The sequence below is a fragment of the Tachyglossus aculeatus genome, chromosome 5 (genome assembly GCF_015852505.1).
Source record: "Tachyglossus aculeatus isolate mTacAcu1 chromosome 5, mTacAcu1.pri, whole genome shotgun sequence".
NCBI classification, from domain to species: Eukaryota; Metazoa; Chordata; class Mammalia; order Monotremata; family Tachyglossidae; genus Tachyglossus; species Tachyglossus aculeatus.
Genome location: NC_052070.1, coordinates 59107317 through 59251495, shown reverse-complemented (window position 1 = coordinate 59251495; position 144179 = coordinate 59107317). Strand labels below are relative to the sequence as shown.

General features: G+C 46.5%; 4 protein-coding genes across 6 annotated transcripts in view; 2 read left to right on the top strand and 2 right to left on the bottom strand.

Moving 5' to 3' along the window:
• Nucleotides 1-44934: 44934 nt before the first annotated feature.
• Nucleotides 44935-45886, top strand: LOC119928924 (transcription factor HES-5-like). Its single transcript, XM_038747460.1, has 3 exons — nucleotides 44935-45016; nucleotides 45233-45413; nucleotides 45552-45886. The coding sequence occupies exons 1-3, from the start codon at nucleotides 44954-44956 to the stop codon at nucleotides 45791-45793; spliced, it is 486 nt and encodes a 161-aa protein (XP_038603388.1). The 5' UTR covers nucleotides 44935-44953; the 3' UTR covers nucleotides 45794-45886.
• Nucleotides 45887-56613: 10727 nt separating this feature from the next.
• LOC119928413 (ATP-dependent RNA helicase DDX19B-like) lies at nucleotides 56614-98809 on the top strand. Of its 2 annotated transcripts, XM_038746645.1 has the most exons (12): nucleotides 56614-56687; nucleotides 66063-66111; nucleotides 68938-68991; nucleotides 74007-74142; nucleotides 78952-79044; nucleotides 81632-81734; nucleotides 83302-83416; nucleotides 84880-85057; nucleotides 87474-87711; nucleotides 93320-93482; nucleotides 96290-96481; nucleotides 98375-98809. In XM_038746645.1, exons 1-12 carry the CDS (start codon nucleotides 56652-56654, stop codon nucleotides 98434-98436), a joined length of 1419 nt encoding a protein of 472 aa, XP_038602573.1. In that variant the 5' UTR covers nucleotides 56614-56651; the 3' UTR covers nucleotides 98437-98809. The 2 variants fall into 2 exon arrangements, with proteins under 2 accessions (XP_038602573.1, XP_038602574.1); XM_038746646.1 differs by lacking the exon at nucleotides 78952-79044.
• Nucleotides 98810-101368: 2559 nt separating this feature from the next.
• Nucleotides 101369-115092, bottom strand: UBXN10 (UBX domain protein 10). Of its 2 annotated transcripts, XM_038746835.1 has the most exons (3): nucleotides 115042-115092; nucleotides 103346-104175; nucleotides 101369-101923 (listed from the first exon to the last, which is right to left on the bottom strand). In XM_038746835.1, the coding sequence occupies exons 2-3, from the start codon at nucleotides 104158-104160 to the stop codon at nucleotides 101914-101916; spliced, it is 825 nt and encodes a 274-aa protein (XP_038602763.1). In that variant the 5' UTR covers nucleotides 104161-104175; nucleotides 115042-115092; the 3' UTR covers nucleotides 101369-101913. The 2 variants fall into 2 exon arrangements, with proteins under 2 accessions (XP_038602763.1, XP_038602762.1); XM_038746834.1 differs by having other exon boundaries at nucleotides 101369-104175.
• A 24340-nt stretch (nucleotides 115093-139432) lies between these two features.
• PLA2G2F (phospholipase A2 group IIF) overlaps nucleotides 139433-144179 on the bottom strand; it is a 17255-nt gene continuing 12508 nt past the window's right edge. The window contains 3 exon segments of the mRNA XM_038747535.1: nucleotides 139433-139556; nucleotides 139558-139709; nucleotides 142211-142317. Of these exon segments, the coding sequence (XP_038603463.1) occupies nucleotides 139497-139556; nucleotides 139558-139709; nucleotides 142211-142317 (319 nt within the window). The 3' untranslated portion in view covers nucleotides 139433-139496.

The following is a 144179-nucleotide window of genomic DNA, read 5'->3' as shown; positions in this document are numbered from 1 at the left end:
GAGGACACTGGAGGGTTTTTTTGAAAGGAACAATTAAGTTCGATTTTCCTCTCTACCTTGGCTTAAAAACAAACTCCCCATCTTTCTTCGAACAACCTATTTAGTGTCAAAGAGCAGGCCGTTCCCAAGTTTTCAAAGGCCCAGATAATGCCGAAAGATCAATGCGCTCTGGGGGAAAACGGCCCCCGCAGATGGTGGACCGGGCCCGAAATCGCTGGGGGCCCCAGAGCAGCGTCGCTAATGCAGGGCGGAGGAAGGCACACGTCCTTTGTAGGCCGGCTGAATGCCATCAATAGGGAGGAAAGTGTGGGAAACGCCGAGAAACTCGGGCCCACACTCTGGGGTTAATAGGGGCTTTGTTATGCTGACGCTGGGGATACTTTCCTGACAAACATCACACCCTTCAAGCGCAGGAAGTGTTTAGAAAAGAGGGTTAGTCAGGCTTGCACGCGTGCACGCACACCCATTCTCCTTCTGCCTGGCTCTCTTATCTCCCTCTGTCTTTCTCAGTCTCTAACTCGGCCTCTGTCTCTCCATTCACTCTTGCAATCGTCTTCACTGAGCGCTTACTGTGTGCAGAGCACTGTACTAAGCGCTTGGGAGAGTTCAGTATAAAAATAAGCAGATACATTCCCTCTCTCCTTCGGACACACGCACATGGCTCGATGGAAAGAGCACGGGCTTGAGCGTCAGAGGTCATGGGTTCAAACCCCGGCTCTGCCAGTTGTCAGCTGTGTGACACTTCACTTCTCTGTGCCTCAGTTGCCTCATCTGTGAAATGGGGAGGAAGACTGAGCCCATGTGGGGCCATCTGATCACCTTGTAACCTCCCCAGCCCATAGAACAGTGCTTTGCACATAGTAGGCGCTTAACAAATGCCATCATCATACACACACACCACATAGCCCCACCTCTTTTTAAGGGGTGCTAAATAGGAAATCAAACCACTGCCTTGCTGATACTGATGCAGTCAACAGCGCCTGTCTCACAGTGCTTTGCACATAGTAGGCGCTTAACAAATGCCATCATCATACAGACACACCACATAGCCCCACCTCTTTTTAAGGGGTGCTAAATAGGAAATCAAACCACTGCCTTGCTAATACTGATACAGTCAACAGTGCCTGTCTCACTTTCTCACTGTGCCATGCGCTGATTTTTCCTGGACTTTTTGTTATAATAATAATAATAATAATAATAATTGTGGTATTTGTTAAGTGCTTACTATGTGCAAAGCACTGTTCTAAGCACTGGGGGGGGGCAAGGTAATCAGGTTGTCCCTCGTGGGGCTCACAGTCTTCATCCCCGTTTTACAGCTGAGGTAACTGAGGCACAGAGAAGTTAAGTGACTTGCCCAGAGTCATACAGCTGACAAGTGGCGGAGCTGGGATTAGAACCCACGACCTCTGACTCCCAAGCCCGGGCTCTTTCCACTAAGCCACGCTGCTGTGTGTTCCATGATTTTTTCTTAATTAATCAATCGTGGCATTTATTAAACTATTATTGTGCACAGAGCGCTGTACTAAACACTTGGGAAAACACCCTTATTTTTCCAAAGGGCTTTCACATCAACCATCTCTTTTTATGGTATTTGTTAAGTGTTTACCATATGTCAAGCACTGTTCTAAGCGCTGGGGTGGGTACATGTTAGTTAGGGTGGACACAGTCCCTGACCCACACTGGGGCTCACAGGAGGAAGAACAGGCGTTTAATCCCCGTTTAACAGTTGAAGAAATTGAGGCACAGGGAGGTAAAGTGGTTTGGCCAAGGTCACACAGCAAACAATTGGCAGAGCCAGAATTGGAACCCTGATCCTCTGACTCCAGGCCCGGGCTCTTTCCACTAGACCACACTGCTGCCTGTGAGACAAGTATTAGCCCCATTTTACAGTTGAGAAAATTGAGACAGAAATGTTAAATGACTTTCTTTCTACCAGCTCTCCCCATTTTACCTAACAGCTCCCTTCACTCACTAGAGCCCAGCTCACTCTCTCTGCACCTTCCAAACTAACCTTCTAAATATCTCGTTTTCCACTTTCCCACCTCTGTCCTCCCTCGTGCTTCCCCCCAAATCTATCCATAATGCAGCCTAGTGGAAATCACATGGATCTTGGAGTCCAATGATTTATGCTCTAATTCTGTCTCTGACACTTCAATCACTACTATTTATTGAGCACCCAGACTGAGCCCCCTCCCTCCTCTTCCCCCTCCCCATCCTCCCACCCTACCTCCTTCTCCTCCCTACAGCACCTTTGTATATGTTTGTACAGATTTATTGCTCTATTTTACTTGTCCATATTTACTATTCTATTTAATTTATTTTGTTAATATGTTTTGTTTTGTTGTCTGTCTCCCCCTTCTAGACTGTGAGCCCGCTGTTGGGTTGGGACCGTCTCTATATGTTGCCAACTTGTACTTCCCAAGCGCTTAGTACAGTGCTCTGCACCCAGTAAGCGCTCAATAAATATGATTGAATGAATGAATTGAGCGCTTACCGGTTGTAAAGAACTGTATTAAGTGCTTGGGAGAGCACAATCTAACACAATATAGAGAAACAGAGTGGCTCAATAGAAAGAACCCGGGCTTTGGAGTCAGAGGTCATGGGTTCAAACCCCAGCTCTGCCAATTGTCAGCTGTGTGACTTTGGGCAAGTCACTTAACTTCTCTGGGCCTCAGTTACCTCATCTGTAAAATGGGGATTAAGACTGTGAGCCCCCCGTGGGGCAACCTGATCACCTTGTAAGGTCCCTAGCGCTTAGAACAGTGCTTTGCACATAGTAAGTGCTTAACAAATGCCATTATTATTATTATTATTCATTCATTCATTCATTCAATCGTATTTATTGAGCGCTTACTGTGTGCAGAGCACTGTACTAAGCGCTTGGGAAGTACAAGTTGGCAACATATAGAGATGGTCCCTACCCAACAGTGGGCTCACAGTCTAGAAGGGGGAGACAGAGAACAAAGCAAAACATATTAACCAAATAAAATAAATAGAATAAATATGCACAAATTAAATAAATAGAGTGATAAATATGTACAAACATATATACATATATACAGGTGCTGTGGGGAGGGGAAGGAGGTAAGGCGGAGGGGATGGGGAGGGGGAAGAGGGGGAGAGTATAATAATAATATATTATCATTATAGCAGAGTTGGTAGACACATTCCCTGCGCACGAGTTTACAGTCTAGAAGGAGAGACGACATTAATATAAATAAATTACAGATCTGTGCACAAAGTGCTGTGGGGCTGGCAGGGGGGTTGGGGGGGGAGGGGGAATATAAAGGAAGCAAATCAGGGTGACACAAGGGAGTGGGTGAGAGGAAATGAAGGTCACTTCCTGCTCTGTGACTTTAGGCAAATCACTTACCTTCTTCAGTTTCCTCCTCTTTAAAATGAGAGTGAAATACCTATTTAGACTGTGAGTTCACCTTATGGGTCAAGGAACTTTGCCTGACCCGATTATGTTGTATTTGCTCCTGTTCTTAGTACAGTACTTGGCACATAGTAAGCATGTAACAAAATACCACATTCAATGAATCGGGGGTATTTATTGAATGCTTACTTACGCAGAGCGCTGTCCTAAATGAGAGTACAATACAACAGTGTTGGCAGATGTATTTTTTGCCCATAAGGAGGGGAGACAGATATTAAAATAAATTTGAGATAGGCGCTTAAGTGTTGTGGGACTGAGGGTGGGGGTTAATATCAAGTGCTTAAAGAGTATAGAGCCTCTGTGCATAAGTGACTATGTAGGAGTAAGATAATAATTATAATAATGGCATTTATTAAGTGCTTACTATGCACAAAGCACTGTTCTAAGCGCTGGGGAGGTTAGATACAGTTAGTAAATTGGTGCTGGAGGAGTGAAGTGTGGTTTGGGCTGTAATAGGAAATCAGTGAGGTAAGGGGTGAGGGGGAGAGCTGATTGAGTGCTTTGAAGTCAATGGTAAGGAGATTGATGATGATGATGATGGCATTTATTAAGCGCTTAACTATGTGCCAAGCACTGCTCTAAGAGCTGGGGAGGTTACAAGGTGATCAGGTTGTTCCTCGGGGGGCTCACGGTCTTAATCCCCATTTTACAGATGAGGTAACTGAGGCCCAGAGAAGTGAAGTGACTTTCCGAAAGTCGCACAGCTGACAATTGACGGAGCCGGGATTTGAACCCATGACCTCTGACTCCAAAGCCCGTACTCTTTCCGCTGAGCCACGCTGCTTCTCAGGTTCCGTTTGATGCAGAGGGTGATGGACGACCACTGGAGGTTCTTGAAGAGTTGGGAGCTATGGACTGACTTTTTCTTTAAAAAAAAAATGGTCCCGGGAGCAAAATGAAGAAAGGACTAGATTAGGGAGAGACAGGAGGCAGGGAAGTCTGTGAGGAGGCTGATCATCATCATCATCAATCATATTTATTGAGAGCTTACTGTGTGCAGAACACTGTACTAAGCGCTTGGGAAGTACAATTTGGCAACATATAGAGACAGTCCCTATCCAACAGTGGGCTCACAGTCTAAAAACAGTGGGCTCACAGTCTAATGCACAGGCTGATGCAGGCTGATGCAGTAATCAAGGTGGGATATGCTGGATGCTTGGGTTAATACCGTAGCAGTTTGGTTGGAGAGGAAAAGGCAGATTTTAGCAACGTTGAGAACATAGGACCAACAAAATTTGGTGATTAAATACGTGGGTTGAATGAGAGAAATGAGTTGACGATAATGCCAAAATTTGCGAGACAGGGAGGCAAGTGATGTCTACAGTAGTGGGAAAGGTGGGGAGGACAGGTTCCCCAGATAATTTTCACAGCACTCCCCATCTTCAAAGCCCTCCTGAAATCTCACTTACTCCAAGAAGCCTTCCCTGGTTAATTCACAACCCCCCAGTGCTGTGAGTCAGCCCAACAAATTGTGTATTTCATTTAGCCTTATGTATTTAATGTATAGCCCCATCAGTTATGTAAATATATATATCTTTTATTTATACATTTTATTTGTAGAGTTATCTCTTTTTGGTTATTTGTCCTGATGAGTTTGTGGTGCTTCCTTCTTTATCCTTGTTCTTCCTCCTGCTTTCACTACCTGAAGATAAATTTTGTCTATCCCCGTTAGAGAGCAAACTCCTTGAGAGAAGGGGAAATGGGCCTTACTATTGTTCTCTCACTTACATTTAGTACAATATCTAGCACTCAAAAAATACGAATGATTCATGGAGAAGCAACATGGCCCAGTGGATAGAGCACTTGCTTGCGAGTCAGAAGGACCTGGGTTCTAATCCCGGGCATGCCACTTGACTGCTGTGTGACCTCGGGCAAGTCACTTAACTTCTTAGTTACCTCAGCCTCAGTTACCTCATTTGCCTCAGAGATGCCCCAGTTACCTCATCTGTAAAATAGGGATTAATCAATCGTATTTATTGAGCACTTACTGTGTGCAGAGCACTGTATTAAGCGCTTGGGAAGTACAAGTTGGCAACATATAGAGATGGTCCCTACCCAACAGTGGGCTCACAGTCTAGATTAATAAATAATAAATAATAATTATTTATTTTTATTTAGATTAAGGCTCTGAGCCCTATGTGGAAAAGGGGCTATGTCCAACCTGATTAGATTGTATCTACCCCAAGGTTTAGTGTAGTGCCTGGCACCTAGTAAGCACATAAAAAGTACCACAGTTATTTATTAATTGTCTAAAGTCAATCACCAGGCCGGTGGAAGAACTGAGACTAGAAACCAGGTCTTCTGACTGCAAGTGTCTGTGTCTGTCTGTTTGTCTCCCCCTTCTAGACTGTGAGCCTGCTGTTGGGTAGGGATCATCTCTATATGTTGCCAACTTGGACTTCCCAGCGCTTAGTACAGTGCTCTGCACACAGTAAGCGCTCAATAAATACGATTGAATGAATGAATGAATAAATATACAGGGAACTTGAGCGGGTCAGATATCTAGTGCCAGCCAGTCAGGGTCCTCTTGCAACCCCCTCCCCACCATATCCAGGCTGGCTGTTTAGCTAAACCAAGTTCAAGGGATCCCCTGTTTTGATGATGACTGGCCGGGAGGATGGGGGGCTGTCGTCAGGGGGATTTGGGAGACCACCCATCTCTGTACTGTCCCCAAACCTGTACTTTCCCTCTGCATCCCATTCAGTCTGCTTGCGCTAGACTGTGAGCCCACTGTTGGGTAGGGACCGTCTCTATATGTTGCCAACTTGTACTTCCCAAGCGCTTAGTACAGTGCTCTGCACACAGTAAGCGCTCAATAAATACGACTGAATGAATGCTACCCTCTGGTGGTGAACGTGCCAGTCCTCATGCACCACACCGTTGATTTAAAACGTTATAAATTGATCCGTCCGAGGATTTCCTTCCCTCCCGGTGCTGATGCTTGAATAAGAATGGGAATTCTGGACCCCAGAGCGGATCCTACACACTTTCCTGTTCCTGGCAGTCCTGACTTTGAGATCCACGAATCCAGGGTTCCCAGGAGAGGCTGATGGGGAACCGGAGCAGGCTCGCTGACAAGAGTGCGGCGCTTCATCCCTCTGAGGCCTTCCCCCTTTTTCCTGATCTGCGGCTCTGCCCAAAGACCAAGGAAGGATCAGCACCACATATCTGAGGGTTTTGCCCTCCCAAACCCCTCAGAGTGGGCCCCTAGCCCCCCAACCAGTGGTACTTATCAATCAATCAATCAATCAATCAATCAATCGTATTTATTGAGTGCTTACTGTGTGCAGAGCACTGCTTACTATGTGCAGAGCACTGTACTAAGCGCTTGGGAGACTACAATACAGCAGAACTAGCAGACATGCCTATATCGCGCTTACAGTCTCCAACAAGGACACCAGGAGACAGAGCTAGGCCCAAGAAAGGTTCTGGAGGATCGGGATAGGGTTTAGAGTGCTTTTCTGAAGCTTCTCCTGACTCTTTTTCATTCATTCATTCATTCATTCATTCAATCGTATTTATTGAGCGCTTACTGTGTGAATAGCGCTGTGCTAAGCTCTTGGAAAGTACAACTCCATAACAGATAGAGACAATCCCTACCCAACAACGGGCTCACAGTCTAGAAGGGGGAGACAGACAGCAAAACAAAACAAGTAGACAGGCATCAATAGCATCAAAATAGAAAAATAGAATTATAGATAATAATAATATTAATAATGGCATTTATTAAGAGCTTACTATGTGCAAAGCACTGTTCTAAGCACTGGGGAGGTTACAAGGTGATCAGGTTGTCCCGGTTGTCCCACAGGGGGCTCACTGTCTTCATCCCCATTTTACAGATGAGGTCACTGAGGCCCAGAGAAGTGAAGTGACTTGCCCAAAGTCACACAGCTGACAAGTGGCGGAGCCAGGATTAGAACCCATGACCTCTGACTCCAAAGCCCGTGCTCTTTCCACTGAGCCACGCTGCTTCTCTGACATCATTAATAAAATAAATAGAATGATAAATATGTACAAATATACACAAGTGCTGTCTCTCTGACAACATTAATAAAATAAATAGAATGATAAATATGTACAAATATACACAAGTGCTGTGGGGCAGGGGAGGGGGTAGAGCAGAGGGAGGGAAGAGGGGCGATGGGGAAGGGAGGAGGAACAGAGCATGGGCCGGGGCTGGCATTGCCAGAACTTTGTTTCTGTCAGATGCTTCAGCCTGCTCCACGTTAATGCTTCCCCCACTGCTGCTGCTCTGTCACTTGTCTGCTGTGTGACCTTGGGCAAGTCACTTTACTTCTCAGTGCCTCAGTTACTTCCTCTGTAAAATGGGGATTGAGACCGTGAGCTCCACGTGGGACAGGGACTGTGTCCAACCCGATTTGCTTGTATCCACCCCAGCGCTTAGTGCAGTGGCTGGTACGTAGTAAGTGCTTAACAAATACCACAACTATTATCGTTATTGTTAATATGGCTCCCTGCTGCTGCTCCCCTCTGCCTCTTCTCCACCACCACAGTTGGCCTGGTAGAAAGCATAAGCCTGGGAGTTAAAGGACACGGGTTCTGATCTTAGCTCTGACATTTGTCTGTTGTGTGACCTTGGGCACATCACAATTTCTCTACATCTCAGTTTTCTCATCTGGCAAAAGGGCACTAAATACCACTTCTCCCTTTTCCTTGAGCCCATGAGAGATAGAGGACCTGCGTTCTGTCTAATTCACTCATTCATTCATTCAATCGTATTTATTGAGCACTTACTGTGTGCAGAGCACTGTACGAAGCACTTGGGAAGTACAAGTTGGCAACATATAGAGATGGTCCCTACCCAACAGCGGGCTCACAGTCTAATCTTAGCTCCACATTAGTACAATCACTCATTCATTCATTCATTCATTCATTCAATCGTATTTATTGAGCGCTTACTTGGTGCAGAGTACTGTATTAAGCACTTGGGAAGTACATGTTGGCAACATATCGAGACGGTCCCTATCCAACAACGGGCTCGCAGTCTAGAAGGGGGAGACAGACAACAAAACAAAACATGTGGTCAGGTGTCAAGTCATCAGAATAAATAGAAGTAAAGCTAGATGCACATCATTGACAAAATAAATAGAATAGTAAATATGTACAAGTAAAATAGAGTAACAAATCTGTACAAACATATATACAGGTGCTGTGGGGAGGGGAAGGAGGTAGGGCAGGGGGGATGGGGAGGGGGAGAGGAGAAAGGGGGCTCAGTCTGAGAAGGCCTCCTGGAGGAGGTGAGCTCTCAGTAGGGCTTTGAAGGGAGGAAGAGAGCTAGCTTGGCGGATGTGTGGAGGGAGGGCATTCCAGGCCAGGGGGAGGATGTGGGCCGGGGCTCAACGGCGGGACAGGCGAGAACGAGGCACGGTGAGGAGATTAGCGGCAGAGGAGCGGAGGGTGCGGGCTGGGCTGGAGAAGGAGAGAAGGGAGGTGAGGTAGGAGGGGGCGAGGGGATGGACAGCCTTGAAGCCCAGGGTGAGGAGTTTTTGCTTGTTGCGTAGGTTGATCGGTAGCCACTGGAGATTTTTGAGGAGGGGAGTAATATGCCCAGAGCGTTTCTGCACAAAGATGATCCGGGCAGCAGTGTGAAGTATAAATTGAAGTGGGGAGAAACAGGAGGATGGGAGATCAGAGAGGAGGCTGGTGCAGTAGTCCAGACGGGATAGGATGAGAGCTTGAATGAGCAGGGTAGCAGTTTGGATGGAGAGGAAAGGGCGGATCTTGGCAATGTTGCGGAGCTGAGACCGGCAGGTTTTGGTGACGGCTTGGATGTGAGGGGTGAATGAGAGAGCGGAGTCGAGGATGACACCAAGGTTGCGGGCTTGTGAGATGGGAAGGGTGGTAGTGCCGTCTACAGTGATGGGAAAGTCAGGGAGAGGTCAGGGTTTCATCCTATCCCGACTGGATTACTGCATCAGCCTCCTTTCTGTTCTCCTCAACCTCCTGCCTCTCCCCACTTCAGTCCACACTTCACTCTGCTGCCAGGATTATCTTTCTACAGAAACCTCTGGGAGTGTCACCCCGCTTCTCAAAAATCTCCAGTGGTTGCCTATGAACCTCCATGTCAAGCAAAAACTCCTCATTATTGGTTTTAAAGCTCTCCATCACCTTGCCCCTTCCTACCTCACCTCCCATCTCTACTTCTACATCCCGGCCCACACACTCCTCTCCTCTGGTGTTAACCTTCTTACTGTGCCTCGATTTCACCTGTCTCACCACCGACCCCTGGCCCATATCCTACCTCTGGCCTGGAACGCCTTCCCTCCTCAAATCCACCAAACAATCACTCTTCCCCCTTCAAAGCCCTACCGAAGGCATACCTGCTCCAAGAGGCCTTCCCAGACTAAGCCCCCTTTTCCTCAGCTCCCCCTCCCTTCCACATTACCTCCAGTCACTCCATTTGCTCTCCCCCCCGCCCCACAACACTTATGTATATATCTATAATTCTATTTATTCATATTGATGCCTGTTTACTTGTTTTGATGCCTGTCTCCCCTCCTTTAGACTATAAGCCCGTTGTGAGCAGGGATTGTCTCTATTGCTGTACTGCACTTTCCAAGTGCTTAGCATGGTGCTCTGCACACAGTAAGTGCTCAATAAATACGACTGAAAGAATGAATTAATAGGCTTGTTAACGCCTCTTCCTCTTTTCCTCTTTCCTTCTTCTTCCTTCCCTCTCCATCTTGTCCTCTCCCTATTCCTCCTCCTTCTCTCTCCCTCCTCCTCCCTCTCCCTCTTCCTCTCTCTCTCCTCTCTCTCTTTCTCCTTCCTCCTCCTCCTCTCTCTCCCTCTTCTCTCTCCCTCCTCCTCTCTCTTCTCCTTCTCTCCATCCTCTTCCTCTCTCTCCTCCTTTCTCCTCCTCTCTCTCCTCCTTTTCTCTGTCCTCCCATCTCTTTCCTCTTTCTCTCCTCCCCATCATCTCTCTCCTCCCCTCTCTCTCCTCCTCATTTCTCTCCTCCATCCCCTCCTCCCCATCTCTCCAGTCCCCTCCACTCCTCCACTTACCCTGCTCTTTCCCCGAGGATGAAAGGAAGTCTTTAACCCGAGATGCCTATTTATGGGCCGCCCCTGGTCGGCTGTGCCATGCATCCCGATCTGATGCATGGAAACTCCTACAGTCTGGCTGCCAACCGGGTCCCCGGGGGGCACACAATGGGCACTCCTTAGTAATGCCCAGAAGCATGAGGGCATAGAGCGCTGCAGCCAGAAACCGATGCTTCCTCTGTGAGAGGATACGGGACAAACTTCAGGGAAAACGGGCCTTCCAGTTGGTCATCTCGGGCCCACGGAACACCCGAGGTCCTGAAAAGCAGGAACAGACCCTTTGGAAATATTAACAATAATAATTATAATGGTATCTGTTAAGCGCTTTTCTTGTGCCAAGCACTGTGCTAAGCGCTGGGGTAGATACAAGGTCATCAGATTTTCTCACGTGGGGCTCACAGTCTTAATCCCTCTTTTACAGATGAGGGAACTGAGGCCCAGAGAAGTGAAATGACATGCCTAAGGTCTCAAAGAAGGCAAGTGGTGGAGTCAGGATTAGAACCCATGTCCTCTGACTCTCTTGACCGTGCTCCTGCCACTAGCCCAGCCAAGGGGCTGTGAAACAGCTGGCAAAGTGGATAGAGTACGGGCGTGGGGGTCAGAAGGGCACAGTTTCTAATTCCATCTCTGCCACTTGTCTGCTGTGTGACCTGTGGACAAGTCACTTCACTTCTCTGGGCCTCAGTTATCTCATCAGTGAAACGGGGATTTGGGCTCACAATGCCCAACGGGATTTATGTGTATCCACCCCAGAGCCTTAGTACATTGCCTGGCATATTCATTCATTCGTATTTATTGAGCGCTTACTCTGTGCAGAGCACTGTACTAAGGCATATAGTAAGTGCTCAACAAATGCTATCATAACAATAAAAATCATTATTATTATTATTAACAGGAGTGAAAAAGCAGAGGAGAGCCCTCATCCCTCTTTTCTCTCACCCTGGTGCTCTTTAATTGGGAATGCGCCCATGAAGCTTAGTGGTTCAATAGTATTTATTGAGCACCCACCATGTTCAGTCCATTGTTCTAAGTGTTTGGGAGAGTACAATAGAGGAAATAAACATGATCCCTGCTCTCAAGGAATTAACAATCTAACTAGGGAGACAGGACCTTAGCAGGGGAGCTGCGCTGCCTAGTGGACCTGGGTTCTATTCCCGACTCTCCCAGTTGCCTGCTGTACGACCTTGGGGAAGTCACTTAACTTCTCTGTGCCTCAGTTTCCTTATCTGTAAAATGGGGATTCAATGCCTGTCCTTTTCTTCCCCCACCCCCCTCCCCCCAGCACTTAGACTGTGAGCCTATGTGAGACAGGTACCTGATTAACTTGAACCAGTGCTTAGAACAATGTTTGACGCATAGTAAGTGCTTAAAAAAATAAAATAGTAATAATTTAAAGTTACAGTTATACACACACATTATTCATTCATTCATTCATTCAATCGTATTTATTGAGTGCTTACTGTGTGCAGAGACTGTACTAAACACTTGGGAAGTACAAGTTGGCAACATATAGAGACGATCCCTACCCAACAATGGGCTCACAGTCTAGAAGGGGGAGACAGAGAACAAAACAAAACATGTGGACAGGTGTCAAGTCATCAGAATAAATAGCGATAAAACTAGATGCACAGCATTAACAAAATAAATAGAATAGTAAATATGTACAAGTAAAATAAATAGAGTAGTAAATCTGTACAAACATATATACAGGTGCTGTGGGGAGGGGACGGAGGTAGGGCGGGGGGGATGGGGAGGAGGAGAGGAAAAAAGGGGCTCAGTCTGGGAAGCCTTCTGGAGGAGGTGAGCTCTCAGTAGGGCTTTGAATGTTTGAGCATTAATGTTGTTGGGGTGGGGACGTAAGTACTTAAATACCTGGGTGAAGCAGAAGGGTTGAAGTCACAATTGTGGGGTACAGAGTGGGAAAAGGAGAGATTACTTTGTGCTAAGCCCTGTTCTAAGTGCTGGACAGATGGCCTCCTGATTCCCAGGCCCGTGCTCAATTCACTACACCATGCTGTGCCCAAGTTAATTAGCTTACATCTATCCCAGTGCTTAGTAATAATAATAATAAAATGGCATTTTATTAAATGCTTACTTTATGCACAGCACTGTTCCATTAAATGCTTACTTTGTGCAAAGCACTGTTCTAAGCGCTGGGGAGTTTACAAGGTGATAAGGTTGTCTCATAGGGGGCTCACAGTCTTCATCCCCATTTTACAGATGAGGTAACTGAGGCCCAGAGACGTGAAGTGACTTGCCCAAAGTCACACAGCTGACAAGTAGTGGAGCCGGGATTTGAACCCATGACCTCTGACTCCGAATCCCGGGCTCTTTCCAAGTTACACGCTGCTTTCTCCAGGCAGTAGTGCCTGGCACATAGTAAGTGCTTAACGAATACCTTAAAAAAAAAACAGGCCGGGTGCTTCTGGGGCCACCCAGACTTTGATGGAGGGGTGTCCTAGCCACCTGGGCATCTCTGGCCAGGCCTGGGACAGCGTGGGTGTCCTGGCTTCCTGAGAGAAATCCAGGCCCGCGTTTCGGTTTAATAGACCGTGGAGGGTGGGAGTGGACGTAGGTGATGGTGGTGATGGAGGGGTGTGAGTTTGCTGTTGGGAGGGAGGGGGGACGGGGCAATAGCTGGCTTCGAGGGTCCCATTGTCTGTCCGTGAATGGGCTCAGCTCTTTGTCCTGGACAGATGTTGCTCTTAGAGCTCGTGTGGTGGGAAAGCCCAGGGCCAAGCCGTCTCAGGGGCGTTGGGAGGGATTAGCCCGCCACATGACAGGCAGCCCGCGACCGAGGCTCAGAGCTGCAGACCCCAGACCCCTCCCCTCCAGGCCTTCCCAGGCTGAGCCCCCTCCTTCCTCTCCCCTTCCTCCCCCTCCCCAACCCCCCTGCCTTACCTCCTTCCCCTCCCCACAGCACCTGTATATATGTATGTACATATTTATTACTCTATTCATTTTACTTGTACATATTTATTCTATGTATTTTATTTTGTTAATATGTTTTGTTTTGTTGTCTGTCTCCCCCTATTAGACGGTGAGCCTGCTGTTGGGTAGGGACCGACTCTCTATGTTGCCAACTTGTACTTCCCAAGAGCTTAGTACAGTCCTCTGCACACAGTAAGCCCTCAATAAATGCGATTATCTCTATCTAACTATCTATCTATCTATCTATCTATCTATCTATCTATCTATCTATCTATAACTATCTATATATCTCTATCTATCTATCTATCTATATCTATCTATCTACTTATCTATCTATCTATCTATCTATCTATCTATCAATTTATCTACCTACTTATCTATCTATCCATCCATCATCTATCAATCAATCAATCATATTTATTTAGCGCTTACTGTGTGCAGAGCACTGTACTAAGCGCTTGGGAAGTACAAGTTGGCAACATATAGAGACGGTCCCTACACAACAGTGGGCTCACAGTCTAAAAGGGGGAGACAGAGAACAAAACCAAACATACTAACAAAATAAAATAAATAGAATAGATATGTACAAGTAAAATAAATAAATAAATAAATAGAGTAATAAATATGTACAAACATATATACATATATACAGGTGCTGTGGGGAAGGGAAGGAGGTAAGATGGGGGGGGATGGAGAGGGGGATGAGGGGGAGAGGAAGGAAGGGGCTCAGTCTGGGAAGGCCTCCTGGAGGAGGTGAGCTCTCAGTAGGGCCTTGAAGGGAGGAAGAGAGCTATCATCTATCTATCTATCTATCTATCTATCTATCAATCGTATTTATTGAGCGCTTACTGTGTGCAAAGCACTGTACTAAGCGCTTGGGAAGTACAGGTCGGCAGCACATAGAGACAGTCCCTACCCAACAGCGGGCTCACAGTCTAGAAGAATCTATCTATCTATCATCTCTATCTATCTATCTACTTACCTATCTATCTATCCATCTATCTATCTATCTATCTATCTATCTATCTATCTATCTATCTATCTATCTATCTATCTACTTATCTATCTATCTATCTATCTATCTATCTATCTATCTATCTATCTATCTATCCATCTATCTATCCATCCATCTATCTATCCATCCATCCATCCATCATCTATCTATCTACCTACTTATCTATATCTATATCTATCTATCTATCTATCTATCTATCTATCTATCTATCTATCCATCCATCCATCTATCTATCTATCCATCCATCTATCCATCCATCCATCCATCCATCATCTATCTATCTATCTACCTACTTATCTATATCTATCTATCTATCTATCTATCTATCTATCTATCTATCTATCTATCTATCTATCTATCTATCTATCTATCTATCATTCTTTCCATCTATCTATCTGTCTATCTGTCTGTCCATCTATCTATCTATCTATCTATCTATCTATCTATCTATCATCATCTATCTATCTATCTATCTATCTATCTATCTATCTATCTATCTATCTATCTAATCTTTTCCTCTCCCCCCACCCCCTTTCTCCCTTCCCCTCCAGCTTCCCGAGCTGGCCGGAGCAGGGGGAAAGGGGATTTCCACCGGGGCCCTCTGTCCCCCCCCCCCCCACCAAGCCACCCGGTCAGGGCCCTGCCAGCCCCCCACGACCCTCACCGCTCTATTATCCCCGCGGGCCAGATGGTCTTTTGGGAGTTGGGTCCCTCCCCTCCCCGCCCCCTCGGTAATTCATTCGGCGTTAAAGGCCCAGCCCGAAGCGGGCCGCAGAGGGGAGGCACGCTTGCTTTGTCCCCCCAGGGCACGGAAAGTGTGGGAAACTCCCCGCCACGCCAACCCACCCCCGCCCGGCGCTAATCGGCCTTTTGTCGGGTCCCTTTGCAGGCCCTGCCGGCTCCCCTGGGCCGGGGAGGGGGCCACTAGGACGGATTGGGGGCCCTGGGCTTCAGCCTGCAGTGGGGAAGGGCGGGAAAGGCACAGCTGACAAGTGGCAGAGGCAGGATAAATCTATTTATTAATTTCTTTTACTTGTACATATCTATTCTATTTATTTTATTTTGTTAGTATGTTTGGTTTTGTTCTCTCTAGACTGTGAGCTCTCTCCCTCTAGACTGTGAGCCCACTGTTGGGTAGGGACTGTCTCTATGTGTTGTCAACTTGGACTTCCCAAGCGCTTAGTACAGTGCTGTGCACACAGTAAGCGCTCAATAAATACGATTGATGATGATGATGATGATGATAATGACATTCATTAAGCGCTTACTATGTGCAAAGCGCTGTTCTCAGCGTTGGGCAAGGTGAGCAGGTTGTCCCACGGGGGCTCACAGTCTTCATCCCCATTTTACAGATGAGGGAACCGAGGCCCGGAGAAGTGAAGTGACTTGTCCAAAATCACACAGCTGACGAGTGGCGGAGCCGGGATTAGAACCCACGACCTCTGGGTCCAACCCCGTGTTCTTTCCACTGAGCCACGCTGCTTCTCAGTAATAGTAATTCACTAATAGTAATACCAAAAAAAATGTTGGTATTTGAGAAGCGCTTACTATGCACCAAGCAGTGTTTAAGCACTGGGGGAGATACAAGGTGATCAGGTTGCCCAGGTGGGGCTCACAGTCTTAATCCCCATTTTACAGATGAGGTAACTGAGGCCCAGAGAAGTTAAGTGACTTGTCCAAAGTCACACAGCTGACAAGTGGCACAGCCGGGATTAGAACCCACGACCTCTAGGCTCCAAGCCCGTGCCCTTTCCACTGAGCCACGCTGCTTCTCAGTAATAGTAATTAACTAATAGTAATACTAATAGCAATAGTAAGAAAAAATGTTGGTATTTGTTAAGCGCTTACTATGTGCCAAACACTGTTCTAAACGCTGGGGGAGATACAAAGTGATCAGGTTGTCCCAGGTGGGGCTCACAGTCTTAATCCCCATTTTACAGATGAGGTAACTGAGGGCCAGAGAAGTTAAGTGACTTGTCCAAAGTCACACAGATGACAAGTGGCGGAGGCAGGATTAGAACCCACGACCTCTAGGCGCCAAGCCCATGCTCTTTCCACTGAGCCGTGCTGCTTCTCAGTAATGGTAATTAACTAATAGTAAAACTAATAGCAATAGTAAAAAAACTACCTGATCACCTTGTATCTCCCTCAGCGCTTAGAACAGTGCTTGGCACATAGTAAGCACTTGGTATTTGTTAAGTGCTTACTATGTGCCAAGCACTGTTCTAAACTCTGGGGGAGATGCAAAGTGATCAGGTGGGGCTCACAGTCTTAATCCCCATTTTACAGATGAGGTAACTGAGGCCCAGAGAAGAGAAGTGACTTGTCCAGTACAGTGCCTGGTACATAGTAAGCGCTTCACAAATACCATGAAAAATAAAAAAAAATCATGATTACTCCCAGACCCTGTGAGCATGCCCTGAAGGCCAAGATCACACATCCTGGGAAGCAATAATAATAATAATAGTATTAGTGAAAAGCTTACTGCATGCCAAATACTGTTCTAAGCACTGGGGCAGATACAAGGTTATCAGGTTGTCCCACGTGGTGCTCACAGTCTTAATCCTTATTTTACAGATGAGGTAACTGAGGCACAGAGAAGTGAAGTGACTTGCCCAAAGTCACACAGCTGACAAGTGGTGGAGCTGGGATTAGAACCCATGACCTCTGGCTCCCAAGCCCGTGCTCTTTCCACTGATCGACACTGCTTCTCAATAATAGTAATTAACTAATAGTAAGTACCTAATAGTAATGGTAATAGTAATAATAATAATAACTGTGGTATTGTTAAGCACTTGCCTTATACCAAGCACTGTACTAAACGCTGGGGTAGATACAAGACAATCAGGTCCCACCTTGGCTTTCCAGCCTAAGTATGAATTAATCAATCAATCAGTGGTATTTATTGAGCACTTACTCTGTGCAGAGCACTGTACTAAGTGCTTGGGAGAGTGCAACACAACAGAGCAGACATATTCCCTGCCCATAACAAGCTTACCGTTTGGAGAGGGAGACAGACATTAATATGAATAAATAAGTAATTTACAATATATGATTTAAAGATGATGTACATAAATGCTGTAGGGTTGAAGGTGAGGTGAATATCAAATATCAAATATCAGAAGCAGCGTGGCTCAGTGGAAAGAGCCCGGGCTTTGGAGTCAGAGTTCATGGGTTCAAATCCCAGCTCCACCACTTGCCAGCCGTGTGCCTTTGGGCAAGTCACTTCACTTCTCTGTGCCTCAGTTACCTCACCTGTAAAATAGGGATTAAGATTGTGAGCCCCCCGTGGGACAACCTGATCACCTTGTAACCTCCCCAGCGCTTAGAACAGTGCTTGGCACATAGTAAGCGCTTAATAAATTCCATTAAAAAAGAAAAAAAATGTCCAAAGGCCACAGTAGGAGGGAGAACAGGTATTGAATCCCCATTTTGCAGCTGAGAGAAATGAAGGACAAAGAAGTGAAGTGACTCGTCCAAGGTCACAAAGCAGAACAGTCACAGAACTGGCCGGGGGCTGCCCCTCAGGGCCTCTGAAATACTTCGGGCCCTACTGAGAGCTCACCTCCTCCAGGAGGCCTTCCCAGACTGAGCCCCTTCCTTCCTCTCCCCCTCGTCCCCCTCTCCATCCCCCCATCTTACCTCCTTCCCTTCCCCACAGCACCTGTATAGATGTATAGATGTTTGTACAGATTTATTACTCTATTTTACATGTACTTATCTATTCTATTTATTTTATTTTGTTAGTATGTTTGGTTTTCCTCTCTGTCTCCCCCTTTTAGACTGTGAGCCCACTGTTGGGTAGGGACTGTCTCTATATGTTGCCAACTTGGACTTCCCAAGCGCTTAGTACAGTGCTCTGCACACAGTAAGTGCTCAATAAATACGATTGATTGATTGATTGATTGAATGATTAGAACTCAGGTCTTCTGGCTTCCAGGCGCATGCTCTTTCCATTAGGCCACACTGCTTCCCACTGCTACTACTCGACCGGCCCTGGCCACTCGGAATCTAGCACCTTAATCCTTCTCCACGGCTAAAGTTTTCCTGCTAGGGCAGTCAGTTGAGCTGGTTTGGCCCGTTTTGCCAGCCGGCCCCGGGTGCTTACTGTGTGCAGAGCACTGTACTAACCACTTGGGAGAGTACAATGGAATCAATCAATAGACAAGATTCCTGCCCTCAAGGAGCTTTCAGTCTAGACCTGGAGACCTGGTTGTCTCCCCCTTCTAGACTGTGAGCCCACTGTTGGGTAGGGACTGTCTCTATATGTTGCCAGCTTGTACTTCCCAAGCGCTTAGTTCAGTGCTCTGCACACAGTAAGCGCTCAATAAATACAATTGATTGATTGATTGATTGATTGAGACAGATCACTAAAATAACTAACAGGGGTTTCCCTCCTTTAGGAAGCCTGGGCTGTGTGGACTAGCAGGAAGCAATGTGACCTAGTGGAACGATCACAGGCTGGGAGTCAGAGGATCTGGGTTCTTACTGTAGGGGTTCCTTCAAGGGCCAGTTCTTGGTCCCCTTCTGTTCTCCATCTATACTCACTCCCTTGGTGAACTCCCTCACTCCCATGGCTTCAACTATCATCTCTATGCTGATGACACCCAAATCTACATCTCCTCCCTTGTTCTCTCTCCTTCCAGGCTCGTATCTCCTCCTGCCTTCAGGACATCTCCTCCTGGATGTTCGCCCACCACCTAAAACTCAACATGTCCAAGACTGAGCTCCTTATCTTCCCTCCCAAACCCTGTCCTCTCCCTGACTTTCCCATCACTATGGAAGGCACTATCATCCTTCCCGTCTCACAAGCCCGCGACCTTGGTGTCATCCTTGACTCCACTCTCTCATTCACCCCACACATCCAATCCTTTACCAAAACCTGCCGGTCTCTCCTTCAGATTGCCAAGATCCGCCCTTTCCTCCCCATCCAGACTGCTACCTTGCTGGTTCAATCTCTCGTCTTATCCCGACTGGATTACTGCATCAGCCTCCTTTCTGATCTCCCATCCTCTGATCTCTCCCTGCTTCAGTCTATACTTCACTCTGCTGCCCAGATTGTCTTTCTACAGAAACGCTCTGGGCATGTCACTCCTCTCCTCATGGTTGCCTATCAACCTTTGCATGAAGCAAAAACTCCTCACTGTTGGCTTCAAAGCTCTCCATCACCTTGCCTCGCCTCCCTTCTCTCCTTCTCCAGCCCAGCCCAGCCCGCTCCCTCCGCTCCTTTGCCACTCACCTCCTCACTGTGCCTCGTTCTCACCTGTCCCGCCGTCGACCCCTGGCCCACGTCCTACCTCTGGCCTGGAATGCCCTCCCTCCACAAATCCGTCAAATTAGCTCCCTTCAAAGCCCTCCTGAGAGCTCACCTCCTCCAGGAGGCCTTCCCTGACTGAGCCCCCCTTTTTCCTCTCCTCCTCCTCCCCTCCCCATTGCCCCCCCACCCAACCCTCTTCCCCTCCCCACGGTACCTGTGTGTATTTTTACATATTTAGTACTCTACTTATTTTATTAATGATGTGTATATAGCTATAATTCTATTTATGCTGATGGTATTGACACCTGTTTACTTGTTTTGATTTGTTGTCTCTCTCCCCCTATCTAGACTGTGAGCCCGTTGTTGGGTAGGGACTGTCTCTATCTGTGGCCAAACTGTACTTTCCAAGTGCTTAGTACAGTGCTCGGCGCACAGTAAGCGCTCAATAAATACTATTGAATGAATGAATGAATTAGAACCCGTGACCTTTAACTCCCAAACCCGTGCTCTTTCCACTGTCATGCTGCTTTTCAAAGCCCGTGGTGTTATTCTGAATTAGCACCACACTCCAACCAGTACAGTACAGTACCAGAGGAGCCTTTCTGACAGAAACACAAGATGCTCAATAAATACGATTGAACGAATGAATGGAGTACTCACTCGCCCACAGATCTATCCAATTCCTCTGGAGCCTGCGAATATTTTCTCCTGACCAGCTTCCTGTGGGAACAAATTCCATATGCTCACCCCCCTGTGGGGTCAAGAACTGTTTCCTTTTGTTTGTTTGAAGCCTCTTGCCCTAATGTTGTGCCTTCCCATTTTTCTGATTAATGAGGAATGTTAGCAGGAGAGTATAAAAATGTCCCAGTTCATTATTCCCCTTTGCTCCTCCTTCAACTCCTCTGCCCTGACCCCAACTGCAAATGAATCCCCCAAGACTCATATCACTACCTTCCCTCTGCCAATCCACTGCTTGGATTAGCTCAGGAGAAAGCAGGGGTGAGAATAATAATAATTGTAACATTTGTTAAGTGCTTACTAGGTGTCAAGCGCAGTACTAAGCACTAGGGAAGATACAAGGTAATCAGGTCCCACGTGGGGCTCATAATCTCTGCTGTGTGACCTTGGGCAAGCCGCTTAACTTCTTTGTGCCTCAGTTACCTCATCTGTAAAATGGGGATTAAAACCGTGAGCCCCACGTGGGACAACCTGATTACACTGTATCTACCCCAGCGCTTAAAGCAGTGCTTGGCACATAGTAAGCACTTAACAAATACCATTATTATTATAATCTAAGTAGGGGGGAGAACAGTATTGAATCCCCATTTTGCAGATGAGGGAACTGAGGTGCACAGAAGTGAAGTGACTTGCCCAAGGTCGCACAGCAGACAAGTGGCTAAGCTGGGACTAAACCCAGATCCTCTTCTGACTCCCAAGCCTGTGGTCTTTCCACTAGGCCAGGCTCAAGGTGTTGGAGACATTTGGGATTATAGGAATGTGAAAGAGTTCACTAAGAATGAACTCAGCTTCTTCTTCCACACTTGGCCCTAGACGAGGTCATTTTTTTTTTTCCTCGTGAGCAGTTTGCGCGGTAATCCTAGTGCAGGCATAATTAGAGAAGCGGCTTGGCCTAGTGGCAAGCGAGCTCTTCTGAAGGTCAGACGATCTGGGTTCCAATCCTGTCTCCAGCCCCTGCCTGCCGTGTGACCCTGGGTAAGACACTTAACTTCTCCATGACTCAGTTTCCTCATCTGAAAAATGGGGACCCAATACCTGTTTTCCTTCTTGTTTAGACTGTGAGCCCCATGTGGGACAGGGATTCTGTTTCACCTGATTATCTTGCATCTCCCACAATACGTGGCACATAGTAAGCTTATAACAAATATTATAATAATAATGATAATAATAAGGCCACTTGCCCTCGAATATATACAACCTATCAATTTATTATTATCATAGCTTATAACAAACATTATAACAATAATGATAATAATAAGACCACTTGCCCTCGAATATATCCAACCTATCCATTTATTATTATTATAGTAAACTTATAACAAATATTGTAATAATGATGATAATAATAAGACCACTTGCCCTCGAATATATCCAACCTATCCATTTATTATTATTATAGTAAGCTTACAACAAATATTATAATAATAATGATAATAATAAGACCACTTGCCCTCGAATCTAGCCAACCTATCCATTTATTATTATTATCATCTGAATAATAATGATAACAATAATGGGCCACTTGCCAACAGACCTATCCAACTTACCCAGTTATTATTATTGGTATCTGTATTTTTATTACCTCTCACCCGACAGACTGCCCGTCCAAAGAAAGTACCAGCCGGCTCATTTCCTTCCCTGTGGAAATTCCCACGAGTAAGTTTCAGGGCATTGAGGGGTGCCCAGGGGGGATTTATTATTTCCTGGTATATTGACTGTGAAGATCTGAGGGTTGCAGCTGCTTTGCACATGAATACGCGGAGTGTGAGGCCCAAAAGGCAGGAGCTGTGGGATAATGTGTTAGGATCTGAGAAAGTGCCGACCCTCGGGGGGAACAGGCTGGTCCTGGAAGGCAGGAATCAATTACGACTCAAAAGAAGCGCATCACACTGGGCAGAGGGGTTTGTTAACATCCTTCCTTGCGGGGTGAGGGGTAGGAAGGGCCCCTAGAGCTATCAGCAGGTTCAGCCAGGCAGGTGGGTTCGTTTCCACCTTCGAAATGAATTCCCAAGTCCCTAGGTTTTGGAGAGCGCCAGGATGGGAGCTTAACTCCTCTGTTTCCCCACAGAATGGGCTTGGCCAAAGAGAAGAGGGAAGAGAGATTCATTTCTGGCCTCTGTTCGGCCACTGGCCTGCTGCGAGACCCTCACTTAACCTCTCTGGGCCTCGCTTTCCCCAGCTGTAAAATAGAGGTTATCAATCAATCAAACAATCAATCGCATTTATTGAGCGCTTACTGTGTGCAGAACACTGTACTAAGCGCTTGGGAAGTACAAGTTGGCAACATATAGAGACTGTCCCTACCCAACAGTGGGCTCACTGTCTAAGAGGGGGAGACAGAGAACAAAACCAAACATACTAACAAAATAAAATAAATAGAATAGATATGTACAGGTAAAATAAATAAATAGAGTAATAAATCTGTACAAACATATATACATATATACAGGTGCTGTGGGGAAGGGAAGGAGGTAAGATGGAAGGAAGGGTTATAATATCCGGCTCTCCCCACCTCACAGGCTTGTGGAAGGATCAAGTGAGATAGGTAATGTTGTTGTTTTTTTGGTGGGGGGAGTGCTTTGGAAAAATAAAAGTACTCCGAAATTTCAAGGTGTTATCTCAGAAGAGTTTCTTTCCTTTTATAAGCAGAGCTCTCCAGAGTGTTTTTGAACTCTCCCAAGCGTTCAGTACAGTGCCTGACACTCAGCAGGTATTCAGTAGATGACACCAATTCTCTATCTCCCCTTTAGTCCCTTAACCAACGTATCCTAACCTGCGGTTAGGTGACTAAAGAAGCAGTGTGGCGTGGCATAGTGGATAGAGCAGGGGCCTGAGAGTCAGAAGGTCACGGGTTCTAAACCCACCTCTGCCACTTGTTTGTTGTGCGACCTTGGGCAAGTCACTTAACTTCTCTGGGCCTCAGTTATCTCATCTACAAAATGGGAATTAAGATTGTGAACCCCGTGTGAACCCCATCCACCTGACAATCTTGTATCTACTCCAGTGCTTAGAACAGTGCTTGGCACATAGTAAGCGCTTAACAAATATCATCATCATCATCCAACCTGATTAGGATGTATCTACCCCGAGGCTTAGAACAGCGCTTGACAGGTAGTAAGCCCTTCTCTTTATTACTGTATTGTACTTTCCAAGCTCTTAGTACAGTGCTCTGCACACAGTAAGTGCTCAATAAATACGATGGAATAAGTGAATGAAGAGCTAAGCAAATATCATCATTATTATTATTAATAACCATCCCCACAATCAGAAAATTGTCTGTGTCTAACTTGGATCCATCCAGAAGCAGGCAAAGTCAAGTTCCTCGGAGGACAGTCAGGTGTAGTGATCAGGTGAGTGTATGTATCAGGTGAGTGAGTGTATGTTGCCAATTTGTACTTCCCAAGCGCTTAGTACAGTGCTCTGCACATAGTAAGCGCTCAATAAATATGATTGATGATGATGATGATCTAGGAAATAACCTTGGTCTTCTGGAAATGAGGGAGGCCAAGTGATCTCCATGGCAGTGGAACATGAATATTTTGGGAAACTTCAAGGGTCTTCCCTGGCCCCGGAAAGGTGGGCTGGCTCAGTTTCTGCTACCAGTTGGTCCAGACGGACACTGTCGTCTCCCCAGCTTTGCTGCCCCTGATTTTCCTCGGAAAGTTGCTGTGTCCTGCGCGTTTAAGGTGTTTCAGATAATAATAGTAACAATAATGATAATAATAATAATAATAATAATAATAATAGTAATAATGGTATTTGTTAAGCACTTACTATGTGCCAGTCACGGTACTAAGCGCTGGGGTGGATACAAGCAGTTAGAGAAGCAGCGTGGCTCAGTGGAAAGAGCAGGGGCTTTGGAGTCAGAGGTCATGGGTTCAAATCCCAGCTCCGCCGTGTCAGCTCGGGCTTTGGAGTCAGAGGTCATGGGTTCAAATCCCAGCTCCACCAAGTGTCAGCTGTGAGACTTTGCGCAAGTCACTTCACTTCTCTGGGCCTCAGTTCCCTCAACTGCAAAATGGGGATTAAGACTGTAAGCCCCCAGTGGGACAACCTGATCACCTTGTAACTTCCCCAGCGCTTAGAATAGTGCTTTGCACATAGTATGCACTTAATAAAAGCCATCATTATTATTATTACAAGCAAATCGGGTTGGACACAGTCCCTGTCCCCCATAGGGCTCACAGTCTTATTCTCCATTTTACAGTTGAGGGAACCGAGGTACAGAAAAGTGAAGTGATCTGCCGAGGGTCACACAGTGGGCAAGTGGAGGAGCAGGATTAGAACCCATGACCGTCTGACTTCCAGGCCTGTGGTCTATCCACTGAGCCAGTGCTGCTTCTCTGTGGCCTCCTTCGTTTTCAGAACCTTCCAAAACTGACCTCGTAAGCCCCTGCCTGTGATGAAGGAGAAGCAGCATGGTCTGATGGAAAGAGCCAGGGTCCCTCTAAACTGTAAGCTCATTGTGGGCAGGGAATGTGTCCGTTTGTTGTTGTATTGTACTCTCCCAAGTACTTAGTATAGTGTTCTGCACACAGTAAGTGCTCAATAAACATGACTGAATGAATGAATGAGTGGGAATCAGAGGACCTGGGTCTTAATTCGGACTCCACAACTTGTCTGCAGAAGATTCAGGAAGGATGTTAGTCAGCCTGCAGTTGTGGAGGGTTGGTTGGGTAATGTCTGCAAAGAACCCCACATTCCAAAGTCCTGGGACTCATAGCCACCTACAAGAGAATAATAATAATAATTATGGTGTCTGTTAAAGTGCTTACTATTTGCCAAGCACTGTTTTAAGTCCTGGGGTAGATTCATTCATTCATTCAGTCATATTTATTGAGCGCTTACTGTGTGCAGAGCGCTGTACTAAGTGCTTAGCACCGTACGAGGTACAATTACGAGGTAGATATGAGGTTATCAGGTTGAACCCAGTCCCTGCCCCGCACGGGGCTCACCATCTTAATCCCCATTTTACAGATGAGGTAACTGAGTCACAGAGAAGTTAAGTGACACCCAGGTAGGTGGCAGAGGTGGGATTAGAACCCACATCCTCTGATTCCCAAGCCCCTGCTCTTGCCAGAAGGCCGTGCTGAGAATGCTCCCATCATCCCAAAAACTCTGCATTTCCCGGGATCCAGCCATCCCCTTCCACCAGGACTTCCCTTTCCCCCATCTCCACTTCATCCCAGCTCCTTGGAAAGCGGGGGGCACTCCACGGAAGGCCTCGCTCCCGGGGCGGCCCAGTCCAAGGGCAGCTGAAGGGACGGCAGGAAGAGCTTCTGGGAGCAAGATGGTGACTGGAGCTGGATTCTATTTCCACCCTGTCTCTGGGGAGGGAGGCTGCAGGATGAGGAGAGGAGGAAACATCTGGAAGGCGGAAATGGAAACAGCTTGGTGTCTAAACCCCAGCCTTGCTCACATCCTCCCTGGGGCCTGAAACTCCCTCCCACTTCATGTAAGACAGTATAATAATAATAATGATGGCATTTATTAAGCGCTTACTATGTGCAAAGCACTGTCCTAAGCACTGGGGAGGTTACAAGGTGATCAGCTTGTCCCATGGTGGGGGGCTCACAGTCTTCATCCCTATTTTACAGATGAGGTCACCGAGGCCCAGAGAAGTTAAGTGACTTGCCCAAAGTCACACAGCTGACAAGTGGTGGAGGTGGGATTTGAACCCATGACCTCTGACTCCAAAGCCCATGCTCTTTCCACTGAGCCACACTGCTTCTCGTGGCTCAGGGCAGTATGGTGCCCTGCACACAATAAGCATTCAATAACAATAATAATGATGGTATTTGTTAAGTGCTTACAATGTGCCAGGCACTGTACTAAGCACTGGGGTAGACACAAGTAAATTGGGTTGGATACAGTCCCTGTCCCCTGTGGGGCTCATTCATTCAATCGTATTTATTGAGTGCTTACTGTGTGCAGAGCACTGTACTAAGCGCTTGGGAAGTACAAGTTGGCAACATATAGAGACTGTCCCTACCCAACAGCGGGCTCACAGTCTGAATCCCCATTTTACGTGAGGTAACTGAGGCCCAGAGAAGTGAAGTGACTTGCCCAAGGTCACACAGCAGACAAGTGGCAGATCCAGGATTTGAACCAAGACCTTCTGATTCCCAGGCCCGTGCTCCATCCGCTGGGCCACACTGCTTCTCCACGTGTTCAAAACGGAAGACCCGAGACCAACGGTCCCCAGGGCCGGAGCGCTTTGTGTCTGCCCATCCCATTTTACAGATGAGGGAACTGAGGCCCAGGGAAGTTAAGTGACTTGCCCAAAGTCACGCAGCTGACAAGTGGCGGAGCTGGGATTTGAACCCATGACCTCTTACTCCAAAGCCCATGTTCTTTTCCACTGAGCCACGCTGCTTCTCTGAATATCGCAAGATGTCTTTTCCCGGTCACTTACTCACTTATTGAGCACTTACTGTGTGTAGAGCAGTGTCTATATGTTCCCAACTTGTACTTCCCAAGTGCTTAGTATAGTGTTCTGCACACAGTAAGCGCTCAATAAATACGATTGAAAGAATGAATGAATGCCCATAGGTTGATGGAGGCTGTGTCCATTTCCCTCCCTTTGGGGCTGATTTTCAACCGTTCATTCATTCATTCAATCGTATTTATTGAGCGCCGACTGTGCGCAGAGCACTGTACTAAGCGCTTGGGAAGTACAAGTTGGCAACATATAGAGACGGTCCCTACCCAACAGTGGGCTCACAGGCTAGAAGCACACTGGACCGTGGCTGGCCAAGCCATTGGGGCTTCTTAGGTGGCCTCAGCCCCGTCCAGCCATCTGGCCCCGGGTAGGGTCTGATGGGTGGAAGGGGGCACATTGGCCCAGCCGGCCTCGAACAGAGACTGATGGGTGGACGGTGGGCACATCAGCCCAGCTGGCCCCAAGCCGACGGTGGGCACGTCGGCCCAGCCGGATCCAGGCCGGGTCTGACGGACGGATGGCGGGCACATCCACCGGGACTCCCCATATGGCCGTCCCTGGTGGGGCCTCTCTCCGCAGCACAAAGCAGAGCTGAGCCCCGTGGCTAATTCAGCTTGTACGCTGGCACACTTTCTTTGTGGCCTGGCTGAATGCGATGAATGGGAGGGAAAGTGTGGGAAACTCCACCGAACTCCACACTCACAGGGTCCAAGCTCGGCTTTCTGTCTCTCTCTCTCTCTTTCTCTCTCTCTCTCACACACCCGTCTTCAGCCCCACATCTGCCCAGCCCAGGCAGCGGAGAAAGAAAAGGAAAGTCGGATGAGCTGGGGAAGTGAAGCAGAAGGAAAGGAAGTTTCAGAGTCTGGGAAAACTGCCGATTCTAGTGGGAAATATTTCTGAGATCCTTTCTTTTAATGGTACTTATGAAGCACTTACCATGGATCAGGCACTGTAATAATAATAATAATAATGATGGCATTTATTAAGCGCTTACTATGGGCAAAGCATTGTTCTAAGTGCTGGGGAGGTTACAAGGTGATCAGGTTGCCCCACAGGGAGCTCACAGTCTTAATCCCCATTTTACAGATGAGGGAACTGAGGCCCAGAGAAGTGACTAAGTACTGAGGTAGATACAAGTTAATCAGGTTGGACACAGTCCATGTCCCAAGTGGGGCTCACAGTCTTAATCCTCATATTACAGATAAGGTAACTAAGACACAGAGAAGTGAAGTGACTTGCCCAAGATCACACAGCAGCGTAGCTCAGCGGAAAGAGCCCGGGCTTAGGAGTCAGAGGTCATGGGTTCAAATCCCGACTCTACCGCTTGTCAGCTGTGTGACCTTGGGCAAGTCACTTAACTTCTCTTCCTCAATTACCCACCTGTAAAATAGGGATTAAGACGGTGAGCCCCACGTGGGACAACCTGATCATCTTGTATCCTCCCCAGCGCTTAGAACAGTGCTTTGCACATAGTAAGCGCTTAACAAATGCCGTCATTATTATTATTAAGTAGCGGAGCTGGGATTAGGGCCCAGGCTCTATAATAATAATAGTGGCATTTGTTAATATGTTTTGTTTTGTTCTCTGTCTCCCCCTTCTAGACTGTGAGCCCACTGTTGGGTCGGGACCATCTCTGTATGTTGCCAACTTGTACTTCCCAAGCGCTTAGTCCAGTGCTCTGCACACAGTAAGCGCTCAATCATCATCATCATCATCAATCGTATTTATTGAGCGCTTACTATGTGCAGAGCACTGTACTAAGCGCTTGGGAAGTACAAATTGGCAACACATAGAGACAGTCCCTACCCAACAGTGGGCTCACAGTCTAAAAGGGGGAGACAGAGAACAAAACCAAACATACCAACAAAATAAAATAGGTAGGATAGATATGTACAAGTAAAATTAATAAATAGAGTAATAAATATGTACAACCATATGTACAACCATACAACCATGCTCAATAAATACGATTGAATGAATGAAAGAATTTGTTAAGCACTCACTATGTGCCAGGCGCTGTTCCAAGTGCTGGGGTGGACACAAGCAAATTGGGTCGGACACAGTCCCTGTCCCACAACGGGCTCCCAGTCTTAATCCCCATTTTACAGATGAGGAAACAGAGGCCCAGAGAAGTGAAGTGACTTGCCCAAGGTCACGCAGCAGACAAGTGGTAGAGCCAGGATTAGACTCCCGGGCCAGTGCTCTATCCACTAGGCAACAATGCTTTTGTAAGTGTGAAATGAGATGAGCCTTGGATTGGCTGCAAATGGCTTTGCCAAAAGCAGCAACCTCAAAGCCTTTCTACAGTTAGAGGCCCAGAACATTAATTCCCTTAAAATTGTCACGAATCTCCTCTAACACAGAATGACTTCCCTTTCTCCAAGTTTTGGATTTCCTGCAACTGCGGTGGTGTCCTGTGCCTCTTTTAATGACATAGATGTAAAAAAAAATAATAATAATAAGGTAGACAGCCCACTGTCTTGGAAGCAGGGACCGATTAACTTCTTGCCGTAGGGCGTAGTGAGTAGAGCAAGATAATCAGGTTGGACACAGTCCCTGTCCCACAGTCTAAATTGGAGGGAAAAGGGTTTAATGCCCATTTTTGCAGATGAGGCAACCGACCCACTATGAAGTTAAGTGAAGTTAGACAAGCAGCGTGTCTCAGTGGAAAGAGCCTGGGCTTTGGAGTCAGAGGTCATGGGTTCAAATCCTGGCTCCGCCAATTGTCAGCTGTGCGACTTTGGGCACTTCTCTGGGCCTCAGTTCCCTCATCTGTAAAATGGGGATGAAGACTTGGAGCCCCACGTGGGACAACCTGATCACCTTGTGTCCCCCCAGCGCTTAGAACAGTGCTTTGCACATAGTAAGCGCTTAACGAATACCATTTTTTTTAAAAAAGTGACTTGTCCAAGGTCACAAAGCTGATGTGTGGCAGAGCCTGGATTAGAACGCGAGTCCTCTGACTTCAAGGCTGGTGTTCTTTCCACTAGGCCACCCTGCTTGTCCTCACTGGGCAGACTTGTGAGAAGGATAGACCTGCTTGGGAGTCAGAGGATGCGGGTTCTAATCCTGACTGACACTTGTCTGTTGTGTGACCTTTTGCAAGTCACTTAACTTCTCTGTGCCTCAGTTGCCTCATCTGTAAAATGGGGATTAAGACTGTGAGCCCCCCATCGGACAACCTGATCATCTTGTAACCTCCTCAGCGCTTAGAACAGTGCTTTGCACATAGTAAGTGCTTAATAAATGCCATTATTATTATTACTATTAACTGCAGGTGGACATCCCCAGACCATACCCGCACCAAAGTAGGGAGGAAGGACAGAATGACTGTAGACTGTGAGCTCATCCTCTAGATTGTAAGCTCACTGTGGGCAGGGAACGTATCTCATTATATTGTTAATAATAATAATCAATCAATCAATCGTATTTGTTGAGCACTTACTGTGTGCAGAGCACTGTACTAAGCGTTTGGGAAGTACAAGTTGGCAACATATAGAGACATTCCCTACCCAACAGTGGGCTCACAGTCTAAAATGGCATTTGTTAAGCACTTACTAAGCACTGAGGGGGGTACAAGGTAATCAGGTTGTCCCACATGGGACTCACGATCTTAATCCCCATTTCACAGATGAGGTAACTGAGGCACAGAGAAGTGAAGTGACTTGCCCAGGGTCACACAGCTGACAAGTGGCGGAGCTGGGATTAGAACCCATGACCTCAGACTCCCAAGCCCGTGTTCTTTCCACTGAGCCATGATTGTTCTATCCTACTTTCCCAAGCACTTAGTACAGTGCTTTGCACACAGTAAGCTCTCAATAAATATGATTGACTGAATGACTGACTGCTTTAAAGACAGGTGAAATCTGACGATCGGGAAGGACGCAGCTGCATGCAGGCCTCTAGAGATGCCCCTTTCTTTGGCCAGAGGAAAAGGCAAAAACAGCCATCTCCCCAGTGCTCCCACCATCCAACCCTGAGGCCTCGGCCTGTCTCTCCTCTCTCCCTCCATCTCCACAAGCCGACGACAAATGCACTCTTATTTATATTGCTGCTGTTGATGCCCTTTTACTTGTTTTGATGTCTGTCTCCCCCCTTCTAGACTGTGAGCCCGTTGTTGGGCAGGGATTGTCTCTATTTGTTGCTGAATTGTACTTTCCAATGCTTAGTATAGTGTTCTGCGAACAGTAAGCGCTCAATAAATATGATTGAACGAATGAAATGCACTCGAAAGGACACACAGACGCTCTCTCTCTCTTTACCCCTCTCAGATTCTCCTGGAAATCCAACAGAAGGGAAGAGGAAGGAGAGGTCACCTGTGAAACTGGAGCCCCGCTGCCTGGTTTTGATTTGACCCGCTGCCTGGCTTCTGTCTCCCCCTTCTAGACTGTGAGCCCACTGTTGGGTAGGGACTGTCTCTATATGTTGCCAGCTTGTACTTCCCAAGCGCTTAGTACAGTGCCTTGTGCACAGTAAGCGCTCAATAAATACGATTGATTGATTGATTCTTTCCGGTCCTGGGCCCGTCCCCCGGAGCTCACAACCCTGGGGATACCCGCACCCCCTCTCCCTCGGCATGCACCCCCGGGTTCAGTGGCAGATTGGGGTCACGGGTGTCCTTGGTAGCCTGCCCCATCCCTGGTGGATGCCCTCACATGCTCAGTAACTTCTCACCAAAGGGCGGGAGAGGGGAGATGAGGGAGGGGGGGGGGAAAGGGGGACGGGGAGAGGGGGGGTTTGTGTTGCTCAGAGTTTCCCACACCATTTCTTCCCTCCATTCATCCCCGGCGACAAAAGACGTGTGCCCTGCTCCAAACCGCATTAGCAATGGTCCTTGACTGCGCATTGTGCGCCTGGAGAATTTCTGCTCGCAGAGGACGCCCAGGCGACAGTAATCCGGGGAAACCGCCGAGCCCCCGACCCCGTTTTTGCCTTTGAAGACCTGGGAAAAACAGCCGTCTCTCCACCCCCACCCACCCCCAACTCCCTCTAGGCCTCGCTTCCCCTGCAAGGCTTATCATCTGGCCCAGAGCATCGTTTTTGTGGGGTTCCAGTCCCCCCCCCCAACTCTGAAAGGCCCCCCCATGCAGGAGAATTTGGGGCCAGAAAGGCAACCAGGGAAGGGAGAGCTGGGGAAGGCCGTTCATGGGGCTGGGAAGGGGTCAGCCGGGAGGGAGTCCATTGGAGGAGGTCAGTGGGGGAGGGTTTCAGATGGAGAATAATAATAATAATAATAATAATGTCATTTGTTAAGCTCTTACTATGTGCCAAGTACTGTTCTAAGTGCTGGGGTAGATACGAGGTAATCAGGTTGGACACAGTCCCTGTCCCACATAGGGGTCACAGTCTTAAACCCCATTTTATAGACGAGGGAACTGAGGCACGGAGAAATGAAATGACTTGCCAAAGGTCACCCAGCAGATAAGTGGCAGAGCCCGGATTAGAGCCCGTGACCTTCTGGATCCCAGGCCTGTTCTCTATCCGCTACTCCATACTGCTCAGGGGTCAGTAGTAGAGGGGGGCAACAGGGGGGAAGGGTCAGAGGGGAGGGGAATCAGTGGGAGGGGTCAGATGGGGAGGAGGGTCATCGGAAAAGAGCATTGGTGAGGGAATCAATCAATCAATCGTATTTATTGAGCGCTTACTGTGTGCAGAGCACTGTACTAAACACTTGGGAAGTCCAAGTTGGCAACACGTAGAGACAGTCCCTACCCAACAGTGGGCTCACAGTCTAAAAGGGGGAGACAGAGAAGCAAACCAAACATACTAACAAAATAAAATAAATAGAATAGATATGTACAAGTAAAATAAATCAAGTAATAAATATGTACAAGCATATACATATATACAGGTGCTGTGGGGAAGGGAAGGAGGTAAGATGGGGGGATGGAGAGGGGGACGAGGGGGAGAGGAAGGAATCAATCAATCAATCAATCGTATTTATTGAGCGCTTACTGTGTGCAGAGCACTGTACTAAGCACTTGGGAAGTCCAAGTTGGCAACATATAGAGACAGTCCCTACCCAACAGTAGGCTCACAGTATAGAAGGGGGAGACAGAGAACAAAACCAAACATACTAACAAAATAAAAGGGGCAGAGATGGGGGGACGGATTTGGGGGGTCTCACTTAGGGGAGGGAAGGGGTGAGATCAATCAAACAATCAATCATATTTATTGAGCGCTTACTGTGTGCAGAGCACTGTACTAAGTGCTTGGAAAGTACAAGTTGGCAACATATAGAGACAGTCCCTACCCAACAGTGGGCTCACATGGGGATGGGGGGAGATGGGGAGGGGGGTCAAATGGGAAGAGGATCACTAGGTGAGGGGATCAAATAAAGAGGAGGCCAGTGAGCAAGGAGGTCAGAGCGGGAGGGGCTGTGTGACTTTGGGCAAGTCACTTCACTTCTCCGGGCCTCAGTTACCTCAACTGGAAAATGGGGATTAAGATGGTGAGCCCCCCGTGGGACAACCTGATCACCTTGTAACCTCCCCAGCGCTTAGAACAGTGCTTTGCACATTGTAAGTGCTTAATAAATGTCATTATTATTCCCTTCTAGACTGTGAGCCCACTGTTGGGTAGGGACTGTCTCTATATGTTGCCAACTTGGACTTCCCAAGCGCTTAGTACAGTGCTCTGCATACAGTAAGTGCTCAATAAATACGATTGAATTGAATGAATGAACTTCTCAGGGCCTTGCTTTCCTCATCTACAAAAATCAATCAATCAATCAATCATATTTATTGAGTGCTTACTGTGTGCAGAGCACTGTACTAAGCGCTTGGGAAGTACAAGTTGGCAACATAAAAAGGTGGTTAAAACTGTGAGCTCTACATGGGACAGGGACTGTGTCCAACTCGATTACGTTGTATCTTCCCCAGTGCTTAGAATAGTGCCTGGCACATAGTAAGCACTTAAAACTACTATTATTATCATTATTATTGTTAATAATAATAATAATAATAAACATACTCATTCAGAAGAGTGGATCAGCTAGGAAAGGGAATCAGCTAGGGAAGGAGGTTAGTGGGGGAGGGCAGCAAGGGTGTGAATAGCTGGGGGAGGGGGTCAGTGGGAGAGGGAGTCATTAAGGACAGGAGTTCAGCAGGGGAGGGAGTCAGTGAGGGAGAGGATTAACTGGGAGATGGGGTCATCTAGGGATGGGGACCAGCAAGAAGGGGGTCAGCACTGGGTGGAGGGGTCTTCCAAATCTGGCCATAGGGCCCAGTTCAAGCCCCTTCTGGGAAGCGATAACTTGCCTGGAGTTGTCAAGCTCAGGTGGAATCAATCAATCAATCAATCATATTTATTGAGCGCTTACTGTGTGCAGAGCACTGTATTAAGCACTTGGGAAGTACAAGTTGGCAACATATAGAGACAGTCCCTACCCAACAGTGGGCTCACAGTCTTGGGCCCAACTGGGAAAGGTCCACTTTCAGTGCCTGGGCCGTGACTCCTCCAGAAGCCAAAGCTGTGTGCTCTGTCTTCCCCTTCTAGACTGTGAGCCCACTGTTGGGTAGGGACCGTCTCTATATGTTGCCAACTTGTACTTCCCAAGTGCTTAGTACAGTGCTCTGCACACAGTAAGCGCTCAATAAATACGATTGAATGAATAAATGAATGAATGCCGTCCAGCCCGCTCACTGACCTAGGGCAGCCTGACAGAACCATCCAGTCTCCTTGGCGGTCAGCCTGCTTCAGGACAGGCATATCTGATCCCAACGGCTTCACACCTCCAGGTTCTCTTTCAGTCTGCGAGGAGCGACTGCTCCGCCGAAGAAGGGGTCCCCAGTTGGCCCCCGACTTGTGCTCGGGAGGGGGAACCCCTCTTTGGGAAGGTGAACCCACTCTCTGCCAGGGAGCAGTCTCTAAGGACCACCATCTGCTGCAGTGGCCACCTCAGCAAATCAATCAGTCGATCATTCAATACGTGATACTTTATTGCGTGCCTGCTGAGTGCAAAACCTTGTGTTAATTACTCGGGAGAATACGATAAAAGCAAGACTCACTCCCTGCCTTCAGAGGGCTTACGGTCTAATAGCGGAGACCAGCAATCAAGAATTTTCTACAAATAGTGGGGGGCAGGAGGAAGAACAATAAAATAACAGGCCAGTAGTAGTACAGTATCAGGCCGAAGTCACTGAATAACATTTGAAGAGTCCTATTGAGTGTACATCAATCAATCAATGGTATTTTTTGAGTGTTTACCATGTTCAGAGGACTGTACTAAGCACTTCACAAAGTACAGTAGAGTTGGTAGACACAATCTCTGCCCACAGGGAGTTTACAGTCTAAAGGGAAGTGTAAAGCCTACACTTTCGCAAGTGCTGAGGATGGGTATACACCAGTGCTGATTCATTCATTCATTTATTCACTCAATCGTATTTATTGAGCGCTTACTGTGTGCAGAGCACTGTACTAAGCGCTTGGGAAGTACAAGTTGGCAACATATAGAGATGGTCCCAACCCAAAAGCGGGCTCACAGTCTAGAAAGGGGAGACAGACAACAAAACAAAACATATTAACAAAATAAAATAAATAGAATAAATATGTACAAATAAAATAAACAAATAGAGTAATAAATACGTACAAACATATATACAAATATACAGGTGCTGTGGGGAGGGGAAGGAGGTAAGGTGGGGGGGGATGGGGAGGGGGAGGAACTCACACAATGATATTTATTGAGCACTTGCAGTGCACAGAACCCTGTACAAAGCACTTGGGAAAGTGCAATACAGCAGAGTTGGTAGACACGATCTCTTCCTACATGAGTTTAAACGGGGGCTAGTGGATTGATGCCACTTGGGGTGTTGGAAAGAAATTCCAATCTTGTGTGTGAAGCTATGGGAGAGTGTATGTGTGAACGTGTGAGTTTGAATTGCGAACACACTCACCCTGACAGCTCATTTGTCTCCCAATTTCTTCACTGGGCAGAGGATTAGAGAGAGGGAAAGAGAAAGGAAGCCTAAATTCCCCTCCACCCCCACCTCCAATAACTTTCTGATGGGCCAGAAACTTTCAGGGTCAAAGCTGGTTAGGGGAGAGAGGCCTCCCCCAACAGTTTAAGAACCAGATATCCCAGGGAAGTGTGAGTTTCTGTCACCCTGGGAGAGTTTCGGGCATTACAAAGAGGATCCTATAGAGTTCAACCTCTTTAACTGGAATTTCAGGAGCCAGGGTAGCTGGTTTCTCTGACTCCAGGCTTACCTGTAAAAGCAGAAACCTTCCTCACATCAAGTTGGGCATGATTTTACCACCTGGGAAGGGGCCCTTTAAGGAAAATAATAATGCCAACAGATTGGGGGAGGGTTTTAAGATGGAGTTACACAGGCCCAGAGATAATCCAGGAGCTTTTGAGAAAAAAAAAACATGTGAGAGGCGGTCACAAAAACTTTCCCACTACTTGACATAAAAGAGTCGGAGCTTAACAGCTGCGGGGCTGTACAAAAGAAACAAGCCCATTCAACCGCTACAAAAGGGGCTGCACTGACAGATTCTGCAGCGGCCTTCCCCTTCATGCTACCTGGTCAGGGGAGGGGATGAGGAGTTCGAGGGTTCAAGAAGCAGCATGAGCTAATGAAAATTAATCAATCAATCAATGGTATTTATTGGGTGCTTACTATGTGCAGAGCACTGTACTAAGCACCAGGAAGCGTAGCAGCGTGCTGTAGTGTCTAGAGCACAGGCCTGGGTGTCAGATGGTCATGGGTTCTAATCCTGGCTCCTCCACTTGTCTGCTGTGTGACCTTGGGTGAGTCACTTCACCTCTCTGGGGCCTCAGTTGCCTTATCTACAAAATGGGGATTGAGACTGTGAGGCCTACGTGGGACAGGGACTGTGTCCAACCCGATTTGTTTGTATCCATCCCAGCACTTAGTACAGTAAGGGGGTAACAAATAGCATAATTATTATTATTTTTTATCAATAAATACAAAATGGAGATTCCCTACCCACAAAGAGCTGACACTCCTTGAAAAGAGTGTGGATCCGGGAGTCAGGAATTGAGAAAGGGGAATCGATGTCTGGTCATTCAGTTGTATTTATTGAGCGCTTACAGTGTGCAGAGCACTGTCCTAAGCGCTTGGGAAGTACAAGTCGGCAACATGTAGAGGCAGTCCCTACCCAACAACGGCTCAAAGTCTAGAAGGGGGAGACAGACAACAAAACAAAACATGTAGACGGGTGTCAAAATCGTCAGAACAAATAGAATTAAAGCTATATGCACATCATTAACAAAATAAATAGTAAATATATACAAGCAAAATAGAGTAATAAATAGACAGGTGTCGAAACCGCCAGAATAAATCAGTCAAGCAATCATATTTGCTGAGTGTTGACTGTATGTGCAAAGCACTGTATTAAGTGCTTGGGAGAGTACAATATAACAGAGTTGGCAGACATGTTCCCTGCCCACGAGAAGCTGGCAGTTTAGAGTGGGAGACAGACATTAATATGAATAAACAAATTACAGATATCTACATAAGCACTGTGGGGCTGAGGGTGGGGGGAATAAAGGGGGCAAATCCTACTTCAGGTGTGATGCGGAAGGGGGTGGGAAAAGAGGAAATGAGGACTTAGGGAAGCCTTCTTGGAGGAGATGTGCCTTTAATAAGGCTTTGAAGGTGGGGACAGTTATCGTCTGTCAAATATGAAGAGGGAGGGCATGCCAGATCAGAGGCAGGATGTAGGCAAGATGAGGAATACCTGTTCTTCCTCCTACTCAGATTACCAGTCCAATTGGCCCAATCCCTTCTAGACTGTGAGCCCGTTGTTGGGTAGGGACCGTCTCTATACAATTTGTACTTCCCAAGCTCTTAGTACAGTGCTCTGCACACAGTAAGCACTCAATAAATATGACTGAACGAATGAATGAATCAGGGACAAGGACTGTGTCCGATCTGAATGTCATGTGTATACTTCAGCACATAGCACGGTCCTTGGGACATAGTAAATGCTTAACAAATATCATTATTATTATTCCAGATGCTCTAGGATTGTGTGTGCAATGTGGGAGGAGTGGATTCTGGGAAGTTAACATGCACACTGATATGTGTGATAAGTTAGAAAGGGCAGGAAATATACCAGTGAGGTGGGGTTAATCTCGAAGCCTTCCTGGAGGAGGTGTAGTTTTAAATTGGGCTTCAAAGAAAGGGTGCCAACAGTGGTATTCATTTATACTAGAAAGAGTCAGAGTAATAATATTAAGTAACCAACGGGTACAGGTGTTTGGAAATGACAAAACCGAGATTCCCTGCCCACAAGGAGCTTAAACTTCTTGAAAAGAGCGTGACTCTGGGAGTCAGGAAACCTGGGTTCCAGTCCCAGCTCTGTCAGTAGTGGGCTGTTTGGCTCTGGCAAGTCACTCAACCTCTCTGGGCTTTAGTTTTCCCATCTCTAAATTGGGAAGAAAAATCCCTGCCTCTTCCTACTTCACATGGCTGTTGCCAGGATTGAATGAGGTCAGCGATGTGGAAGTGTTTTGGAAAATAAAAGCGTGCCGTTATGCAAATTCAAGGTATTATTAGTTTTGGGACACGGTCCATTTAATGGGCTGGGAAAATTTCTCACGATTAGTTGGGCAGAGCGGGCCTGCTTGCACACTGGCTTTGGAGTGATGAGAAATGTAGCATTGCCTTTCTCACTAAGGACTGCCCTCAAGGCAACTTTTATCCTCTCTGTTCATCTGCTTCACAGTTGCGCTCGCTTCTCCAGTTAAATGACAATATGTTCCTATTCTCAACACTTTTTTTTAACAAATATAGAGTTTATATAACTATTTAATTATTAAGACTGAACACAATGTGGGACAAGGACTGTGTCCAACCTGATTACCTTGTATCTTCCCTGGCGCTTATAACACTGTGAGGCAGATAGTAAACATTTTACAAATACCACGGTTGCTATTATAATTTATTCACCTAACTTATCCAGGCACATTTGCGTCACTACCTGTTATAGCCTTGTTCTTCCCCCAGATCCCACTTTTTGAAAATAATAAGTGTCTCTTTGTCTCTTCTATAAGATTATAAACTCCCTGAAGGCAAGGAACCCAGAAAGACACGGGAAGTAGCAGGAAGTAGTGGGAAGAGAATGGGCCTGCTGAGTTCTAATCCCAGATCCTCCACTTTCACTCATTCATTCATTCAATTGTATTTATTGAGTGCTTACTGTGTGCAGAGCACTGCACTAAGCGGTTGGGAAGTACAAGTTGGCAACATATATTCATTCATTCATTCAGTCGTATTTATTGAGCACTTCCTGTGTGCAGAGCACTGTACTAAGCGCTTGGGAAGTACAAGTTGGCAACATATAGAGACGGTCCCTACCCAACAGCGGGCTCACAGTCTAGAAGGGGGAGACAGAGAACAAAACCAGACATGTAGACAGGTTGGGCCTCAGTTACCTCATCTACAAAATGGGGATTAAGAAGGTGAGCCCCAAGTGGGACAGAGACTGAGTCCAACCTGATTAGCTTGTATCTACCCCAGCGCTTAAACAATCAATCAATCAATCAATCAATCATATTTATTGAGCACTTACTGTGTGCAGAGCACTGTACTAAGCGCTTGGGAAGTACAAGTTGGCAACATCTAGAGACAGTCCCTACCCAACAGTGGGCTCACAGTCTAAAAGGGGGAGACAGAGAACAAAACCAAACATACTAACAAAATAAAATACCTGGATACACACCCCGTGGGCATAGAGAGTCCTTCCCTGGGTGGCTGGGAAAGGCCAAGGAGGCATGAAAGGGCACAGTCCTGGGGTGCCGATGGGGTGATCTTGCTGGGACTCGGGGAAATCCACTCCCAGTGCTGCCATTTTGGGGGGGTATTTGTTAAGCAATCACAAAACAACAAAGTGGCATTTGTTAAGCGCTTGCTCTGTGCCAGGCACCGTACTAAGCGCTGGGGTGGATACAAGCAAATTGGGTCGGACACAGTCCCGTGTGGGGCTCACAGTCTTAATCCTCGTTTTAATTGAGGTGATTGAGGCACAGAGAAGTTAAATGACTTTCCTAAGGCCACGCAGCAAGCAAGTGATCTTCCGTGATCTTCCGACTCCCAGACTCCTGCTTATCCGCTAAGCCATGTTAGTTACTATACGCCAGGCACTATAATACAAGTACAAGTACAACTTGTACTTCCCAAGCGCTTAGTACAGTGCTCTGCACACTGTAAGTGCTCAATAAATACAATTGAATGATTGATTGATAATAGGTGCTGGGGTAGCTACAAGATGATCAGGTGTTTGTTTTTTATGGCATTTGTTAAAGCACTTACTATACACACTGCATTAAGCGCTGGGGTAATAATGATAATAATAATGATGATGATAGCATTTGTTAAGTGCTTACTATGTGTCAAGCACTGTTCTAAATAAACATTGAGGTAGTTACAAGCTAATCAGATTGGACACAGTCCCTCTCCCACGTGGGGCTCACAGTCTTAACCTCCGTTTTCCAGATGAGGTAACTGAGGCCCAGAGAAGTGAAGTGACATGCCCAAAGTCACACAGCAGACAAGTGGCAGAGCCAGAATTAGAAACCAGGAGGCCCTTCTGACTCTGTTGGATTGTCATAATCAGGCTGCCAAGGGAGAAAGTTCATTAGAAGCTAATCTTGGGAGGAATGAAGGAGTAGCGGGAGTAGGAGTAGTAAGGAGTAAGTAAGGAGTAAGTAAGGAGTAGTAAGGAGCCCCTTCCTTCCTCTCCCCCTCGTCCCCCTCTCCATCCCCCTCACCTTACCTCCTTCCCTTCCCCACAGCACCTGTATATATGTATATATGTTTGTACATATTTATTACTCTATTTATTTTACTTATACCTATCTATTCTATTTATTTTATTTTGTTAGTATGTTTGGTTTTGTTCTCTGTCTCCCCCTTTTAGTCTGTGAGCCCACTGTTGGGTAGGGACTGTCTCTATATGTTGCCAGCTTGTACTTCCCAAGCGCTTAGTACAGTGCTCTGCACACAGTAAGCGCTCAATAAATACGATTGATTGACTGATTGATAGCGGGAGCAGAGCGCAGATCTGTAGAATGGGGAGAGTCGTCGATTGCATCTCCATCTCATGTCGACAAGCATCCCCAGAAAACAGCTTCTCTGAGCTCCTTTCCAGTCTGGAAACGGGTGCTGAGGTGCCAGATCTCTGGCTATTTCTTAGACTGGCTCACTCACTTTAACGCCAATCTAGTGGGACACAAACACAAACTTTTAGTACAGTGCTCCGCACACAGTAAGCACTCAGTAAATACAATCCGTTGATTGATTGATTGATTCCTCATTTAGTGGCCCAGGGGAAGAATGGGGAGACAGGGAGGGAGGGTCACCAATATGGGGGGAAATTTTGTGGACTTATTTTGTCAGGCCCTCTAAGATTTACTCCTCCTCCAGGAGGCCTTCCCAGACTGAGCCCCTTCCTTCCTCTCCCCCTCGTCCCCCTCTCCATCCCCCCATCTTACCTCCTTCCCTTCCCCACAGCACCTGTATATATGTATATATGTTTGAACATATTTATTACTCTTTTTATTTATTTATTTTACTTGTCCATATCTATTCTATTTATTTTATTTTGTTAGTATGTTTGGTTTTGTTCTCTGTCTCCCTCTTTTAGACTGTGAGCTCACTGTTGGGTAGGGACTGTCTCTATATGTTGCCAACTTGTACTTCCCAAGCACTTAGTACAGTGCTCTGCACACAGTAAGCGCTCAATAAATACAAATGATCGATTGATTGATTGATTTTGTCAGTGACGTGCATTTAGCTTTACTTCTATTTATTCTGATGACACCTGACCACATGTTTTGTTTTGTTGCCTGTCTCCCCCCTTCTAATAAAGATAATAATAATAATAATGGCATTTATTAAGCGCATACTATGTGCAAAGCACTGTTCTAAGCACTGGGGATACAAGGTAATCAGGTTGTCCCACGGAGGGCTCACAGTCAATCCCCATTTACAGATGAGGGAACTGAGGCACAGAGAAGTGAAGTGACCTGCCCAAAGTCACACAGCTGACAGTTGGCAGAGTCGGGATTTGAACCCATGACCACTGACTCCAAAGCCTGGGCTCTTTTCCACTGAGCCACGCTGCTTCTAGACTGTGAGCCCATTGCTGGGTAGGGACCGCCTCTATATGTTGTCGACTTGTATTTCCCAAGCGCTTAGTAAAATGCTCTGCACACAGTAAGCGCTCAATAAATATGACCGACTGACTGAATGAATGAATGTAAACTCATTGTGGGCGGGGGATGTGTCTGCTGATTCATTCATTCATTCAATCGTATTTATTGAGTGCTTACTGTGTGCAGAGCACTGTACTAAGCGCTTGGGAAGTACAAGTTGGCAACATATAGAGACGGTCCCTACCCAACAGCGGGCTCACAGTCTAGAAGGGAGAGACAGACAACAAAACATATTAACAAAATAAATAGAATAAATATGTACAAATAAAATCAATAAATATTGAACTCTCCCAAACCTTTAATACAATGCTTTGCACACAGTAAGCACTTAATAAATATGATTGAATGGATAAATTGGAGGCTGCAGTCAGCAGGGCTGAAGCTCTGTGCAGTTCAGTCTGGCTAAGCCAGTTCCCATGGGCTCCCCTCTCTCCCCCAACCTGCCTTCAAATGGAAACCCTCAGGATCCAATCAATCAATCAATCAATCGTATTTATTGAGCGCTTACTGTGTGCAGAGCACTGTACTGAGCGCTTGGGAAGTACAAGTTGGCAACATATAGAGACGGTCCCTACCCAACAGCGGGCTCACAGTCTAAAAGACTAAAAAGACAGGTTTGGGGTGCTGCCTCAGTGGACAGGGCTGGGCGGACTGGACTATCCCCGAAAACTTTTCCTATTCTGGGGTCGATGGGGATGAAAAGCGGTGTTTTCAGACAGAATGGGGAACCCAGGAGCCCAGCGCTTTCAAAGAAGTGCAAGGCATTAGCCTCCCCCTCTCCCGCTCCACTGTCGAGTTTTTTAGGCAGGCGGGGTGGGGGGTTATGGTATTTGTTAAGCGCTTACTATGTGCCAGACACTGTACTGGGGTAGATACAAGTTACTCAGGTTGGACACAGTCCCTGTCCCACATGGGGCTCACGGTCTTAACCCCCATTTTCCAGATGAGGGAACTGAGGCCCAGAGAGGTGAAGAGACTTGCCCAAAGCCACACAGCAGACGAGTGGCAGAGCTGGGATTAGAACCCACGACCTCTGGCTCCCAGGCCCAAGCTCTAGAGAAGCAGCATGGCTCAGTGGAAAGAGCCCGGGCTTTGGAGTCAGAGGTCGTGGGTTCAAATCTCGGCTCCGCCAATTGCCAGCTGTGTGACTTTGGGCAAGTCACTTCACTTCTCTGGGTCTCAGTTCCCTCATCTGTAAAAGGGGGATTAAAACTGTGAGCCCACTGTGGGACAACCTGATCACCTTGTAACCTCCCCAGCACTTAGAACAGTGCTTTGCACATAGTAAGCGCTTAACAAATACCATTATTATTATTGTTATTATTATTATTACCCACTAGTCCAGGCTGCTTCCCTAAATTCAAAGCTTAACAACAATATAATGACGACGACCGCGATAATAACAATCTGAGTCTCGTGCCAGCCCTCGCCTCGTCGCCAGGCTCAGTCGGAGGGCTTTCCCAAATGGTGCCAAGCACGCAGTAGAGAAGCAGTGTGGCTTAGTGGCTAGAGCACGTGCCTGAGAGTTAGAAAGTCACGGGTTCTCGGCCCGGCTCGGCCACCTGTCTGCTGTGTGACTCTGGGCAAGTCACTTCACTTCTCTGTGCTTCAGTTCCCGCTGTGAAATGGGGATCGAGACTGTGAGCCCCACTTGGGACAGGCTGTGAGCTCTTTGCCCCTCTAGACTTTGAGCTTGTTGTGGGCAGGGATTGTCTCTTTATTGCCGTAGTGTCCTTTCCCAAGTGCTTAGTGCAGTGCTCGGCACACAGTAAGCACTCAAAAAGAGAAGCAATTTAGTGGAAAGACCATGGGCTTGGGAGGTCGTGGGTTCTAATCTTGGCTCTGCCACTTATCAGCTATATGACTTGGGGCAAGTCACTTAATTTCTCTGTGCCCCCATTCCCACATCTGTAAAATGGGGATTAAGACTTTGAGCCCCACGTGGGACAACCTGAATACCTTGTATCTAGCCCAGCGCTTAGAACAGCGCTTGGCACATAGTAAGTGCTTAACAAATACCATTATAGTAATAATAATAATTATTATTCTCTGTGCCTCAGTTACCTCATCTGTAAAATGGGAACTAAGACTTTGAGCCCCACGTGGGACAACCTGCTTACCTTGTATCTAGCCCAGTGCTTAGAACAGCGCTTGGCACCTAGTAAGTGCTTAACAAATACCATTATAATAATAGTAATTATTATTATTCTCTGTGCCTCACTGTAAAATGGGGATTAAGACTGTGAACCCCATGTGGGACAACCTGATTACCTTGCATCTGCCCCGGCTCTTAGAACAGTGCCTGGCACCTAACAAGCGCTTAACCAATACCATTATTATTATTAATAATGATAATAATAAATACGATTGAATACTTCCCAATACTAAGGTACAGTGCTCTGCACACAGTAAGCGCTCAACAAATACGATTGATTGATTGATTGAATGAATGGCAGGGACTGTGTCCAGCCCAATTGGCTCGTACCCACCCCGGCGCTTCGTACAGTGTCCGGCCACATAGTAAGCGTTTAACTAGTCCCATTATCATTACTCTTATTATTTTTATTATCATCATCGCGCTCTCCCCGAGGTCCGGCGCGTTCCCAGATTGTGGCCTGGCGTCTGTCCCCCCCGTCCCCCCCCAATCCCCACCTGCTCTCGGGGAGAAGGTCATTATCCCCTGGTTTATTCAGGGCCAGTGGAGCGTGCAAGAATGGGTGCTCGCCCATTGTCCCTCCAGTCCTTCCCATTGGCTACCGACTGTGGGAACCGCCGGACAAGCAGAGCCCCACAGTTTCTCAGCGAGCCCATCTCCCATAAATAGCAGCCACCCTGTCAGCCCCACAGAACACGTTTTCCCTCCCGCCCAGGATACCTCCATGGCTCCAAGCGCTCTTTTCCTGGAACCCAGCGCTCTGCTCACGCCCAAAGAGAAAAACAAAGTAAGTCGACCCTTCTCCCCTCTCCCAACGCCTCCCGAATCCATCCATCAATCGTATTTATTGAGTGCAGAGCACTGGGAGGTACAAGTTGGCAACATATAGAGACAGGCCCTACCCAACAGTGGGCTCACAGTCTAAAAGTCCTGAAGCGCCGGGCCTCGTCGAGACTAACGGCCTTCTCTCTTTTTTGATTTTTCCCTCCCCTTCCCTGGTTAGCTGAGGAAGCCCGTGGTGGAGAAGATGCGCCGCGACCGCATCAACAGCAGCATCGAGCAGCTGAAGCGACTGCTGGAGACCGAATTCCAGAGGCGCCAGCCCCACTCCAAGCTGGAGAAGGCCGACATCCTGGAGATGACCGTCAGCTACCTGAAACAGCAAACTCACCTGCAGGTCAAAGGTGAGCGTCGGCCCCCCTTGCCCGGAGTGGGTGGAAGGGAGAGGGAAAGGATTGGGGAGGGGGAGTGTGAATGTATGTGCCAGGACATTCAGGACTGTTTCTTGATTCGGTCTAATATTTCTCCTTCTCTTCCTCTAGCTGCCGGGGCCTTGCACAAGACTTCCCAGCTGGACTTCAAGGAGGGCTACTCCCGCTGCCTGCAGGAGGCTTTCCATTTCCTCTCCCTGCACAAAGTCCAGACGGAGACCCAGACCAAACTCCTGAGCCACTTTCAGAAGACCCCCGTGCCTGCCCCTGAGGGCCTCTACCCTCTGTTTCCCCCAAACCCGCCCAAGCAGGCCGCTCTGAAGACCCCCAGCCCTCTCTGGAGACCCTGGTAGACCAGGACACTGTCCGGACGCCTGGACGCTTTTCCTCTCTATTTCCTTCTAAATGTGAAATCCAGAGGAAGGAGGGGCGGGGGGCTTCCTTGATTTCTTCCCCCTTCCCCCTCCTCCTCTTTTCAGTAGGGAATATTATTTCCCCTTGTTATTTATGTAGGAGAATGGAATACTACTAAATCTCCTGGGGGCAGGGGGAGGAGGGGCTGAGTATTCTGTTGGTTGGTGTGAACCAATGCAGCATTGGGTTGGGGGGTTACCCACGGGGTGGGAGGGGGTGGGGGGTCTTCGTTGAAGGAGCCTTCATGGGGCGTTGCGTGTTATGTATGTTACAGTGGTACAGTAAGATTGCGCATAGAGGCAGTTTGGAGACCTTGGCAGGAGGTGACTTGCATTGGCTGGAAATTGCCACTGGTTTGGTTGGATGGGCCAGTGGAAAGGAGCAGGCCAGAGGGCAACCTGCTTGGGTGGGGGCGGGAGGGGGGCCGGAAGAAATTACTGCATTTCAGTAATTCAGTAGTCTGCCCCCAACCCCTGCTCTTTGCTACCTTATAGCCCTGCCAAGGTAGAGGCTGGCTTAGCCCAAGAGAGGCTAGCCACCCGTGTATGGAACATTTCTATGATAGGACTATTTTTTTTTTCTGTTAATGAAAAAGGCCGGATGAAACTGCTTTATATTAAAGGCATTTAAGTGGGAGCTGGGAGGTTTGAATGTTATACATTTTTTTTGGAAGTGTCCAGTTGTCTCCAGCAGTTGAGAGCGCCGTTGCCACGGTGACCGGCTGACTCTGGATTCGGGGTGGTTGAAGCCCCAACAGCTGAGACGGGACCCCTCCGTGGGGCACGGCCCGGGCTGTTAACAGGGCGGATTGGGAGTGCATACTGTGTATGCGTTTGTGCGTTTGTACCAGATGCGTTGGTAAAGCTGAATAAAAGTGCTTTGATGTGCAAAACCCTCTCTGTCTGGTGTTTCTCTGCGAACACGGCCCCCAGAAATGCCAACCTCTTCAATCCCCAGCCCACAGACTCCACCCGCTGCTGGCAGACTCACCGTTTGATGATGCTAATAATGATGGCATTTGTTAAGCGTTTACTAAGTGTGAAGCACTGCCCTAAGTGCTGGGGGCGATACAAGGTGATCAGGTTGTCCCACGTGGGGGCTCACAGTCTTAATCCCCATTTTACAGACGAGGTAACTGAGGCTCAGAGAATAATAATAATGATGGCATGTATTAAGCGCTTACTATGTGCAAAGCAGTATTCTAAGCGCTGGGGAGGTTACAAGGTGATCAGGTTGTCCCACGTGGGGGCTCACAGTCTTAATCCCCATTTTACAGACGAGGTAACTGAGGCTCAGAGAATAATAATAATAATGGCATGTATTAAGCGCTTACTATGTGCAAAACAATATTCTAAGCGCTGGGGAGGTTACGAGGTGATCAGGTTGTCCCACGTGGGGGCTCACAGTCTTAATCCCCATTTTACAGATGAGGTAACTGAGGCTCAGAGAATAATAATAATGATGGCATGTATTAAGCGCTTACTATGTGCAAAGCGATATTCTAAGCGCTGGGGAGGTTACAAGGTGATCAGGTTGTCCCATGGGGGGCTCACAGTCTTAATCCCCATTTTACAGACGAGGTAACTGAGGCTCAGAGAATAATAATAATAATAATGGCATTTATTAAGTGCTTACTATGTGCAAAGCAATATTCTAAGCGCTGGGGAGGTTCCAAGGTGATCAGGTTGTTCCACGGTGGGCTCACAGTCTTAATCCCCGTTTTTCAGATGAGGTAACTGAGGCACAGAGAAGTTAAGTGACTTGCCTAAAGTCACACGGCTGACAACTGGCAGAGTCAGGATTTGAACCCGTGACCTCTGACTCCAAAGCCCTCACCCTGTCCACTGAGCCACGCTGCTTCTCATAGAGAAGTTAAGTGACTTGCCCAAGGTCACACAGCAGACATGTGGCGGAGCCGGGACTAGAACCTGTGACTTCTGACTCCCAAGACCATGTTTATCTGCTGTGCCCCAAAGGCTTCACCTTGGGGGGAGAAACCGAGGATGCTTCACCCTGTGTTGAGCAGTTGTGATATTTGTTGAACGCTTACTATGTCGCAGGCACTGTAACTAAGCGCTGGGATGAACACAAGCAAATCGGGCTGGACAAAGTCCCTGTCCCTTTAATCCCCACTGCAAAACACTAAATGAGGGTGTAAAAGATCTCACCATGGTCCCGCCCATCTCCTGCTACAGCTTCAGTGTCCATCACACTGTGGCTCACAGTCCTAACCTTCCGGGAGGCATCCACACAAGTCCCCTCTACCGAGGCTCTTCCAAACACTAAGTGCACTAACCTGAAGAAGCAGCATGGCTCAATGGCAAGAGTGTGCCATTGGGAGTCAGAGGTCATGGGTTCAAAACCCGGCTCCGCCACTTGTCCTCTGTGTGACCTTTGGCAAGTCACTTCACTCTCTGGGCCTCAGTTCCCTCATCTGTAAAGTGGGGATGAAGACTGTGAGCCCCATGGGGGACAACCTGATCACCTTGTATCTCCCCCAGCGCTTAGAACAGTGCTTGGCACATAGTAGGCACTTAACAAATATCACCGTTACTACCCAGCGCTTAGAACAGTGCTTTGCACATAGTAAGCGCTTAATAAGGGAAGAGCCCGGGCTTGGGAGCCAGAGGTCATGGGTTCGAATCCCGGCTCTGCCACTTGTCAGCTGTGTGACCTTGGGCAAGTCACTTAACTCCTCTGAGCCTCAGTTCCCTCATCTCTAAAATGGGGATAAAGACTGTGAGCCCCACGAGGGACAACCTGATCACCTTGTATCCCCCCAGTGCTTAGAACAGGGCTTCGCACATAGTAAGCGCTTAACAAATGTCATCATTATTATTACTATTACTAAGAGCTGGGGCAGATACAAGCCAATCGGGTTGGACACAATCACTGTCCCAGATCACCTTGTCTCCCCCCCCAGCGCTTAGAACAGTGCTTTGCACATAGTAAGCGCTTAACAAATGCCATTATTATTATTATTATTATTATTATTATTATCATTATTATTACTATTATTATTAACCTGGGCCCAGGAGAGGGAGAGTTTAGAGCTTTGCCGCCACCTAATGGCTCTCGGGGTGGTTGGTCAATCGATCAATCGTATTTATTGAGCGCTTACTGTGTGCACAGCACTGTGCTAAGCGCTTGGGAAGTACAAGGTGGCAATCAATCCATTCATTCATTCGATCCTATTTATTGAGCGCTCACTGTGTGCAAAGCACTGTACTGAGACCTTCGGAAAGCACAATACAACATCAGACACATTCCCCGCCCTACCCCCTTCCCCTTCCCACAGCACTTGTATATATTTGTACAGATTTATTACTCTATTTATTTTAACTTATTTACTACTATTTACTACTTATTCTACTTATTTACTACTTATTCTACTACTTGTTTACAACATATTTACTACTCTATTTTGTTAATCCATTCATTCATTCAGTCGTATTTATTGAGCGCTTACTGTGTGCAGAGCACTGTACTAAGCGCTTGGGAAGTACAAGTCGGCAACAGAGTCGGCCCCTACCCAACAACGGAAGCGCTTACTATTCACTCAATCTTATTTGTAGAGCGCTTACTATGTGTCAAGCACTGTTCTAAGCTTTAGGGGAGACAGGGGACTCTTTTAGACTGTGAGCCCACTGTTGGGTAGGGACTGTCTCTATATGTTGCCAATTTGTACTTCCCAAGCGCTTAGTCCAGTGCTCTGCACACAGTAAGCGCTCAATAAATACGATTGATTGATATAAGCAGGGAAGAGTGATGGTTTGGCAGATTTGAGGAGGGAGGGCGTTCCAGGCCAGAGGCAGGATTCATTCATTCATTCAATCGTATTTATTGAGCGCTTACTGTGTGCGGAGCACTGTACTGTCTCCCCCTTCTAGACTGTGAGCCCGCTGTTGGGTAGGGACCGTCTCTATAAGTTGCCAACTTGGACTTCCCAAGCGCTTAGTACAGTGCTGTGCACACAGTAAGCGCTCAATAAATACGATTGAATGAATGAATGAATTGTATGCAGAGCTCAACGGCAGGGTAGGTGAGGAATAAGCGCTTAGTACAGTGCTCTGCACACAGTAAGGGCTCAATAAATACGATTGATTGATTGATTGATTGATTAATTTTTATTGAGCACTTACTGTGTGTGGAGCACTGTACTGTCTCCCCCTTCTAGACTGTGAGCCCGCTGTTGGGTAGGGACCGTTTCTATATGTTGCCAACTTGGACTTCCCAAGCGCTTAGTACAGTGCTGTGCACACAGTAAGCGCTCAATAAATACTGTTGAATGAATGAATGAATTGTATGCAGAGCTCAACGTTAGGGTAGGTGAGGAATAAGCGCTTAGTACAGTGCTCCGCACACAGTAAGTGCTCAATAAATACTTTTGAATGAATGATTGAATTGTATGCAGAGCTCAACGGCAGGGTAGGTGAGGAATAAGCGCTTAGTACAGTGCTCTGCACACAGTAAGGGCTCAATAAATACGATTGATTGACTGATTGATTGATTGATTGATTGACTAGGCCTCTTGGAAAATTCTGTAATTGAGGAGGGCTGACACTGATCAAAGCGGCTACAGTCCTTTTAGACTGTGAGTCCACTGTTGGGTAGGGACTGTCTCTATAATGTTGCCAACTTGTACTTCCCAAGCGCTTAGTACAGTGCTCTGCACACAGTAAGTGCTCAATAAATACGATTGATTGATTGATTAATAATAATAATAATAATAATAATGGTATTTGTCTAAAACCTAAAACGACTCCATCCTGTGTGGGCGATGTCTCCTGCTAATTTCTCCTCACAACAGGGTGCCAAAATTTCGCACTTTCTGGAATCCTTTGTGTAGCCCCGATGGGGAACGAAATAATAATAATGATGGTATTTATTAAGCGCTTACTATGTGCAAAGCCCTGTTCTAAGCGCTGGGGACGTTACAAGGTGATCAGGTTGTCCCACGGGGGGCTCACAGTCTTAACCCCCATTTTACAGATGAGGGAACTGAGGCCCAGAGAAGTGAAGTGGCTTGCCCAAAGTCACACGGCGGACAATTGGCGGAGTCGGGATTTGAACCCATGACCTCTGACTCCAAAGCCCGGGCTCTTTCCACTGAGCCAAGCTGCTTCTCTGAGAAAATAAAAGGAAAGAAGGGGCTGGAATCAGGTGGGCGAGCAGTCACCTTCCTACCTCTACTGCTCTATCTGAACTCATGTTTCCGAGTCATTTTTCCAATATCTGCAATAACTTTGGGTTCTCAAACCCTGCGGCCGATTTACACCGGTTAACTTATTTTTCCCCCTACTTGTCGATAACGCTTGGCACATAGTAAGTGCTGAGAAGAAGCAGGGTGGCTCAGTGGAAAGAGTAGGGTTTTGGGAGTCAGAGGTCACGGGTTCTAATCCAGCTCTGCTGTGTGACTTTGGGCAAGTCACTTAGCTTCTGTGGGCCTCAGTTCCCTCATCTGAAAAGTGGGGATGGAGACTGGGAGCCCCACGTGGGACAACGTGATTACCTTGTAGGCCCCCCAGCGCTTAGAACAGTGCTTGGCACATAGTAAGCGCTTAACAAATACCGTTATGATTATTATCATTATTATTATTTAACTTCTCTCTGCCTCAGTTACCTCATCTGTAAAATGGGGATGGAGACTGGGAGCCCCATGTGGGACAACGTGATTACCTTGTAGGCCCCCCAGCACTTAGAACAGTGCTTGGCACATAGTAAGCGCTTAACAAATACCATTATTATTATTATTATTAATCAATCAATCAATCGTATTTATTGAACGCTTACTGTGTGCAGAGCACTGTACTAAGCGCTTGGGAAGCACAAGTTGGCAACACATAGAGACGGTCCCTACCCAACAGTGGGCTCACAGTCTAGAAGGGGGAGACAGAGAACAAAACAAAACATATTAACAAAATAAAATAAATAGAATAGATATGTACAAGTAAAATAAATAGAGTAATAAATATGTACAAACATATATACATATATACATATATACACATATATACATATATATAATATATATTATTATTTAACTTCCCTGTGCCTGTTACCTCATCTGTAAAATGGGGATGGAGACTGGGAGCCCCACGTGGGACAACGTGATTACGTTGTAGGCCCCTGGGTGCTTAGAACAGTGCTTGGCACATAGTAAGCGCTTAACAAATACCATTATGATTATGATTATTATTATTATTTAACTTCTCTGTGCTTCAGTTACCTCATCTGCATTAATAGTAATAATGGCATTTGTTAAGCGCTTACTCTGTGCAAAGCACTGTTCTATAAAATGGGGATGAAGATTGGGAGCCCCATGTGGGACAACGTGATTAATTTGTAGGCCCCCAGCGCTTAGAACGGTGCTTGGAACATAGTAAGCGCTTAACAAATGCCATTATTATTATTATTATCTAACTTCTCTGTGCCTCAGTTGTCTCATCTGTAAAATGGGGATGAAGACTGGGAGCCCCACGTGGGACAACGTGATTACATTGCAGGCCCCCCCGGTGCTTAGAACAGAGCTTGGTGTATAGTAAGCGCTTAACGAATACCATTATGATTATGATTATTTAACTTCTCTGTGCCTCAGTTACCTCATCTGCAATAATAATAATAATGATAGCGGCATTTGTTAAGCGCTTACTATGTGCAAAGCACTGTTCTATAAAATGGGGATGAAGACAGGGACATGTCCCATGTGGGACAACGTGATTACCTTGTAGGCACCCCCAGTGCTTAGAACACTGCTTGGCACATAGTAAGCGCTTAACAAATACCATTATCATTATTAGTAGTAGTATTTAACTTCTCTGGGCCTCAGTTACCTCATCTGTAAAATGGGGATGGAGACTGGGAGCCCCACATGGGACAACGTGATTACGTTGTAGGCCCCTGGGTGCTTAGAACAGTGCTTGGCGCATAGTAAGGGCTTAACGAATACCATTATGATTATGATTATGGTTATGATTATTTAACTTCTCTGTGCCTCAGTTACCTCATCTGCAATAATAATAATAATGATAATGGCATTTGTTAAGCGCTTACTATGTGCAAAGCACTGTTCTATAAAATGGGGATGAAGACTGGGAGCCCCACGTGGGACAATGTGATTACATTGTAGGCCCCCCGACGCTTAGAACAGTGCTAGGTGCATAGTAAGCGCTTAATGAATACCATTATGACTATGATTATGATTTAACTTCTCTGTGCCTCAGTTACCTCATCTGTAAAATGGGGATGAAGACTGGGAGCCCCAAGTGGGGCAACATGATTACGTTGTAGGCCCCCCAGCGCTTAGAACGGTGCTTGGCACATGGTAAGCACTTAACAATTATTATTATTATTATTATTATTATTATTATTATTATTATTATTATTATTATCTAACTTCTCTGTGCCTCAGTTACCTCATCTGTAAACTGGGGATGAAGACTGGGAGCCCCACGTGAGGCAACGTGATTACCTTGTAGGTCCCCCCCCAGCGCTTAGAACAGTGCTTGGCACATAGTAAGCGCTTAACAAATACCATTATGATTATGACTATCAATATTATTTCACTTCTCTGTGCCTCAGTTACCTCATCTGTAAAATGGGGATGGAGACTGGGAGCCCCACGTGGGACAATGGGATTACCTTGTAGGCCCACCCCCCGCCCCTTAGAACAGTGCTTGGCACATAGTAAGCACTTAACAAATACCTTTATGATTATGATTATGATTATGATTCTTATTTAACTTCTCTGTGCCTCAGTTACCTCATCTGTAAAATGGGGATGAAGACTGGGTGCCCCACGTGAGACAACGTGATTACCTTGTAGGTCCCCCCCAGCGCTTAGAACAGTGCTTGGCACATAGTAAGCGCTTAACAAATACCATTATGATTATGACTATCAATATTATTTCACTTCTCTGTGCCTCAGTTACCTCATCTGTAAAATGGGGATGGAGACTGGGAGCCCCACGTGGGACAATGGGATTACCTTGTAGGCCCACCACCCGCCCCTTAGAACAGTGCTTGGCACATAGTAAGCACTTAACAAATACCTTTATGATTATGATTATGATTCTTATTTAACTTCTCTGTGCCTCAGTTACCTCATCTGTAAAATGGGGATGAAGACTGGGTGCCCCACGTGGGACAACGTGATTACCTCGTAGGCCCCCCGGTGCTTAGAACGGTGCTTGGCACATAGTAAGTGCTTAACAAATACCATTATGGTTATGATTATGATTATTATTTAACTTCTCTGTGCCTCAGTTACCTCATCTGTAAAATGGGGATGAAGACTGGGAGCCCCACGTGGGACAATGTGATTACGTTGTAGCCCCCCCCCCCCCCCCCGGCGCTTAGAACAGTGCTTGGTGCATAGTAAGCGCTTAACAAATACTATTATTATTATTATTATTATTATTACTCAACTTCTCTGTGCCTCAGTTACCTCATCTGTAAAATGGGGATGAAGACTGGGAGCCCCAAGTGGGACAACGTGATTACCTTGTAGGCGCCCCCCCCCCCCCAGCGCTTAGAACAGTGTTTGGCACATAGTAAGTGCTTAACGAATTATGATTATGATTATTATTTAACTTCTCTGTGCTTCAGTTACCTCATCTGTAAAATGGGGATGAAGATTGGGAGCCCCACGTGGGACAACATGATTACGTTGTAGGCCCCCCGGCGCTTAGAATAGTGCTTGGCACATAGTAAGCGCTTAACAAATACCATTATGATTATGATTACTATTTAACTTCTCTATGCCTCAGTTACCTCATCTGTAAAATGGGGATGAAGACTGGGAGCCCCACGTGGGACAACGGGATTACCTTGTAGGCCCCCCCGGCGCTTAGAACAGTGCTTGGCGCATAGAAAGCGCTTAACAAATACCATTATGATTATGATTATTATTTAACTTCTCTGTTCCTCAGTTACCTCATCTGTAAAATGGGGATGAAGACTGGGAGCCCCACGTGGGACAACGTGATTACGTTGTAGGCCCGCCCGGCGCTTAGAACAGTGCTTGGCGCATAGTAAGCGCTTAATGAATACCATTATGATTATGATTATGATTTAACTTCTCAGTGCCTCAGTCACCTCATCTGTAAAATGGGGATGAAGACTGTGAGCCCACTGTTGGGTAGGGACCGTCTCTATACGTTGCCAACTTGTACTTCCCAAGCGCTTAGTACAGTGCTCTGCACACAGGAAGCGCTCAATAAATCCGATGGAATGAATGCTCGGCACATCGTAAACGCTTACCAAATACCATCATGATTAGGATTAGGATTTAACTTCTCTGGGCCTCAGTTTCCTCATCTGTAAAATGGGGGTGAAGACTGGGAGCCCCACGTGGGACATCCCGATCACCTTGTAACCTCCCCAGCGCTTGGAACAGTGATTTGCATGGAGTAAGCGCTTAATAAATGCTGCGCTTACCAAACACCATCACGATTGGGATTAGGATTAGGATTTAACTTCTCTGGGCCTCAGTTTCCTCATCTGTAAAATGGGGGTGAAGACTGGGAGCCCCACGTTGGACATCCCGATCACCTTGTAACCTCCCCAGCGCTTGGAACAGTGATTTGCATGGAGTAAGCGCTTAATAAATGCTGCGCTTACCAAACACCATCATGATTAGGATTAGGATTAGGATTGAATTTCTCTGGGCCTCAGTTTCCTCATCTGTAAAATGGGGGTGAAGACTGGGAGCCCCACGTGGGACAACCTGATCACCTTGTAACCTCCCCAGCGCTTGGAACAGTGATTTGCATGGAGTAAGCGCTTAATAAACGCTGCGTTTAACAAACACCATCATGATTAGGATTAGGATTAGGATTGAATTTCTCTGGGCCTCAGTTTCCTCATCTGTAAAATGGGGTTGAAGACTGGGAGCCCCACGTGGGACATCCCGATCACCTTGTAACCTCCCCAGCGCTTGGAACAGTGATTTGCATGGAGTAAGCGCTTAATAAATGCTATTATTGATTATTATTATTGATTATTATTATTATTATTATTATTATTATTATTACTCCGGAACCCAAGTGTCCCATCATGATTAGGATTAGGATTGAACTTCTCTGGGCCTCAGTTTCCTCCTCTGTAAAATGGGGGTGAAGGCTGGGAGCCCCACGTGGGACATCCCGATCACCTTGTAACCTCCCCAGCGCTTGGAACAGTGATTTGCATGGAGTAAGCACTTAATAAATGCTAATTATTATTATTATTATTATTATTATTGCTCCGGAACCCAAGTGTCCCATCATGATTAGGATTAGGATTGAACTTCTCTGGGCCTCAGTTTCCTCCTCTGTAAAATGGGGGGTGAAGGCTGGGAGCCCCACGTGGGACATCCTGATCACCTTGTAACCTCCCCAGCGCTTGGAACAGTGATTTGCATGGAGTAAGCGCTTAATAAATGTTATTATTATTATTATTATTATTATTATTATTATTATTATTATTATTATTATCATCATCATTATTATTATTCCGGAACCCAGGTGTCCCAGCTCCCTGTTCCCAGTCGGGGGGGTGTAGGTGGGGATCATTATTTATTATTATTATTATTATTATTATTATTATTATTATTATTATTATTATTCCGGAACCCAGGTGTCCCAGCTCCCTGTTCCCAGTCGGGGGGGTGTAGGTGGAAGTGGGAATGGGGGCACTTAGTTGCGCCTGCGCCTTGGGGGCGGGACGTCGGTGCCAGTCCTGGAGGCTGTTGGGCGTCTCCCAAGTAGTCCTGGTGGCCGGTGGCAACCGTGCCACCCTCCCCAGGGGGGGGGGACCATGGCTACGGACGAGCCCGAAGGGGCAGCAAGGCTGGTAAGTTGGCGACTGGGAGCCCACTGTTGGGTAGGGACCATCTCTATATGTTGCCAAGCGCTTAGTACAGTGCTCTGCCCACACTAAGCGCCCAATAAATACGATTGAATGAATGAATGAATGAGGAAGGGCGGGGCCCTGGGCAAAGAAAAGCAGCTCGGCTCAGTGGCAAAGAGCCCAGGCTTTGGAGTCAGAGGTCATGGGTTCAAGTCCCGCCTCCGCCAACTGTCAGCTGGGGGATTTGGGGCAAGTCACTTCTCTGGGCCTCATCTGGAAAATGGGGATAAAGACCGGGAGCCCCACGTGGGGCAACCTGATCACCCTGTAACCTCCCCAGCGCTTAGTGCAGTGCTTGGCACATAGGAAGCGCTTCATAAATGTCATCGTTATTATTATCTTTCAGGGGGAGGGGCCTGGCCTGTGCCAGGAACGTGGCCCGTATCAAGGGGGGTGACATGAGAAGCAGAAGCCGTGTGGCTCAGTGGAAAGAGCCCGGGCTTTGGAGTCAGAGGTCATGGGTTCAAATCCCGACTCTGCCAACTGTCAGCGGGGTGACTTGGGGCAAGTCACTTCACTTCTCTGGGCCTCAGTTCCCTCATCTGGAAAATGGGGATGAAGACTGGGAGCCCCGCGTGGGGCAACCTGATCACCCTGTAACCTCCCCAGCGCTTAGTGCAGTGCTTGGCACATAGTAAGCGCTTCATAAATGCCATCGTTATTATTATCTTTCAGGGGGAGGGGCCTGGCCTGTGCCAGGAACATGGCCCGTATCAAGGGGTGTGACATGAGAAGCAGAAGCTGTGTGGCTCAGTGGAAAGAGCCCGGGCTTTGAGTCAGAGGTCATGGGTTCAAATCCAGGCTCCACCAACTGTTAGCTGGGTGACTTGGGGCAAGTCGCTTCACTTCTCTGGGCCTCAGTTCCCTCATCTGGAAAATGGGGATGAAGACTGGGAGCCCCACGTGGGACAACCTAATCCATTTTATTTACTGAGTACTATGTTCAAAGCACGGTACTAAGCACTTGGGAGAGTAATAATATTATTATTTTATTTGTTAAGTGCTTACTACGTGTCAAGCACTGTTCTAAGCACTGGGGTGAATAAAAATTAATCAGGCCGGACACAGTCCCTGTCCCACACGTGAGGTTCGTTCATTTATGAGAAGCAGCGTGGCTCAGTGGAAAGAGCCCAGGCTTTGGAGTCAGAAGTCATGGGTTCAAATCCCAGCTCTGCCAACTGTCAGCTGTGGGACTTTAGGCAAGTCACTTCACATCTCTGGGCCTCAGTTCCATCATCTGTAAAATGGGGCTGAAGACTGGGAGCCCCGCGTGGGACAACCTGATCACCTTGTAACCTCCCCAGCGCTTAGTACAGTGGTTTGCACATAGTAAGTGCTTAATAAATGCCATCGTTATTATTATCTTTCAGGGGGCGTGGCCTGCATCAAGGGGTGTGACATGAGAAACAGAAGCCGTGTGGCTCAGTGGAAAGAGCCCGGGCTTTGGAGTTAGAGGTCAGGGGTTCAAATCCCGGCTCTGCCAACTGTCAGCTGGGGTACTTTGTGCAAGTCACTTCACTTCTCTGGGCCTCAGTTCCATCATCTGTAAAATGGGGATGAAGACTGGGAGCCCCATGTAGGGACAACCTGATCTCCTTGTATCCCCCAGCGCTTAGAACCTAGACTGTGAGCCCCCCTTCTAGACTGTGAGCCCACTGTTGGGTAGGGACCGTCTCTATATGTTGCCAATTTGGACTTCCCAAGCGCTTAGTACAGTGCTCTGCACACAGTAAGCGTTCAATAAATACGATTGAATGAATGAATGAACCGGGCTCCCAACACAGTAAGCGCTTAACAAAAATGATTGAATGAATGAATGGGGAGGGGCCCCCGCCTTACCTCCTTCCCCTCCCCACAGCACCTGTATATATGTATATATGTTTGTATGGATTTATTACTCTATTTATTTTCCTTGTACATATCTATTCTGTTTATTTTATTTTGTTAATATGTTTTGTTTTGTTCTCTGTCTCCCCCTTCTAGACTGTGAGCCCGCTGTTGGGTAGGGGCCATCTCTATATGTTGCCGACTTGTACTTCCCAAGGGCTTAGTACAGTGCTCTGCACACAGTAAGCGCTCAATAAATACGATTGAATGAATGAATGTGACAAGGCGTGGCCTGGGGAAAGGTGGGCATGGCCGATATTGGGGGCCTGCCCTGTGCCAGGAGTGGGGTCTGTATCGGGGGGCGAGGCCTGTATTCATTCATTCATTCATTCATTCATTCACTCGTATTTAGTGACCACTTACTGTGTGCAGAGCACTGGACTAAGTGTTCGGGAAGTACAAGTTGGCAAAAGAGAGAGACGGTCCCTACACAACAACGGGCTCACAGTCTAGAAGGGGGAGACAGACAGGAAAGCAAAACAAGTAGGTGTCAAAATTGTCAGAACAAATAGACTTATGGCTATATGCACATCATTAACAAAATAAATAGGATAGTAAATATGTACAAGTAAAGTCAATAGAGTGATAAATCTGTACAAACATATATGCAGGTGCTTTGGGGAGGGGAAGGAGGTAGGGCAGGGGGGATGGGGAGGGGGAGGAGGGGGAGAGGAAGGAGGGGGCTCAGTCTGGGAAGGCCTCCTGGAGGAGGTGAGCTGTTGGTAGGGCTTTGAAGGGAGGAAGAGAGCCAGCTTGGCGGATGTGGGGAGGGAGGGCGTTCCGGGCCAGGGGGAGGACGTGGGCCGGGGGTCGACGGCGGGATGGGCGAGAACGAGGCCCAGTGAGGAGGTTAGCGGCAGAGGAGCGGAGGGTGCGGGCTGGGCTGGAGAAGGAAAAAATGGAGGTGAGGTAGGAGGGGGCGAGGTGATGGACAGCCTTGAAGCTGAGAGCGAGGAGTTTTTGCCTGATGCGTAGGTTGATTGGTAGCCACTGGAGATTTTTGAGGAGGCGAGTAATGTGCCCAGAGCGTTTCTGCACAAAGATGATCTGGGCAGCAGCGTGAACTATAGGCTGAAGTGGGGAGAGACAGGAGGATGGGAGATCAGAGAGGAGGCTGATGCAGTAATCCAGTCGGGATAGGATGAGAGATTGAACCAGCAAGGTAGCAGTTTGGATGGAGAGGAAAGGGCAGATCTTGGTGATGTTGCAGAGGTGAGACCGACAGGTTTTGGTGACGGCTTGGATGTGAGGGGTGAACTAGAGAGCGGAGTCGAGGATGACACCAAGGTTGCGGGCTTGTGAGAAGGATGGTCGTGCCGTCTACAGTGATGGGAAAGTCAGGGAGAGGGCAGGGTTTGGGAGGGAAGATAAGGAGTTCAGTCTTGGACATTGAGTTTTAGATGGCGGCAGACATCCAAATGGAGATGTCCTGAAGGCAGGAGGAGACGCGAGCCTGAAGGGAGGGAGAGAGAGCAGGGGCAGAGAGGTAGATTTGGGTGTCATCAGCGTAGATATGGTAGTTGAAGCCGTGGGAGCGAATGAGTTCACCAAGGGATTGAGTGTAGAGAACAGAAGGGGACCACGAACTGACCCTTGTGGAACCCCTACAGTAAGGGAGTGGGAGGGGGAGGAGGAGCCTGGAAAGGAGACTGAGAATGAACGGCCGGAGAGATAGCAGGAGAACCAGGACAGGACGGAGTCTGTGAAGCCAAGGTTGGATAGTGTGTTGAGGAGAAGGGGGTGGTCCACAGTGTCAAAGGCAGCCGAGAGGTCAAGGAGGATTAGGATAGAGTAGGAGCCGTTGGATTTGGCAAGCAGGAGGTCATTGGTGATCTTTGAGAGGGCAGTTTCGGTGGAGTGTAGGGAACGGAAGCCAGATTGGAGGGGGTCAAGGAGAGAGTTGGCGTTGAAGAATTCGAGGCAGCGCGTGTAGATGACTTGTTCAAGGAGTTTGGAAAGGAATGGTAGGAGGGAGATAGGGCGAGAAGGGGAGGTTGGGTCAAGAGAGGGTTTTTTTTAGGATGGGAGAGACATGGGCATGTTTGGAGGCAGAGGGGAAGGAACCAGTGGAGAGTGAGCGGTTGAAGATGGAAGTTAAGGAGGGGAGGAGGGAAGGGGTAAGAGATTTCATAAGATGAGAGGAAATGGGGTCAGAAACACAGGTGGCCGGAGTAGCACTTGAGAGGAGGGAGGAGAGCTCATCTGAAGCTATTGCTGGGAAGGATGGGAGAGTAGCCGAGAGTGTTGAGAGCCGGGGGGTTGGAGAAGGGGGAGAAGTGACTTTGGGGAGCTTAGACCTGATGGAGTTAATTTTATTAATGACGTAGGAGGCCAGATCGTTGCGGGTGAGGGATGGAGGAGGGGGAGGAACAGGGGGCCTGAGAAGGGAGTTAAATGTGCAGAAGAGCTGATGGGGATGATGGGCAACTTGGGGATGTTGCCAACTTGGACCTCCCAAGTGCTTAGTACAGTGCTCTGCACAGAGTAAGTGCTCAATAAATACGATTGAATGAATGAATGGGCATGGGTGTCAAGCAAGTAGGCAGACGTCAATGCCATCAAAATAGATAAATAGAATTATAGATATGTACACATCATTAATAAAATAGAGTAATAAATATGTACAAATATACACAAGTGCTGTGGGGAGGGGAAGCGGGTAGAGCAGAGGAAGGGAGTTGGGGCAATGGGGAGGGGAAGAGGATCAGAGGAAATGGGGGGGCTCAGTCTGGGAAGGCCTCCTGGAGGAGAAGAGCTCCCAGTAGGGCTTTGAAAAGAGGAAGAGAGCTAGGTCCCTCTCGAAGCCCTTTCTCCAATAACAGCACAGCTTCCCACTGCCCTCTGTAATAGAGGGGGCGGAAGGCCTTGTTATAATAATAATAACAATAATAATAATAATGATAATAACAATGGTATTTGTTAAGCACTTACTATGTGCCTGACACTGTACTAAGCTCCTGGGTGGATACAAGCAAATCAGGTTGGACGCGGTCCCTGTCCCACGAGGGGCTCACAGGCTCAATTCCCATTTTACAGATGAGATAACTGAGGCACAGAGAAATGAAGTCACCTGCCCCAGGTCACACAGCAGACAGGTGGCGGAACTGGGAATAGAAACCATGACCTTCTAACTCCCAGGCCCGGGCTCTAACCGTTAGACTATAACCGTTAGACTATCACCGTTAGACTATCCTGCTTCTCTGATAGTATATATTATATCAAATTATACAATAAAATGACTTTTTTATTCATGTTAATGTAAATCCCTCTAGGCTATGAGTTCATTGTGGGCAGGGCCCCTGTCTGCTAGTTTTGTGGTGTTGTACTATAGTACAGTGCTTGGCATGTAAAGTGCTCAATAAATTCATTCATAATTTCAGTCATATTCAATAATAATGATGATAATAATAATGATGGTATTTATTAAGCACTTACTATGTGCCAGGCACTGTTCTAAGCACTGGGGTAGATATAAGGTGATCAAGTTGTCCCACGTGGGGCTCACAGTCTTAATCCCCATTTTACAGATGTGGTAACCGAGGCACAGACAAGTGAAGTGACTTGCCCAAAGTCACCCAGCTGACAAGTGGTGGAGACAGGATTAGAACCCACGACTTCTGACTCCCAAGCCCGGGCTCTTTCCACCGAGCCATGCTGCTTCTCTTTATTGAGCACTTGCCATCTATGGAGCACTATACTAATAATAATGATAATAATGATGGTATTTGTTAAGTGCTTACTATGTGCAAAGCACTGTTCTAAGCGCTGGGGGGATGCAAGGTGATCAAGTTGTCCCACGTGGGGCTCTCAGTCGTAATCCTCATTTGACAGATGAGGTGACTGAGGCACAGAGAAGTGAAGTGACTTGTCCCAAGCCACCCAGCTGACAAGTGGCAGAGCCGGGATTAGAACCCATGACCTCTGACTCCCAAGCCCAAACTCTTTCCACTGAGCCGTGCTGCTTCTCTTACTAAGCGCCTGGGAGAGTACAAATGAACAATAAACAGCACATTCCCTGCCCACAACAAGTTTACAGTCTAGAGGGGGAGACAGACATTAATACCATAAATATAAATGAGCACTTACTGAGTGCAAGGCACTGCACTAAGCGCTTGGGAGAGTACCATATAACAATAAACAGACAAATTCCCTGCCCACAACAAGATACTGCTGATTGATCGATCGATTGATTGATGGGAACCCATGTCCCACGTTTTTGGACCCAGAGGAGGAGATCAGGCTAAAGAAAAAAAGACCAGTGTTCTCGACCCTGGTTGAGCACGGAGTAAATCATCTTATCCTTATAATAATAATAATGATGGTATTTGTTAAGCGCTTACTATGGGCAAAGCACTGTTCTAACTGCTCATCAATGATATTTATTGAGCGCTGTGTGCAGAACGCTGTACTAAGCGCTTGGGAGAGGTGGTAGACATGTTCTCTGTCCACAATGGATTATTATTTATATACTGCAACCTGGGGGAACCATCTTTAATCCTCTTCCAGTTCAACGAATAGAGGCGGTGGAGACACTCCAAAAACTGGAAACAGCCCTCTGCTACACAGCTGCTAAGCCAAAATGTCGTCGAGTGGCGGTGAGGGGAAATTTTACCCCCCCAATTGAGGGTATACTCAAGATTTGTTGACTCCTTGAGTACTGTTTCCCTTTGATTGAGGGTAAGTGATTTCCCTGGGTCACTGGTGTTGGACTGAAAATTCCTCACCCTTGCCATTATACTTATTTCACTTTGGGAGTAAAACCACGGTAATACTACTACTACTTACTACTACTACTATTAATAACTTTTAAGCACTTACTAGATAATTATGGTATGTGTTAAGTGCTCACTATGTGCCAGGCACTATACTAAGTGCTAAGCATGGTACGAAGCGCTAGGGTAGATATAAGATAATCAGGTTGGACACAGTCCCTGACCACATGTGGCTCACAATGTAAGTAGGAGGGACTTAGATTTAATCTACATTTTACAGATGAGGAAACCGAGGCACAGAGAAGTAGAACTAAGGTCCCCTGAATTCCTTGTGCTCTTTCCACAAGGCCGTACTGTTTACATCACAGTTTCTAGACTGTGAACCCGTTGTTGGGTAGGGATTGTCTCTATTTGTTGCCGAATTGGACTTTCCAAGCTCTTTAACTACAGTGCTTTGCACACAGTGAGCGGTCAATAAATACGATTGAATGAACGAATGAATCCCCACAACACATTTTTTTAATGGTATTTGTTAAGCGCTTACTATGTGCCAGGCACTGTATGAAGCGCTGGGGTAGATACAAGCTAATCTGGTTGGACTCATTCCATATCCCACGTGGGGCTCCCGGTCTTAATCCCCATTTTATAGATGAGGTCACTGAGGCATAGAGAAGTTAAGTGACTGCCCCTAGGTCACATTGCAGACACGTGGGAGACCCGGAATTAGAACCCAGGTCCTCCTGGCTCCCGGGCCTATGCTCTATCTACGAGGCCACTCTGCTTCTGACCTGGCCATCTTCAAAACCCTTCAGCAACCATCCCTCCTTTGGGAATCCTTCCCACATTCATTCCTCAGTCGCCCCCACCCCACCTCTCTCCTCTAGACTGTAAGCTTGTTATGGGTGGGGTCGTGTTTGCTAATTCTATTGTATAGTACTCTCCCAAACACTTAGTATAGGTAGTATAGTATAGGTATAGTATAGTATAGAAGCAGCGTGGCTCAATGGAAAGAGCCCGGGCTTTGGAGTCAGAGGTCATGGGTTCAGATCCCAGCTCCGCCACTTGTCAGCTGGGTGACTTTGGGCAAGTCACTTCACTTCTCTGGGCCTCAGTTCCCTCATCTGGAAAATGGGGATGAAGACTGGGAGCCCCCCGTGGGACAACCTGATCACCTGTAACCTCCCCAGCGCTTGGAAAAGTGCTTTGCATATAGTAAGTGCTTAATAAATGCCATTATTATTATTATTATTATAGGGCTCTGCACATAGTAAGTGCTCAATAAATATAATTGATTGAGTCCATGGTTAAAGTGATTTGCACATAGTAAGTGCTTAATAAATGCCATTATTATTATTATTATTATTATTATTGGGCTCTGCACATAGTAAGTGCTCAATAAATATGATTGATTGAGTCCATGGTTAAAGTGCTTTGCACATAGTAAGTGCTTAATAAATGCCATTATTATTATTATTATTATAGGGCTCTGCACATAGTAAGTGCTCAATAAATATGATTGATTGAGTCCATGGTTAAAGTCAGTCAAATTTGAGTCTAAATGTGCTGGCCCACCATAGCCACCTGTCAGCATTGCCAAATTGAGGCCTTTTACTTGGCAAATGATTTCAAAGCGGGCTCATCAGCTTTTTTTTTTACATTTTTCATGGTATTTGTTAAGCACTTGCTATGTGCCAGACACTGTACTAAGCTCTAGGTTGTAAGCTCATTTTGGGCTGGGAATGTGCCTACTAACTCTGTTATATTGAACTCGCCCAAGCAGTAAATTCAGTGCTCTGCACAAAGTAAATGCTCAATAAATAAATTTGGTTACTGAGCACTGGGATAAATACAACCTGATCAGCTTGGGCACAGTCCCTGTCCCACGTGGGGTTTGCAGTCTTAATCCCCCATTTACAGTTGAGATAACTGAAGCCCAGAGAATTGAAGTGACTTGCCCACAGTCACACAGCAGACAAGTGTTGGAGCTGGGATTAATAATAATAATAATAATAATGATGGCATTTATTAAGTGCTTACTATGTGCAAAGCAGTGTTCTAAGCGCTGCGGGTGGGGGGATACAAGGTGATCAGGTTGTCCCACAGGGGGCTCACAGTCTTCATCCCTATTTTACAGATGAGGGAACTGAGGCCCAGAGAAGTGAAGTGACTTGCCCACAGTCACACAGCTGACAAGTGGCGGAGTCAGGATTTGAACCCATGACCTCTGACTCCAAAGCCCGGGCTCTTTCCACTGAGCCACGCTGCTTCTCCTGGATTAGAACCCAGGTCCTACTGGCACCCAGGCCTGTGCTCTATTCACTTGGCCAAGTTGCTTCTCCTTGCCACCCAAAGGAAAAATTAATTCCTTCAGCTGCCTTAAGCGATCTTCGCCGACTTTCCCCCACAAGCATTTAACGAAAATGAAACACTGACAGCTCCAAGAGAACAAAACCTAAAAATTATGATGAACGCTAGGTTTGAACTGTTCCTTGTGTTCCTTCTTTTAGACTGTGAGCCCACTGTTGGGTAGGGACTGTCTCTATGTGTTGCCAATTTGTACTTCCCAAGCGCTTAGTACAGTGCTCTGCACATAGTAAGCGCTCAATAAATACGATTGATTGATTGATTGTGTCTTCCTAGGGAGATTCTTGGCTCAAAGAAGGCCGCTTTGTCGGGCTAAGAGCTGGGCCTAACTGTTTGCCGTGTTTCTCATTTGCAGTTGAGCAACTTGCATTTCAAGGACGAAGGCACCGAACCAAAAGACAAGGGTAATTTTCTAGTGACTAAAATTGAGTTTTAAAATGGAGAGTGATTTCACATTTTTTTGGGCTCTGTATCGCTTTCAATTAAAAGCAACCCTTGGTGAATGTCGGCATTTTAACTCTATTATACCATGATCTAATAAAAATAATAATTGTGTTTGCTAAGTGCCTCCTATGTACCAAGCACTGAGGTAAGTAAAAGATAACATCCCTGTCCCCCATGGGGCTAACGGTGTAAGAGGGAAAGGTAATGAATTCCCAGTTTACAGATAAAGAAAACGTGGCATAGAGAAATTAAGCGACTTGTGTTGTCACACAGCGAGCAAGAGGCAGAGCCAGGATTCGAACCCAGGTCCTCTGACTCCTAGGCCTGTGCTCTTTCCACTAGGCCACACTGCTTCTCTTAAGCTAATTTTGGAGCCACCTCTCTGACCCTTGATTAACTTGTACTTCCCAAGCGCTTAGTACAGTGCTCTGTACACAATAAGCGCTCAATAAATACGATTGATTGATTGATTGATCTCCCCTCTATCTAGTCGAGGCAAAATAGAGTATGGGAATCTCGCGGCCTGACCATTGATTCTTTCTGTCTCCTCATTATGTCTATCATCACTGGTATTTATTGAGCACTTACTGTGAACTTAGCACTATATTAACTGCTTTATTTATTTTACTTGTACATAGCTATTCTATTTATTTTATTTTGTTAATATGTTTGGTTTTGTTCTCTGTCTCCCCCTTCTAGACTGTGAGCCCACTGTTGGGTAGGGACCGTCTCTATATGTTGCCGACTTGTACTTCCCAAGCGCTTAGTACAGTGCTCTGCACACAGTAAGCGCTCAATAAATACGATTGATTGATTGATTGTACCTAATCCAATGAATAATTCCCCAGTAACGGGATAATATGGGATGGGGAAGCTCTGGTCATGTCATCCCAATGGGCACCTTAGAACTACTTAGTAGTAGTAGTAATAGTATTTATTAATAGTAATTGCATTTATTAGTAGTAATAATATTTAATAAGCTCGAGAAGCAGCGTGGCCTAATGGAAATAGCATGGGCCTGGGGGTCAGGGGACCTGAGTTCTAATCCTGTCTCTGCCACTTGTCCGCTTTGTGACCGTGGGCAAGTCATTTCACTTCCTCTGTACCTCAGTTACCTCATCTGTAAAATGGGGATTAAGACTATGAGCCCCACGTGGGACAACCTGATTACCTTGTATCTACCCCAGCACTTAGAACAGTGCTTGGCACATAGTAAATGCTTAACAAATGTCATTATTATTATTATTTATTAAAATGGGAAGTAGGACTGTGAACCCTACTGTACTCTCCCAAGTGCTTAGTACAGTGTTTTGCACTAAGTGTTCAATAAATACCATTGATTGATTGATGTGGGACAGGGACTGTGTCCTGCCTGATTAGCTCATATCTATCCCAGCCCTTAATATAGTAAGCACTAAACAAATACCATAGAAAAGCATTTTCTGTGTGCAGAGCACTGTTCTAAAGTCTGGGAAAGAATATTTAGTGGGGGAGTTAGAAATGGTTCTGTTCTTTTTGGGGTTCACAATCGAAAATACAAAGGGGGAGAGGAGGCTTTAAGCTTGTGTGGGCAGGGAACATGTCTACCATCTCAATGGTATTGTACTCTCCCAAACACTTAGTACAGTGCTCTGCACATAAGAAGCACTCAATGAACAGCACTGATTGATGATTGTTGACTCCCGGCAGATACATAAGGAGAGATAAATCAAAGACAAAGTTCAGTAGGACGCCATGGCTAGAAGGCAGAATTTTGGGCTCCTTTATGCATATACAGACACCCCACTGTAACACGATGGGAAATCAATACATGGTTTAGCATTATTTTGCTTAACACTCAATTTTTGTGGAACCAATAAAGCTAACCGGAGAGTTCCTGAAGTGATTTTTGTCCCGTTTATTTTTCCATATTCCTGCTGTTACCCGTTATGTTTATTCTCTTCCTCGTGGTCCTACTATACATAATGATTAATCAGTTGGTATTTATTGATCATCATCATCATCATCAATCGTATTTATTGAGCGCTTACTATGTGCAGAGCACTGTACTAAGCGCTTGGGAAGTACAAATTGGCAACACATAGAGACAGTCCCTACCCAACAGTGGGCTTACAGTCTAAAAGGGGGAGACAGAGAACAAAACCAAACATACCAACAAAATAAAATAGAATAGATATGCACAAGTAAAATAAATAAATAAATAGAGTAATAAATATGTACAAACATATACATATATACAGGTGCTGTGGGGAGTGTGCACACATTGATTGTGTGCAGAACACTACTAAGCACTTGGGAAAGTAAAATATAAATGCAACATATGTACAATTTACACCTGTCATCTCCCTCATTAGATTGTGAACTCCGTAAGAACTGGTAGTATTATATTCTGCCCACAGTAAGCACTTAATAAATACTATTACTGCTCGTAGTTTAATTATATTCTCCCAAGCACATGGTATAATGCTCTGCATTCAATAGGTGCTCAGTAAGTTTAAATGAATGGAGAATGATCAATGTGTACAGATCTATACGTTATTTTGATTAATGTCTGTTACCCTGTAAAGACTTTAAGCTTGTTGTGGACAGGGAATGTGTCTACCATTCTGTTATATTGTATCCTGCTCACAGTAAGCACTCAATAAATACCTTTGATTGTTTGATTGATCGAGATGTCGTAAGAACTGGAGAAGTGTTCTTTCTGGTAACCGAAATCTATCTTTGGTCTCAAATGGTGTCAGCCAGTTGTATGAGTCCTTGCTAAGTAGCCTTTGCATCTGTTGTAGATCCTAAAACCAGAACTATTAGCGATGTCAAGACGAGTGACGAGGAGGAGAAAGGTAATTATAACTTTCAACTACTAGGGGGGAAAGGGGAAACACACTCTTAAATTTAAAAGGAAATAGACCCTAAAGTCAAGGAAAGTAAGCACTCAAATAATAATAATAATAGTAATGATTATGGCACTTGTTAAGTGCTTACTATGTGCCAAGCACTGTTCTCAGACCTTGGGGTAGATAGGAGTTAATAATGAGAAGCAGCGTGGCTCAGTGGAAAGAACACGGGCTTTGGAGTCAGAGATCATGAGTTCAAATGCCGGCTCTGCCACTTGTCAGCTGTGTGACTTTGGGCAGGTCACTTCATTTCTCTGGGCCTCAGTTCCCTCATCTGTAAAATGGGGATTAAAACTGTGAGCCCCCCCGTGGGACAACCTGATCACCTTGTACCCTCCCCAGCGCTTAGAACAGTGCTTTGCACATAGTAAGCACTTAATAAATGCCATCATCATTATTATTATTACACGTCTCACATGGGGTTCACAGTCTAAGTCGGAGGGAGTATGATTTCAACCCCATTTTACAGATGAGGTAACTGAGGCACAGAGAAGTGAAGTGACTGGCCCAGGGTCACACAGCAGTCACATAACAGAGCCTGGATTAGAACCCAAGTCCTTTGACGCCCAGGCTCTTTCCAAAAAGCTACGCTACTTCTCGTAATACGCAACTACCACTGATGGATTATGGATGAGGGAACTGTGGAACCAGCTTGCCTCCCCCAACTCTGAGTGACACTCTTAGTGGAAGGGGTCTGATTTAAAAATTGTGTGTGGAGATGGAGTAGGAAAAAAAACAACCAGGATGAGCTAGCTTGAATTTGTTTCAGTTAGCATCTCAGACTGTTGACGTGTTCCCCAGTTATGACTCTTCTGTTTGATGTCCTCCTGCGGTGCCAGACATTTGGTATGTGTTTAATAAATATTTGGTGGATTGTAGCATTGATAACTCACCAGTGTGGCTCAGTGGAAGCAGCGTGGCTCAGTGGAAAGAGCTCATGGGTTCAAATTCCTGCTCCGCCAACGGTCAGCTGTGGTCACAACTTCTCTGTGCCTCAGTTACCTCATCTGTAAAATGGGGATTAAAACTATGAGCCCCCCTAGGACAACCTGATCACCTTGTAACCTCCCCAGCGCTTAGAACAGTGCTTTGCACATAATAAGCGCTTAACAAATACCGTCTTCATCATCATCATCACCAATGCAGAATCCTAGTCTCCTACCACAACCTCCTAACCTATTTTTATCTCCCACCTCCAAAATCATTCGCTCCCCCAACGCAGAACTCTAAACACAAGACCCCCCCACCAACCCTTGGCCATCATGCCCTATTTGAACTTCCCTCTTTTTTTTCTTTTTTAATGGTATTTTTTAAATGCATACTATGTACCAGGTACTCTTCTGAGCCCTGGTGAGAGCTCACAAGGCCCTGCTGAGAGCTCACCTCTTCCAGGAGGCCTTCCCAGACTGAGCCCCTTCCTTCCTCTCCCCCTCGTTCTCCTCTCCATCCTCCCCATCTTATCTCCTTCCCTTCCCCACAGCACCTGTATATATGTATATATGTTTGTATATATTTATTACTCTATTTATTTATTTTATTTGTACATATCTATTCTATTTATTTTATTTTGTTAGTATGTTTGGTTTTGTTCTCTGTCTCCCCGTTTTAGACTGTGAGCCCACTGTTGGGTAGGGACTGTTTCTATATGTTGCCAATTTGTACTTCCCAAGCGCTTAGTACAGTGCTCTGCACATAGTAAGCACTCAATAAATACGATTGATGGTGATGATGATGATGATATGAGGTTGGACACAGTTCGTGTCCCACATGGGCCTCATAGTCTTAATCCCCATTTTACAGATGATATAATCGAGGCTCAGAGAAGTGAGGAGACGTGCCCAAGATTACACAGCAGATAGGTGGTGGGGCCTGAATTAGAACCCAGGTCCTTCTGACTCTCTGGCCTGTGCTCTATTCACTAGGCCTGACTTCTGCAGTGCTTAGTACAGTGCCTGGCACATAGTAAGCACTTAAAAAATGCCATAATTATTATGATTATTTTGATGCCCAGAGCCACCCCCTCTCTGTCGAAATCAACTCCAATCAATCAGTCAATGGTATTAAGCAGCATGGCTCAGTGGGAAGAGCATGGGCTTTGGAGTCAGAGGTCATGGGTTCAAATCCCCGCTCCGCCAATTGTCAGCTGTGTGACTTTGGGCAAGTCACTTAACTTCTCTGGGCCTCAGTTACCTCATCTGTAAAATGGGGATGAAGACTGTGAGCCCCCCCCGTGGGACAACGTGATCACCTTGTAATCTCCCCAGTGCTTAGAACAGTGCTCTGCACATAGTAAGCGCTTAATAAATGCTATAAAAAAAAAGCACTTACTGGTAATAAGTACTAAATTCTTGGGAGAGTACCGTGCAATAGAGTTGTAGACGTGATCCCTATTCTCAAGAAGCTGACAATCTAGTGGTGAGGACTCAGGTAGTAAAATCAATAAAAGATAAGGGAATTGCCTCACCTCCGGCCCCTTCGATCTCACACCGCCCACCATGAGCCCTAGATCACAGTGTGTTCCTTTTATTCCTGTGCTTGGGCTTCAGGTTGCTCTGTGAGTGAAAACCGATGCATCAGAACGGCTTTATACGCTTTAACTTCATCCTTATTTCATATAATTCTGCCCTGTCTTTCCCCTCAGAAAGATCTCATCCCCTCCTCCCTCATAGACTCCCACGACCATAACTCTCACCGGTTATTCCAAATCTTTAACTCTGTCCGGAAACTCCCAGAGTTACTCTCTGATCCTTCTCAGACCTGTATATATGTATACCTGTATATATGTATATATGTTTGTACATATTTATTACTCTATTTATTTTACTTGTACATATCTATTCTATTTATTTTATTTTGTTAGTATGTTTGGTTTTGTTCTCTGTCTCCCCCTTTTAGACTGTGAGCCCACTGTTGGGTAGGGACTGTCTCTAGATGTTGCCAACTTGTACTTCCCAAGCGCTTAGTACAGTGCTCTGCACACAGTAAGCGCTCAATAAATACGATTGATTGATTGATTGATTCTCAGCCATCTCTCCATAGGAGATAGTACTCACCGGCTATCAAAATCTGGTCCCAAGCTGTAAGCACTTTGTAGATGGGTTACACATCTACCACGTCTACTGTGTTGCACTTTCCTAAGTGATCAGAGAAGCAGCATGGCTCAGTGGAAAGAGCCTGGGCTTTGGAGTCAGAGGTCATGCGTTCAAATCCCGGCTCCGCCAATCATCAGCTGTGTGACTTTGGGCAAGTCACTTAACTTCTCTGTGCCTCAATTACCTCATCTGTAAAATGGGGATTAAGACTGTGAGCCTCCCGTGGGACAACTTGATCACCTTGTAACCTCCCCAGCACTTAGAACAGTGCTTTGCACATAGTAAGCGTTTAATCAATGCCATTATTATTATTATTATTATCAGTATAGTGCTGTGTGTCCCAGCTCTGCCGCTTGCCTGCTGTGTATCCTTGGGCAATTCACTTGGCTTTTCTGTGCCTTGGTTACCTCATCTGTAAAATGGGGATTAAGACGGCGAGCCCCACTGGGGACTGGGATTGTATCCAACCTGATTATCTTGTATCTACCCCAGTGCTTGACGTACAGGAAGAGCTCAACAAATACCATCATCATTATTATTATTCACACAGTAAGCACTCAATAAATACCGTCGACAGGTTGATCTAAACGAAATTGCACCTCTGCTTCTTCCCTCCCTTATCATCATCATCATCTTCATCCTCTCACTCTTTGATAGCGCCTTCTCTTCTGCCTTTAAATATGCCCATGTTTCTCTTATCCTTAAAAAAACAAAAACAAACTATTCACCATCTTGCTCTTGCCCAATCTCCCTCCTCTCATTCCTGTCGTAGCTCAACTGAGTTATATGCTTATACACCTTTTACTGACACTTCTTTTTCTCCAGCTCCCTTCCTGACTCTCTATAATCCAGCTTCTGCTTCTTTCATTCCATTCATTCATTCATTCAATCGTATTTATTGAGCGCTTACTATGTGCAGAGCACTGGACTAAGTGCCTGATAATAATGGCATTTATTAAGCGCTTACTATGTGCAGAGCACTGGACTAAGTGCTTGATAATAATGACATTTATTAAGCGCTTACTTCATGCAAAGCACTGTTCTAAGCGCTGGGGAGGTTACAAGGTGATCAGGTTGTCCTATGGGGCCTCACAGTCTTAATCCCCATTTTCCAGATGAGGTAACTGAGGCCCAGAGAAGTGAAGTGACTCGCCCAAAGTCACACAGCTGACAAGTGGCAGAGCCGGGATTTGAACCCATGACCTCTGACTCCAAAGCCCGGGCTCTTTCCACTGAGCCATGCTGCTTCTCTACCGAGACTGCTCTCCCCAATTTTTGCATTTAATGGCATCTGTTTAGTGCTTACTATTCATTCAGTCATTCAGTCATATTTATTGAGCACTTACTGTGTGCAGAGCACTGTACTAAGCGCTTGGGAAGTACAAGTTGGCGACATATAGAGACGGTCCCTACCCAACAACGGGCTCACTGTCTAGAAGGGACTATATACCAGGCACTGCTCTAAGTGCTGGGGTAGATACAAGGTAATCGGATCGGACACAGTCCGTGTCCCACACGGGGCTCACAGTCTTAATCCCCATTTGACAGAGGAGGTAACTGAGGCATGGAGACGTGAAGCCACCTGTCAAGGTCACACACAGCAGACAAGTGGCGGAGCCGGGATTAGAACCCAAGTCCTTCCACCTCCTAGGCCCGTGTTCTTTCCTCTGGGCCGCACCGATTCTCGCTTTTGGACTGTGAGCCCGCTGTTGGGTAGGGACTGTCTCTATACGTTGCCAACTTGTACTTCCCAAGCGCTTAGTACAGTGCTCTGCACACAGTAAGCGTGCAATAAATACGATTGATTGATTGATTTTGGGTTCCACGGATCAGCCATTGCATGTAAGCGCTGCTTTGTCTCTCCCACAGAGGACAGAGCTGCCCAGTCACTGTTAAACAAGCTGATCCACAGCAACCTCGTCGACAGCGCAATCCAGGTGGACATACTACAGCGCGATCCCAAGTCCCCCCTCTTTTCCGTGAAATCCTTTGAAGAGCTGCAACTGTAAGTGTCCTCCACCCTATAAAATCTCTTCTCTATAGAGTGTCCTCTTCCCTTCGAGCTCCAGATGGGCCCTGTAACGACCAGGACTTTTTGCTGTCGAACAAATCACTTCACGATGTTAGAGAGAAACAGAAGACGTTTGTATCTCCACATCTTATTCAGTAAAAAAAATCACTGAACCTTCTGTGTTTATTTTATTCATATTAATGTCTGCCTCCCCCTCTAGACCATAACCTCATTATGGGCAGGGAACGGGCCTGCTAATTCTGTCGTATTGTACTCTCCCAAGTGCCTGAAATAGTGCTCTGCGCATAGTAAGTGCTCAGTAAATACCACTGATTGATTGATAGTGTATGAATATCCATTCATATATAAATATAGTAATATTAATTGTGGTACATGTTAAATACTTATTTCATCTCAAACAGCATAGTAAGCACTGAGGAAAACGCAAGATAATCAGGTCAGACAGAATTCCTGTTCCACGTGGACTCCCAGTCTATGTAGGGGGAAGATTGGGTATCCCCATTTTATGGATGGGGAAACTGAGGCGCCGAGACATTAAGTGATTAACCCAAGGTCACCCAGCAGGCAAGCTTCATAGCCGGGATTAGAATCCAGGTCTTCGCTAGATTGTAAGATGGTTGTGGGCAGGAAACGTGTCTCCTGTCTGTTGTATGCTCCCAAGCGCTTAGTACACTGCTCTGCACACAGTACGCTCTCAATAAATACTATTGATTGATTCTGACCCTCAGGTCCACGCTCTTTCCACTTTAGGCCATATTGCTTCAACCAAGCATCCTCATCACATCTTAGGGTAATGGTTTCAAAAGCATTGAGAGCTACTGCTCCAAAGAGGGCTAATGTGTAAAAGGGATCCCAGCAAGGGAGCCAGAGGCAAAACAAACAAAAAAAAGAAAATCCCAGAATTTCCAGAACCTGTTTCCTAAACCCCAAAGCGGCCTCTAACCTGCCCCCGGCCTCATATGTTGTTTTGGATTCATCCATTCATTCAATCGTATTTATTGAGCCCGTTGTTGCGTAGGGACTGTCTCTATATGTTGTCAACTTGTACTTCCCAAGCGCTTAGTACAGTGCTCTGCACACAGTAAGTGCTCAATAAATACGATTGAATGAATGAATGAATGAATTGAGCACTTACTGTGGGCAGAGCACTGTACTATGAGCTTGGAAAGTACGATTCAGCAACAAAGAGAGACAGTCCCTACCCATAATGGGCTCACAGTCTAGAAGGGGGGAGACAGACATCAAAACAAGTAAACACGCATCAATATAAATAAATAGAATTATATATATACATATATATCTATATATATGTGTATATTTTGTCTATTTATATATATATATAGATAGATAGATAGATATACATACATCAGAACAAGTAAATGCTCATGGTGTCATCTGTCATTAACTTCTGGTATAGATGACGATGCTAGCTTCTATGAATGACTTTTATGTTGGTTCACTGATAACTGGATTACCTCACCAGGCTCTATATGTTGCCAACTTGTAGTTCCCAAGCGCTTAGTACAGTGCCCTGCACACAGTAAGCTCAATAAATATGATTGAATGAATGAATGAATTCTCAGTGAAAGTTTTCTGGAATAATAATTGTAGAATTTCTTAAGTGCTTATTATTCATTCATTCATTCAGCCGTATTTATTGAGCGCTTACTGTGTGCAGAGCACCTCACTAAGCGCTTGGAAAGTACAACTGAGCAACAAATAGAGACAATCCCTGCCCACAACGGGCTCACAGTCTAGAAGCCCTGTACTGAGCGGTAGGTAGAAGATAGACTGTGAGCCCGCTATTGGGTAGGGACCATCTCTATATGTTCCCAACTTGTACTTCCCAAGCGCTTAGTATAGTGCTCTGCACACAGTAAGCGTGGGCAAATCACTTAATCAATCGTATTTATTGAGCACTCACTGTGTGCAGAGCACTGTACTAAGCGCTTGGGAAGTACAAGTTGGCAACATATAAAGACAGTCCCTACCCAACAGTGGGCTGTGCCTCAGTTCCCTTATCTGTAAAATGGGGATTAAGACTGTGAGCCCCCCGTGGGACAACCTCATCACCTTGTATCCTCCCCAGCGCTTAGAACAGTGCTTGGCACATAGTAATCACTTAATAAATGCCATCATCATCATCATCAATAAATGCAATTGACTGAATGAATGAATGAATAGTCTGGCTGGACACAGTCTCTGACTTAGTCCCACCATAGTCTAAGTAGGAGGGAGAACAGGTATTGAATCCCCAATGAGGAAAGGGAGGCACAGAGAAGTTAAGCGATTTGCCTGAAGTCACACAGCTTGCGAGTGGTGGAGTGTAGATCCCCTAACCTCCAGGCCTGCACACTTTCCATTAGGTCACACGTCTTCTCTGGGTCCGTGATCTACCGTTCAGAGGAATCAGGGTATTTTTGAGAGTCGTTTGAATGACAAAGGACAAATCATGTTTCACTCCTAACCTCAGATTGATTTTCTATGCCCACTTGTAGAGCTACTTAAGCTTGACGCTGTTGGTTTTCCACTCACGTTCTTTCTGCAAGGGAATTATCATCATCATCATCATCATCATCATCAATCGTATTTATTGAGCACTTACTGTGTGCAGAGCACTGTACTAAGCGCTTGGGAAGTACAAGTTGGCAACATATAGAGACAGTCCCTACCCAACAGTGGGCTCAAATTGCTTGAGTTCTAGGATAACGTCTGAATTGTACTTCTCTTGTCTTTGTAGACTCTGTAGTAGTGTTTATTAAAGGTTTAGGGTGAGCAGAACAGTACGGAAGTAGCGTGACCTAGTGAAAAGAGCACAGGCCTGAGAGTCAGAGGACCTGAGTTATAATCCTGAATGTACCGCTTACCTGCTGTTTGACCTTGGGCAAATCATTTCACTTCTGTGCCTCAGGCTCCCCCTCTGTAAAATGGGGATTCAATACCTATTCTCCTTCCTCCTTGGGCTGTGATCCCTGAGTGGGACAGGGACTGTTTTTAAGGCGATTATCTTTTATTTGCCCCAGCATTTAATGCAGTGTATGATGCATTGTAAGCACTTAACAAATATTACAATCCTTCTGAGTATTCCTCAGCGCTAGGAAAGAATGCAGAGGTGAGAATTAGACTTAGACCCTGCACCTCAAGGGCCCTGACAATCTTAGAATATAAGCAGGGAGGGAACTTTTATTTATTTTATTTGGACATATTTATTCTATTTATTTTATTTTGTTAATATGTTTTGTTTTGTTCTCCGTCTCCCCCTTCTAGACTGTGAGCCCACTGTTGGGTAGGGACCGTCTCTATATGTTGCCAACTTGGACTTCCCAAGCGCTTAGTACAGTGCTCTGCACACAGTAAGCGCTCAATAAATACGATTGAGTGAATGAATGAATGAATGAATGAACTGAAACAGCGTGGCCTAGTTGAGAGATCGTGGGCTTGGAAGTCAGAAGGACCTGAGTTACGATCCCAGTTCTGCCATTTGTTTGCTGTGTGACCTTGGGCAAGTCACTGAACTTCTCCGTGCCTCAGTTTCCTCAGCTATAAAGTGAGGATACCTGCTCTCCATCCTACTTAGATTGTGAATCCATGCTGGACAGGGATTGTGTTCAACCTAATTAACTTATACCCACCCCAAAGCTTAGAATGATATTTTACGCATAGTAAGTGCTTAACGAATACCGTAAAATAACTGGCTATGCATACTTAATGTGCAATGAAACAATAAAACTCTAAGTCAACGTAAAAGGCAAGGACAAATATGCATTATAAAAGCAGATATCAGTAGAGTGCAGTGGCTAGAGGAGCAGACCATGAGCAAGAAAGTGGAAATCAATCAGTCATACTTATTGAGCGCCTGCTGCGTGCAGAGCACTGTACTAAGCGCTTGGAAAGTACAGTTCAGCAAAAAAGAGAGACAATCCCTGCCCACAGTGGGCTCACGGTCTAGAAGCAGGGAGACAGACATCAAAACAAGTAAACAGGCATCAATAGCATCGATATAAATGAATAGAATTATAGATGTATACACATCATTAGTATAAATAAAATTATAAATATGTACATATATGTGCAAGTGCTGTGAGGCAGGTAGGGGGGTAGAGCAAAGTGGGAGGGTCAGGGCAATGGGGAGGAGAGGGGGAGCAGAGGCAAAGGGGGGCTTAGTCTGGGATTTGTGGGCACGGTCATTATGGCCAACTGTCAATTGTCTCTTCTTCAGCCAAGAAAGTTCACTTCTTTGTAGCATCCTCGAGAAGCAGCTGGACCTAGTGGAAAGAGCACAGGCTTGGGACCAGTTTCTAATCCCAGCTCTATCCCTTGCCTCCCGTGTGACCTTGGGCAAGTCACTTCGCTTCTCTTTGCCTCAGTTCCCGCATCTGTAAAATGGGGATTAAGACTGTAAGCCCTATGTGGGTTAGGGACTGCGTCCACCAGGATGACCTCCCATCTACCTCAGCGCTTAGAACAGTGTTTGATTGATTCATTCATTCAGTCGTATTTATTGAATGCCTACTGTGTGCTGAGCACTGTAGAAAGTGCTTGGGAAGTACAAGTTGGCAACATATAGAGACGGTCCCTGTGAGCCCACTGTTGGGTAGGGACTGTCTCTATATGTTGCCAACTTGTACTTCCCAAGTGCTTAGTACAGTGCTCTGCACACAGTAAGTGCTCAATAAATACGATTGATTGATTGATTAGTAAGTGCTTAACAAATACCATCGTTATTATTATTTTCCTGAACCGCGGCCTCTGTCGATGGCACTCCTGCCCTCCTCCTTTCAGGAAGCCCCAGCTTCTGCAGGGAGTCTACGCGATGGGCTTCAACCGACCTTCTAAGATCCAAGAGAACGCGCTGCCCATAATGCTCTCAGAACCGTACGTATGCGGACGCAGGGTTCGACCAGGGTCCTCACGCCTCTTGCCCGGAAACCTTGTTGCTCTTGAACGCAGGAAGTTCTCCTGGGAATTAGGTCTCTCCAGTTATCATTTACAACAACAAGTTGGAGTTGTACTCCAACTTGTACTTCCCCAACTGGTACTTCCCAAGCGCTTAGTACAGTGCTCTGCACACAGTAAGCGCTCAATAAATACGATTGATTGATTGATTGATTGAAGCCTCCTTGGGCGCGATGTTCCAGCCAACGTTCACGGGGGCCTGGGATTCCCTTGTGAGTCATCATCATCAATCGTATTTATTGAGCGCTTACTGTGTGCAGAGCACTGTACTAAGCACTTGGGAAGTACAAGTTGGCAGCATATAGAGACAGTCCCTACCCAGCAGTGGGCTCACAGTCTAAAAGGGGGAGACAGAGAACAAAACCAAACATACTAACAAAATAAAATAAATAGAATAGATATGTACAAGTGTCACTGACCGCCTTCATGAAAGGCAGTGGAAGCCCACTGTAAGCAGGGAGCGTGTCTACCGACTCTTTCGTATTGTACTCTCATTCATTCATTCATTCAGTCATATTTGTTGAGCGCTTACTGTGTGCAGAGCACTGTACTAAGCGCTTGGGAAGTACAAGTCTGCAACATATAGAGAGGGTCCCTACCCAACAACGGGCTCACAGTCTAGAAGGGGGAGACAGACAACAAAACAAAACATGTGGACCGGTGTCAAGTCTCCCAAGCAGTTAGTGAGCACACAATAGGCGCTCAGGAAATACCCATTGATCGCCTCATTGAAAGCCATAAAAATGTTGAAAACTCGGAGAAGCAGCATGGTAAATTGGAAAGAGCACATGCCTGGGAGCCCACTGTTGGGTAGGGACTGTCTCTATATGTTGCCAACTTGTACTTCCCAAGCGCTTAGTACAGTGCTCTGCACACAGTAAGCGCTCAATAAATGCGATTGATTGATAGGGACTCGGGACCTGGGTTCTAATCCTACTCCACCCCTGGTCTGCTGTGTGATCTTGGGCAAGTCACTTAATCTTTCTGTGCCTCAGTTCCCTCACCTGTAAAATGGAAGTTAAGACGGTGAGCTCCATGTGGGACATGGACGGTGTCCAACCTAATTAGCATGTATCTACCCCAGCACTTAGTACGGCGCCTGGCATGTAGTTAACACTTCACAAATACCATTTTTTTTTTAAAAAAATCTAGTTGAGGCAACTAGTATCTGCCCTTTCTTCTTTTTGAAGAACTTTTGCGGCTAGAAGCCTAGCAGTGAGAGATGGGGAAAGGAAAGGATTTCAGCAAGTCAACATGGATGGGGAAATCTCAGCTACATAGTCTTAGTTGCTGTGTAGTTCTGTATTTATGAAATTAGGCCTCAGCCTTTCATTGAAATGTAGCTGAGCTGGGCTAAATCACATGAGAAGCGGTTGTGGCCGGTTGTCAACTTTGTCTCTTCTTCAGCCAAGCCCATCATTTTTTTTTCTCTGTGCCTCAGTTACCTCAGCTGTAAAATGGGGATACCTGTTCTCCCTCCAACTTAGATATCTCCCCCAGTCTTCCGTGACATGATTATTTTCGATCAATCATACTTATTCAATCAATCAATCAATCAAATGTATTTATTGAGCGCTTACTGTGTGCAGAGCACTGTACTAAGCGCTTGGGAAGTACAAGTTGGCAACATATAGAGACAGTCCCTACCCAACAGTGGGCTCACAGTCTAGAAGGGGGAGACAGAGAACAAAACCAAACATATTAACAAAGTAAAATAAATAGAATAGATATGTACAAGTAAAATAAGTACATAAATAGAGTAATAAATATGTACAAACATATATACATATATACAGGTGCTGTGGGGAAGGGCTCTGCACACAGTAAGCGCTCAATAAATACGATTGATGATGATGAGGGAAGGAGGTAAGACGGTGGGGATGGAGAGGGGGACGAGGTGGAGAGGAAGGATCACTTATTGAGCACTTACTGTGTGCAGACACTGTACTAAGTGCTTGGGAGAGTACCACGAGAAGCAGCGTGGCTCAGTGGAAAGAGCACAGGCTTTGGAGTCAGAGATCATGGGTTCAAATCCCGGCTCCGCCAACTGTCAGCTGTGTGACCTTGGGCAAGTCACTTCACTTCTCTGGGCCTCAGTTACCTCATCTGTAAAATGGGGACTAAGACTGTGAGCCCCCCGTGGGACAACCTGATCACCTTGTCACCTCCTCAGCGCTTAGAACAGTGCTTTGGTCATAGTAAGCGCTTAATAAATGCCATTATTATTATTGCTGTTATTATATAACAGAGCTGGTCAACATGTTTACTCCAGAACCCCTTGCAAGACAGGAACTGTGGCCGACCCACATTAACCTACCCCAGCACTTAGGACGGTGTTTGACACCTAGTAAGCGCTTAATAAATACCATAAAAAATCTACCCCTGTAGGATCTAGTGAATCTGGCCTGTCCTCAATCTTTACAGGTGAGCGTGCGTGTGTTGGAGGGGGAATTCATTTGGAGTGAGATTTAAACTCATGATGTCTTTCTGTTTCATCCTGCTCCAGTCCACAAAACCTGATTGCACAGTCTCAGTCTGGTACTGGTAAAACAGCAGCCTTTGTCTTGGCTATGCTTAGCCAGGTGGAACCCTTGGACAGGTTCCCACAGGTAAGGGCTGGGCTCCTCTGACTAAGGGCCGGGGTCCCCTGGGGAAGGGCTAGGAAGCCCCAGAGTCATCTGTGCTTGGAATTGCAGTGCCATTTAAGCGGGGAATGGTTTGGGGAAGAATCAGTATCCCTATTACTAATGGAAAGTGGGATAGTAATCATCATCATCATCATCATCATGGTATTGTCATTCATTCATTTCTTTCACTCCCCCTCTAGGCCCTCAGCTTGCTGTGCGCATTTTCCTTTTTCATATCTATTCTATTTATTTTATTTTGTTAGTATGTTTGGTTTTGTTCTCTGTCTCCCCCTTTTAGACTGTGAGCCCACTGTTGGGTAGGGACTGTCCCTGTATGTTGCCAACTTGGACTTCCCAAGTGCTTAGTCCAGTGCTCTGCACACAGTAAGCGCTCAATGAATACGATTGATTGATTGGTTGATTGTTCTGTTGTCTGTCATCTTCTTCCAAGTGCTTAGTACAGTATTTATTGTATTGATGTCTGTTTATGATAATAATAATAATAATAATAATAATGATAATGATGGCCTTTGTTAAGTGCTTTCTATGTGCCAAGCACTGTTCTAAGCACTGGGGGAGGTACGAGGTAATCAGGTTGTCCCACGTGGGGCTCACAGTCTTCATCCCCATTTTACAGATGAGGGAATTGAGGCACCGCGAAGGGAAGCGACTTGCCCACAGTCACACAGCTGACAAGTGACGGAGCTGGGATTAGAACCCATGACCTCTGACTCCCAAACCCGTGCTCTTTCCACTGAGCCATGCTGTCTCTTTCCCCGCCCCCCTCTTTCCTCCCCAGACTGTGAGCAGGTATTGTCACCATATATTATTATATTGTACTTTTCCAAGTGCTTAATACAGTGCACTGCACGCAGTAAGCGTTTAATAAGCATGATCCGAATGAATGAAAGCTCTGCACTCAGTAGGTGCTCAATAAGTAGTATTGACTGATTTACTCCCTTCGTTCATTCCCACCCCCAAAGCATTTAGGTCCATACCAGCGCTTAGAACAGTGCCCAGTGCTTGGTACATAGTAAGCGCTTAACAAATACCATCATTGTTATTATTATTATTATTATTATCTGTCATTCATTTCTGTCCATTTCTGTCTGTCTCCCCCTCTAGACTGTAAACTGCCTTTGGGCAGGGAATGTGTCTGTTCTATCATTAGCAGGTGTTAATCTTGGGACCCCGAGGCTGTCTGAGACCCCTACCCTTGTAATCTGAAGAAAGAAGAAAGAGTGGACCGTTAATTTAGCGGCAGAACAATCCCCTCCCCGTCCCCCCGGCCCCCACACACCTTGTGAAATTCCGTTATATTCTGGCTTCTAGTTTAGGATTCCGTGTTTGTGTCTAGGTTATTCCATTTCGGTGCTGAGGGGAGGAGTATTTAAGAAAGACAACAAAAAAAGCCCCGAACTATATGAACAGGACACCTAATCCTGCCTTTAATATGTGCTCAGAATTTGGGGTGAAACGGAGAGCCCCACCATTCAACGCGCACTTAGGAATTCCACAAAGGCCTCGAACGGCAAATTGTGTCTTCCAGTGTCTGTGCCTTTCTCCCACGTACGAGCTGGTTCTCCAGACAGGGAAGGTCATCGAACAGATGAGCAGGTTCTCTCCTGAACTCAAGCTTGCCTATGCCACCCGAAGCAATAAATGTGAGTACTAGAGGGAGAATGCTAACCCGCGTGCTGATTATAGAATAATAATAAACCCATCTCTTCCAAGAGGACTCCCCTAAAACCTAATTTCCTCATCTTCCACTCCCTTCTGCATCTCCCTTTCTCTCGGATTTACACCTTTTATTGGCCCCACAGCACTTCAGTCCATCAATCGATCACATTTATTGAGTGCTTACTGTGTGCAGAGCACCGTACTGTTTGGGAGAGTACAATATAACAATATAACAGGCATATTCTGTGCCCACACACAAGCTTACAGTCTACAGAGGGAGACAGGCATTAATATAAATAAATAAATTACAGATATGTACCTAAATGCTGTCCATCTCCCCCTCTACTTTATAAGCTCCTTAAGGGCTGGGAACATGTCTATCAATCCTTTTATATTGTACTCTCCCAAGTGCTTAGTACAGTGCTGTGCCCACAACAGACACTCAAAAAATACAATTGATTGAATCACTCATCAGTGGTATTTACTGAATGCCTACTCTGTGCCTAGCACTGTTCTAAGCACTTGGATTACTATTACTCATGGTGTGGGAAACTGGATTAGATGTGAAGATATTCTTTAATTCAAAAAATTGGGCACTCAGGTAGGGATAAAAGTGCTGTGGTGAAAAGATTTTGTTCATTTAGGGCCTAAGTACTGAGTTATGATGCAGTTTTATGTTCCTCTCACCTCTTCCCTAACTTTAATTTGAGAGAGAGAGGCGCTTCTAAAATTTGGACACTGTAGACTTTTCTCTAAAACTTCACTGGGGCATTAGAGCCTTCAGGGTCCACACGGACCTGAATTTCGGTGACTGACTAAAGCTCCCTGAACATTTTCTTGTCCAGTTTCTCAAAGTTCCCTGTACATTTTCTTGTCCGGTTTCTCTGGCCTGGAATGCCCTCCATCTTCATATCCGACAGGCCATCACTCTCTCCAACTTCAAAGCCTTATTAAAATTGCATCTCCTCCAAGAGGCCTTCCCCAGTTAAGCCCTCATTTCCCCAATTAAGCCTCATTTTCCCTACTCCCTTTCCCTTCCACATTACCCTCACTCCCCCAAGAGTTTTGTACATATCTGTAATTTATTTTAATATCTATCTCCCCATCTAGGCTATAAGCTCCTTGTGGGCAGGGAACATATCTACCGACTCTGTTGTGTTGTACTCTCCCAAGCGCTTAGTACAGTGCCCTACACACAGTAAGTGCTCAATAAATATGATTGATTCCCATACCATAATAGCCAAACCATGAAGTAAAAACCCATTCCATAGTCCACTTGCATGCTGTGGGTGGCCAGTGAGATGACTCTGAACAAGGAGCATAATTGAAAGCCCCCCCCACTGGATGGAAATAAGCGCTTAGTACAGTGCTCTGCACACAGCGCTCAATAAATACGATTGAATGATGAATGGGAATCCTCCTCGACAACGTTTTGCTGTTTCAACAGTGGCGAGAGGGCAGAAAATCAAAGAGAATATTGTGATTGGGACTCCTGGGACAGTCCTGGACTGGTGCTCCAAGCTGAAGTTTATCGACCCCAAGAAGATTAAAGTGTTCGTCCTGGACGAGGCCGATGTGATGATCGCCACCCAAGGCCACCAAGATCAGAGCATCCGCATCCAGCGGTGAGACCCGTCCGGCTGGAGGAAGGACTCTGGCTCTGGGAATCCTGGTCTGTCACCCACCCGGGGGCTGAGGAACCGGGCCTTCCTTGGCCCCCCCTTTTTTTTGTTTTGTTTTAATGGTATTTCTTAAGTGCTTACTATGTGCCAGGCACTTTTCTAAGCAATGGGGTAGATATAAGGTAATGCGGTTGGACGCAGTCCCTGTCCCTCATGGACTCACAGTCTTAACCCCCATTTTACAGGAGAGGTAACTGAGGCACAGAGAAGTGAAATGAATTGTCCAAGGTCACACGGCCGTGGCGGAGCTGGGATTAGAACTCAGGTCCTTCCAACTCCCAGGCTCGTGCTTTAATTACCAGGCCCCACTGCTTCTGTTTGGTTCATTCCTCTCTCCTCTTTGATGCCTTCTTCCCTCTCCCCGGTGGAACTTTTGCTTCAACTTCCTGACCACATTGAAGACCTCTCTGGCCCCGAGAGTTGGAGGACTTGAAGGCCTTCTAAGTAAGGTGTGGGATCTTCTCTGTGAAGTTCTATAAGGAGTGTGGTCTCAGAAGGGCTCTGGGGTGCCTGTTCTTGAAGATGGGCTGGTTTACATGTGACTGTAAGCAAGTACTTACTCTCGGCTTCAAGGCTGTCCATCTCCTCGCCCCCCTCCTACCTCACCTCCCTTCTCTCCTTCTCCAGCCCAGCCCGCACCCTCCACTCCTCTGCCACCACTCACTCCTCACCGGGCCTCGTTCTCGCCCGTCCCGCCGTCGACCCCCGGCCCACATCCTCCCCCTGGCCCGGAATGCCCTCCCTCTGCCCATCCGCCAAGCTAGCTCTCTTCCTCCCTTCAAGGCCCTGCTGAGAGCTCACCTCCTCCAGGAGGCCTTCCCAGACTGAGCCCCTTCCTTCCTCTCCCCCTCGTCCCCCTCTCCGTCCCCCCCATCTTAGCTCCTTCCCTTCCCCACAGCACCTGTATATATGTATATATGTTTGTACATATTTATTACTCTATTTATTTATTTTACTTATACATATCTATCCTATTTATTTTATTTTGTTAGTATGTTTGGTTTTGTTCTCTGTCTCCCCCTTTTAGACTGTGAGCCCACTGTTGGGTAGGGACTGTCTCTATATGTTGCCAATTTGTACTTCCCAAGCGCTTAGTACAGTGCTCTGCACATAATAAGCGCTCAATAAATACAATTGATGATGATGATGATGATCTTGTATTTACCCCGGCACTTAATACAGCACTTGGCATATGGTAAGAGCTTAACAAAAATCATTATCATTCTTCTTCTTCTTCTTTTTTTCTGGTTAGTAGCATGGTCCTATCACTTTGGCAGGTGTGTGGCTGCTTGATGCCTCTAGTAATGGTGCAGAGAAGGAGCATGGCACAGTGGCTAGAGCACGGGCCTGGGAATCAGGAGATCGTGGGTTCTAATCCCGGCTTCCCCCCTTGTCTGCTGTGTGACCTTGGGCAAGTCACTTCACTTCTCTGTGCCGTAGTTACCTCATCTGTAAAAAAATGGCGATTAAAAGGATGAGCCCAATGTGGGACAGGGACCGTGTCCAACCTGGTTAGCTTTGTACCTGCCCCAGTGCTTAGAACAGTGCTTACTTTGCGCTTGGCACAAAGTAAGTGCTTAACAAGTACCATAATTCTTTTCCTTCTTCGTACTATTATTATGATCCCCCTACCCATCCCCCCCGCCTTATCTCCTTCCCCTCCCCACAGCACCTGTGTATATGTATATACGTTTGTACGTATTTATTACTCTATTTATTTTATTTGTACATATTTATTCTATTTGTTTTATTTTGTTAATATGTTTTGTTTTGTTGTCTGTCTCCCCCTTCTAGACTGTGAGCCCGCTGTTGGGTAGGGACCGTCTCTAGATGTTGCCAACTTGGACTTCCCAAGTGCTCTGCACACAGTAAGCGCTCAATAAATACGACTGACTGACTGACTGACTGAATGAATGAATGATCCATCAGTGTGAGGCAGGAAGTTGTGGTGTTCCTTTGAGGGGCCTGGGAATCAGAAGATCATGGGTTCTAATCCCGGCTTCCCCCCTTGTCTGCTGTGTGACCTTGGGCAAGTCACTTCACTTCTCTGTGCCGTAGTTACTTCATCTGTAAAAAACATGGCGATTAAAAGGGTGAGCCCAATGTGGGACAGGGACCGTGTCCAACCTGGTTAGCTTGTACCTGCCCCAGGGGAAATAGATTGAATCAACCTACTGTCCTCCCAGTACCTCAGGGTACCCTCTCCTTTTTTAATTGTTTCTCCCCTTCCCTTTAATCTGTAGAGGAATTGCTTTCCGCTGCCCATTCCTCCCCCCCGGCCCCCGCCCCCAACCTCCTTGACCTAAGGACCCTGCTGGAAGGCCTGCATCACCACCCCTAATCCCGTCTCCCCTTGAAGAATGCTCCCCAGGGACTGCCAGATGCTGCTCTTCTCCGCGACCTTCGAACCTTCAGTGTGGAGGTTCGCCCAGAAAGTGGTCCCCAACCCGAACATCATCAGACTGAGGCGGGAAGACGAGACCCTGGACACCATCAAGCAGTGTTACATGCTCTGCCGAAGTCGGGAAGAGAAGTTCCGGGCGCTCTGTAATCTCTACGGGGCCATCACCATTGCACAAGCCATGATCTTCTGCCAAGTAAGTAGAGCCGCAACATCAGCCCCGGAGGCCTCTGCCACTCGTCTGCCATGTGACCTTGGGCAAGTCACTGAACTTCTCTGGGCCTCAGTTACCTCATCCGTAAAATGGGGATTAAGACGGTGAGACAATCTGATTTCCCTTTGTCTACCCAGTGTGAGCCCACTGTTGGGTAGGGACTGTCTCTATATGTTGCCAACTTGTACTTCCCAAGCGCTTAGTACAGTGCTCTGCACACAGTAAGCGCTCAATAAATACGATTGATGATGATGAACAGTGCTTGGCACATAGTAAGCGCTTAACAAATACCCTCATTATTACTATTATTGAAATGTTGCCGCCTGTCTCCCTCTCCTTCTCCCCCTTCTCTCCCCTCCTTTTCCCTCTCTCTTTCAGCCAGGAATCAACTAGCTCTGTTGAGGACTATGATCGTTTTTTTTTGCCGTTTTGTTTTTTGTTTTTTTGTTTTTAATGGTATTTATTAAGCGCTTACCATGTGCAAAGCACTGTTCTAAGCGCTGGGGAGGTTACAAGGTAATCAGGTTGTCCCACGTGGGGCTCACAGTCTTAATCCCCATTTTACAGATGAGGGAACTGAGGCACAGAGAAGTGAAGCGACTTGCCCAAAGTCACACAGCTGACAAGTGGCGGAGCCGGGGTTTTGAGCAGGGAATACGTCCACCAACTCCGTTATATCGTACTGTCCCAAGTATTTAATACAGTGCTCTGCCCACAACGAGTGCTCGATAAAATGCTATTGATGGCGATGACTAGATTAGGAGATTTTTTTTTTTAGGAAAGGAAGCCCAGCGTGGGAATCCTGAAGCCTCGGTTCAGGAAGTGAAAATGAGATAGGAGGGACCAGAAAAGAGGATGGAAAAAAGGTTCTCAACAGTCCCACGTAGTTATAACCTCTCAATAGAAGTATGAAATTGTAGCCTGGTCTGGTTTGCGAAAATGTTATTTAAAAGGTATTTTTAGGTGTTCAACTTCTGCAAGAAGGAATGTTGTCCTGCAGGGAGAGGGTTAGTGTTAGCAGGAAATATGTGGGGCAGGGACTGCATCCAATCCGATTTGCTTGAATTCACCACTTAGTACAGTGCCTGGCACATAGTAAGTGCTTAACAGATGCCACAATTATTATTATTTTTATTATTAATAATAAAAACAATATAAACCAAGCACTGCACTATGCTCTGGGGTAGATACAAGGTTATCAGATTGGACACAGTTTCTGATCCATACAGGGTTCCCACTTTAAGAGAGAGGGAGAGAATGTATCAATCAGTCAGTCATTGGTATTTATAGAGCACTTATTGTGTGCAGAGTACTGTACTAAGCTCTTTTTTATGGTATTTGTTAAGTGCTTACTGTGTGCCAGGCATTGCATTGGAGGTAGATACAAAGTAATCAGGATGGACACTGTCCTGGTCCCACATGGGGCTCACAGTCTCAATACCCATTTTACAGATAAGGTAACGGAGGCAGAGAAAAGTGCCGTGACTTGCCCAAGGTCACACAGCAGGAAGTGGCAGAGTGGGATTAGAACCCAGGTCCTTCTGACGCCCAGGCCCGTGCTCTATCAGTTAGGCCGTGCTGCTTCTCAAGCACTTGGGCGAGTACAGAAGAACAGAGTCGGCAGACATGTTCCTTGCCTGCAGTCGAGAAGGGGAGATAGACAATAAAATAAAATAAATTACAGATTTATTAAGTGCTGTGGAGGTGAGGGTGGGGCGAATAAAGAAGACAGATCCAGATGTAAGGGAGCTGTGGAAGGGAGGGAATAGCAGAAATTAGGGCTTAGTCAGGGAAGGCCTCTTGGAGGAGATGGGATTTTAATAAGGCTTGAAGGTAGGAGAATGATGGTTTTTCAGATATGAAAGGGAAGGGAATTACAAGCCATTGGCAGGATGTGGGCGAGAGGTCATTGGTGAGATAGACGAGATTTAGGTACAGTGAGTAGGTTGGAATTAGAGGAGTGAAGTGTGAGGGCTGGGTTGCAGAAGGAAATCAAGGAGGGAAGGTAGGAGGTGGAAAGGTGATTGAGTGCTTTAAAGCCAATGGAAAGAGTTTCTGTTCCCTGTGGAGGTGGATGATCAACTCCTGAAGGCTCTTGAGGAGTGGGGAAACGTGGATTGAATGTTTTTGTAGAAAAATGATCCAGGCAGCAGAATGAAGTATGGACTGGCATCAGGAGAGACAGGCGGGAGGGAGGCCAGCAAGGTGGCTGATGCAGTAGTAAAATCATGGTAGGGTAAGTGCTTATACCAACAGTTTGGATGGAGAGAAAAGGATGAATTTTAGCGATATCGTGAAGGTAGAACCAACAGGGTTTGGTAACAGATTAAATATGTGGGTTGAAAGCGATGAGTTGAGGATAATGTTGCCAACTTGTACTTCCCAAGTGCTTAGTGCAGTGCTCTGCACACAGTAAGTGCTCAATAAATACGATTGAATGAATAATGGCAAGGTTGTGGAATTGTGAGACAGGGAAGACGGTAGTTGCGGAAAAATCGGGGGGAACAGCGTTTGTGTGGGAAAGATGAGGAGTCCTAGTTTGAACCTATAAGTTTGTGTTACTAGTGGGATGTTGAAGTAGAGATATTATGGAGGCAGGAGGAAATATGAGACTGCAGAAAAGGAGAGCGATCGGGGCTGGAGATTTAGATTTGGGAATCATCTGCATCTTCTCTCTATTTTGCAGATGAGGAAACTGAGGCACAGAGAAGTGAAGTGACTTGCCCAAGATCACAGAGCAGGCAAGTGGCAGAGCCAGGATTTATTTTTTGATGGCATTTATTAAGCGCTTACTATGTGCAAAGCACTGTTCTAAGCGCTGGGGATGTTCCAAGGTGATCAGGTTGTCCCACGGGGGGCTCACAGTCTTCACCCCCATTTTACAGATGAGGGAACGGAGGCACAAAGAAGTGAAGTGACTAGCCCAAGGTCACAGAGCGGGCAAGTGGCAGAGCCAGGATTAGAACCCATGTCCTCCGAAACCCAGGCCTTGGTTCTTTCCATTAGGTCACACTGTTTTTCAAGAATGACCGTGAGGTCACAAGATGAACAGTTTGAGTAGATTGGGGTCAAGTGAGAGCTTTGTTCCTGGCTCCTGGAATCAAGGGAGAACCCACAAGGGTCAGTTATGCCAAGAGCTGTTTGTCCAACTGAACAATATGTTACTCAGGTCTGGTATAATAAATCTTCATTTATTCATTCAATCATATTTATTGAGCACTTACTGTATGTAGAGCACTGTACTAAATGCTTGGGAGAGTGCACTATAACAATAAATAGATACATCCCCTTCCCTCCACTTACAGTCTAGAGGAGGAGACAGACGTTAATATAAACAAAATTAAAATAAATAAACAGTGAGTAGGTTGGAATTAAGGGAGTGAAGTGAGCAGGTTGGGTTGCAGGAGGAAATCAGGAAGGTAAGGTAGAAGGGGGAAAGGTGATTGAGTGGTTTAAAGGCAATGGTAAGGAGATTACAAAATTAAAATAAATAAACAGTGAGTAGGTTGGAATTGGGGGAGTGAGTGAGCGGGCTGGGTTGCAGGAGGAAATCAGGAAGGTAAGGTAGAAGGGGAAAGGTGTTTGAGTGGTTTAAAGGCAATGGTAAGGATATTACAAAATTAAAATAAATAAACAGTGATTAGGTTGGAATTGGGGGAGTGAAGTGAGCGGGCTGGGTTGCAGGAGGAAATCAGGAAGGTAAGGTAGAAGGAGAAAGGTGTTTGAGTGGTTTAAAGGCAATGGTAAGGATATTACAAAATTAAAATAAATAAACAGTGATTAGGTTGGAATTGGGGGAGTGAAGTGAGCGGGCTGGGTTGCAGGAGGAAATCAGGAAGGTAAGGTAGAAGGGGAAAGGTGTTTGAGTGGTTTAAAGGCAATGGTAAGGATATTACAAAATTAAAATAAATAAACAGTGATTAGGTTGGAATTGGGGGAGTGAAGTGAGCGGGCTGGGTTGCAGGAGAAAATCAGGAAGGTAAGGTAGAAGGGGGAAAGGTGATGGAGTGGTTTAAAGGCAACGGTAAGGAGATGCTGTTTGATGCCGCGGTGGAGGAATAACCGCTGGAGGTTCTTGAGGAGTGGGAAAACATGGACTGAATACACATCTGGTAGGTGTTTCAGATTCTGTTTGATCCTGTCCTGGAGCCACAAAGACCCTTGGTCAATTATCTGACAAAGACTTTTCCTCTAAGTAAGAGCCAGTGAATCAGCCCTAATCAGATTCCCAGCCTTGGAGCTACCCCTATTTTTCATTCATTCATTCAGTCGTATTTATTGAGCACTTACTGTGTGCAGAGCACTGTAACTAAGCGCTTGGGAAGTACAAGTTGGCAACATATAGAGACGGTTCCTACCCAACAGTGGGCTCACAGTCTAGAAGGGGGAGAGAGAGAACAAAACAAAACATATTAACAAAATACAATAAATAGAATAAATATGTACAAATAAATAAATAGAGTAATAAATCCATACAAACATATATACATATATCCAGGTGCTGTGGGGAGGGGAAGGAGATAAGGCGGGGGGGGATGGGGAGGGGGAGGAATAAATACTGTGTGCATAATACTGTGTGCAGGAATAAATACTGTGTGAATAAATACTGCAGTACTGTGTGCAGCGTCACCCTCACCTGCTCCCTTTATTCACCGCCCCCTCCCAGCCCCACAGCACTTATATTCATATCCGTAATTTATTCATTTATATTAATGTCTGTCTTCCCTTCCAGACAGTAGGAGAAGTAGCATGGCTCAGTGGAAAAGAGCCCGGGCTTGGGAGTCAGAGGTCATGGGTTCAAATCCTGGCTCCGCCACTTGTCAGCTGGGTGACTTTGGGCAAGTCACTTCACTTCTCTGGGCCTCAGTGACCTCATCTGTAAAATGGGGATCAAGACTGTGAGCCCCCCGTGGGACAACCTGATCACCTTGTAACCTCCCCAATGCTTAGAACAGTGCTTTGCACATAGTAAGCACTTAATAAATGCCATTATTATTATTATTATTATTATTGTTAAACTCTTTGTGAGCAGGGAATGTGCCTGTTATAGTGCTATATTGTACTCTCCCAAGAGCTCTGCACACAGTAAGTGTTCGGGAAATACAATTGATTGAAAACAAGACCACTTATTTTAGCACTATATACTCTTGGAATTCTTCAATTTGCTTTAAATTAATTAATTAATAATGGCATTTATTAAGCGCTGACTATGTGCAAAGCCCTGTTCTAAGCGCTGGGGAGGTTACAAGTTGATCAGGTTGTCCCAAGGGGGCTCACAGTCTTAATCCCCATTTGACAGATGAGGTCACTGAGGCCCAGAGAAGTGAAGTGACTTGCTCAAAGTCACACAGCTGACAAGTGGCGGAGCCGGGATTTGAACCCCTGACCCCTGACTCCAAAACCAGGGATCTTTCCATTGAGCCACGCTGCTTCTCTAATGCTGTTCAAATGCATGCTCTTGTGGCCTGTGAAGACAGCTTCAGGGAGCACTTTCAGGACTCCCAGTTCTCAGTTGTAGACATTTGTTTTTGGTGGAAAGTCACTCGATCCGGGCGATTTAGGAAAAAAATCGTGTTTTCTCTTAATCCAGACCCGGAAAACGGCTAGTTGGCTGGCGGGAGAGCTATCGAGGGAAGGACATCAGGTGGCACTTTTGAGTGGCGAGATGGTGGTGGAGCAGAGAGCCGCGGTGATCCAGCGTTTCCGAGTGGGCAAAGATAAAGTGTTGGTGACCACCAATGTCTGTGCCAGAGGTGGGTTGTGTGCTGTGGCACTGACAGAGCTGAGTTAGGGAGCCCTCACATTCATTCAATCGTATTTATTGAGCGCTTACTGTGTGCAGAGCACTGTACTAAGTGCTTGGGAAGTACAATAATAATAATAATGATGGTATTTGTTAGGCGCTTACTATGTGCAAAGCACTGTTCTAAGTGCTGGGGGGGATACAAGGTGATCAGGTTGTCCCACGTGGGGCTCACGGTCTTCATCCCCATTTGACAGATGAGGGAACGGAGGCTCTGAGAAGTTAAGGGACTTGCCCAAGGTCACACAACAGACATGTGGTGGAGCCGGAATTCGAACCCGTGACCTCTGACTCCAAAGCCCGGGCTCTTTCCACTGAGCCATGCTGCTTCCCAAGTACAAGTTGGCAACATCTAGAGACGGTCCCTACCCAGCAGCGGGCTCACAGTCTAGAAGGGGGAGACAGGGAACAAAACAAAACATATTAATAAAATAAATAGAATAAATATGTACAAATAAAATAAATAGAGTAATAAATCCGTACAAACATATATACATATATACAGGTGCTGTGGAGAGGGGAAGGAGGTAAGGGGAGGAGGGGGAGAGGAAGGAGGGGGCTCAGTCTGGGCTCACAGCTAACCACAAATCTTCATGCGATAACATGCCTTGAGCAAATACTCAAAGATTGATATTATGGGAATGGTCAGTGATAATAATTTTTTAATGGTATTTGTTAAGCACTTACTCTGTGCCAGGTACAAGCACTGGGGTAAGTACAAGCTAATCAGGTTGGATGCAGTCTGTGTCCCACATGAGCTCACTGGGTCAAGGGAGGATTTTTTTAGGATAGGGAAGACATCTCCCCCTTCTAGACTATGAGCCCGTTGTTGGGTAGGGACCGTCTCTATATAATAATAACAATAATGATGGCATTTATTCAGCGCTTACTATGTGCACAGCACTGTTCTAAGCGCTGGGGAGGTTACAGGGAGATCAGGTTGTCCCACGGGGGACTCACAGTCTTAATCCCCATTTTACAGATGAGGGAACTGAGGCACAGAGAAGTTAACTGACTTGCCCAAAGTCACACAGCTGACAGTTGGCGGAGCCGGGATTCGAACCTGTGACCCCCGACTCCAAAGCCCTGGCTCTTTCCACTGAGCCACGCCGCTTCTCTATATGTTGCTGACTTGCACTTCCCAAGCACTTAGTACCGTGCTCTGCACACAGTAAGTGCTCAATAAATACGATTGAACGAATGAGCATTTATCCACTTTTAGAACAGTGCCCAGGGCTTAAAACAGTGCTTGGCACATAGTAAGCACTTAACAAATACCATCATTATTATTCATTCATTCAATTGTATTTATTAAGTGCTTACTGAGCGCAGAGCACTGGACTAAGTGTACTTGAGAAAGTACAGTTCAACAATCATCATCATCATCATCAATCGTATTTATTGAGCACTATGTACAGAGCACTGTACTAAGCGCTTGGGAAGTACAAATTGGCAACATATAGAGACAGTCCCTACCCAACAGTGGGCTCTAAAAGGGGGAGACAGAGAACAAAACCAAACATACTAACAAAATAAAATAAATAGAATAGATATGTACAAGTAAAATAAATAGAGTAATAAATATGTACAAACATATATACATATATACAGGTGTGGTGGGGAAGGGAAGGAGGTAAGATCGGGGGGATGGAGAGGGGGACGATAAACAGTGACAATTCCTCCCTACAATGAGCTCACCGTCTACAAGGAGAGAGATAGACATCCATACAAAAAAATAAAATTACAGATATATACATAAGTGCTGTGGGGCTGGGGGAAGAGCAAAGGGAGAAAGGGAGATGCAGAAGGGAGCGGGAATTGAGGAAAAATGAAGCTTAGTCTGCGAAGGCCTGTTGGAGGAGATTTGCCTTCAATAAGGCTTTGAACGGGGCCGGGGGGAGAGTGATTGCCTGTTGGATTTGAGGAAGGAGGGCGTCACGGGCCAGAGGCAGGATGTGGGCCAGGGGTTGGTGGTGAGACAGAAGGGCAGCACTAAGGGAGCATAGGGGAATGTCCTTTAGGAGCACTGGAGGGCATGTTGGAAAGAAGTGAGGAAGGATAATAGTAATTAATGATGGTATTTGTTAAGCGCTCACTATGTGCAAAGCACTGTTCTAAGAGCTGGGGAGGTTACAAGGTGATCAGGTTGTCCCACGGGGGGCTCACAGTCTTAATCCCCATTTTACAGTTGAGGTAACTGAGGCCCAGAGGAGTGAAGTGACTTGCCCAAAGTCACCCAGCTGACAGCTGGCTGAGCTGGGATTCGAACCCATGACCTCTGACTCCAAGGCCCGGGCTCTTTCCACTGAGCCACGCTGCGTCTCCTGAAGGAGCCATTGGAGAGTGAACAGTTGAAGGTGGCTGATAGGGAGGGGATGAGGGAGGGGGCAAGTGTTTGGCTAAGGTGCGAAAGGATGGGGTCAGATGTGAGAAGCAGCATGGCTCAGTGGAAAGGGCCCGGGCTTTGGAGTCAGAGGTCATGGGTTTGAATCCCGGCTCCGCCACACGTCTGCTGTCTGACCTTGGGCAAGTCACTTCACTTCTCTGAGCCTCAGTTGCCTCATCTGTAAAATGGGGACAACGTGATCACCTTGTATGCCCCCCAGCGCTTAGAACAGTGCTCTGCACATTGTAAGCGCTTAACAAATGCCATTATTATTATTATTATTATGTGCAGGTGGAGGGGGGTGCATTTTGAGTGAAGGCAGATCTCCTCTTGAGCTTGACCTCACTCGTTTCTGCTCACATCCCCGCCAGGAATCGACATTGAGCAGGTGTCGGTGGTGGTCAACTTTGATCTCCCGGTGGACAAGGACGGGAATCCAGATAACGAGACGTACCTTCACCGGATCGGGCGCACTGGGCGCTTCGGCAAGCGGGGCCTGGCGGTGAACTTGATCGACAGCAAGCACAGCATGAACATCCTAAACCGCATCCAGGAACATTTCAGTGAGTCCAGCCAAACGGCCGTACTCTCTTGCCCTTCTGTGAAAAGGCAAGGAGGGGGGCGGGTGGTTTAGTTGGGGAGGGGAAACGATGTCCTATACGTTGTCCATGGCCTGGGACTTACCTCTGGACTTTGAGCTATCCATAATCCCGTTTTGACGGGATCCAGTAAATAATGGCTGTGTCAGACAGTCCGTCATATTTATTGAGTGCTTACTGTGTGCATTCATTCATTCATTCAATCGTATTTATTGAGCGCTTACTGTGTGCAGAGCACTGTACTAAGCACTTGGGAAGTACAAGTTGGCAACATATAGAGACGGCCCCTACCCAACAGCGGGCTCACAGTCTAGAAGGGGGAGACAGAGAACAAAACAAAACATATTGACAGAATAAAATAAATAGAATAAATATGTGCAAGTAAAATAAATGAATAAATAGAGTAATAAATACATACAAACATATATACAGGTGCTGTGGGGAAGGGAAGGAGTGTGCATGGCACTATACTAAGTGCTTGGGGATGTACAATATAACACATTCGCTGTCATCATCAATCATCAATCGTATTTATTGAGCGCTTACTATGTGCAGAGCACTGTACTAAGCGCTTGGGAAGTACAAATTGGCAACATATAGAGACAGTCCCTACCCAACAGTGGGCTCACAGTCTAAAAGGGGGAGACAGAGAACAAAACCAAACATACTAACAAAATAAAATAGAATAGATATGTACAAGTAAAATAAATAAATAAATAGAGTAATAAATATGTACAAACATATATACATATATACAGGTGCTGTGGGGAAGGGAAGGAAGTAAGAAGGGGCGATGGAGAGGGGGACGAGGGGGAGAGGAAGGACATTCGCTGTCCACAGAGAGCTTTCAGCCTAGAGGGGAAGATAGACATTAATATGCCAACTTGTACTTCCCAAGCGCTTAGTACAGTGCTCTGCACACAGTAAGCGCTCAATAAATACGATTGAATGAATGAATAAATAGATAAAATGACAGATACGTACGTAAGTGCTATGGTGCTGGGAGTGGGGATGAATAAAGGGAGCAAGTCAGGGTGACGCAGAAGGGAGTGGGAGAAGAGGAAAGGAGGACGTCGTCAAGGAAGGCTTCTCGGAGATGTGCCTTCATTAAGGCTTTGAAGGCAGGGCGAGTGATTGTGGGATTATGAGGAGGGAGGGCCTTCAAGGCAGCGTCTTTTAGAGCTATTGCAAAAGCAGATTAATAATCCGTCTCCCGGTTATCGTGAAATGCGGCTGTTCCAAGTTGTCCTGGTGGTCCCTCGGAAAGAACGTTTGCCCCCTTTAATAAAATGACCTTTAAACAATGGCATCATTCCCGGATCATTAGATCTGTTCAATTGCTTTGTGCCCCTTTTAAGTCCACCGTATGTGTAGGTTTGCGTGCGCGTGTGTGTACGTGTCAGAATATGAGTGGACAACCCATTGATAGCTGGAGCTGTTTAAACGAAGCGTTCCAGAGTTAGGGCCTCATTTCCTCTACCCTCCCTCCCATCTGCAGCACCCCTTCACTTGAATTTGTACCCTTAAAACACTTGATATTCACTCTGCCCTCAGCCCCGTGGCATTTACGTATGTAGTCGTAATTCATTTTGGTGTCTGTCTCCCCCTCTAGACTGTAAACTTCTTGCAGGCAGGGTGTGTGTCTACCAATCCATCGTATCGTTCTCTCCCAAGTGCCTTGTGAGGTTTTCTGTACGCAGTAAGCACTCAATAAATACCATTGATAGTGGTATCGATAGTACTGATGCTCACAGAGGCATTCCCCCCTCACCCCCCAACACCGGACACTTTGTAAGGTGTCAGATTCTGATGTGATCGCTGCTGACTTTGATTCTTTTGGATCGAATTTCTTCACAGATAAGAGAATATATCGACTGGATACAGATGATTTGGATGAGATTGAAAAAATAACCAACTGAAAAGCAACGACTGGACCGGTTTTATCCCTTCTCCGGGGGCGTTTCTTGTGCAACGGTCGGGCTGGTTGGTGTTCAGGTTGACGCAGGTCACGGAGGGGATTATGATGTAAATGCCCAGAAATGACCTCATTTGAAATTGTGGTTGGGCTTCAAATGGCCAATAACAGGGAAGTGGAAAGAGAAAATGTTTACATTTATAAGATGTTAAGGTTTCTTAGTCTAGTCTTAGGATTGAAAAACATTTTTCAAAACAGGCCAAAAAATTCCCATTTGCTTAACTTCTGAAAGCAATAAACAATGGATTTGTTAATTCACTAAGACAGGGCTTCCTTTCTGTCTCTAAACATCAAGTCCAAATGGAGCAACTGGGTTGTTTTGGGGGTTTTTTTGGTCAGATGTAAAATTATTCTCTTTAGTTTTCTGTCTTTTCTCCATTATTCAGTTTTCTGAGGGTATTTTTAGTTCACTCTGGCCAAATCTTTTGCTAAAAGAAATCCCACACTAAATCCGCGCATGAGGGAGAGTGTTTTGGGTGGGCAACCTCCTTTTGAGGCAAGGTGGTTGATGGAAAGCATGGGGGCCATGTGGCCAATGAAAACTGACCGTGATCCGCGTGGACAAAAATTCAAAATTTCTCTTATAATGGAGCTGAGTGCATTAATTAATAAGACGAGGCCACCTGCACGATTCAAACGATTATGAATCTCTCGGGGGAAGATGTGGGATTGGCTAGGACTAAGTGCATCCCTGCCCTTTCCTAGCTACCTCAGGAACTCATCCCTTCAGAGGAAGCTCGAAGCCAAGGGGCTCCCAAACAGTGACTGTTGTCATCGGGAAGATTTGGAGTGGGGATCGCGGGGGAAGGTCAGGGGAGAGGCTGCAGCCTCAGAGGAGCCAGAGCATCACGTCAGGGCTTTCTTTCCTCCTGGTTGCTATTTGAAAGGGAGTCTAGTTCCTCTTCGGGGAATAAGATTATTGTGGAGGCCCCTTTTCTTGCCAGCTCTTGGCCTGGAGAGGCAGCTGGGGTTCCACAGCATTTATCCCCACACTTGAGTCCATATGGGGCAAGTGAGACTTCTTCAATCCTTTTGTCAGGTAGGGAAAGGGCAGGGAGAGGGAAGGGTAACCACTGCTTTGGCCTGCGTGCCATTGCCGTGCCCAGCCTCCTCCTAAGCCTTTGAATAACGCCAGACCCAAGTTATTACGATGGTGTATCTTGAAGGAAAAACAGGAATTAGGTTTAAAATTACTTAGCCTATAGGCTGAGGCCCGTGGGAAACACTGCTACTCTCCAAGCAGTCTTGCAAGTACATTTCAGAGCTAGTGAATGATGGAGTTTGGTACAGAAACATGAAAACTCGTGGGTCTCTGTTGACTGAAAAAGACACCAACTAAGTCATTGTTGCGTAGCTCATTCTGTCTTGTGGGTTGTTAGTCGACTAATACGCTGCTAGAAATCCATCTTCTAGAAGTGAGCTGCTGTGCCAAAGGGGTCTCTGCAGCCCTCTGCTCCCAGAGGAAGGGAAGAATTTTTTCCCCCAGAGCTTGATTCTTAGGTCAGAATCTTCTTCCTTCCTCCCCTAGGCAGGACTCACTTTTTAATCACAAGTTTAAGGCTGTGGGTCTTAGATTTCTTCTGGTTTCTAGATTCTTTAACTCTTTGCTCCTTACACTTCTGCACTATAGCAGGAAGTTTCATTCAGCACGGGAATCACTTCAGAATGAACACTGTAAATGAAGATTGTTTTTGCAGCCTTGGCGGCTGTTCTGGTCACAGACAGGGGTGCGAATCCTTTCACCAAGTTAAAAAAAAGATTTAAAGTGTACTTTTAAATTTTAGATTTGAATAAATGTTTGTGGCAAATGTTACTTTGAAGTTTTTGTATTCTGGGATGTGTGTTGTTGTTTTTTAAACCTATTAAGCAGCATGGCCTAGGCGATAGAGCACGAGCTTGGGAGTCAGGAGGACCTGGGTTCTAATCCCACCCCTGCCACTTGTCTGCTGTGTGACATTGGGCAAGTTGCTTCACTTCTCTGTGCCTCAGTTCCCTCAACTGTAAACTGGCGATTAAGACGGTGAGTACCATGTGGGTCAGGGACTACGTCCAAACTGATCTTATACGCACCCCAGCGCTTAGGACAGTGCTTGACATATAGTAAGCGGTTAACAAATATCATTATGACTATTATGAGCTCATGAGTATAGAGTGGAAGTGTAGTTTCAGCTGCCCACTTAATAATAACAACAGAATTTGTTAAGCGCTTACTGTATGCCAGGCACTGTACTAAGCGCTGGGGTGGATACCAGCAAATCGGCTTGGACATATTCCACGTGGGGCTCACGGTCTCAATCCCCATTTTACAGCTGAGGTCACTGAGGCCCAGAGAAGTGACGTGACTTGCCCGAGGTCACACAGCAGACAAGTGGTGGAGTCAGGATTAGAACCCATGACCTTCTGATTCCCAGGCCTGTGGTCTAACTGCTACGCAGTGCTCCGCACACCCCACTCAATAAGTATGATTGATTGACTGATCAACTGATCAGTAGTATTTATCAAGCACCTATTTGTGGGCTGAGCACATGACAAAAATACTGTTTGGGAGAGTAGAGTAGAATTAGTAGACATGGCCCCTGTCCTTAAGGAGCTTACTGCCTAGCAGAGGAGACAGACACTAAAATAAATTACGACTAGGAGGAAGTGAGGAAAATAAAGGTCACCTGGAGGAGATGGGATTTCAGAAGGGCTTGGAAGATAGGGAAAGCAGCGGGTTGTTGGATGTGAACGGGAAGGGAGTCCCAGATAGGAGGGAGGATGAGAGTAAGAGGTTGGCTTGAGAGAAAAGAAGAGTGAAAGCTGGGTTGTAGTGGGGGAAAAGAGTGGATAAGGTTAAGCGGATAAAAATAATCCCAATAGCCTAAGACCCTGGACACACGTTCAGTGCTTTTAATGACGATTTCACACAGAAAGGTTTTATTGTTAAGAAGAGCGCTTTGGTTAGAAAAGAATTTAAGTGTTTTTTAACTGAAAGTTCCTTTACCTCAAAACAGTATGAAAAGCTTTCCAGACTGTGTGGTTTTAAGGTTTCCCCCAACCATCTAAGACCCCTCTTGCTACCCATCAGCAGGAGAGAAAGCCCCTTTCTGCAGAACGGAATTGGGAAAACATCCATTTCTCCCCCGCTTTCTTTCACTGAAGTTTACTGCGGCTTACTTTCTGGAAATGCCCTGATTTTCCCGCCCGGCTCAGCCGGGCTTTCTCCTTTGATTCCACAAGAGAAGGTGGGACTCACAAGTGGTTCTCCAGCTCCCTAGAAGTGAGGCAAAAGTTGTGTTGGCTGCCTGTGGATCTGAGAGAGTTCTTGGCGGGGTTGGAGGCTGACTCCTCAGTCCAGTTTTTCACGGTGAAAAGAAAGCCGCGTCATGGATGATTTCCCATCTCCAGGCCCAGATTAACCAAAGAGCCGCTCCTCATTTTTTTAGCTGCGCCTGGAAAATAATCTGCCAATTTGCAGGGATGCAGCGATCCGGGACTGCTCTCCCCCTCCAAGAGAGCTTAGTGAGAGTTGCTCACCACCCCCAGAAGCTGGGCAGAGGCGCTTTGCCAGAGCCAATCTCTCTCCGTCCCACAGCTCCAATTTCCCCGCTAGAAACATCTCTGACAGCATCCTCCGTTGATGTAAAACGTGGTTCATGCAGAGGTAGTGGTGGACTTAAAATCCCTCGGGATTCGGGTCTAGGCATGCGAATTCCTGTCCACACCTATTAATATCTGTGCTCGTGGGTTGGAAAAAAAAATGCCCTTTTGGGGCTGGGGGGTGACGGTCCGGTAAGCAGCTCGAGGCGGGAACACAAAGGACAGGATTCTCAACAGCTCTCTCCCAATACTTCAAAATGGAGGTTTGGCTATCATGTGGCAAAATAACTGGGGAGGTGCCGGTAATACAGAAGGGGTTTAGCAACTGGTCCGTGGTGGCCAACTGCTGTAGTGGAAAACCAAGACTCCGTAGGCCCGATCAACAGATAGTGCCCTGGGATTTACACTGTCCTAGCAGAAATTATGAGAGGGATTGTTTAGCACATGTGCACAGCAGCTCTATGGCAGACTCTGTCAAGAGGAGGGTTTCCTTAGCAATTCTGAAAGAGCCTCCGTGGTTTAGCTGTGCCACAGCTATACCAAGGCCCCAGTGAATAAATAGCATCCCGACATCCTTACTGTTTAAGGGGGAAATGAGGATTGCTCCTGTTTGTCTTCCCAGAGAGAGGCCGAGGTCGGAATTAGCTCCATTTTGATTTCTGAGAGTTTTAATGGGGAAATTAATTCAAATGACCCCTGGACTTTTCTTTGGTTTCCCTGCTGTAGTCAGCAGTGGGAATATCCAAAGCAAGGCCTCAGTTGCCGCACTCCGCACAGGAGGCAAATCCACGTGGTCTGCTCCCCCGTCAGCCGATCCAGGATCCTCGAGCCAGTGATGTTTGGGGAACTGATTTCTATGGGGCTGTACCAAGCCGGATGTCAACCCCGTCACCCGACTGAAACCTGCAGCCTCTCCCTGGTTATCGCGTCCTTCCGGAGCCGTCACAAGAGAGCCGTGGGGGACCAAGAGGCCGACTAGGGGGTCCCTAATCAATCGCTCTGTGATTGTACGGAACGGATGCGAACCACATTGCAATCCTCGGGGAAGGCACTCAGCCCGCTCCTCGCCCTCCTTCGAAGGGAGGCCCTCCGCCAATGGAGGCAAACCTACCCCTCGAAGCCGCTCAGTACGCTAGATCTAGAGACCCAGAGAGTCCATGGCATCCAACTGGCATTTCCCCACTCGGGCAGGTGGGGGTCGAGAGTCGGGATTGAATCCCGGGAAGCCTCCCGGCCGCCCCCCTCACTCCTTTGGTAAGATGCACAGCACTGACTTGTGGAGGATCCCGCACTCCTTCAGAGACTTGGTGAGGTCCGAAAAGCTCCTCCTCGGCACTTCCATCGTCTCGACGCTGCAGCGGCTGTAGGACGTCATGTTCTCTCGCTCGGCCACGGCCAGGACCGTCTGGAGGCTGTCGGTCGGCCGGAAACGGTGGACGAACCTTTGGCCGGACGGAGACCTGACGGCGAGGAGCAACGGAGCTTCTTGGCCCAGTGGTTCCTCCTGGCTCACGACTTCAGGGGAGCTCGGGGTCCCGGCCCGGATGACGGGCTTCCCCCCGGGAGGAGGGGCCGGGGGTCTCGGACATTCTCCCTTCGACGTCACGTTGGCGGTCTCTTCCCCGCGGAGGCCTTGGAGATGCAGCTCCCGGGTAGGGCTCAGTTGGAGTTGCCCGGTCCGCCTAGGCGCCGTGGCCGCCGGCCCCTCGGCCGGGCTCTTCCTGTTGATGGATGGGAGGACGCGATATTTGTTGAGGGAAGAGGAGGGTCGTAAGGGCGGCTGCTGGAGGGGCTCGAGGATTTCCCCCGGGGCTCCCTGGCTGGGCGGCGGGGCCGCGGGCGATCCCACCGACTGCTTGCGGCCCGGGCCTTCGCAGGGGACCACCGCAGGAGGGGTGGGGGGCACTGGAGTGGAACGGGCCCCTGGGCCGGCAGGGTAGTTCGCGCTCGTTCTCGTGCGGCCCTTGGCAGATTTGGGCCGCGTGACGTGCATAGCGAGGGGGTGGGGTGGCCCGGCGGAGGCTTCCACTGGACCCGCGGCTGCTCTGCCTTCAAACGGTGCGGGTTTCAGGAGGGTTTTTGCGGCCATTGCTTCCTGAGAGACCTGCAGAGGAAGGAGGAAACGAAAGTCATCATCATCATCAATCGTATTTATTGCGCGCTTGCTATGTGCAGAGCACTGTACTAAGTGCTTGGGAAGTACAAATTGGCAACACATAGAGACAGTCCCTACCCAACAGTGGGCTCCCAGTCTAAAAGGGGGAGACAGAGAACAAAACCAAACATACCAACAAAATAAAATAAATAGGATAGAAAGTCCCTAGAGTGGCTTCATTTTTATTTATTGCCGTAGTTGGGGTGGTATTTTTCTTTCCGAAATGGTATTCACTACGTAGTTACTGTGCGCTGAATGCAGACGTAGATACAACACAATCAGGTCAAAATGGGGATTCAGTACCTGATATCCCCCATACTTAGACTCCGAGCCCCTTTAGGGACCTGATAATAATAATAATAATAACGGCTTTTATTAAGTGCTTACTACGTGCAAAGCACTGTTCTAAGCGCTGGGAAGGTTACAGCGTGATCAGGTTGTCCCACGGGGGGCTCACGGTCTTCATCCCCATTTTACAGATGAGGGAACCGAGGCCCAGAGAAGTGAAGGGACTTGTCCAAAGTCACACAGCTGACAAGTGGCGGAGCCGGGACTTGAACCCTTGGCCTCTGACTCCAAAGCCCGGGCTCTTTCCACTGAGCCACGCTGCTTCTCTAATATATACCTGATATATCTCAAATCAACTCCAGTGCTTAATACAGTGCTTGGCACATAGTAAGCTCTTAACAAATACCACAATTATTATGATTGTTATTATTGTTGCTTGTTATTTTTGTTTTATTAATAATACATTATAATGATAAATTACTTTCTAGACCGTGAGCCCACTGTTGGGTGGGGACCGTCTCTATATGTTGCCAATGTGTACTTCCCAAGCGCTTAGTACAGTGCTCTGCACACAGTAAGCGCTCAATAAATACGATTGAATGAATGAATGAATAAACATTTTTACATCTCTCTACCCCATTAGCATGTAAGTTCTCTGTGGACAGTGAATTGCTACAGGGGACGCTCAATAAATACCACTGCAAATCCACTCCTACCCAACTCCAATGGGGAAAGGAGTCTTCTCTCTGCCATTTTCGGAATCAACAGAATCATCTGGTTGGCCGTTAGATGTTATTCAAGAACCAGTAAGTGTTAAGCAGGGGGCTAGAAATTTCTTTTAGCAATAATTCTTTTTTTCCTCCAGGTGTGACAACAATAATAATAATAATAATAATAATAATAATAATAATAATAGTATTTGTTAAGTGCTTTACTCTATGCCAAGCACTGTTCTAAGTGCTGGGGTAGATACAAGATAATCAGGTTGGACACCGTCCATATCCCACATGGGGCTCACAGTCTTAATCCCCATTTTACAGATGAGGTAACTGAGGCACACAGAAGTACAGTGATTTGCCCAAGGTCACACAGCACAGGTGATGGAGCCAGGATTAGAACCCACATCCTCTTGACTCCCAAGCTTGAGCTCTTTCATTCATTCATTCATTCAATCGTATTTATTGAGCACTTACTGTGTGCAGAGCACTGTACTAAGCGCTTGGGGAGTATAAGTTGGCAACATCTAGAGACGGTCCCTACCCAACAGCGGGCTCACAGTCTAGAAGGGGGAGACAAACAACAAAACAAAACCTATTAACAAAATAAAATAAATAGAATAAATATGTACAAGTAAAATAGAGTAATAAATCTGTACAAACATATATACATATATACAGGTGTTGGGGGAGGGGAAGGAGGTAAGGCAGGGGGGATGGGGAGAGGAAGGAGGGGGCTCAGTCTGGGAAGGCCTCCTGGAGGAGGTGAGCTCTCCGTAGGCCTTTGAAGGGATGCCAATGAGCCACGCTGTCCCCTTGGCCTGAATGAACTTTTTCCACATCTGCCAGTCAATTCTCAATCAATCAATCAATCAATCGTATTTATTGAGCGCTTACTGTGTGCAGAGCACTGTACTAAGCGCTTGGGAAGTACAAGTTCTCTCCTGACACTCTTCTGTTGACATTCTTCGGCTGCTTGCTTTGCCTCGCCTCCTGTCATGACCCCCGAAACATGAGGGTCAGACGAGAATGTTGACTCTATTACCCTCAAAGCACTGTGGTCATTCATTCATTCAATCGTATTTATTGAACGCTGACTGTGTGCAGAGCACTGTACTAAGCGCTTGGGAAGTCCAAGTTGGCAACATATAGAGACGGGCCCTACCCAACAGCGGGCTCACAGTCTAGAAAGGGGGGGTGGGAGGGAGGAATAAGCACAGGCCCGGGAGTCAGAGGTCCTGGGTTTTAATTTCGGCTCTGCCACTTGTCCCGCTGTGTGACCTTGGGCAAGTAAAGTCACTTCTCTTCTCTGTCCCTCAGTTACCTCATCTGTAAAATGGGGATTGAGTCCTCCCCCACTCCGACTTGGGCTGTAAGCTCCATGTGTGTCCAACTTGATTATCTATGCTAATATTTAGAACAACAACTGGCATACAGTATGCACATCACATATACCATTAATCCCCCCCCAACGCACACATAAAAATACAAACAAAACAAAAAACCTAAATCTTCTCCCCCACTATTTGGCTTTGGGCAAGTCACTCAACATCACTTAGAACAGTGCCCAGCGCTTAGAACAGTGCTTTGCGCATAGTAAGCGCTTAATAAATGCCCTTATTATTATTACTATTATCACTGTGTTTTCATTTTTACGACCTTATTCTTGCAATACCTCCTTTTGGTGAGTTTCTAGTAATTGACTGGTAAATTGAACATCAACTATAGAGAGAGGCAGCGTGGCTCAGTGGAAAGAGCATGGACTTTGGAGTCAGAGGTCATGGGTTCGAATGCCGGCTCTGCCACTTGTCAGCTGTGTGACTTTGGGCAAGTCACTTCACTTCTCTGGGCCTCAGTTCCCTCATCTGGAAAATGGGGATGAAGACTGTGAGCCCCCCGTGGGACAACCTGATTACCTTGTAACCTCCCCAGCGCTTACAACAGTTGCTTTGCACATAGAAAGTGATTAATAAATGCCATCATTATTATGGAGTGCTTATTGTGTGCTGAGCACTGCACTAAGTTCACAGTCTACGTAGGAGGAAAGACAGGTAAAGGGGAGGACATGATCAAGAGGCTGGACAGAGGAGAGTGAGGGGCAGTAAGGGGCCGAGCTGGGGAGTAGTGAATGAAAAGCCTGGAAATAATAATAATAATAATAATAATAATAATAATGGCATTTATTAAGCGCTTACTATGTGAAGGCACTGTTCTATGTACAAGTAAAATAAATAAATAAATAGAGTAATAAATATGTACAAACATATATACATATATAATAATAATAATGGTATTTGTTAAGTGCTTACTATGTGCAAAGCGCTGTTCTAAGTGCTAAGGAGGTAACAAGGTGATCAGGTTGTCCCACAGGGGGCTCACAGTCTTCATCCCCATTTTACAGATGAGGGAACTGAGGCCCAGAGAAGTGAAGTGACTTGCCCAAAGTCACACAGCTGACAAGTGGCAGAGCCAGGATTCGAACCCATGACCTCTCACTCCAAAGTCCGTGCTCTTTCCACTGAGCCATGCTGCTTCTCTAGTGAAAGCAAATCAACGATTAGGCGCTTGTTTTTGTCAGAAAGATCCGAACGCAAACAGCCACCCTACTGTTTGCGATCATTTGCACTGCTGTTATTTCTAACAGAAATGCCTGCCCCGGTGGATGTGCTTTGTTAATTTGTTCTTTGTATTTTGTTAATATGTTCTGTCTTGTTGCCTGTCTCCCCCTTCTAGACCGTGAGCCCGCTGTTGCGTAGGGACCGTCTCTATATGTTGCCAACTTGGACTTCCCAAGCGCTTAGTACAGTGCTCTGCACACAGTAAGCGCTCAATCAATACGATTGAATGAATGAATGTGCTTGCCTTCTGTCTGCCAACTATTGGAGCATTAACCGAAATGCGCACAATTATTGCATCCCATTTGGCAGCTGACTGGCTCAGTGGCAAGAGCCCGGGCTTTGGAGTCAGAGGTCATGGGTTCAAATCCCGGCTCCGCCAACTGTCAGCTGTGTGACTTGGGGCAAGTCACTTCACTTCTCTGGGCCTCAGTTCCCTCATCTGTAAAATGGGGATTGAAACTGCGAGTCCCCATGGGACAACCTGATCACCTTGTAACCTCCCCAGCGCTTAGAACAGTGCTTTGCACATAGTAATCGCTTAACAATACCATTATTATATATATATATATGTATATATGTTTGTACATATTTATTACTCTATTTATTTATTTTACTTATACATATTTATTCTATTTATTTTGTTAATATGTTTTGTCTTGTTGTCTGTCTCCCCCTTTCTAGACTGTGAGCCCGCTGTTGGGTAGGGATCGTCTCTACATGTTGCCAACTTGTACTTCCCAAGCGCTTAGTACAGTGCTCTGCACACAGTAAGCGCTCAATAAATATGATTGGATGAATGAATGAATGAATTATTATTATTACTGCCCTCGGTTAGCAAGGAGGAGTGCTGATTTTCCCCTCTCCTCCTGATGAGGGGCTGTGAATACGATATAACAGAGTTGGACGGCACATTTCCTGCCCACAGTGAGCTTACAGTCTAGAGGAGGAGACAGACATTAATATACAAGAATAAAATATGGACATCAAACAATCAGCGATATTAATGGAGCACCTCCTATGTGCTGAACACTGTACTAATACAGCAGAATTAGCAGACACGTTCCCTGCCCTTAACAAGCTTATAGTCTGGAGGATAAATACATAAGCAGCGTGGCTCGGTGGAAAGAGCCCGGGCTTTGGAGTCAGAGGTCATGGGTTCAAATCCCGGCTCCGCCACTTGCCAGCTGTGTGACTTTGGGCAAGTCACTTCACTTCTCTGTGCCTCAGTGACCTCATCTGTAAAAATGGGGATGAAGACTGTGAGCCCTCTGTGGGGCAACCTGATCACCTTGTAACTTCCCCAGCGCTTAGAACAGTGCTTTGCACATAGTAAGCGCTTAATAAATGCCATTATTATTATTAAGTCAGAGGTCAGGTAGAAGGGGGCATGGTGAATGATTGAGTACTCCTTCCAGCCACTCAGTCATTTCAAAATCTGGGACAAAACTGTCTTGCGTGGAGCCCCTCAAATGCTTCACCCCCACACTCCTGTGTTCAGTTTTGGGCACCATTGAGAGATGGCTCCCCCCGGCATTCCTCCTCCACCAAAGCTAGCGTGAAAACCTGTCCTGTTGGAATGGGACAGGCAGAGAAATATCCTCCCAACATTTCCAATATTGAGTCCTTGTGACAACAGGGACGGCCCTGCCTTCTGTCCGCCAACTATTCGAGCGTTAACCAAAATGCGCACAATACCGCGTCTTATTTGACAGCTGACTACGGCCCTCGGTTATCAGTCATTTTCGGATTTTCCCCTCTCCTCCTGACGAGGGGCCGTGAAAACAATACAACAGAGTTGTTTATAATGCGGTGATGAGCCCGAGAAGTAGAGCCCCAAGTCGGAACACCCTGCTTCTTCTGTGGCTCCCAGGCTTTCGCTGAATGTACCTCGTTATTAGTTTCCCCGCTTTTAGACTGTAAGCCCCCTGTGGGCCAGGGACTGGTTCTGATTCATTATACTTGTAGCTTTCCCCAGTGCTTAGTACAGTGCCTTGCATAAAACTAAGCATGTAAGCAACGACGACTTTAATGGTGATAATAAGTGCTGGGGTGGATACAGGCGTATAAGGTTGGACACAGTCCCTGTCCAACGCAGGGCTCACAGTCTTAATCTCCATTTTACAGATGAGATTAACGAGGCACAGAGACATTAAGTGACTTGCCCAAGGCCACACAATCTGCTGTGTGACCTTGGGCAAGTCACTTCACTTCTCTGAGCCTCAGTTCCCTCATCTGTAAAATGGGGACTAAGACTGGGAGCCCCACGTGGGGCAACCTGTTCACGTTGTATGCCCCCCACCGCTTAGAACAGTGCTTTGCACATAGTAAGCGCTTAAGAAATGCCATCATTACTATTATTATTAAGTGGCAGAGTCAGGATTAGAACCCATGACCTTCTGTCTCCCAGGCCCATGTTCGATCCACTATGCCATGAGGCAGGTTTCTCAATTACTATGTTCCAGGCACTGTACTAAGCGCTGGGATAGATACAAGATCACCGGGTCCCACATGGGGCTCACGGTCTAAGTAGGAGGGTGTTTAGGGATGGACTCGCCATTTTACAGTTGAGGAAACTGAGGCAAAGAGAAGTTAAGGGACTTGTCCCAGATTTCAGAGCAGGCAAGTGGCAGTGCTGGGAGAGGAACCCAAGTCCTCCAACTCCCAGGCCCGTGCTCTTTCAATCAATCGTATTTATTGAGCGCTTCCTGTGTGCAGAGCACTGTACTAAGCGCTACGCTGCTTCCCGTTGGTTAATTGATTATCTCGGCTCGGTAAATTTCACAACAGCAAGGCACAGTCCAGTCAAGGGGACATAGGTGTAATCATCAATCAGGCTGCCGGCCAAAAAGTGGCCTGTTTACTTATGCAACACAGGGGATGAGCAATTAAGAAACAAACACCCGTTTCCAAGGAGTTATTAAAATGGCAGTTGAGCGCTTCTTGGGCACACACAATCGTCAAATGCCCTCAAGAAAGAAAAGTTAGTTGAAACAAGGATTCTGCTTGGCAAAAAGCCTCCGATCATGATATTCTGACCACAGCTTGTAAATTCACTCGCAGCAAAACGCAATAACACGTAGGCCGGCTACGCGCAATCTTGTTTGTTCAGTCTGAGGATGCATCATCTTATTTCCGCAGTGTTTTTTTTTTTTAAAATAACATTATTTAGGGTAGAATCCAGAGCAGAAAAATCAGGAAACTTGTTTCTGCAGATATTTTGTGCCCCAACTGTGATTCGCTGTTGGTTTTAGGAAGACCCCCATGGTGCTGGTTTAGGACTCCATGGTTTAAGATGAAGAAGTCCAGAGAAAAACAGATTGCTGGCCAAGAGGGTCAGTGAGAAAAGGTTGGAGCTGATGTATCTTGAGAAGAGAGGGTCAGGGGTAATGTGATTGTCTTCAGAAGCACAAAATGGTCATTTAATCAATCGATCGTATTTATTGAGCGCTTACTGTGTGCAGAGCACCGTACTAAGCGCTTGGGAAGTACAAGTTGGCAACATATTACAAGTTGGCAACCTTCTCTACCTTTTTAGAAGACAGAACGAGGGGGAAACGGTCATGAAGAAAGAGTACAATTAGGCATTGGGAAGAACTTCTTAAATCTGAAGATGAGACAAATCTCTGGATTATTTTGAGCAATGTTTTTCCCTCGCAGAACCGGGTGTTAAAGGGGGACAAAATGACCCGTGTTCACTAACATTTCTGAATCATTTTGGAATCCTACTTTAGGCCCGAAACACTCTGCAAAGTGTTTACAGAGTGGAGCCAGATCTGAAGGAAGGTTGGAGGATAGAGAGGTTAGCGAGGGTCTTCGAAGCAGGTCAATCAATCAATCAATCAATCAATCAAAGGTAGTTATTGAGTGCTTACTACGTGCAGAGCACTGTACTAAGCACTTGGGAGAGACAGAATTAGCCTGCTTATAATGATTTGGCTTGCCCTCTGACTCCTCACTTGAACCTCCCTGACTGTGGGGAGTCTCAAAGGGCCCCGTGGGTTGGGGTACACCCCAAATCAATCAATCAATCGTATTTATTGAGCGCTTACTGTGTGCAGAGCACTGTACTAAGCGCTTGCGAAGTACAAGTTGGCAACATATAGAGACGGTCCCTACCCAACAGTGGGCTCACAGTCTAAAAGGGGGAGACAGAGAACGAAACCAAACATACTAACAAAATAAAATAAATAGAATAGATATGTACAAGTTAAATAAATAAGTAAATAAATAAATAGAGTAATAAATATGTACAAACATATATACATATATACAGGTGCTGAGGGGAAGGGAAGGAGGTAAGACGGGGGGGATGGAGAGGGGGACGAGGGGGATGATCCCCAGGGCTCGGGGTGGGGGGGGGGGGGCGGACTCTTTGGAAATTCACCACAGTTTGGAGGGAATCTAATAATTAATAATAATAATAATGACTATGGTACTTAGAGAAGCAGCGTGGCTCAGTGGAAAGAGCCTGGGCTTTGGAGTCAGAGGTCATGGGTTCAAACCCTGGCTCCACCAAGTGTCAGCTGTGTGACTTTGGGCGAGTCACTTCACTTCTCTGGGCCTCAGTTCCCTCATCTGGAAAATGGGGATGAAGACTGGGAGCCCCCCAAGGGACAACCTGATCACCTTGTAACCTCCCCAGCGCTTAGAACAGTGCTTTGCACATAGGAAGCGCTTAATAAATGCCATTATTATTATTATTATTGCTTCATTCATTCAACAGTACTTATGAAGCCCTTACTGTGTGCACTGTACTAAGCACTTGGGAAAGGACATTACAACAATAAACAGTGACATTCACTGCCCACAACGAGCTCACAGTATTTGTTAAGTGCTTACTATGGGCTAAACACTGCATTAAGCGCTGGGGTGGGTACAAGCAAATCGGGTGGGACAAAGTCCGGGTCTCTCATGGGGCTCACAGTCTTCATCCCCATTTTCCAGATGAGGGAACTGAGGCCCAGAGAAGGGAAGTGATTTGCCCAAAGTCACACAGCAAACAAGTGGGCTGGCTGTGGCTGTGAGGGGAGGGACGGTGACAGCAGCCAAGAGGGTGACTGGACGGACAAATGGACCAGCGGGTATCATCATCATCATCATCAATCGTATTTATTGAGCGCTTACTATGTGCAGAGCACTGTACTAAGCGCTGTGACCTCCACCGGGAATCAAGAAGAGCAGCATGGTGTAGTAGTTAGAGCATGGGCCTGGAGATCAGAAGGCCCTGGGTTCTAATCCCGGCTCCGCCACTTGTCTGCTGTGTGACCTGGGGCGAGTCACTTCACTTCTCTGTGCCTCACTTACCTCATCTGCAAAATGGGGATCCAGACTGTGAGCCCCCGTGGGACAGGGACTTACTCTATTTATTTATTTTACTTGTACCTATCTATTCTATTTCTTTTATTTTGTTAGTATGTTTGGTTTTGTTCTCTGTCTCCCCCTTTTAGACTGTGAGCCCACTGTTGGGTAGGGACCGTCTCTAAATGTTGCCAATTTGTACTTCCCAAGCGCTTAGTACAGTGCTCTGCACACAGTAAGCGCTCAATAAATATGATTGATGATGATGATGATCCCAGTTTGCTTGTATCCGCCCCGGCGCACAGTACAGTGCCTGGCACATAGTAAGCGCTTGACAAATACAACAATCATAATAATCGGAGGGGATAAACCTCTCCATCACCTTCCCTCTCCAATCAATCAATCAATCAATCAATCAATCATATTTATTGAGCGCTTACTGTGTGCACAGCACTCTCCAACCCTCGAGACTGTGAGCAGGGGTTGTCACTGTTTATTACAGTACTGGACTTAGCACAGGCTTGGGAGTCAGAGGTCATGGGTTCAAATCCCGGCTCCACCAATTGTCAGCTGTGTGACCTTGGGCAAGTCACTTAACTTCTCTGTGCCTCAGTTCCCTCATTTGTAAAGTGGGTATGAAGACTGTGAGCCCCATGTGGGACAACCTGATCACCTTGTATCCTCCCCAGAGCTTAGAACAGTGCTTTGCACACAGTAAGCGCTTAACAAATGCTATCATTATTATGATTCTTATTTCCCAAGTGCTTAGTACAGTGCCTGCACACTGAAGCAGGGTGGCTCAGTGGAATAGAGAAAGGGCTTTGGAGTCAGAGGTCATTGTCAGCTGGGTGACTTTGGGCAAGTCACTTCACTTCTCTGGGCTTCAGTTCCCTCATCTGTAAAATGGGTATGAAGACTGTGAGCCCCCCGTGGGACAACCTGATAATAATAATGATGGCATTTATTAAGTGCTTACTATGTGCAAAGCATTCATTCATTCATTCAATCGTATTTACCGAGCACTTACTGTGTGCAGAGCACTGTACTGCTTGGAAAGGACAAATTACTTATACTTGGGCTTTGGAGTCAGAGGTCATGGGTTCGAATCCCGGCTCAGCCACTTGTCAGCTGTGTGACCTTGGGCAAGTCACTTAACTTCTCTGTGCCTCAGTTACCTCATCTGTAAAATGGGGATGAAGACTGTGAGCCCCACGTGGGACAACCTGATCACCTTGTATCCCCCCACAGAGCTTAGAACAGTGCTTCGCAATCAATCAATCAATCGTATTGATTGAGCGCTTACTGTGTGCATGGCACTGTACTAAGTGCTTGGGAAGTACAAGTTGGCAACATATAGAGACAGTCCCTACCCAACAGTGGGCTCACAGTCTAAAAGACAGAGAACAAAACCAAACATACTAACAAAATAAAATAAACAGAATAGATATGTACAAGTAAAATAGAGTAATAAATATGTACAAACATATATATATGTTTGTTTGTATGTTTGAGCCCTCATGGGGCTTACAGTCTTAACCCCCATTTCCAGATGAGGTAACTGAGGTCCAGAGAAGTTAAGTGTCTAGCCCAAAGTCGCACAGCAAATTGGCAGGGTCGGGATTTGAACCCATGACCTCTGACTCCCAAGCCCGGGCTCCTTCCTACTGAGCCACGCTACTTCTCTAATCACCCTGTAACCTCCCCAGCGCTTAGAACAGTGCTTGGCACATAGTAAGCGCTTAATAAATTGCCATTGTCATTGTTAATAAATGCGATTGGATGAATGAAAGGAGAAAGGGCAGGTCGCCTAAGGGGCAGGGCAGACCTCTAAGGGTCAGGGGTCAGAGGGCAGGGGTCAGAGGTCAAAGGCAGGTCGGGTGTGTCCTCCCTCTCACCTGGCCCTCGGCTCCATCCGCAGCCCGCGGTCCCCAGGCCACTTCTGGCTGTAAACAGCCCCTCGTTGCCCTGGCAACCGGCAGCGCGGTCACGTGCTTCCGGTTCTTCCCGGAAGTGGAGGCTCCTCCATCGCCTTGGCAACCGGCGCTGCCCGGAAGTGGGCCCTCCCTCCCCGTCTGCCCCCTCAAGTCATCATTCATTCATTCAGTCGTATTGATTGAGCGCTTACTGTGTGCAGAGCAGTCAATCAATCGTATTGATTGAGCGCTTACTGTGTGCAGAGCACTGTACTAAGCGCTTGGGAAGTCCAAGTTGGCAACATATAGAGACGGTCCCTACCCAACAACTGGCTCACAGTCTAGAAGGGGGAGACAGACAACAAAACATCCCCCTTCTAGACTGTGAGCCCACTGTTGGGTAGGGACCGTCTCTATATGTTGCCAACTTGGACTTCCCAAGCGCTTAGTACAGTGCCCCCCCTTCTAGACTGTGAGCCCGCTGTTGGGTAGGGACCATCTCTATATGTTGCCAACTTGGACTTCCCAAGCGCTTAGTACAGTGCCCCCCCTTCTAGACTGTGAGCCCGCTGTTGGGTAGGGACCATCTCTATATGTTGCCAACTTGGACTTCCCAAGCGCTTAGTACAGTGCTCCCCCTCCTAGACTGTGAGCCCACTGTTGGGTAGGGACCGTCTCTACACGTTGCCAACTTGTACTTCCCAAGCGCTTAGTACAGTGCTCCCCCTTCTAGACTGTGAGCCCGCTGTTGGGTAGGGACCGTCTCTATATGTTGCCAACTTGGACTTCCCAAGCGCTTAGTACAGTGCTCTGCACAAAGTAAGCGCTCAATCAATGCGATTGAATGAATGAATGAAAACAAAACATGGCGACAGGTGTCAATAGAGAAGCAGCGTGGCTCAATCAATCAATCAGTCGTATTCATTGAGCGCTTACTCTGTGCAGAGCACTGTACTAAGCGCTTGGGAAGTACAAGTTGGCAACATATAGAGACGGTCCCTACCCAACAGGTTCAGTGGAAAGAGCCGGGGCTTTGGAGTCAGAGATCATGGGTTCATCCATCCATTCACTCAATCGTATTGATTGAGCGCTTACTGTGTGCAGAGCACTGTACTAAGCGCTTGGGAAGTACAAGTTGGCAACATAAAGGGACGGTCCCTACCCAACAGCGGGCTCACAGTCCCGGATCCGCCAATTGTCATAGTTAACTTCTCTGGGCCTCAGTGACCTCATCTGTAAAATGGGGATGAAGACTGTGAGCCCCCCGTGGGACAACCTGATCACCTTGTAACCTCCCCAGTGCCTAGAACAGTGCTTTGCACATAGTAAGCGCTTAATAAATGCCATTATTATTATTATTATTCTCTGAGCCTCAGTTACCTCATCTGTAAAATGGGGATTAAGACTGAGCGCCCCGTGGGACAACCTGACCACCTTGTAACCTCTCCAGTGCCTAGAAAAGTGCTTTGCACATAGTAAGCGCTTAATAAATGCCATTATTATTATTATTATTCTCTGGGCCTCAGTTACCTCATCTGTAAAATGGGGATTAAGACTGTGAGCGCCCCGTGGGACAATCTGATCACCTTGTAACCTCCTCAGTGCTTAGAACAGTGCTTTGCACATAGTAAGCACTTAATAAATGCCATTAAAAAACTCATCAAAATAGTTACATAGAATTATAGATGTATGTACATCAGTAATAAAATAGAGTAATAAATATGTACAGGCTCAGTCAGTAGAGCATGAGACTCTTAATCTCAGGGTCGTGGGTTCAAGTTCCATGTTGTTTTCTAAGAGAAGCAGCGTGGCTCAGTGGAACGAGCCTGGGCTTGGGAGTCAGAGGTCATGGGTTCAAATCCTGTCTCCGCCACTTGTTAGTTGCGTGACTTTAGGCAAGTCACTTCTCTTCTCTGTGCCTCAGTGACCTCATCTCTAAATGTGAGCCCCCTGTGGGACAACCTGATTACCTTGTATCCCCCCAGCGCTTAGAACAGTGCTTGGCACATAGTAAGCGCTTAACAAATGCTATTATTATCATTATCATTATTATTACAAATATACACAAGTGCTACCTGGAGGGGAAGGGGGTAGAGCAGAGAGCAGAGTAAGGGCTATGGGGAAGGGAGGAGGAGCAGAGGAAAAGGGGGGACTCAGTATGGGAAGGATCTTGGTTGCCCAGTGGTTAGTGTCCTCCCCATCCCTGAAACCCCACTTACCCCAGCTCCAATAAGCAGCATTGCCTAGTGGGCAGAGCATGGGCCTAGGCGTTAGAAGGACCTGGGTTCTAATCCCGTCCCCATCACTGTCCGTTGTGTGACCTTAGGCAAGTCATGTTACTTCTCTGCGCCTCAGTTCCCTCATCTGTAAAATTCATTCATTCATTCATTCATTCATTCGTATTTATTGAGCGCTTACTGTGTGCAGAGCACTGTACTAAGCGCTTGGGAAGCACAAGTTGGCAACATATAGAGACGGTCCCTACCCAACAGCGGGCTCACAGTCTAGAAGATGAAAATGGGGATGAAAACTGTGAGCCCCATGAGGGACATGGACTGTGTCCAACCTGATTAGCTTGTATCTACCCCAGTGCTTAATACAGTGCCATGCACGTGGTAGGTGCTCCACAAATACAAAGCAACAACAACAACCGTTGGTGACTTCCATTTTTGATTTGCCGTGCCCCCTCCGACCTCTCCATTTGTTGCTTCTCTTTACTGTCCTCACCTTCCACCCTCTTAATCCGCACAATCAGTGATTATTGAGCACATAGAAGTCCAGTTTCTCATCGGAACAGTCACTTCGACAGGATATCAAAGTAAATTTAGTGTGAATAATAATAATAATAGCTGGCATCCAAACTGCCGCAACATTAAGACAATCACTTATCCTCTCCTGCCTTGATTACTGTACCAGCCTCCTTGCTGACCTCCCAGCCTGCTGTCTCTACCCACTCCAGTCCACACGTCACTCTGCTGCCCAGATCAGTTTTCTACAAACACGTTCAGGACGTGTTTTCCCATTCCTCGAGAAATTCCAGTGGTTGCTCATCTACCTCCGCAGCGAACAGAAACTCCTCACCATTGGCTTTAAAGCGTTCAATCACCTTGGCTCCTTCTACCTCACCTCGCTACTCTCCAACTACAACCCAGCCCTCACACTTGGCTCCTCTAATGCTAACCTTCTCACTGTACCTCCATCTCATCTATCTCACCGCTGACTCCTGACCCACCCTCCCTCCTCAAACCCTAAAGACAGTTACTCTCCCCCTCTTCAAAGCCTTACTGAAGGTGCATCTCTCCAAGAGGTCTTCCCTGGCTAAGCCCCCCTTTCCTCTTCTCCCACGTCCTTCAGCATCGCCTTGACTTGCTCCCTTTATTCTTCCTCCCTCCCTGCCCCACAACACTTTTGTACATGTCTGTAATTTCTTTATTTATATTAATGTCTGTCTCCCCATCTAGACTGTAAGCTTGTTGTGGGGAGGGAATGTGTTTATTGTACTCTTCCAAGCACTTAGTATAGTCCTCTGTTCACAGTAAGCCCTCAATAAATACCATCGAATGAATGAATGAAGTTAAGCACTTACTATGTGCTAACCACTGGGGTAGAACAATTTCTGGCACACAGCAAGCGCTTAACAAATACCACAATTATTATTATTATATAAGATATATTATATTATTATATGATATATTATATTATTATATGATATATTATTATATGATATATTATTATATAAGATATATTACCTTATTACATAAGATCATCAGACTGGATAATAGTCCCTGTCTCACATGTGATTCTATCTAAGGGAGAAGAACAGGTATTTAGCCCCCGTTTTACAATCAATCAGTGATATTCTGCTAATTCTCTTGTAGTCTCCCAAGTGCTTATTACTCTGCCCTGCACGTAGTAAGCACTCAATATATACCACTGATTGATTTACTGAGCATTTATTCTGTGCAGAGCACTGAACTAAGAGCTTGGGAAGGTACGGTAGAGTAAGGAGACCAACCCTATCTCTGGGGAGCTTACAATTTAGCAAGGGAGACAGACATTAATGATTTTACAATCTAGTTGGTGAGGTAGACATTAAAATAAATTACAGGAAGCGGAAGCAACAATATAAAGATTTGTACACAAGTACTATAGGGTTGGGGAGTGGAAACATATGGGGAAACTGAGGCTCAGGGAAGTTACGAAGTGACCCAAGAAGCAGCGTGGCTTAGTGGAAAGAGCACAGTCTTAGGAGACAGAGGTCACGGGTTCTAATCCCGACTTCGTCAATTGTCAGCTGTGCGACTTTGGGCAAGTCACTTAACTTCTCCGTGTCTCAGTTACCTCATCTGGAAAATGGTGATTAAGACGGTGAGCCCCATGGGGGACAACCTGATTACCTTGTATCTACCCCAGCACTTAGAACAGTGCTTGGCGTATAGTAAGTGTTTAACAAATACCATCATTGTCATCATCATCATTAAGAGGCTTGCCCAAGTTAATCCAGCAAGCAAATTGACAGAGGAAGACTTAGAAGTTGGGTCTTCTGACTCCCCATGGTATTTCCACTAGGTTATACTGCTTCAAAATTTACTTGTTTTAGGACAACCAACGGCGCAAAACCCAGGCTCAAAGTCTGGTGGAACCAAAACTGAGAAGAAAGTTGGAAGGGTGGTAGTGGGGTAGTTGCCAGTGGTCAAACCAAGGTGTTGGTCAGAGTTGGGTCAGTGGGACAGGAACAATCTGTGTCCAAATACTTCTGCTCCCCTTTCATAAAGATTGGGCTGATACAGAGGCTGTGGTGGCTGAAGCCATGGGAGGCCAAGTGAGAGGGAATAATAATAATAATTGTGGTGTTGGTTAAGCACTTACTGTGTGCCAGGCACTCTACTAAGCACTGGGGTAGATACAAGCAAATAGGGTTGGACACAGTCCCTGTCCCACGTGAGGCTTCCAGTCTCAATCCCCATTTTACAGGTAAGTGAGGCACAGAGAAGTAAAGTGACTTGCCCAAGGCCACACAGCAGACAAGTGGCAGAGATGGGATTAGAACCCATGACCTTCTGGCTCCCAGGCGCATGATCTATCCATATGCCATGCTGCTTCTCCTAAGGAGTGAGGGCTACACGGAGAACCCGAGACTCAGGACAAGCATTCTTAATGGCCGTCTTATTAAATGTTTGAACATATCAGAAATAAAGTGATGCTTTTAAGACCTTCAACCCCCAAAGGAGCCAACAAATAAAGCTTTCAACTCTCAACCTTTGACAGTGGTGACATCTGTTTTCACAACTTCCCTGGGAAAGAGGGAGAGAGAGGATGATTTGCTATATTTATACATGAGAAGATGAGTCCAGAGACAAAAAGTACTTGCTCAAAGTCAGCAATCAATCAATCAAAAGTGTGCATTGAGGGCTTACTCTGGGCAGGACATTGTACTAAGTGTTTGGGAGAATACAAGATGGTTTATAGACAGAGTCCTTGCCGTCCAGGGGCTCACAATCTGTCTCACAACATAGTTAAATTAGCAGCAGAGTCTGGTTGCCTATTGACTCCCAGTACAGTGTTCATTTCATTAGACCATGCTGGCATCTTTTTAAAAATTAAATTTGCTTTTCATTCATTCATTCATTCATTTCCTTCAATCATATTTATTGAGCACTTACTGTGTGCAGAGCACTCTACTAAGCACTTGGAAAGTACAATTCAGCAATAGAGACAATCCTTGCCCACACCAGGCTTACAGTCTAGAAGTGGGGAGACAGATATCAAATCAAGTAAACAGGCATCAATATAAATAAACAGAATCATAGTTTTATACATAGATACATAAGTGCTGTGGGGCGGGGAGAGGGGGGAAGAGCGAAGGGAGCGAGTCGAGGTGACGTGGAAGGGAAGGGAAGCTGAGGAAAAGGGGGGCTTAGTCTGAAAAGGTCTTTTGGAGGAGGTGAGCCTTCAGTAGAGCTTTGAAGGGGGGAAGAGGGATTTTTTGGCAGATTTGAGGAGGGCGGGCGTTCCAGGCCAGAGGTAGGACGTGGGCCCGGGGTCCATGGCAAGACAGGCGAGATCAAGGTATAGTGAGAAGGTTAACACCAGAGGAGCGAAGTCTGTGGGCAGGGTTGTAGAAGGAGAGAAGCGAGGTGAGATAAAAAGGGGCAAGGTGGTGGAGAGCTTTGAAGTCAATAGTGAGTTTTTCATCACTTTTTTTCTATTTGTATTTAGTTGGTTTTGCTTTATATCATTATCACCTTTCCCATCGCTGTCTCTTTCTTTACAACACAACAACCGATTTCCAAATTAGCATGTATCTCTTAAAAACAATACTAACCACTTGCAATAAAAATTTGTAACGTCTTCGGCACCAGCAGAGGAAGAAGAAATCTTCGGGTACATGAGAACCAGTTGCGTTGGATGCCATCCCAATACTAACTAGGTTAAAAGAATATGGCAGACAGAATAAAACAATCCCAGGGTAAAATCCCAGGGGACTCTACATCATCTTTCAGTATTGAAGTTTTCCAGCAGAGGAAGAAGAAATCTTCGGGTATGTGAGGACCAGTTGTGTTGGATGCCATTCCAACAATAACTAGGTTAAAATAATAGGGCAGACAGAAAAAAAGCAATCCTAATAAACTCCCAGGGGATTCTACATCATCTTTCAGTATTGAAGTTTTCCTGGTAAATACTTAAATTGAAGTTTTCCTGTTAGACTTAAATTTCAATAAAATCCTGCCACTGCCAGTTTTTCTGTAACTAAATTAAGCTCACTGATGTCAATCAATCAATCATTCATGTTTATCGAGTCCTTATTATGTACAGAGCACTCTACTAAGTGATTGGAAGAGTATGCCAGAATTAGCAGACACGTTCCCACGTCCCTGCCCATAAGGAGCTTACAGTCTAGAGATCAGACTTTTTTTTTAAATGGCATTTATTAAGCACTTATTATGTGCAAAGCACTGTTCTAAGTGCTGGGGAGGTTACAAGGTGATCAGGTTGTCCCACGGGGGCTCACAGTCTTAGTCCCCATTTTACAGATGAGGTACCTGAGGTGCAGGGAAGTTAAGTGACTTGCCCAAAGTCACCCAGCTGACAATTGGCGGAGCTGGGATTTGAACCCATGACCTCTGACTCCAAAGCCCGGGCTCTTTCCACTGAGCCACGCTGCTTCTCTGACTTAACCTGGCTTCTAACCAGAAACTCAGAAGGCAGTTTCTACTTTGTTTCCCTCAAATGCTGTCCATTAGCCAAGTGCTTGGTAATTAAGAATTGGACATCTTAGGCCTGAAATATGACTGGGGTAGCGTTATAGTTCTGTTATGTCCATAACCTTGGCATTATCCTAAATTTCCTTCTCTCTCTCAACCCTTATCTTCACTGTTACCAGTTCCTGTCAGTTCTTCCTCTCCAGCAATCCCAAAATCCACCCCTTCCCTTCCATCCAAACGGTCACTACCCTGTTCCAAGAACTTTTCATATCTCTACTGTTGAGTCAGCCTCTTCTAACACCAGCCCATACTTCACCATGTTGTCTGAATCATTTTCCTGAAACATCATTCTGTGCATATCTCCCCACTTTTCAAAAACCTCCAATGGTCTCACAAACCACTCCACACCAAACAGCAACTCCCGATCAACTCTTCCCCCATGCTGATATTCCACTACATCCCCTAATTCTCCACCTAGTTACTCCACTTCGCTCTCCCCTCTTTCACTGCCAGCCTCATGCTCCTCATCATCATCATAATGATGATGGTATTTGTTAAGGGCTTACTGTGTGACAGACACTGTACTAAGCGCTGGGGTGGATACAAGCAAATCGGGTTGGACACAGTCCCTGTCCCACGTGGGGCTCACAGTCTCGATTCCCATTTTACAGATGAGCTAACTGAGGCATGGAGAAGCAAAGTGACTCGCTCAGGGTCACATAGCAGACAAGTGGCAGATCCAGGATTAGAACCTAAGACCATATGACTCCCAAGACTATGCTCTAACCACTATGCCATGCTGCTTCATTCATGTCTTCCCTCCAGCTTGAAACTCCCTCTTCTTTCCCAACTAGCAGGCTGCTTCTCTCCTCTTTATTGAGGCCCATCACGTGGACCGTCTCTATATGTTGCCAACTTGTACTACCCAAGCACTTAGTACAGTGCTCTGCACACAGTAAGCACTCAATAAATATGATTGAATGAATGAATCTCCTCCAGGAGGCCTTTCCTTATCAACCTTCTAGACTGTGAGCCCACCGTTGGGTAGGGACTGTCTCTATATGTTGCCAACTTGTACTTCCCAAGCGCTTAGTACAGTGCTCTGCACACAGTAAGTGCTCAATAAATATGATTGAATGAATGAATGAATGAATGAATGAATGAATGAACTTTTTGTACCCTATGCCATCCCCCAACCGCCTCTTCAGCACTTGGGTACATATATCCAGTTCACTTATATAAATGCTGTTGTAGTGTATTGCTTCCTCCTACCTGCAATTTATTTTAGTGTTTGTATCCCCCATTAGATTGTAAACTCTTCTCCGGCAGGATCGTAGCTACTAACTATTGTACTTTCCCAAAAGCTTAGAACAGTGCCCTGAACAGAATGAGTGGCTCAGTGGAAAGAGCACGAGCTTTGGAGTCAGAGGTCATGGGTTCAAATCCCGGCTCCCCCACCTGTCAGCTCTGTGACTTTGGGCAAGTCACTTCACTTCTCTGTGCCTCAGTTACCTCATTTGTAAAATTGGGATTAAGACTGTGAGCCCCACGTGGGACAACCGGATCACCTTGTAACCTCCCCAGCACTTAGAACAGTGCTTTGCACATAGTAAACACTTAATAAATGTCATTATTATTATTATTATTAACGAGGCTTCAATAATAGGCTTGATTGATTGATTTGCATTAGATATGCCTCAGGCGAAAGAAAAAAAGATCCAGATACATTGATGCCAAAGGACTAAAGGGACAACTGTTTTTATTAAATAATGGATTCAGGGTTTGCGGTTAAGATCAAAGTAGTAGGAAGGCTACTGAAAATCAGTCTTCAATGAAATCTCAATATTGCCAGCACAATAGGCAATTCTGAAAATTTAACTAATGTTTACTTGCCTTGATGACATCCCCATGCTTCTCTTCTTCTACAACCCAGCCCACGTATTTCACTCCTGTAGTGCCAACCTTCTCACTGAGCCTGGATCTCGCCCGTCTCGCTGCAGACCTCTGGCTCACATCCTTCCTCTAGCCTGGAATCTGCTAGACAATCACTCTTCCCCCTCTTCAAAGCCTTACTGAAGCCACATCTCCTCCAAGAGGACTTCCGAGACTAAGCTCCACTTTTCCTCATCTCCCGCTCCCTTCTGCATCTCCCTGACGTGCTCCCTTTGTTCTCCCCACCTTCCCAGCCCCACAGTACTTATGCATATATCTGTAATTTTATTTATTTGTATTTATGCCTGTCGCCCCCCAGCAAGATTGTGAGCTCCTTGTGGGCAGAGAATGTCATTGTTTATTGTTGTAGTGTACTTTCCCAAGCGCTTAGTACAGTGCTCTGCACGGAGTAAGCTCTGAATAAATACGATTCAATGAATGCTTCATTTTGATCTAGTAACCTTTATCCCTGGATCATGCTTAACCCAAGAAGAGTCCACCCTGCTGGAAATCCTGTCCCTGAGGAGCAGGAGTAACTTTTCATTGTGGGATTCCTTGTGTTCTCCTCAGCCATGAAGAATTGTATTCATTCATTCATTCATTCATTCAATCGTATTTATTGAGCGCTTATTGTGTGCAGAGCACTGTACTAAGCACTTGGGAAGTACAAGTTGGCAACATATAGAGACGGTCCCTACCCAACAGCAGGTTCACAGTCTAGAAGGGGGAGACAGACAACAAAACAAAACATGTGGACAGGTGTCAAGTCATCAGAATAAATAGAAGTAAAGCTATATGCACATCATTAATTTTATTATTTTTCTTGTCCACCTTTCTGCAGTAAATAGATAAAGACTATGAGCTCAACTCTGCAAGCTGTCTAGTTTGAGATCGGATCTATATATACAAATAATCCTGTTAGTAAAGTACCTCAACAAATAAAACTTTTTGGGGGCGGAAGAAGAAGGGAGGTTTTACATTCCAAAAAAAATTGGAGTCTAAGTCTGTTGTGTTTTTTGGTTTATTTTTAATCTCAAGTTTCTGAATAATTTGCTCTCGTCTTGTGCTGTCGAGTCGAATGATTTGCTATGGTGATTGAAATTTTGTCAGTTTTCCTTAAGGTGTGCTTTACACGGGCTCACACCTTCCCCTCGTCCTCTTACAGACACAGTTGTGACCTGGATGATGAGATCGCGACCACGCAGGGAAGGAGGACGGGTCACCCAGCAGACAATCAATCGTATTGACAAGTGGAGGAGTCAGGGTTGGGACCCAGGCCTTCTGATGCCCAGGCCCGTGCTCTTACCGCTTGGCCACACTGCTTCCCTTAGGCTTCAGTGACTCTTCCCATTATGCACCGGCCATTCAGCTGGGGTCCAAAATAGCTTTCCGGTTAGCTATTACTGATGCCATGGCTATCTTCCGTGAGCGTATATAATTGAGAGTTGGCTGTAAAGCCATTTCCTGTAATCACCATCCTGGTTTAGACAACCACCATATACTTTTGAACCCACACAAATATCAACATTTCTCTGACCCAAGGGAAAGCACTGGGGGACCCCTCTCCTTATCCTGGAGTTCCTGGGCTCCTTGAAGCAGTGTGGGAGTACTAAGCCTGAATGCGTAACCCTCCCCACCTCTGCAACCCTGCTCCCTTTCAGTCATTCAGTGATTCAGTCGTATTTATTGAGCACTTACTGCGTGCAAAGCAGTGTACTAAGCGCTTGAGAGAGTACAGTATAACAACAGATACATTCCCTGCCCACAGTAAACTCACAGTCTAGAGGGTCAAAACCTATGACTCTCTGCTGGGGTCCACAAGACTCCAGGGACTCAGTGAGCATGTGTGGGAAGTAGTCTGGCCTTTGGGACTGCTTTATTTGCAGTGTAGAGAAATAGCAAGGCAAAGGAGATCTGGCTTCTAATCTGGCTTTGTTGCTTGACTGCTTTGTGACCTTGGGTCAATCACTTAACTTCTCTCTGCCTTGGTTTCCTCATCTGAAAAAATGGAGATTAAAACACCTGTTGTTCCTCCCTCTTAGACTGTGAGCCCCATTTGGGACAGGGACTATGTTTTCTTGTATCTACTCCACACTTAATATAGAGTTTGACACAGAGGAAGTTCTTAACAAATACCACAGTGGTTATTATTATTATTATTGGGAAAGCCACTGATAGTGAGGGAAGGGATGGACTTCATTGTTCAGACTTCCTCACTTCCTCACATAAAGTTGGGGTAGATACAAGGTAATCAGGTTGTCCCACGTGGGACTCAAAGTCTTAATCCCCATTTTACTGATGAGGTAACTGAAGCCCAGGGTAGTTAAGTGGCTTGCCCAAGGTCACACAGCCAGCAAGTGGCGGAGCTGGGATTAGAACCCATGTCCTCAGACTCCCAAGCCCATGCTCTTTCCACTAAGTCACTCTGTTTCCATTTATTGAGTGCTTTTCCATTGTCACGTTGCTTCTATTTATTGAGTGCTTTATTGAGTGCTAACTATGCACAGAGCACTGTACTGCCCACAAGGGAGAGGATGATGTAACAATATAACAGTTGGTAGACAGAGTCCCTGCCCACAATGAGTTTATTGTCTAGCGGGGGAGACAGCCATGAATATAAATAAATAAATGATAGCTATGTTCATAAGTGCTGTGGGGCTCACGGAGAGGTGAATAAAAGAGCAAACTATTGTGATGCAGAAAGGAGTGCATTTCTGCATTTTCTGTGATGCAGAAAGGAGCGCTTGTACTTCCCAAGCGCTTAGTACAGTGCTCTGCACATAGTAAGCACTCAATAATTATGATGGATGATGATGATGATGAGTGGGAGAAAAGGAAATGAGGGCTTAGTCAGGGAAGGCCTCTTGGAGGAGATGTGCCTTCCATAAGGGTGGCTGATGGGAATGTTTTGATTTCTTTTTAATGGTGTTTGTTAAGCACTCATTATGTACCACATACTGTACTAAGTCTTAGGATAGATACAAGATAATTAGAGTAGACATACTCCATGTCCCACATGTGGCTCCCAGTCTTAATCCTCATTTTACAGATGAGGTAACTGAGGCACAGAGAAATGAAGTGGCCTGCCCAAGATCACGCAGCAGACATATGGTGGAGCCAGAATTAGAACCCAGGTCCTCTGACACCTAGGCCAATAGTCTTTCCACTAGAGCACATTGCTTCTTAGTGTTTCCTGCAGTTGCCCTTCCTGTAGGGAGAAAAGAAGACCAGGAATTCTGACCCAGCCAGCAGATAGGCTGTCATGAGATTGCGGAGCAGATGTGAAGGATATTATTATGGGCTCCAGACTGTGAGCCTGTTTTTGGGTAGGGACCGTATCTATATGTTGCCAACTTGTACTTCCCAAGTGCTTAGTACAGTGCTCTGTACACAGTAAGGACTCAATAAATAGGATTGAATGAATCATCATCATCATCAATCGTATTTATTGAGCGCTTATTATGTGCAGAGCAACATATAGAGACAGCCCCTACCCAACAGTGGGCTCACAGTCTAAAAGGGGGAGACAGAGAACAAAACCAAACATACTAACAAAATAAAATAAATAGAATAGATATGTACAAATAAAATAAATAAATAAATAAATAAATAGAGTAATAAATATGTACAAACATATATACATATATACAGGTGCTGTGGGGAAGGGAAGGAGGCCGCTGTGGGGAAGGTAAGATGAATGAATGTATATTGTTATTATTATTATTACTATTTTTGAGAAGCAGCATGGCCCAGTAGATAGAGTACAGGCCTAGGATTCAGAAGGCCCTTGGTTCTAATCCTGCCCCAGCACTTGTCCGCTGTGTGACCTTGAGCAAGCCATTTAACATCTCTGGGCCTCAGTTACCTCATCTGGAAAATGGGAATTAATAGTAATAATAATGTTGGTATTTGTTAAGCGCTTACTATGTGCCAAGCACTGTTCTAAGCTCTGGGGGGGATACAAGGTAATCAAGGTTGGCTCACAGTCTTGAACCTCATTTTACAGATGAGAGAGCTGAGGCACAGAGAAGTTGAGGGACTTGCCCAAAGTCACACACCTGGCAAGTGGGGAAGCCAGGATTAGAACCCACAACCTCTGACTCCCGAGCCCGGGCTGTTTCCACTGAGCCGCACTGTTTCTCTAAGACTGTGAGCCCTATGTGGGACAGGAATTGCATCCAACATGATTAACTTGTATCCACCCCAGTATTTAGTATAGTGCCTGGTGTGTAAGTAAGCACTTAACAAATATCACAATTATTATTATTCTTATTATATTTGTTAATCACTTACTATGCATCAATCACTGTTCAAAGCACTGGGGTGGATACAAGTTAATCAATTTGGACACAGTCCCTGTCCCACATGGGGTTCACAGTCCAAATAGGAGGGAGAACAGACACTGAAACCCCATTTTACAGATGAGGAGACTGAGGCACAGAGAAGTTAAGTGACTGGGACAGTGATTTCTCTGAGGGAGACTGATGGAAGAAAGAAGCGGAGATCAGAGATCAGGAATGGGATTCAGGCAGGACTGTGGAGCGGAGTCACGGAGAGAGAGAGACAAGCATGTTAGGCTCTATTTCATCAGGTAAACAATAAGAGGAGCCAGAATGCACAATAATATCAATAATTTTGTCATTTATTAAGGCTTTACTCTGTGCTAAGTGCTGGGGTAGCTGCAAGGCTATGAGATGGGACACGGTCTCTTCCCACTAGATGTGGAAACTATGTCCCAGAGAGGTTAAGTGACTTGTCCAAGGATCTTGGCAATGTGTCTAGAATATGAAACCATGAAACAGGAAAGACTGGGAAAACCACAGAGGCAAAGAGATCATTGCGGCTGAAAATATTTCAGTGGTCAATCAATCAGTGGTATTTATTAAGCATTTACTGTGTGCAGAGCTCTGTATTAAGTGCTGGGATAATTACAGTACAATAGAGTTGGTAGACACACTTCCCGACTTCAAGGAGTTTACTGTCTTGAGGGGAAGACAGACACTAAAATCAGTGGCAGATGGGGGATGCATCGGAGTATGAGGTGTGAACGGAACAGCTGTGAGATTAAGGGTGGGGTGAATATCAAACTGTTTGGGGGTACACACCCAAGTGCATCTGTGGGGAAATGAGAAGCTAATCAGGGGAGGCTTCTTGGAGGAGGTAGTGGTGGTCTGTTGGGTATGAAGGGGGAGGGAGTTCCAGATGGGAGGGAGAACGTGAGCAAGGGGTCGATGGTGAAATAGATGACACCAAAGAACAGTAAGTAGGTCGGCATTAGAGGAGCCAAGTGTAGTGGGCTGGATTGTAGTGGGAGAGGAGTGAATTGAGGTAGGAGGGAGAGAACTGTTTGAGAGCCTCCCCCTCTATACTGTAAGCTCGTTGTGGGCAGGGAATGTGTCTGTTACATTGTTATATTGTACGCTCCCAAGCATTCAGTAGGGTACATATCCAACAGATAATTATTCTCCCTCCCTTCAAAGTCTTATTGAAGCCTTATTGAAAGCCTGTCTCCCCCTTCTAGACTGTTGTCTCCCCGTTCTAGACTGTTGTCTCCCCCTTCTAGACTGTGAGCCCACTGTTGGGTAGGGACTGTCTCTATATGTTGCCAACTTGTACTTCCCAAGCGCTTAGTACAGTGCTCTGCACACAGTAAGTGCTCAATAAATATGATTGATTGATCGAATGATTGATTTCCTTCCAAGACTACGCCCTCCTTTCCTCTTCTCCCACTCCCTTCTGCATCACCCTAATTTGCTTCCTTTATTCATTCCCACTCCCAGACCCATGGCACTTATGTACATATCTATAATTTCTTTATTTATGTCTGTCTCCCCCTCTTGACTATAAGCTCCTTGTGAGCAGGGACTATGTCTGTATATTATATATTGTATTGTGTGTTGATGTATTGTATATTAGAGAAGCAGCGTGGCTTACTGGAAAGAGCGCGGGCTTGGGAGTCAGAGGCCGTGGGTTCTAATCCTGGCTCCACCACTTGTCAGCTGTGTGACTTTGGGCAAGTCACTCAACTTCTCTGTGCCTCAGTTACCTCATCTGTAAAATGGGGATTAAGACTGTGAGCGCCATGTGGGACAACCTGATTACATTAATTTTAAGAGAAGCAGTATGGCTCAGTGGAAGGAGCATGGGCTTTGGAGACAGAGGGCATGGGTTCAAATCCTGGCTCTGCCACTTGTCAGCTGTGTGACCTTGGGCAAGTCACTTAACTTCTCTGTGCCTCAGTTATCTCATCTGTAAAATGGGAATTAAGACTGTGAGCCCCACATGGGACAACCTGATCACCTTGTAACCTCGCTTAGAACAGTGCTTTGCACATAGTAAGTGCTTAATAAATGCCATTATTATTATTTTTATTATATTCTTATATTGTACTCTCCCAAGCACTTCATACAGTGCTCTTCACACAGTAAGTGCTCAATAAATATGATGGACAGACTGATTCCTTAAAGCCACTGGTGATGACTTTCTGTTGGATGGCGAAGATGGATGGAGAAAAGTGCTGGGATGTTAGCTGGGAGGGAATGACTTGGGGAGAAGAACAAGTAATTAGGATAGGTTTCCTGGAGGAAGAGGTGGGTGTTCAGCAGGATTTTGAAAATGAGGGAAAGTTGTGATCTAGCAGAGCGGAAGGAGAAGAGAGAAGGAAGGCCATGAGCAAAGCATAAGAGGTGGGAAAGTTGAGAATGAGGTACAGTGGGACAGTGAGTTGAGGGAAATGAAGGCTGTAAGATGGGATGTAGTGGGAGTAGAACAGTGTGTTCTGGTGGAAAGAACACGGGACTGGGATTCAGAGGACGTGGATTCTAATCCCAGCTCCCCCACATGTCTGCTATGTGACCTTGGGCAAGTCACTTTACTTCTCTCGGCCTCAGTTCCCTCATCTTTAAAATGGAGATTCAGACTGTGAGTCCCCTGTGGGAAAGGGACCATGTTCAATCTGATTGGCTTGTATCTAACCCAGCACTTAGAATGGTGCTTGGCATACAGTAAGTGTTTAACAAATTAAACAATTATTATTATTGTTACTATTATTATTATTAACAAGAGAGTGGATAAGAAAAAGGGGGAGAGCTGTTGGAGTGGCCTTGGTCAGAAGTATCTATTTGATGCTGAGGGGAATGCAGAGCAATTAGAAGTTTTGGAGAAGTGGGAAGGCATGTTCAGAGCGATTTTTAGGGAAATGATCCGGGCGGCAGACTGAAGTGTGGACTGGCGAGGGAAGAGACTGGAGGAAGGGGGATCAATGAGAAAATTGCTCCATCTGGCTAACTGGTCCCAGCAGTATTTAGCAATGGGCTTAATATAGGGGTTGAAAAAGAGGAAGGAGTCAGGATAATGAAGATTGCAGGCTTCAGAGTAAGGGTCAGCACTTTAAGGAGGGCAAAACAAAGAACCAGGCACAGAAGAAAGGAGATCGTGTCTACCATTTGGAGAGAGGATATCATATCTACCAAGCGCTTAGCACAGTGCTCTCTACGAAGTCAGTGCTGAATAAATACTTTGATTGACTGGTTGATCCTGAGACCAGAGGCTGTTCTAATGAGAAGCAGTGTGGCCCAGTGGAAAGAACACAGGACCCGGGCTCTAATCCCAGCTCTGTCACCTATCTGCTGTATGACCTTGGGCAAGTCACTTAACTTCTCTGTGCCTCAGTTCCCTCGTCTGCAAAATAAGGATTCGATACTTGTTCTCCCTCCTACTTAGACTATGAGCCCCATGTGGGACCTGATTCATCTGGTATCTCCCCCAGTGCTTAGTAAAGTGCTGGCACATAGTAAGTGCTTAACAAATGCCGCAATTACTATTATTATCTTTATTATTACCAGCTCTGTTGCATCGCTCTCTCCCAAGCACTTAATACAATGCTTACACATAGTAAGTGCTTGACAAATGTCAAAATATTATTATTAATAATAATAATGGCATTTATTAAGCGCTTACTATGTGCAAAGCACTGTTCTAAGCGCTGGGGAGGTTACAGAGTGATCAGGTTGTCCCAAAGGGGGCTCACAGTCTTCATCCTCATTTTACAGATGAGGCAACCGAGGGCCAGAGAAGTGAAGTGACTTGCCCAAAGTCACACAGCTGACAATTGGCAGAGCCAGAATTTGAACCCACGACCTCTGACTCCAAAGCCCGGGCTGTTTCCACTGAGCCACGCTGCTTCTCTGCTTACTATTATTATTATTATTATTATCATTACCAAGTCTGTTGTATTGTACTCTCCCAAGCACTTGGTACAGTGCTTGGCACATAGTAAGCACTTAACAAATGCCATTATTATTCTTATCATTAGTAACAACTCCATGATACTGTACTCTTCCAAACACTCCAAGTAGGTGGGGAAATGGTGGACACATTCCCAGCCCACAACAAACTTACAGTCTAGAGTGGGAGAGAGACATTAATATAAATTATAAAAGAAGACTCCCAGACTTGGAAAACTCTAGGCTGTAAACTTGTCCCTCTAGACCATAAACTCATCATGGGCAGGGAACGTTTCTGTTTATTGTTATATTGTACTTTCCCAAGCACTGCTCTGCCCATGGTAAGCACTCAATAAATATGACTGACTAACTGACTGACTGACTGACTGAATGAATAGATCAGCCTCCTTCCCTTCCCCACAGCACCTGTATATATGTATATATGTTTGTACATATTTATTACTCTATTTATTTATTTATTTTACTTGTACATATCTGTTCTATTTATTTTATTTTGTTAGTATGTTTGGTTTTGTTCTCTGTCTCCCCCTTCTAGACTGTGAGCCCACTGTTGGGTAGGGACTGTCTCTATATGTTGCCAATTTGTACTTCCCAAGCGCTTAGTACAGTGCTCTGCACACAGTAAGTGCTCAATAAATGCGATTGATTGATTGATTGATCAGCCGGCCCCATGTGTCACAATCCAGAAGCCGGAGAGCAAGGCTTAGCGGATAGAGCCCGGGTCTCGGAGTTAGAAGGTCATGGGTTCAATCCTGACCCCACCAGGTGTCTCCTGGGTGACTTTGGGCAAATCTCTTCACTTTTCCGTGCCTCAGTTACCCCATCTGCAAAATGGGGATTTGAGACTGTGAGCGTGTCCAGCTCGATTTGCTTGTTTCCATGCCAGTGCTTAGTCCAGTGACTGGCACATAGTAAGCACTTAACAAATGCCACAATAATTAATAATAATAACAACAACAATAATAATGGCATTTGTTAAGCACCTACTATGTGCAAAGCACTGTTCCAAGCGTTGGGGTTGATACAAGGTAATCAGGTTGTCCCATGAGGGGCTCACAGTTTTAATCCCCATTTTTCAGATGAGGTAACAGGCCCAGAGAAGTTAAGTGACTTGCCCAAATAATAAATGGTGGAGCCGGGATTAGAACCCGTGACCCATGACTCCCAAGGCTGAGCTCTTTCCATTAATCCACGCTGCTTCTCTATTGTCCTTAGGTGCCCCCATCCTCCTCTGCTCCCCGGGCTGAAATGCCCACTGCCCACACCCTCCAGTCCCTGGCACTGACTATTGGCAACAGAGGCTGCCTCGTACGTTCAGAAAGAAGGAAGAGAAAGCAGGGAAAAGATAATGATAATAATAATAATGTTGGTATTTGTTAAGCGCTTACTATGTCCCCCTCTCCATCCCCCCATCTTACCTCCTTCCCTCCCCCACAGCACCTGTATATATGTGTATATGGTTGTACATATTTATTACTCTATTTATTTATTTATTTTACTTGTACATTTCTATCCTATTTATTTTATTTTGTTGGTATGTTTGGTTTTGTTCTCTGTCTCCCCCTTTTAGACTGTGAGCCGTAGGGACTGTCTCTATGTGTTGCCAATTTGTACTTCCCAAGCGCTTAGTACAGTGCTCTGCACATAGTAAGCGCTCAATAAATATGATTGATTGATTGATTGATTATGTGCAAAGCACTGTTCTAAGTGCTGGGGGGAACACAAGGAGATGAGGTTGTCCCATGTGGGGCTCAGAGTCTTAATCCCCATTTTACAGATGAGGGAACTGAGGCACAGAGAAGTGAAGCAACTTGCCCAAGGTCACACAGCAGACATGCGGGGGAGGTGGGATTCGAACCCATGACCTCTGCCTCCCAAGCCCGTGCTCTTTCCACTGAGCCATGAGAGGTTACCCTCAACCCTTTCCCCCGCTTCTTCCAGGAAGGCCTAGAAGAACACTAGACTGTGAGCCCACTGTTGGGTAGGTACCGTCTCTATATGTTACCAACTTGTACTTCCCAAGCGCTTAGTACAGTGCTCTGCACACAGTAAGCGCTCAATAAATACGATTGATTGAATGAATGAATGAATGAATGAACAGAGATCCCAGGGTATTAAAATGGCAACGGGGTCCTGGGTCAGTATAGAGCACCCTTCCTGTAGGTCCAGGGGGGTGGAGGTCTCCTCCACAGCTCCCAACCCTATCAATCCTCTAGACACTAAGCCCTCTGCGGGTGGGGAACGTGTCTGTTTATTGTTGTACTATACTCTCCCCAACACTTGGGCGAATTTGAGAAGAAGCGTGGCTCAGTGGAAAAAGCACGGGCTTTGGAGTCAGAGGGCACGGGTTCAAATCCCAGCTCCGCCAATTGCCAGCTGTGTGACTTTGGGCGAGTCACTTCGCTTCTCTGGGCCTCAGTGACCTCATCTGGAAAAAGGGGATGAAGACTGTGAGCCCCCCGTGGGACAACCTGATCACCTCCCCAGTGCTTAGGACAGTGCTTTGCACATAGTAAGCGCAACTAATTCCCAACACTTACTACAGCGCTCTGCATGCAGTCAGTGCTAAAAAATACGGTTGACCGACTGACTGATTGAAGGGCAGGGACAAAGGGAAGCCATTCAGATCTGGAAAACCATCCCAGTGGAGTTGCCAACAGTCAATCCATCAGTGGTGTTTGTTTAGTGCTTGGGAGCCCTTACGCTGAGCACTAAGCACTTGGGAGAGTTCCACAGAGTTTGTGGACAGAGAGGGAGGTTGGCCCTCAGGCAGCCAGCCTCCCGGGATTTGTTCCAGAAGCCGGGAAGCATCATTATCATCATCAATCGTATTTATTGAGAGCTTACTATGTGCAGAGCACTGTACTAAGCGCTTGGGAAGTACAAATTGGCAACACATAGAGACAGTCCCGACCCAACAGTGGGCTCACAGTCTAAAAGGGGGGAGACAGAGAACAAAACCAAACATACTAACAAAATAAAATAAATAGGATAGATATGTACAAGTAAAATAAATAAATAGAGTAATAAGCTGCCCCTGCAGTGCTCTGCCAAGCTGCACCCATGACCTTTGGGAGGTGGCACACACACCCAGCCAAGCTTGGGCACGCGTGCAAAGAAGGAGGAAGAAGGAGTGTGGCTCGATTAACATTTGTGGGCCTCTCACTGTTCCTCCACCCATTTTTCTGGGCCCTCTCCAAGTCTTGCTTGGTTTAGGGGAGTTGGGTGAGTGAGGGAGGGCGTTGAGACGACTCTTAGTAATAATAACATTGGTATTTGTTAAGTGCTTACTATGTGCCAAGCACTGTTCTAAGCGCTGGGGGGATGCAAGGTGATCAGGTTGTCCCACGTGGGGCTCACAGTCTTCACCCCCATTTTACAGATGAGGGAACTGAGGCCCAGAGAAGTGAAGTGACTTGCCCAAAGTCACACAGCTGACAAGTGGCAGAGCTGGGATTAGAACCCACGACTTCTGACTCCCAAGCCTGGGCTCTTTCCACTGTGCCACGCTGCTTCTGTAGTGCATTCATTCTTAGTGCATTCATTCATTCATTAAATCATATTTATTGAGCGCTTACTATGTGCAGACCACTGTACTAAGAGCTTGGGAGAGTACAATACAACAATAAACAGACACATTCTCAATACAGGCCCCCGGAGGTTTCAACCCGAAAGGTATTTTTTATAGCATTTATTAAGCGCTTACTATGTGCCAAGCACTGTTCTAAGCGCTGGGGAGGTTACAAGGTGATCAGGTTGTCCCACGGGGGGCTCACAGTCTTCACCCCCTTTTTCCAGATGAGGTAACTGAGGCCCAGAGAAGTGAAGGTGACTTGCCCAAGGTCACACAGCTGGCAATTGGCGGAGCTGGGATTTGAACCCGTGCCCTCTGACTCCAAAGCCCGCGCTTTTTCCACTGAGCCACGCTGCTTCTCAAACTTGCCCAAGACAACATTGCCCAGCCTCCGCGGACTCCGTGAGCCACTTGGGAGGTGCTTGATGATGATGATGGTATTTGTTAAGCGTGTACTATTTGTCAAGCACTGTGCTAAGTGCTGGGGTAGGTACAAGTCAATCAGGTTGGACACAGTCCCCGCCCCACGTGGGGCTCACAGTCTTCATCCCCATTTCACAGATGAGGTAACTGAGAAGTGACTTGCCCAAGGTCACACAGCAGACACGCGGCGGAGCCGGGATTAGAAGCCAGGTGATTGCCGACCACTGGCGGCCCTCTTTTCCAGCAACTGGGTGCTCCGGGAGTTTATCAAGATGGACAGTGGCATGCAGAGAAACAAGAACACAGAATGGGTAGGGAATACAGCAGGTTTATTGAAGAGGCCATTCTAGTTGTCTGGGCTGTGGGACCCCACATGGCTTTAAACCATAGAAGTTGAGCAGGCATGGGGATATTTTAAAGCAACATCGGAAGATTCCGTGCCCCAATCTCCACTTTTATAAAGGCCCCACAAAATCTTGACCCCCAATTCTGGCTCACCCCTCTGCCCACAAGGCAGCTGACGTCACCCGGGACATTGGTGCCTGGGCAGAGAATGGCCCGTGAATCTACGATCCGGAGCTGGGCCAGAACTGACTGGCTGATGGCTTATACGGTGTCTAGAAAGGTAGAAGCCAAATCACCCCAAATCAGGGCCCCTTGGGTAGTCCAGTTTTTCCTCCAGACTTTGACTTGTTGCCCCAGATGTTCAGCTGAGACTAAGTCACTCTCTTGAGGGCTCAGCTTGTGGGGTGTTTGTTGTACTCTCCCTAGCGCTTAGTGTAGTGCTTTCCACAAAGTAAGTGCTCAATAAATACTATTGAATGAATGAATGAGTAAAGAGAAGGAGGAGAGAAAGAAAAGATCTGGGACTGAAAGCTCGTTGTGGTCAGGGAATGTGCCTGTTTATTGTTATACTGTACTCTTCCAAGCATTTAATGCAGTGCTTCGCACACAGTAAGCTCAACAAATATGATTGAATGAATGAATGAATGAATGAATGAATGAATGAAAGAAAGAAAGAAAGAAAGAAATAGTGAATATTTTATTTTTCTGGCCCGGGGAAGGTGGAAGACAGCTCCAATGGTGAGTCCTTTTAGACTGTCCTTTTAGTCCTTCCCCCTTTTAGAGTGTGAGCCCACTGTTGGGTAGGGACTGTCTCTATATGTTGCCAACTTGTACTTCCCAAGCGCTTAGTACAGTGCTCTGCACACAGTAAGAGCTCAATAAATACGATTGATGATGATGATGATGAGTCCAGGACTGACATTGCCAGTGAGTCTGAGGGCCCCAGGATTTCACAGCTCTCTGCCCTAGGATTTCCCCTGGAAGACCCCAACATTGAAACCCTCCCCACTGGGCATCCAGGCCCTCTTCCTCCTCTCTCTGTAGCTCTGGAGCAGCCCGATAACCAAGGTTGCAAGGCCTTTCATGAGAGGCTGCTCAGCTCCGAGTGAATTCTCCAACTCTGCCATGAGATTCATCCCCGCCCTCCTAGATTCTCTGTCAGCGAAGAATGGAGGCAGTTGTCCGGGGGCCAGAGGGCTCCCAGACCATGGACTTCCTGGACAAGGGTTGGACTGTTTGAGACTGGTGATATCTGCAGTCAACCCTCTCGCATTGAAGGTGGAGGAGACAGGCAGAGCTTTGGGCCGGAAGGACCGAATCAACGTGGGGATGACATCTCATAATCAGTCAATCCACCCATCAACAGCAATACGACTAAATTGGGGTATTTGTTAGGCGCTTACCATGGGCCAAGCGCTGTGCTAAGCACTAGGGCTGATACAGGATAATCAGTCCAGACCCTTGAGCCAGGGACTGTAAGGGAAAGAGGCTGATTCTGATTCTTCCCTGAGTCCAGCTCTAAGATTAGCTGGGAGTTCACTTCCCCAAAGCAACACAGAAAGAAGACACAAGATACAAGATCCCACGATCCTAAGGAATCTCCAATCCTCCCCCTGCCTTCCCTGGGAGGCCTGGGAGCCTTTTCCATTGTTCTGGAGCCATCGGTAATAAAGCTTCCTATCACTCCGGGTTGGGTGATCTGGATTGCTCAGGTGGGGGCCACTGGCTCTTTGTGGGTGCACCTCCAGTGGGAAAGTCGGGTGGAGGTGGGCGACTGTGGGATCTGGCTGCTAAACCAGCACAGGCCTGGGGCTGGAGGATGGGAGGGTGTGTGGTTTTTTTTGTGTGTGTATATTTGCGTGCATTTGTGCATGTGCACGTGCATGTCTGGTGATGAAAGGGTGTGTGGGCAGAGGGAAAGAGAGTGAAGTGGTGTCTATATGGCTCCTGGGATGGAGAGACAGAGTCTGGGACAGGTTCTTCTGGACTCTCCCTCTTAGCCCAACTTGGGACTTTGTCAGTCCGTTAGGGCTGTGTCCTTGTTTGGGCCATGGGGTTCATCTTCTGACCCTACTAGGTGTGTCCCCTGGGAAAACCTCACCGACTTTCTCATTTACCACTTAAATCATCACTAGAAAAAGAAAAGTTTCTATTGGATCCCCTAAACCCCAAAAGGAGGAAAATGCTACCCATCTATCCAAACGTTTATGGCCAAGAGCCCCTAACCCAAATGTAGCCAGGGATTCTGGTCAAGCAGGGTCTCCTAGAGCAGGTGAGTGAACGAAATCACTTTCCGCACATGCTCGTCCCTGAGAATATCGCTGGGGCCCATAGCTAACTATATACTTGGACGCCTAACTTCTAAAGATGTCTGCCGTGGTCACGCCAGTGAGGACAGAGGGGCAGGATGACCAGGAGCAGAACCTTTCACTAGCAGGGAATTTGGTAGACCAGCTGGGAGGCCCAAAGGGCAGTGCCCATAGGGGCTGGCATCTCCTGCTTTTCCTTGGAAAATTTGTTTCTGATGGAGGAGGTCAGTGCCACACTGGTGCCTGCCCTGGGCATCTCGGAATATGTAGGCAGAGGAGCTAAATAATGCCCAACGGGCAGGGTCCCAGCCCCCACGAGGACTCCCTCGCCAGGCAGCAGGCTGTGGGTCCCAAGAGAGGCACCAGGCTGACTCTGTGCCAAGGAACAGAGTCATTCCTTTCCTTAAGTTGGCGGGGAAGGAAGCCTGGTGATGTGACTGCAGGCCATCTCGATGCTGGGGGGGGTCGTAGATGCTGCAGTTGGGGGTCTTTCCCTCGCAGTAGGTGTTGAGGTAGCTGCGATGCTCCTCATTGTACGTCTGGTTCTGGAGGCAGAGCACCACGCTCTTGTCACACTCGCACGTCTGCTTGTCGCAGTACGTCTCATTTAACTCACCTGTGGGGAGCAACGGCATCTGGCTGAGGTGCGGGAAAGGGCTTGATGGGGGTCAGTTGCCTGGTGGGGGGCCAGCAGTGGTTAATCGGCCCCCACACCCAGACGGGGCTCTTCTGCTCCTGGTCTTCCCTCCGGACAACAGTTGCCATTTAAAATGGGACCTTTCTAAGAACAGCGAAAGAGATAATCCCCGAATCATCCCGTTTTCCCAACTATGCCCTTTGGAGGTGGTGGTTGGGGATATAATAATAATAATAATTTTGGTATTTGTTATGCGCTTACTATGTGCAAAGCACTGTTCTAAGCACTGGGGAGGATACAAGGTGATCAGGTTGTCCCATGTGGGGCTCACAATCTTAATCCCCATTTTACAGATGAGGTAACTGAGGCACGGAGAAGTGAAGTGACTTGCCCAAAGTCACATAGCTGACAAGTGGCAGAGCTGGGATTTGAACCCATGACCTCTGACTCCAAAGCCCATGCTCCCCCAGGCCTCACTCTTAACCCCCCACCAGAATACGTCTGAATACTTTCTGGTCACTATTTCCCTAGCCACCAAGTCACAATCCTGTGGTCCATCCTTGCCTCTGTGGGGGCCACCAAGGTCTCCAGATTGACAACCACCATCTGCCACCCTCTCTCCCCTAACTCATCTCTGGTTAGACCCCATCTCTCTCCACTTTTTTTGTGGTATTTGTTAAGCACTTACTATATGCCAAGCACTGTACTAGTAGATACAAACTAATTAGGTTGGACGCAGTCCCTGTCCCACATGGGGCTCAGAGTTTTAACCCCCATTTTGCAGATGAGGCAACTGAAGCACAGAGAAAATAAATGACTTGCCCGTGGTCACCCAGCAGATAAATGGCAGAGGCAGGATTAGAACCCAGGTCCCTCTGACTCCCAGTTCTATCCACTAGGCAATGTCGTTCCACCAAAGCTCTCTATGGAAGCTCCTCCTGGGTGGTTGACTGCTGCCTGGGGGACGGAAGGTGGGACAACCAATCAATTAATCATCAATCAATCATATTTATTGAGCACTTGCTATGTGCAGAGCACTGTACTAAGCACTTGGGAGAGTACAATACCACAGAATAAGCCAACACCTTCCCTGCCCATGGCAACTTTCCAGTCTAGAGGAAGCTTAGAGTTAGGAGGCCCATCAGCATGCACAGTACAAATACTATGATCTCTTTGTGGACAGGGACTACAACCATCAACTCTATTGTATTTTATTCTCAAAGCACTTAGTACAGTGCTCTGCACACAGAAGCACTCAGTAAATGAATGATTGAGCAGGTAATAGAGCAAGTAGGGAATTAAGAAATTGCAATTCCCTCGAGACCAGTGAACGGATCTGTGGTAGATTCCGGCATCAGACCTCATCCCGTCAGTTTTGGGGCTCACTCCGCAGCGTCCGACTTCTGACCTCAACGTTTTGATTCCAAGTAGCTTTCCCAAGACTACAAGCTCAGTGTGGGCCGGGGATATCTCTGTTACATTATTCTTCTGTACACTCCCCAGCGCTCTGCACACAGTAAGCCCTCAATAAAATCGACTGACTGACTGAAAAGGGGATGTGGTTTCCTTTCAGGCATCAGGGGTGATAAGTTCATGCCTCCTGGAGGATCCTGGGACTTAGGGTACCGGTCGCCCCCTCCTCTTGCCCCTGGTGACAATATGACCCATATAGAGATGCCAGGGGTTGACAATTTTTGATTCTGGGGTTGGCAGAGACTGTGGGTGACACCCTGGCTTCCTATGGCTTCAGATCAGAGAGAGGGAAGGAGTTCAGTCTTCCCCTTCTCCCTCAGCCATCTTGCTTGCCCAGCCTTGTCCCCACTCCTGTCCCCAGCCCTGTCTCCGACCCTGCTCACAACCCAGTCCCCAGCCTAGGTCACCGTGGTTACAGAAAAGCAATGCGGCCTGGTGGAAAGAGCCCGGTCCTGAACATCAGAAGACCTGAGTTCTAATTCTGACTCCACCACTTACCTGCTGTGGCTTTGGGCAAGTCATTTCACTTCTCTGTGCCTCAGTTCCCTCACCTGCAAAATGGAGATTCAATATCTGTTCTCCCTTCTACTTAGGCTGTGAGTCTCCTGTGAGACTGGATTATCTTGTAGTGCTTTGCACATAGTAAGCACTAACAAATACCATCATTATTATTATTACCTCAGAGCTTAGTACAGTGGTTGGCTCCTAATAAGTGCCTAACAAATACCACAATGATCATTATTATTATTATTGTTATTATTATTTTCCCAGCACAGCTTCTGCCCCTGCCTGGAACTTGGTAGTAGTAATAATAATAACATCTGTTAAGTGCATACTACGTACTCGGCACCGTACTAAGTGCTGGAGTAGATACAAGATAATAAGGTGAGACACAGTCCCTGGCCCACACAGGGCTCACAGTTGAAGTAGGAGGGAGAACAGAGGCCTAGGGAAGTGAAATGACTGAATGAAGAACCCAAAACCCAAGGAAGGGGGAATAGACTCACTGCAGAGGATGGTCTGGTTTTCGATGGTGTACTCGTAACGGTCAACGAATGGGTGGCAGCCCTGGTCGAACAGCTTCTGGTAACAGCAGTCGTGGGCGTGACAGCACCTTCAGGGAGACAGGGGTGAGGGCCCAAGACAGGGGTGGGAGGAGCGGGCCGAGCCCAAATTCCCACCCCCGACCCGGGGCTCTGGTCCTGGGCGTCCTTGCAGGTGGAGATGCCAAGAGAGAGGGTGAGGGGCATGGGGTGTGCTTGGCCCAGAAGGGCCGGGATGAGTGGGAACTGAGAGAGAGAGGGATCCTCAGCCCTAGCCAGCTCTGGATAAGCAGGGCAGCTCCCAGAGTCAAGGCAAGACACAGAGTCCTGTTTAGAGGAAAAAGATCCCACCGGGCCCGTCGTCTTGACCACGTCACTCCTCTACTCACAGCTCTCCGGTGGCTTCCCTTCACCTTCCGGATCACAGACCGTGGCCTTCCGGGCTCTCCACCAGCAGATCCACCGACCTTCCTGTTCCCTCCCTTCTCTGTCTCTATCCCAGCCAGCACTCTCTGCCGTCCCTCTGCCGAGTTTCTAGGCTCTCTCCACAATCGATCCTTCTGCTCTCACTCCAAGCGTTTCCCTAGATGGGCCCTCAGGCTTGGAACCCCCACCCCCTCTCTCCCTCTTCCTCTTCCTGTCATCCTTACTGCTGAGTTCAAGCCCCCTCTCTTCGAGGAAGCCTTCCACAATTACACCCATCTGCTGTTTAATCATCCATTCCCCACTCCTCCCCGTCAACTCAGTCTTGCACTTCCTGCTTCTTTAGGTCCATACCGATTTTGATTGTCTTAGGTACCAGCCTCATCTTCCCCACTGGTACGTAAGGCTCTCAAGGGCAGGATACGATGTCTTTAATTCAGACGTCGAGGGTCTAGCACGGTGCCGTGCTCCTTGTAGGTCTGATAACTAATCGTTGAATGCCTGACTCTCCCAAAACTGATACCAAGAGGTATCAATACAGTTTTAAAGGCTGGACATCCAGGTATCTGAATCAAGTGAGTTCTATTTCCTCTCCCTTAGATGTGGTTGGAAAGATAAAGAAATAGCGGGCCTATAACGGGGGAAACACACGGCAATTTGAAATAAATAAAAAGAGTTTAGCTCGAGCTGCCTATGAAACGATGGGGCGAGGGGCGCGGGGGTGGGACATCATTTTGAAAGTACCAGTTGGGGCTTGTGGGGATAAGGCAGGAGGTCTGAGGAATAGCTTCCGTGTGTGGACTCCGGATTGGCTTAAGAATGCTTGTGATTGACGGCTAATGCCAAGTGGCAATGATCTCACTGCCTTCCCGCCAACCATTGTCAATCATGGGAAGGCACAGGCGTAAGGGTTCCTAAAGTGGGGCAGGAGGAAGGACCAGGCTGCTCATTTCCTAGTACTGGGATTAGGAAGGGGCTGGATTTTGTTTTGGCCTCTGTGATGCTGGAATTAAAGTAGAGCTTTCGACTCAGAAGTTCTTTTAGCATAAGCCTGCTCTCCTACACACAGCAAACACAGAGTGGACTCCCCAGAGCCCACGCCTTCCAGAAGTGGCCCGAGACACTCAACAAGCTGGAAATCTTTCTGAGTCCAAGGCCGGAGAGCGGCAGCAAGTTTTGCTGACATCACTCTCCTTCTTGGGCCTCCTCCCTGCGTGGCAGCCCCATTGAGGAGAGTTAAGAGAGAAGAAACTGTGCCGAAAAGTTTTGGCAAATTGGGGCAGGGGTCACTAGCTTAGACATTCGTGCCCGACTTGAGGGAAGAAGGGGGTGCCAGCATTCGGGTAGGGCCCCGATCTCTGGGCCTGGGCTCTGTCTCTTCCTCTGCCACTCTGCTGGGCAGTGAGGGGGAACAATCAGTCTCAGAGTGGTATTGGCTGGAGGAACTACTGACTCAACAGATGTTTTTTACGGCCCAGTGGCAGGCAACACTTGTTCTACTACAATTCTG

Excerpts from the sequence above, each read along its gene's own strand:
- LOC119928924 (XM_038747460.1), top strand. The coding sequence starts at position 44,954 with ATGGCTCCAAGCGCTCTTTTCCTGGAACCCAGCGCTCTGCTCACGCCC. Across the intron at positions 45,017-45,232 it reads CGCCCAAAGAGAAAAACAAA|CTGAGGAAGCCCGTGGTGGA; the intron begins GTAAGTCGACCC and ends TTCCCTGGTTAG. Across the intron at positions 45,414-45,551 it reads AACTCACCTGCAGGTCAAAG|CTGCCGGGGCCTTGCACAAG; the intron begins GTGAGCGTCGGC and ends CTCTTCCTCTAG.
- LOC119928413 (XM_038746645.1), top strand. The coding sequence starts at position 56,652 with ATGGCTACGGACGAGCCCGAAGGGGCAGCAAGGCTG. Across the intron at positions 56,688-66,062 it reads CCGAAGGGGCAGCAAGGCTG|TTGAGCAACTTGCATTTCAA; the intron begins GTAAGTTGGCGA and ends TCTCATTTGCAG. Across the intron at positions 83,417-84,879 it reads TGCCACCCGAAGCAATAAAT|TGGCGAGAGGGCAGAAAATC; the intron begins GTGAGTACTAGA and ends CTGTTTCAACAG.
- UBXN10 (XM_038746834.1), bottom strand. The coding sequence starts at position 104,160 with ATGGCCGCAAAAACCCTCCTGAAACCCGCACCGTTTGAAGGCAGAGCA.